This window comes from Papio anubis, chromosome 17 (assembly GCF_008728515.1).
Source record: "Papio anubis isolate 15944 chromosome 17, Panubis1.0, whole genome shotgun sequence".
NCBI classification, from domain to species: Eukaryota; Metazoa; Chordata; class Mammalia; order Primates; family Cercopithecidae; genus Papio; species Papio anubis.
The window spans coordinates 44,789,602-44,929,246 of record NC_044992.1 but is presented as its reverse complement, the minus strand read 5'-3'; the positions used below and the strand labels follow the sequence as shown (position 1 = coordinate 44,929,246).

At 50.5% G+C, this 139,645-nt stretch overlaps 4 protein-coding genes and 2 long non-coding RNA genes across 10 annotated transcripts; 4 read left to right on the top strand and 2 right to left on the bottom strand.

The window, feature by feature from the left end:
• Window positions 1-28,644: 28,644 nt before the first annotated feature.
• On the bottom strand, window positions 28,645-80,672 carry LOC103878740. Its single transcript, XR_004179453.1, has 4 exons — window positions 80,449-80,672; window positions 57,487-57,604; window positions 34,395-38,655; window positions 28,645-28,999 (listed from the first exon to the last, which is right to left on the bottom strand). It is a non-coding gene; the product is annotated as an uncharacterized LOC103878740 (long non-coding RNA).
• Window positions 34,467-67,415, top strand: SP2 (Sp2 transcription factor). Of its 2 annotated transcripts, XM_009190153.4 has the most exons (8): window positions 34,537-34,604; window positions 48,059-48,124; window positions 54,436-54,512; window positions 55,279-56,253; window positions 61,416-61,728; window positions 63,390-63,564; window positions 63,818-64,011; window positions 66,183-67,415. In XM_009190153.4, the coding sequence occupies exons 3-8, from the start codon at window positions 54,450-54,452 to the stop codon at window positions 66,281-66,283; spliced, it is 1,821 nt and encodes a 606-aa protein (XP_009188417.1). In that variant the 5' UTR covers window positions 34,537-34,604; window positions 48,059-48,124; window positions 54,436-54,449; the 3' UTR covers window positions 66,284-67,415. The 2 variants fall into 2 exon arrangements, with proteins under 2 accessions (XP_003912708.1, XP_009188417.1); XM_003912659.5 differs by lacking the exon at window positions 48,059-48,124 and having other exon boundaries at window positions 34,467-34,604.
• On the top strand, window positions 80,664-88,240 carry PNPO (pyridoxamine 5'-phosphate oxidase). Its single transcript, XM_003912661.5, has 7 exons — window positions 80,664-80,925; window positions 82,132-82,256; window positions 83,730-83,829; window positions 84,672-84,725; window positions 84,974-85,102; window positions 85,420-85,490; window positions 85,711-88,240. The coding sequence occupies exons 1-7, from the start codon at window positions 80,788-80,790 to the stop codon at window positions 85,877-85,879; spliced, it is 786 nt and encodes a 261-aa protein (XP_003912710.1). The 5' UTR covers window positions 80,664-80,787; the 3' UTR covers window positions 85,880-88,240.
• Window positions 88,241-91,232: 2,992 nt separating this feature from the next.
• Window positions 91,233-97,337, bottom strand: PRR15L (proline rich 15 like). Of its 2 annotated transcripts, none has more exons than XM_009190154.2 (2): window positions 96,895-97,337; window positions 91,233-92,531 (listed from the first exon to the last, which is right to left on the bottom strand). In XM_009190154.2, the coding sequence occupies exon 2, from the start codon at window positions 92,497-92,499 to the stop codon at window positions 92,188-92,190; it is 312 nt and encodes a 103-aa protein (XP_009188418.1). In that variant the 5' UTR covers window positions 92,500-92,531; window positions 96,895-97,337; the 3' UTR covers window positions 91,233-92,187. The 2 variants fall into 2 exon arrangements, with proteins under 2 accessions (XP_009188418.1, XP_003912713.1); XM_003912664.3 differs by having other exon boundaries at window positions 91,233-92,528.
• Window positions 96,502-107,962, top strand: LOC110741599. The gene is made up of 5 exons (XR_002518066.2): window positions 96,502-96,922; window positions 100,439-100,579; window positions 100,885-101,374; window positions 102,294-102,469; window positions 107,376-107,962. It is a non-coding gene; the product is annotated as an uncharacterized LOC110741599 (long non-coding RNA).
• Window positions 107,963-110,290: 2,328 nt separating this feature from the next.
• CDK5RAP3 (CDK5 regulatory subunit associated protein 3) lies at window positions 110,291-121,474 on the top strand. 3 transcript variants are annotated; one of them, XM_031657586.1, is made up of 15 exons: window positions 110,625-110,816; window positions 111,027-111,072; window positions 113,174-113,305; window positions 113,586-113,686; window positions 114,046-114,094; window positions 114,822-115,000; window positions 115,203-115,342; window positions 115,560-115,704; window positions 116,402-116,512; window positions 117,526-117,604; window positions 118,528-118,616; window positions 120,282-120,487; window positions 120,855-121,026; window positions 121,129-121,151; window positions 121,279-121,474. In XM_031657586.1, exons 1-15 carry the CDS (start codon window positions 110,811-110,813, stop codon window positions 121,424-121,426), a joined length of 1,626 nt encoding a protein of 541 aa, XP_031513446.1. In that variant the 5' UTR covers window positions 110,625-110,810; the 3' UTR covers window positions 121,427-121,474. The 3 variants fall into 3 exon arrangements, with proteins under 3 accessions (XP_021784641.1, XP_031513446.1, XP_021784640.1); XM_021928949.2 differs by lacking the exon at window positions 110,625-110,816 and adding an exon at window positions 110,291-110,386 and having other exon boundaries at window positions 121,129-121,474; XM_021928948.2 differs by having other exon boundaries at window positions 121,129-121,474.
• The last annotated feature ends 18,171 nt before the right edge of the window (window positions 121,475-139,645 follow it).

Here is a 139,645-nt window from a genome sequence, read left to right as displayed (position 1 = left end):
ACAGGAAGGGAGGATGGGGTGGAACATGGCAGGGAATGAGTTAAGCAAGTGGTTCTTTTTTACCCACCAGCTGAACATTTGCAGTGTCACCTCTGATTCATTCTGGGCATTTAGTCACTCATTCCACAAATATTTTTAAGTGCCTTCTCTGTTCCAGGCATGTGCTCGGTACAGCCTCTTGTACCGAGTTACAAGCTAACATTGTCCTCACTAGAATGTAAGCTTCATGGAGGCAGGGGGTTTCATTCATTGCAGTACTCCCAGTGCTTGGAATGGTGCCTAGGACTCTATAAGTGCTTTGTATGTTTGTTGAATAAGTTAATGGAAGGATGAATAGATAGAAGGAAGGAAGGAAGGAAGGAAGGAAGGAAGGAAGGAAGGAAGCAAGGAAGGAAAGAAGGAGGAGGAGGAAAGAAAGAGAGAGGGAGGGAGGGAAGGAAGGAAGGAAGGAAGAAAGGAAGGAAAGAAGGAAGGAAAGAAGGAAGGGAGGGGAGAAGGGGGCCCTTAAAGCAGGCATAAGTGGGTCCATGATTTTTCAGTATACTGGACTTCTTTTTTTTTTTTTTTGAGATGGAGTTTTCCTCTTGTTGCCCAGGCTGGAGTGCAATGGTGCGATCTCCGCTCACTGCAACCTCTGCCTCCTGGGTTCAAGCAATTCTCCTGCCTCAGCCTCCCAAGTAGCTGGGATTACAGGCGTGTGCCACCATGCCCTACTAATTGTGTGTGTATGTGTGTGTGTGTGTATATATATATATATATATATAGAGAGAGAGAGAGAGAGAGTAGAGGTGGGGTTTCACTATGTTGGTCAGGCTGGTCTCGAACTCCTGACCTCAGGTGATCCGCCCACCTTGGCCTCCCAAAGTGCTGGGATTACAGGTGTGAGCCAACACACCCGGCCTACACTGGACTTCTTAATGACAGCATTGATGATCCACAAGTGCTATCCTCTCCATTCCATTCTGTCCACCTCTGAATGAATCTTTGAGTCTTTTTTTCCTTTTTGTTTGTCTGTTTGTTTTTTGTTTTTTTGTTGTTGTTGTTGAGACAGAGTCTCCCTTTGTCGCCCAGACTGGAGTGCAGTGGTCGGATCTCAGCTCACTGCAAGCTCCCCCTCCCGGGTTCACGCCTTTCTCCTGCCTCAGCCTCCTGAGTAGCTGGGACTACAGACGCCCGCCACCTCGCCCGGCTAGGTTTTTGTATTTTTTAGTAGAGACGGGGTTTCACCGTGTTAGCCAGGATGGTCTCGATCTCCTGACCTCGTGATCCGCCCGTCTCGGCCTCCCAAAGTGCTGGGATTACAGGCTTGAGCCACCGCGCCTGGCCTGTCTGTTTGTTTTTTAAGAGACAAGATTTTACTCTATTTCCCAGGTTGGAGTGCAGTGGCACCATCATAGCTTACAGAAGCCTCTAACTCCTGGGCTCAAGCAATCCTCCTGACTCAGCCTTCCAAGTAGCTGGGACTACAGGTGTGCCACCACATCCAGCTATTTTTTTTATTTTATTTTTATTTTTTTTTTGTAGAGATGGGTGTCTCACTGTGTTATCCAGGCTGGTCTCAAACTCCTGGCTTCAAGTGATCCTCCCATCTTAGCCTCCCAAAGTGCTGGGATTACAGATGTGAGCCGTGGCACCCTGCCAAATCTTTGAGTCTTGACACCAGTAGGTGGTCATGGTCCAGTTCCTTGCCCAGATGCCCATAGGGACTTCAGCTTCCAGGCTGCAATCACAGAGAATGAAGAAAGAAGGCTGATCTAGAAATATGGGTAACTCTTACAGGAAAGCCCCCCAGCCTCTAACAGGCCCTCTCTGAGCATCGAAGGTGTCAGTGGTCTTCCAAGGTCCAGGACGTGATTGCTGTCCTGGGCCCTGTCTTGCTGCCCTTTGCCCCTGCCCTCCTCCTCCCTACCTGATGGTGCCAGGTAAGGCTTCAGGCATGGCAGAGGCTGAACTGAGAGCCACCCCACCTTGTGACTGTGGCTCCATCCCCCTATCCACACCCAGGAGGTGAGATCCTGGGGCAGTTGGCATCTGACAGCCTGGCATCGACTCATGCCAACAGCTTGGAAGCTGCAGTAATTAGAAGGGGAGAGGGAGAGAGGGGGAGAGAAGGAGAGCGAAAGCAAGCTCTAGAGAGAAACCTTCTTCTCCTGCCTGCCGCAGGGCAAACTACTTCAAACGAATTCGTTTCGCTCTTGTGAAACTGAAGACAATTTCCTTTTCTGTCATAAAACAAATTATTGCTCATCAGGAGTGCTGGGCTAGTCTCTCTCCTGAGGGTGTGCTCCTGCTCTTGTGCAGGAGAAGGGGAAATATTAGGGGAGGGGACCTAGGGTGCAAAAAGGATTCCCGGGAGCCACCCTAAGGAGGGGTAGGAAGAGAAGCTTTGGAGAGATTCATGCTCCTCTCAGGAGTGAAACGGCACTGTGTCTCCCTTGTCAACCTCCCCGACTGACCAGGGAAAGGATCCAAGAAGATACCACTTGGCTCCAACCACCAGGACTGAAGGAGCCTCTGAGAGGGTCCATCCCTCCTCCATCCTCCTGCCTCCAAGCTAGCCTGGGGAAGGCTCCACCTCCCCACCTCAGGCACCTGTTCCTGCTATGGAGGGGTGAGGACAGGAAAGGGAGGCCCAGAGAAGTTGAGAGACTTGCCAGAGATCACTCAGCAAATTAATTAATGGCAGATCCAGGATAAGAACCAGTGGGTTCTCTTCCAGGCCAGGATCAGAGGGTGCCTGGGGACTTTTGTTAGCACCTTTATGTCACTGGGTTGCTCCAGTGAGCAAACAGCATCCAAATGCTGCTGCTATCCCTAGGGGAAAAGTCTAGAAAGAGGAGCTGGTGCAGTGGGCTCCCTCCACCCCCAGTCATCAGGCCCCCATTCTGCCCCAACCATGCCCTTTCACCTCTCCTGGTCTTCGCTTTGAAAAACTTCCAGGGGACCTCCCTTCAGACCCACAAGAGGAATGATGGGTAATTTTTCTTCTCCCACCCCATCTACCCCATTAAATGTTCATAGCTCTTCCTTTCTCTTCTCTATGCTGATCACCGGGCCAGGGCTCAGGGGAGACATGCTTCGTCTTTATGCTTCAGCTCTTACCAATTTTTCATCACCTCCCCTGATAATTGCCCTCCTCCCCTCCCTCACTTCTCCAAGCTCTCGTCTCATGGCTTTTCTAGGAACTGGGGGAAATATAAAGGTTCCTTTCCCTGAGGAGCACCTGACTGGGGTGGGAGGGTATATAGACCCGACACTCACAAGCACCCAGAAGAGAAGAGAAACGGGAAGACTCTGGCTGGAAAGAACATGGGTATCAGGATGAGGAGACAGAGGGCAGGGAACAAAGGCAGAGGCAGGGCCAGGGAGGGGTGTCTGAGAGGGTTTCTTGGAGAAGGAGGGCAAGGAAGATGTGAGGAGGGGTATGGAGTAGAAAATCAAAACTACAGACTGCTTGGAGACAAGGAGGAAGATGGGCCCAGGTTGGGGGCCACGGTGATGCCTGGGAAGGGGCTGGGAGCCAGGAGATAGGGTTCAAATCCCTGCCAGAGATGACGCAGGCAAGTGGGAGGGCCAAATACAAACAACCATTCCAGTGATGTGGAAACCTAGTTTTCAGCCAGGGTGAATGGAGAAATGTTTGGGGATTGGCTGCCGGACTGGAGCAGCCAGACAGCCACTGTGAACAAAGGCTCTGGGATCGCATTTGAGGCCTGATGGGAGATGGAGAAATCACCTTGCCCACCCCTCTCCCCCCAGGCACACGTGTTTCTTTCCCACCCAACCCGCTGATCGGCACTCTGGAAAGAGGGGCCCACCACCTGCCAAGTTCCCTGCTTGGCAGCAACCCCAAACATTCTCCCTTGTGTCCAACCACAATTCCTCTGGTGGCCTTTGGAGGCTTGGCAAGGAGAGGGCAGCGGGGAGATGGAAAGCGACTGCCCCTCTGAAAGTGGCTGGGCGGGAGACAGGGAGGGGGAGGTGAGCAGAGGGCAGGGCCAGGAGAGGATCGTGTCCGGGCGAAGACTCCTGCTCATCGGACACGCCACGCTGGGAATCTGAGAATCTGTGGTGGGAATGGGCCGGGCTGGCAGGAACAAAGGATGAAAGCGAGGTTGTGCGGCCGGCTGGGACGTACACACCCATCGCTGACGTACTTCGGCGGCTGATGACCTCAGCCAGGCCGTCAGACCCCGTCTTATCGCGCTGCCCCAGTGAGGGTCCCCCTGCACCAGCCCCCAAACAGGGCCTGAGAGCATGAGATAAGTCGGTTAGATGCCAGAAGGACCTGCTGTCAGGAGGAGCTCAGGGAATGACATTTCCCAGAGACAGGCGGGGTCAGAAGAGGGGATATGGGAGGATGAAGAGAAGCGATGAGGCTTAGAGGGAAAGTGGAGGAACCATATCAGTGACCCTGATCTGAGGATCCAGGGTCCGGTTGTCAGTTCTTCGTGTCTATCTAAGAATTCTGACAGTGGGAGGGCAGGGCCCTGGCTAGGCCTGGAATACCTCTAGAGGACTTGGGTTAGACACCACAACTTATTTGCTTTTGGGTGGTAGGGACCTTAAGAGACTGAGAGAAGAACCCACAATGATCTCAGAAAGTGTGGAATCACGCCTCTCGTGCAAGGGTAGACCACCACTTGGCCACACAGCCAGTGGAGGCTCCCATCCTCTGACCCCCACCCCCATGGGACCAGTCAGCTTCCTGGGGCAAGTGTGTGCAGTGAGCACCTACTAGGATAATGAAATGCAAAGATGGACCAACATGGCGCCTCCTGGACACACGTGTTTACAAGGTGGTGGGAGACTCAGTCACATGAGCAGAGTGTTGCAAAGCAGCATTCGAAGTGTTGGAAGAGGAAAAACATCAAGTACCATGGGGACGACCCAAGTCTTGGAAGCCACTTGCCTACACAGCCAGTGGGAGGCACTGAGCCTTCCCACTTTCATACCTGGGCAGCCAACGCAGAGCTGCCTGCATCAGAGCCAAAGTGCTCCTGACCTTCACCAAGCTGCCTCCATCAGGGACAGAGCTTTCACACTCACGAGGCCCTCACCTACTCCCTAGTAGCCTCCTAATGCCAGCCAGACCCTCCCAACCCCGACCGTCATGCACACGCATAGACCCATCTTCAAGCCCTCTGCTCTCACACACCCTCCCTCCAAGGAGCCAGGGCCACTTGTCACTAGAGGAGCCATAATTGGCAGGTGCTGAGGCTGTCACAGAGCTTTGAAACAGGCAGAAGGGAGGGAGGGGAAGGGTTCCTGAGGTAGGGGGCTTGGGAGCGGGATGGGGGAAGAAGGAGGGGGCTGGCTCCAGTGCCCTCTTCTCCGCTCTGCAGGTGTAATTAGCCCTGGCAGATGAAAGGGCGTCTTTGAAAACAGGCGAGATCCTTGTCTGTCAGCAGGGCGCTCTGGGTGGCATCGGCAGCTTATCCTGAAACCACACACGGCACCAGAGCCGGGCTGTCTGGGTGCTGCCCAGGAGGCGGGGAGGCAGACCCCAGGGTGTGAGCCTTTGACTCCCCACTCCTCCATATCTCGGCCCTGGGCTTCCTGCTTCTATGAACAGGAGCTTCTCAGAACAGAGTCCTCCAGAGCCTGCCAGTGCCACTCCCAATAAACTGACGCCCCATCCTTGGGGCCTGAAGGGACAGGGTACTGCCTCCCCTCCCCTGCCAAGCTGGACAGGAGGCCAAGGACAATGGCCCTAGGCAGTCCTTTCATCCTGAGATCTCAAAGCGCCATCTAATTAACCCTGCCCAAGTTGGGGACTTCCTCTGGAGTCCCTTTGGAGGGGTGTGGTCTGGTACCAGCAGTTCCCAGATCTCAGCTTGGATAGGAGCACCAAGAGGGCAGGATCTCCCAGTCCTCATCCTGTTTGGGATCTGGGAGTGTGGAGGTACAGCACATTGAGGGTGCTAACACCAAACTGAAAAGGGGACTGACGGGGATCTCAGGGGATCTGAGTTTGACACCCAAAGGGGGATAATCCCTGATGCATCCTGTCCCTCCTATTGCAGGTGGGTTCAAACTCAAGCAAAGGACGAATCTCATGAGCATGCAGAGTGGAAGAGGCTGGCTCTACAGGTGTAAGCAGTGCATGATCCCACCTACATGAAGGTCAAAAACAGCCAGAAAAACTAATCTACACTCTTTGAAATCAGAATAGAAATGCCTTATTTTTGGGGGGGTTAATAACCTGAAGGTGGTATCAAGGGTGCTTTGGGGTACGGGTAACCTTCTGTTTCTTGAGCTGAGTGTTGGTTACCCAGGTATGTTCAATTTGTGAAAATTCATCCAGTTTTGTGCTTATGATTTATGTATGTTCTATATGCATAACACTTTTCTATATGCATTTCATAGTTCAATAAACATTTACATTAAACATTTTTACATATCAAGCCAATACTTTGTCTTATGATTCCTTTAAGGGGCTCTCACATTTGTCTCTTTCCTCAGCTGGAAGATCAAAGAGTTTGCTCCAGAATGAAGACCTGATGAGGCCAGATTCTCAGAGAATTTCTGGACTGTATGTGTGTTGGGGGAAGAAAGATGGGAGGCTGTGCAGAGCCAACACATTGATACACCTTATTCCCTACCTCCCCCCCACCCCACTGCAATCCTCAGACACACTAACCTATTTCACTTCGCTAAAAACCAATGAACGCTTTGATGCCAAGGGAACCAATGAGATCACTGGGATCCCTGCTCTTCTCTACCCCACCCCCACTATCTACTCCTGAAATCTGTTCCCAGTCAGGGTCCTACCCTCTCCACCTCTGGTGGTCAGCTCTGCCCCTTTCATCTCCCTCCTCTGCTTCAGGGTCTAAAAGAGATAGCTTTGGAGGGGTGGAGGGTGTTTGTGAAGAAGCTGCTGGTCCCCACCTCATCAAATGACATCCCTGCTTCTTTCTCTCCACCCAGGAAAAAGGCAGGAGGCATTGATTTCCCCTCCTGCCACTGAGGCAGAGGGCTTCGAGCTGGACTTCCTGATAACTGGGGTGGTAAGAAGTCCTTGGAGGGGGTGAACAAAAGCCAGGATTATTTAAAGGCTGACCTATCTGGAGACAGGGAGAGATGAGATCAGTTTATGGGGTCCTAAGCTTGCTGGGTTTTCACTGCAAAGAACTTCACCACCCAAGCATGAACACATGGAGGTACTTGCTCCTGACATAGAGTATCCAACTAGGAAGGGATCCTAAAAATCCATGTTTCCTAATTGGCACCCCAGAACTCCCAGCCATGCCAGACTGAAACTTTGTCGGTTTCATGTGACCAGAAGCATCCACCTCCTCCTGTGCTGAATTCATCGATGTCCCACTGGCAACTTGGTCTCCACTGGTTTGATGGGCTCTATAACCTAGAGTCTGGGGTTCACCTTCCCTAGTTTTCTGGAAAATTCGTACCTCCTGCCCAAATTCATCCTCCCTAATTAGCTCCCCTAAAATGTGCTAAGAAGAGGGACTGTTCTCTTCTGACCCTCCTTCTAGCAGGTAGAGTCCATAACCCTCGAGTATTCCAGGGATTTTTGTTTTGTTCACTAATTGCATTGTAAGCACCCAGAACAATGTCTGGCACACAGTAGGCATTCTATAAATGTTTACTGGATGAATGAACGGTGCTCACGCTTGGAAAGTTCCTCCAGAAGCCAATCCTATATCCCTATTACTATCATTTAAGTTTTCAGCTCTGGTCCTAGAAAAGAGGAGTCAGCTATCTGCCTGCATCAGTCATCATTTATTGAGCACCTACTGTGTGCAAACCATTGTGATATGTGACTGTCTCTTCATAACTTAAGAGTCTTAGCAATACCTCTTACTATCTGTCCCCACTTCTCCCTCCAAGTCCAGTCTTCATTCAACTTTAGTGGCCCATTTCTTAAGAGTTACTCAAGATTTAATAAGAATGAGAAGTTTGCTTTCTGTGATTATAATTGTTTGTTCTAGTTCTTTTGTCGCCATTTAAGAGAAGTGAAAACCTCTCCATTTCTCTTTTTGTCTCTGTACCTCCAGCTCTCTGCATAGCATTTGTCCCCGCCTATCTATCCCTCTCTGGTCTCTGTTTCTGTTTGCTTTCTTTCTTTCTTTCTTTCTTTCTTTCTTTCTTTTTTCCAGGCTAGAGTGCAGTGGCACGATCTCGGCTCACTGCAAGCTCCGCCTCCCGGGTTCACGCCATTCTGCTGCCTCAGCCTCCCGAGTAGCTGGGACCATAGGTGCCCACCACTACACCCGGCTAATTTTTTGTGTTTTTTAGTAGAGACGGGGTTTCACTGTGTTAGCCAGGATGGTCTTGATCTCCTGACCTCATGATCCACCCGCCTCGGCCTCCCAGAGTGCTGGGATTACAGGCGTGAGCCACCACGCCTGGCCTTCCTTTCTTTCTTTCTCTCTCTCTTTCTTTCTTTTCTTTCTTTCTTTTTCTTTCCTTCCTTCTTTCTTTCTTTCTTTCTTTCTTTCTTTCTTTCTTTCTTTCTTTCTTTCTTTCTTTCTCTCCTTCTCTTTTTCTCTCTTTCTTTCTTTCTTTCTTTTTTGAGACAGAGTTTTGCCCTGTCGCCCAGGCTGGAGTGCAGTGGCGCGATCTCGGCTCACTGGAACCTCTGCCTCCCAGATTCAAGTGATTCTCCTGCCTCAGCCTCCCCAGTAGCTGGGACTACAGGCGCCTGCCACCACGCCCGACTAATTTTTTGTATTTTTAGTAGAGACGGGGTTTCACCATGTTGCCCAGGCTGGTTTTGAACCCCTGAGCTCAGGCAATCCGCCTGCCTCAGCCTCCCGAAGTGCTGGGATTACAGGCGTCAGCCACTGCGCCCGGCCTCTGGTCTTCGTTTCTTTGCTGGAGGATTCGCTCTGTCTTGGGAGCCCCTCTCTAGGTCTGATTCCTTGGGTTGTGGGTTTGTCTCAGGCCGGATCTCTTTCACTGTCTCCCTGTCTTTCATTTCCTTTACAGCAAATAGGTAAACAAGTGGTTGAGAAATAGGAAAAAGGGAGGAAAAAAAGAAAAACTATCGTGGGGTGCTTTCTCCCAGGTATCAGGGTCGCAGGTAGCTCCAACCTCAACTGGGAACAAGTCCCAACAGGTGCAACCCCTGTCCAGATGTTGCACAATGCAGGCGCGTGCCCAGAGCCCAATCCCAGATCGGTTCCCGGGCAGAGGTCCGGGTTGGGGATGTATCCAAACCAGAAATATCCTTTCAGGTCTCTCTCCCTGAGACAAACCCCGGCCGGGTCTGCTCCTCCCGGAGTCAGCTTGCAGGCGTATTGGGGGAAGCCAGCGAGGTTGTTTGCCGGGAAAGGACAGTTTGGGACCGCGGAGGGGAGTTCCCTGCGTCTGGGTCGTGGGGGGAGCTACAGGCCGGGCGGGGGGTGAGTAAGGCCCAGCGGACGCAGGAGGCTCAGTGGCGGCGGCGGCGGCGGCGATGGGGAGGAGGATAATTAGCAGGGAGGCTCTCGCCACAGCACGTCCCCACAAATGAGAGGCCCCGGGCCCCAGACACCACACAACAAAGCAGGAGGCAATTATTTGGCTCCAGTGGGAGGGGACAGCCCTTTGCCGGCCCACTGCAGCTGAGCACCCAGCCTCCGTTGAGGACGAGGAGGGTGGGGTGCGGAGACCCTCTCTCCAGCCCCCCGGCGGCAGGGGCAGGGCCCCGAGGGACTCCCGCTGGGTTACCCTTAGAGGAGGTCCCAGCTGGGGAAGGCAGAGCCGTAGGAGGCCCCAGCCTGATTAGAGCCGGCCCTCAGCCAGCCCGGAGCCTCCCACAAGGCCTCCAGGAGACCTCCTGGGGACCCCACAGGGAAGCGAGAATGTCCTGGGACTGGGGCTGGAGAGGGCGGAAGGGTTTTTTTGGGTCCTGGAGAAGCCAGTGGCCAACATCTGAACCCCCCTTCTCCAGCTGTGGCCACACAACTGGCAACCGGGAGGCTCTTAGGCAGGTGGGGAAACCACAGAGGAGGGAGCAAGAGCCAGGGAGATTCCAGAGCTCCGGCCCAGGCCTGGAATTCACACAATTGCTATGCAAACCAAATGCAAATACATCTTCTTTTATCTCCCCTTCGAAAATCGTCAAATCAAGCATATTTGGTAGAAGGCCATGCCTGATCAGCTGGAGGACCCCCAGCCTCTGCTTGCCTCCTTCTCCCTTTCCACCCACCCATCCCTACAGGAAAACTGAGTCGTACCATACCTTGGATTCACCTGGGACCCACCTACAAAGGACTTTCCCCTCTTCAGATGAAAGAGCCCAAAGTACAGATGGGGAAAAAGAGGCCTTAAGAGATTAAGGTACTTTCCCCTGCTCTAACAGCCCACCTGGAGGATGACAGGCCTCCTGGAACCTTCTGACAACAGCCCTAGGTTAACAGCATGCCAGCGGGGGGAGGGGAAAGAGCACAGAACTGGGAGTCCTAAAATCTGATCTCTGGTCTTGGCTTTACCTCTAAGTTGCTGGGTGATCTCGTCACCATTCCCAGCTCTCACCACTCTCTGCCTCAGGCCAACAGAGGATGAACCTCAGCCATTGTCCTCCCCTTTTCTTTTTTCTTCTCTTTTCTTCTCTTCTCTCTCTCCTTCTCTCCCTCCCTCCCCCTTCCTTCCTTCCTTCTCTCTTTCCTCCTCCTCCTCTTCTTCTTCCTCCTCCTCCTCCTTCTTCTTCCTCCTCCTCCCCTCCTCCTCCTTCTTCTTCTCCCTGCTCCTCCCCTCTTCTCCCTTCTCCCCTCTTCTTCCCTCCTCCTTTCTTCTTTCTTTCTCTTTCTTCTTCTTTCTCTTCTTCTTCTCCTTCCTCCCTCCTCCTTCCCTCCTCCTCCTCCTCCTCCTCCTTCTCCTCCTCCTCCTCCTTCTCCTCCTCCTCCTCCTCCTTCTTTTTTGTTTTTTTGAGACAGTCTCACTCTGTCACCCAGGCTGGAGTGCAGTGGAGCAATCATAACTCACTGCAGCCCCAACCTCCCTGGCTCAAGTAATCCTTCCACCTCACCTTCCTGAGTAGCTAGGAGTACAGGTGTGCACCACCACACCCAGCTAATTTTTAAAAATTTTTTTCTGTGGAGGCTGGGTTTCATTTTATTGCCCAGGCTGGTCTCGAACTCCTGGGCTCAAGTGATCCTCCTGCCTTGGCCTCTCAAAGTGCTAGGATTACAGGTGTGAGCCACCACACTCAGCCCCATTTTCAAAATCTTCCTCAAAATTCACTTTAGGAGCCAGGCAGGGGGTACATGCCTGTAATTCCAGCTACTTGGGGGGCTGAGGTAGAAGGACTGCTTGAGCCCAGGAGTTTGAGTCTAGCCTGGACAACAGAGCAAGACCTCCTCTCTAAAAGAAGAAAAAACAGTTCCCTTCAGCAGACCTCACTGGGTTAGCCCTGCTGGCCTCTGGTTGCTGCTGATGTTGGGGTTCTCTCCACCTAGGATGGGCTCACTGGTCCTGTACATTTGCCCTTGCTGATATGGGCTGGGAGAGCTCCTAAGTAATTTGGAGAGTGTATGTGGGGTCCTCATTGTGCCCCCACCTGCACCCAGGATGGAGACAGAGACTATCTCTTATGTTAGACTGGGGGCTTTGCAAGAACACAGCCTGCATCTTTTCCAGTATATTGTAGCTCTCTGAGGCCAGAGAGCCCCTGTTAGGATGGGACTGTGTCTCTATCATTAATACTTTCCCCTAAAGTTGAGGACTCTGCCCCCTCCACCTGCCCAAACCTGGGGTCAGCAGGAGCCATTCCACAGGGGAGAGGGGCCCAGACAGCTGCCTCTCCCAGGTCTTCACTGACTGCTTTCTCAGCTCCCCTGTCACCCCCTTTACTGGGCCCCTGCCACCACCAGGGGGGCAGCTTTGTCATTTCCCCTCTCCCACCCGGCTTCTTCTCTTCTCTGAAACTCTGGCCTGGCATCTACCTCCTCCTTCTCCTCTTCTCCCAGCTTCCCACCACCCTCATCCCTCTCCAGGGCCTCAGGACAATTATTTGCCATCTGCCATGTGCGTACATTCCTGGGGCTGGCTCCCAGGCTCCCTGCTTCCCTGGGGGGTCTGAGAACCCTGTTCATCTGCCCTATACTATCAGAGCTGCCCTTGCCACCCTCGGAATGTCTGAGTCCTTTGTTCCCCAGTCCCCCCAAGGCCTCCTGGGGCTTGCAGTGCCTGGGCTATTAACATCCTAGGCTGCCCTCACTCCTCTGGAGCCAGAGAGGCTGTCAAAGCAAGCCTGGGGGGGCCCTCTAGCGTGGGCATCTCCCCATGTGTCCCTCCTCCAGGTCTCCATCTTCACCTCAGGGAGACTCCCTGCCCTGAGACCCCGCCACTTCATATCCATTTGCATATACTTGTTGGTCCAGCCCAAGCAAATTAATGCAAATACAATCCAAACCAGAAGCAGCAACTGGATGGCCCTGAGGCCAGGAGAGGACTCAACGTCTGGAAGAACCTCTTTTTCCAGAGATGGACATTCAGGGAAACCGAGGCTGGAGAGAAGTGCATTCCTTGCTCATGCATTCCTGGCGGGGATGCCTGATTCTCTGAAAACTTTCCAGGGCCACTGACCTGAGTTGTGTAACAGCGCTCTCCTTTTGCCCTTAGACCTCCTTTAACTGTGGCTCTTCTTTCACACACTTTCGATCTTTTTCCTTCCCTCTGATCTTCAGGGTCCTGACATTCCTTGCCCTCAGCACAGGAGCCCTGCACCCCACCATCATTCCCTGAGGGTGAGTGAAGCAGGTGGTTCCTGTGGACTCTGAGAAGAACTGAGGAGCCTCCCCTGTCCCAGTGAGCTCCCCACTAACCTGCCCTGTTACCAGAAAATCCCTACCATTAGAGTGTTTCTGTGAGTACCATGTTCTGTTTAAAGACATATGTCACTGTGGGTCTGGCTGACATATTCTGGAATTATCACCTTAGCAGAAAGCAGGGACTTGGGATCCTCTGGTAGATTTGGGATGGTTGAAGAAGAGAAGAAGACCTGGAGTGGAAAAAGGAATAGACACTGTCTAGAAATGCATTCAATCAACGGATGTTTATTGAACACTTACTATGTCCTGGGCCCTGAGCTGGGCAGGGGGGTTGGGGTGAACAAGAGTGACTGGCTTTGTGTAGGACAATAGGTGTTTCTCAAGCTTGAATTACACCAGCATCACAATGGATGATCATTAAAACCCAAGTGCCCAGCTGGGCGTGGTGGCTCACACCTGTAATCCCAGCACTTTGGGTGGCCAAGGCGGGCGGATCACCTGAGGTCAGGAGTTTGAGACCAGCCTGGTCAACATGGCAAAACCGCATCTCTACTAAAAATGCAAAAATTAGCCAGGCATGGTGGCACATGCCTGTAATCCTAACTACTCGGGAGGCTGAGGCAAGAGAATCGTCTGAACCTGGGAAGTGGAGGTTGCGGTGAGCCGAGATCGCACCATTGCACTCCAGCCTGGGCAACAAGAGTGAAATCTGTCTCAAAAAAGAAAAAAGGAAAAGAAAAGAAAACAAAAACCCATGTCCCCAAGCCTCTGTTGATCCAGTTAGTCTATGGGGCCCAGGAATCTGCACTGAAACAAGCATTTCCCCTTCCCTTTCCCAGTGATGTAGCTGTAGGTGGTCTTGTGACCACACTTTGAAAAGCCCTGGTGGCAGGTCCAGAGTTCTAAGAACAGCCTGGAGTTTCAGGGATTCATGGAGGTAGAAAGAGGGAGGGAGGGAGGGAGGGAGAGAGGGTGTTGTCAAGAAGAGTTAGCCAGGGTAGGAGGTGACAGGCAGGGTCTTCTCCTCATGGCCTGCCATGCCTTGAGAGGAACTGGGGATCCACCAGGCTCTCTCTGCCTGCAGATCCCCCATGGCCCTTCACCATCACTCAGGGGCCTCCCTGGACCCTTCCTTGGGATCAGAGGGTCTTCCACACTGAGGCCTCCAAGCACCTGTTGATTTCCAGCTTTCATTTCTCTCCGGGCCCCAGGGCACCTTCTCCTGAGTCTATAAAGGGTGGGCATTAATGAGAAAAGGTGGCAGAGACCCCAGACCACACTCCCCACTCTGTAGCCCTGACCCCTGGTCTCAGAGGGCTTCCTGGAGTCAGTGTCTAGGCTGAAGAGGGAGAGCCTGAGAGGATGAGATTTGAGGAAGCAGGAATAGAGGTTGAGAGGGAAGGCGAAAGGAGGGAGGCTGCCCCTCCTCCCCTCCAGCGCTCGGTGTTTGATGCCGGGGGTGCCGAGACATCTCCTCTCCCGGAAACTCAAGGCCAGACAGATAAACACAGATGGAGGGAGAGACTCGGCTGCTTTATTTATGGGCCCGGTGACAGGCCCTCTCCTGTCTCAGAGTCACTAATCTACCAGGCGGAAGAGACATCCCACTCCCTCGCCACCCTCTTCCCTCCCTCCTAAGACTGGGGCTCAGCCAGGCTCCAAGCCTCCCTTAGGTGGTCACGCAGTGCCAGCCCCTCTGGGCTAGAGGAGAGTGTCCAGAGGCTCAATAGACACCCTCTCTCCCTCCCCCAAAAAAACAGGGTGTCCTTCCTCTTGAGAAGATGGACACTTCAAAGGCCTTGACTTGGGAAGTCCCTGAAGAGACACCCTGGGCTGCCCCAACTTGAGTCTATCCAGAGCAGGGTTGATTGGTGGGGGACCCCATGATGTCCCTAAGGGGTCAGACCCAGAGCTGAAGGGTGCTGCCTCCTGACGTTTCCATCAAATTTACTTTCTCTAACAGCAATTAACACTCAAATAAAGGGGTCTTTGGGGACCCATCTTAATTGCTCCATTTTCTCCACCTCCACCTTCTCCTTACCCATCCCCACTTTCACAGACCTGCTCCTGCCACCCTCCAATGAAGGGTTAAATTTCACTGTGGCTGCTGGAGGGGCCACCAGGAATAGCCCCGCCTCCCATCAGCTGGGAAACATGGGGCTCTCTGACTTCCCTGATTGCTTCAGTTCCCTCTCCCTGCCCTGTGTCTGTCTGCCAGTGCCCCTTCATTCTGCCATCTTTACCCAGGTCTACCCCAAATCTCTGCATGAGGGCAGAATTGACTCAGCCTTACAGAGAGAATGGGTTCCTTGGTTCCCAGGGTCAGAGATCAAAGAGCACCAAAAGGGCAGGAAGCAAAGGGGGTCAGGGAGGGGGCAGATCCATACCTGTCGGTGGCTTTGAGGCCGGACACTCAGAGCCTTTAAAGCCCCAGAGATTCGGGGATTTGGCTCATGGGATCAGACTACCCGGCTCGCTGACTCACAGTGGCCAGACCCAGACTGGGACCTGCTCAACTCGCCCCTCTCTTTTTCATTTAAGCGACTTTGGGTCATCCATGGGCCAGGAAGCCAGGGAGGAACTTAACGAAAGCAACATGTTTCCCCCTCCCATGGCCCCACCCCATTATTGGCACCTTGTCTGAGCACACACACCCGAGCCTGGGGAAAAGGGGGTGATCTGCAATCCTGGCTCAGATTTGCGTGAAGTCCTAGGTGGTTTCTTCCCCCTGTGAACGGGCATAGTTTGGGGGTAAATGGCATTTACTGGCCTCTCCCCCAACCCCCTGCCAAATCAATTTCAGATTCTCCTCTAGAAAGCTTTTCCCCAATAACTCCACTCAGCCCCTTTCCTGTATCTTCTTCCCATTCTCCCAGCACTACCTCAATAATTCCATTCAGTTGCTGTCTGCCCTTGTTTCTGGTCTCTGCTGATGAATCAGGGATGTATTCTGTCTTCCCACTCAGGCTGAGACATCTCTGTGGTCAAGAACTACGCCTCCCCTATCTGACCACCACTGCCTGACGGGGTCTCCTCTAGATCTGCTCCCTGCACTGAGCACAGGAAGCTGACTGCTGGCAGGGGAGGAGGCAGCAGAGGGGAGGCACCTCCACCTGTCCACTCGGGAAAGATTTTCACAAGTAGGCAGATCACCCAAAGGAAGTCAGGGAGACATGGAAGCATAAGGGAAAGAATTCCCAGTGGAGGTGACTTTTTTATTTCAATGTGTTTTTTGTTGTTGTTGTTTGTTTGTTTTTTGTTTTTTTTGAGACAGGGTCTCGCTCTGTCACCCAGGCTGGAGTGCAGTGGTGTGATCCCAGCTCACTGTAGCCTCAACCTCCCAGGCTCAAACAATCCTCCCATCTCAGCCATCCAAGTAGCTGGTACTATAAGCGCACACCACCACACCCAGCTAATTAAAAAATAAATAAAAATGTAGAGATGGGGTCATCCTATGTTGCCCAGGCTGGTCTTGAACTCCTGAGTTCAAGTGATCCTCCCACCTCAGCCTCCTAAAGTGCCAGGATTATAGGCATGAGCCACTGCACCCAGCTTATTTTTTGTTTAATTGGCCAATTACCACTGTATATTTAGCAGTGAACATGATTTTATTTTATTTATTTATTTATTGAGTTGGGGTCTCACTCTGTCGCTCAGGCTGGAGTGCAGTGGCGTGACCATAGCTCAATGCATCCTCAAACTCCTGGGCTCAAGCAGTCCTCCAGCCTCAGTCTTCTGAGTAGCTGGGACTACAGGCACGTGCCACCACACCAGCTAATTTTTAATTTTTTTTTTTTTTTAGAGACAGGTTCTTGGTATGTTGCCCAGGCTGGGACATGACTTATTAAGTTGATGCTGAGAAAAAGAAGAATGAGTTATTCTCCCCCACACTCAGGATTTTCCAGAGAGCTTCAGAATCCCTCCTCCTGCCCCACCTCCCCATTCCCACTTGCTCTTTCCTTGGACACCCAAGACAGAAGGCTGTAGGGGTCCGCCTCATCTCTCATAAAGTCGTGTTGCACTTCCCCTCCTCCCACTTGCCCACCCTGCCCACCTGAGGGCCCTGGCTCCTTGCCAGGTGTCACCTGCTCAGCCTCACTCAGGGTCCTTACTCAGGACAGAACCAACTCGGGAGACAATGTCTCCTCTTCCTCACAGTAGCTGTCAACCTCTAGATCCCCTTCTGTGCCCTGCATCCATGCATGCATGAACATACTCTGAACCCAGGGGTGTATGTCTGCCCATGACAGGGAAGGTGCAGCCGGGCACATTGGCTCACGTCTGTAATCCCAGCACTTTGGGAGGCCCAGGCGGACGGATCACATGAGGTCAGGAGTTCGAGACCAGCCTGGCCAACATGATGAAACCCATCTCTAGTAAAAATACAAAAAATTAGCCAATGTAGTGGCGTGCGCCTGTAATCCCAGCTACTCAGGAGGCTGAGGCAAGAGAATTGCTTGAACCCACGAGGTGAAGGTTGCAGCGAGCTGAGATCATGCCACTGCACTCCAGCCTGGGTGACTGAGTGAAACTCCGCCTCAGAAAAATAAAAAAAATAAAAATAAAAAGACAGGGAAGGTGGATGTTTGCTCAGCCTGGGTGTGCTTTTCACCTCTCTCCATCTCCTCCCCTTCTTCAGGTGATTATGGAATCCCTGATCTTAGAGAGGTCACTGCATCCCTCTCCCGACCTCTGCCCCAACCCCCCAGCATGCTGATGAACATCTCTTTTAGGTTTGAGATGACCACCACCTTGGAAAAGGAACCACCACACCCCTCCCAGGTCTTCTGAAGCAACGAAATGTACTCTCCCTTGTTTGCTCTGCCCTGCCTTGGCAGTTGGGTCCTAACTTGAAATCCGTCTTCGTTGCCACCCTGTCTGCTGAAGATCTCTGAGGTTGCCCACGCTGACCACGGATCTTCTCGCCACCTCCTGGAGATAATGGACTTGACTTGTCCACCAGGGTCTCAGCCCAAGACCCGCAAAGGGCTGCTAGACTGGCTGGCTTCTGTGATTCTCATTTTGAAGGCTACCTTTCTAAGCTCAGGCTGCTGGATCTCCCCATCCTGATTTCTGATAAGCAGAAAGCTAGGAGGGGCTCTCCTGAAGGCAATGAAAGCTCTCATTTACTGAGCCCTTACCACGAGCCAGGCACATGCTTTTTAAAAATTTAATCTTCATGGCCGGGAGTGGTGGCTCACGCCTGTAATCCCAGCACTTTGGAAGGCTGAGGCAGGCAAATCATGAGGTCAGGAGATCGAGACCATCCTGGCTAACACGGTGAAACCCCCATCTCTACTAAAAATACAAAAAATTAGCCAGGCGTGGTGGCGGGCGCCTGTAGTCCCAGCTACTCGGGAGGCTGAGGCAGGAGAATGGTGTGAACCTAGGAGGTGGAGCTTGCGGTGAGCCGAGATCGCACCACTGCACTCCAGCCTGGGCAACAAAGCGTGACTCCATCTCAAAAAAAAAAAAATTAATCTTCATTACAACTCCTTTCTACACAAGAGGAAACAGAGGCACCGACAGACCACGGTAGCACCTCCCAATCAGAATGCAGCCTCCTCTGAGTCACCCACACAGTCAAGGTTCTATGGACAGCAGGAGTGGCCCTCTGTGGACAAAGCTCTGCCCTGGGCAACTGAGAGAAGGGGCAGGGGACAAGAGAGGGAAGCGAGAGAAGGCAGTTTCTCCAGGAGCTGTCAGTCTGAGGGAGGAGACAAGACCTCTGTCCTCTGGGAGTTGCTAGTCTGAGAGAGGAGTCAGATTGCACTTGAAAAATCAGTAGTTAGGCCGGGCGCGGTGGCTCAAGCCTGTAATCCCAGCACTTTGGGAGGCCGAGACGGGCGGATCACGAGGTCAGGAGATCGAGACCATCCTGGCTAACACGGTGAAACCCCGTCTCTACTAAAAATACAAGAAAATTAGCCGGGCGAGGTGGTGGGCGCCTGTAGTCCCAGCTACTTGGGAGGCTGAGGCAGGAGAATGGCGTGAACCCGGGGGGGCGGAGCTTGCAGTGAGCCGAGATCGCGCCACTGCACTCCAGCCTGGGGCACAGAGCAAGACTCCGTCTCAAAAAAAAAAAAAAAAAAAGAAAAAGAAAAAGAAAAATCAGTAGTTCCCTGATCCCTAATGCCACCATCCAGGTGGTACCAGAGGTCTTCACGACTGCATGAGCCTAGCTCCTCACCCACCGTGTCCTAGGAAAAAATACAACTAAGATTCCTCTTCCCTGAGTCGCCGGAGCAAAGGACAGGAGAAAACCCCTCTATGAGGTTGAAGGATTCTTGTTAGATGCAATAGATGCAAAGGCCTATTGACTTCCAGGGCTAAGAGCCTCACTTGGAGGAAAGTTCTTGTGGATGGTATTTGAACTTTCCCATCTAGAAGCAGGGGAATGGCTGGGATGAACTCTAAAGGCATCTTGGAATTCCATCCTATCCTATTTCCTCTCCTTCATCCTAGCCAAGCTCTGAGGATTATGACAGCGTGGGCAATAAAAAGTGCCTAATTGGTTGTTGTCCAGCCGAGGCTGCTCCCCATTTCCCTTGGCGGGGGTGGGAAACCGGCTGAGTCAGTTTCACTTTTGCTATTGCCCAGTTTCCCCATGGTTGCTGGGCACTAGCGGAAGCAGGGCACCCCGTGGGAATCAGGAGCTAGTCCCTGATGCTGCCTCTGAGGTGAGCATCCCCCAAAAGGCAGAGGACCCCTAGAAAGCACCAGAACATTAGGCTACATCTGCCCCTTCCCTGTGGAAAGAGGACAACTGGCAGGCTTCTCTCCAAATGCCCAGGGCCAACCCCACTGGCCTCTGAAGGAGTTGGGAGGCACAGAGGACACCCTTTCCCCGGGCCTTGGTGGCGAAGCCTCTTCTGCAGCAGAGGGCAGAGGTGGAGACATGGGCTCCAGAGCCAGATGCCTGGCTAGAATCCTGACTGTGTGAAGCCAATGGTGTGATCTTGAGCAAGTTACTTAAGCTCAGTTTTCTCCTCTGCAAAATGGGGCTGATCATAGGACCTATCTCATAGGGAAAATGGGCTTGAATGAGTCAATGTAAGTAAAGAGCTTGGAGCAATGCCTGGCATGCAGTAGGTGCTCAATAAATGGTAGCCACGAGCACTAGCTCAGCCTGGCAGTGGGCATGGGGAGATGGGATGCAAGTCAGAATCTGGACATGGCAGGGATAGGGGTGGGTGAGTGAGATGACTTCTGAACCGAGATCCTGGGCTTCCCAATGTCTGCTCATCTGGCAGTGAGATCCCAGTAAGCCAGGAGGGTCAGTGAGAGTTTGGCCTGGGTTCTCTCCTGAGCAGCTGCATCCCACTCAAGCCCTTCCACCATAGAGCCCTCCCTCCCACCGCCCACCTTGCCTCTCCCCACCCTCAGCATGAAGGCCGCTCTCTCCTTCCCATGTATTTCCAGGAAGGGTGGAGCCAGGCACAGACTCCTCACCTTCCTGGCAAACCTGCTGGCGTCCCCCCACCCAGGTCACAACCTCTTCCCTAGGAACCTGCGAACAAACTGTTCTCTCTGCTGGAGACACCCTGCTCCCTTTGCAGCTCTCTCCTCTTCCTCCTTCCCAAGCCAGTCTGGTGCTCCTCTTCTCTAGTGGGACGTTCCCAGGCACAGTATTGTCCCTGCCCTGAGTCCTACCCAGGTCCGGAAATCTGGCCCCCTTCTCAATGCCCAGGTCCTGGACGAGTGCCCAGTCTCCCCCATCGGACTAAGAAGTTAAGCACTATGTTTTACCCCGGAATCCACTGGACCGTGCAGTCCATCCATGACCTTCCAGGCCTCAGCCACTGTTACCCCTTTCCCTTTCCCTGGGTTTCCCATTTTGATCCAGGAAAGCAGCATAGTCACTGGGCTGCCTGCCACCTCCAATGCACCTGGGGGCTTGGCAGACAGACAGCCACCTGTCTCGAGAGGCTCAGGTGGATACTAACAGGCAGTGGAGGCCAAGAGACCCCCAGATGCCCCTCCAGCATTGAAGCTGGAAACAGACCATTCAGTTACAGAGTCCAATCCCACCCAAGCAGTGACTGATGCTGGAGGAGGTCCCAAGAAGACCCCCCCATTTAGTTGCTGCCCTTCTCGGAAACCTTCTGCCTCTGCCTTGCCACTTCACTTCGGTCTCTTGAGGGGAGAGACGCTTATGGGTGGGAGTTGGAGTGGTAAGAACTCTGCTTGGCTCCTGGGGGGCAGCAGAGATTTATGGGACTGGATTTTTACAGGCTAGGGAGAGGCCCCAGGCAGGAGCTATGGAGCCCAACAGAGGAGCAAAGGCATAAAACCTCGGGACATGAAAGTCCCAGCGGCAGGCGCCCCCAGGCCTGTGGGTGGTAAGAGATTTACAGCTCTTGCACAAGGCCTGCAGGGGCCTGGGGAGCTGCAAGGACACTTCAGAGCCAGAGTAACTCCCCGCCAAGGCCTTCACCTTTCTCCTCTAGGAAAAAAAAAAAAATTACCAATAGAACAGGTTGGAGCTGCCAAGAAGATGGTTATCGCCGCTGGGACCCCGCCCCACCTGGAGACGAGGTGGCTCCCAACTTCCTCCCCCTCCCTGAACTCTCCTCTCTGCCCCCAGGTCAGGGAGAGGTGCCTGGGGCAAGGCGAGAGGAGAGCGGAGGTGGGGCAACTTCCAGAAGGGGTCTCCCCCTGGAGAAAGTGGGGCTCGGGCTGTCACTGTTCCTCTACCCACACAAAGAATGCACAGCAGTGGCCAGAACCCCTGACAAGCCTGGGGGCCTGGAAGGGAGCAGTGAGTGGGTTCTGCCAGCTCCAATATTTAGGGGATGCTTTCACAATGAGCATGTGGGTAGGAGTCTTACCTGACAGGGGGCAAGGATGGGAAAATAAAGACACGGAAACATAGAATGTCCCTGTGCTTAGCGGCCATCTCTCATTTCAGCCAATGAGCCAAAAAGCTGAGACGGGAATTTCTCAAATGGAAGGTGCCCAGCCCCAGCCCCATGCCCTCTGTCCTTGCTCCACCAAACCCAGCTGCCAGTTTTCTCTTGGGCCAGACCCCGGCTCCTTCCCTACCCACTGAAACAAAGGGCAGTAGCCCTGTGCCTACTGGGGACAGCTCAGCTGGTTGAAGCGTGTTTTTGCCTCTTCTGTACCCTGTGCCCCATCACCCTGGTTCCCCACCTGCATGGAGAAGCCCAGACCCTCAGCTGGGTGGGGGTGGGGTGCATTGCTAACCACTTAAAAGGGCCAGGCAAGCATCCTGAGAACAGGTGAGGAGCCAGAGCCTTTGAACTGGGAGGGGCAGGTGCTGCTGCTGAAAGATGGAAATCCTGGGCCAGGGCTTGCAGCACCATGGGAGAGGGGTGGGCAGGAAGCCCCATAAAAAGCTGGACCTTCCCCTTCCCACCCCTCAGTCCAGTCCCTCAAGACCAGAGCTGGCGCTGAGACAGCCAACTGAGTAATGTCTCAGGAGCTCAGCAAGGGGGCACAGACTTGTGACTTACCAGGCCCCACCCTGAGTGCTCGGTCCCCACACCCCAGGGACAGGCCCAGGGAATAGTGGAGAGAGAGAACTGAGGCACTGCTGCCCAAGAGGCAAGAGGTTGAGTGGGGAGAGCCTCGGTGGGGCGGGGGTGCGGGGGAAGCAGCTATATCATCCTTTTCCCTGCTGATTGGCAGGCTGGGAATGGAAAGAAGACACAGGTCAGCGCCCCAGAAAGGAAGGGAAGGAAGTTAATGAGGAAAGATGGCTTTGCTCCCGGGCCCCCGCCCCCTCTGCCACCAGCTTCTGACTCCAGGCTCCAGGAGTGGGCCGGGCTGGTCAGGACCTGCCTCCAGCCTGCCTTCCTACCCAGCAGGTCGGGAAAATTACTCTCCCGGTACTGCTTTTTATTTTTTGAAGCCAGATCAAAGGTAGGACCCAGCTGGGAGCCATAGTAAAATCTCAGCAATGTGGAGCCTTGGAGTTTCAGAGGTGAAACCAGGAGCTGGGGGAGGGACCATCTCAGGCCCAGGCTGCAGGGGTCAGAGGCCAGAGGGGGAGTGGAGACCAAGATTCAGGAGTGGAGCTGGTGGGTGGGGCACCGCGAGAAGAACCAGCAACTTGAAAAATGCAGGCAAGTCTGTGGTAGCCTTAGTGTGCAAGGCGGCTCTCACAATGCAGGGACCCAGCCACGCGGAACCCCCCCACACCCCAGCATCCAAGTCATTCAGAAACTTCTCTCCAGGCCTGTATTCATATTGCCCCCATTGCCTCACTGCCCCCATTGGGTCACCTGCTCCACTGCATCACTTTATTTATTTTTGAGATGGAGTCTCGCTCTGTCACCCAGGCTGGAGTGCAATGGTGCGATCTTGGCTCATTGTAACGTCCGCCTCCTGGGTTCAAGCGATTCTCTTGCTTCAGCCTCCGGAGTAGCTGAGACTACAGGCATGTACCACGACGCCTAGCTAATTTTTTGTCTTATTATTATTATTATTATTAGAGATGGAGTCTCACTCTGTCGCCCAGGCTGGAGTGCAGTGGTGCGATCTCGGCTCACTGCAACCTCTGCCTCCCAGGTTCAAGCGATTCTCCTGCCTCAGCCTCCTGAGTAGCTGGGATTACAGGCACGTGTCACCATGCCCAGCTAATTTTTGTATATTTAGTAGAGACAGGGTTTCACCATGTTGGTCAGGCTGGTCTTGAACTCCTGACCTTGTGAGCCGCCCACCTTGGCCTCCCAAAATGCTGGGATTACAGGTGTGAACCACCATGCCCAGCCCAATTTTTTGTATTTTAAGTAGAGACAGGGTTTCATCGTGTTAGTCAGGATGGTCTTGATCTCCAGACCTCGTGATCCACCTGCCTCGGCCTCCCAAAGTGCTGGAATTATAGGCATGAGCCACCACACCCAGCCTTATTTTATTTTATTTTCCGACGGAGTTTCAATCTTGTCGCCCAGGCTGGAGTTCAGTGGCGCGGTGTTGGCTCACTGCAACCTCCACCTCCCAGGTTCAAGCGATTCTCCTGCCTCAGCCTCCCAAGTAGCTGGGATTACAGGCGCCTGCCACTATGCCCAGCTAATTTTTGTAATTTTAGTACAGATGGGGTTTCACCATGTTAGCCAGGCTGGTCTCGAATTCCTGACCTCAGGTGATCCGCCATTCTCAGCCTCCCAAAGTGCTGGGATTACAAGCGTGAACCACCACTCCTGGACTGTTTTTAAATTTTATTATTATAGTTTTTGAGACAGGGTCTCATTCTGTCACCCAGGCTAGAGTGGAGTGAAGCCTTCAGTGCTTGCTGTGACCTCGACCTCCTGAGCTCAAGTGATCCTCCCACCTCACCTCCCAAGTAGCTGGAATGACAGACTCGTGCCACCACATCCAGCATTTTTTTTTTTTCAGGAGTCTTGCTACTCTGTCACCCAGGCTAGAGTGCAGTGGTGCCATCTCAGCTCACTGCAACCTTTGCCTCCCGGGTTCAAGCGATTATCCTGGCTCAGCCTCCTGAGTAGCTGAGATTACAGGCGCATGACACTATGCCTGGCAAATTTTTGTATTTTTAGTAGAGACAGAGTTTCATCATGTTGATCAGGCTGGTCTCGAACTCCTGACCTCGTGATCCGCCCGCCTTGACCTCCCAAAGTGCTGGGATTGTAGTTGTGAGCCATCGCGCCCGACCCACCCAGACAATTTTTACTTTTTTTTTTTGTAGAAATGGGGGGGTCTGGCTACGTTGTCTAGGCTGCATAACCTTATATAACAAGGAAGTTCTTAGATTAGGTAACTTTACTCCCTCCTGCTTCAAACACAGCACATTCCCACTTTACATGCCCGAGTTCAGATTAGCAAAAAGCACCTTTGGCAGGGCATGGTGACTCACGCCTGTAATCCCACCACTTTGGGAGGCCGAGGTGGGTGGATCACCTGAACTCAGGAGTTCGAGACCAGCCTAGCCAACATGGTGAAACCCCATCTCTACTAAAAATACAAAGATTAGCTGGGCTTGGTGGCAGGCGCCTGTAATCCCAGCTACTCAGGAGGCTGAGACAGGAGAATCGCTCAAATCCAGGAGGCGGAGTTTGCAGTGAACTGAAATCGCGCCACTGCACTACAGCCTGGGTGACAGAGTGAGACTCCATCTCAAAAAAAAAAAAAAAAAGAAAAAAATGAAAAAAATGAAAAAAGCACCTTCTTGGGGCTGGGTGCCAGGGCTCACGCCTATAATCCCAGCACTTTGGGAGGCCGAGATGGGTGGATCACCTGAGATCGGGAGTTTGAGACCAGCCTGACCAATAAGGAGAAACCCTGTCTGTACTAAAAATACGAAAAATTAGCCTGGCGTGGTGGCTGGTGGCAGGCGCCTGTAATCCCAGCTACTCGGGAGGCTGAGGTAGGAGAACTGCTTGAACCTGGGAGGCACAGGTTGCAGTGAGCCGAGATGCTGCCACTGCACTCCAGCCTGGGTGACAGAGCAAGACTCCATCTCAAAAAAAAAAAAGAAAAGAAAACAATTTTCTTTATTTATAGTAGAGATTTAGTAGTATTTTTAGTAGTGACGGGGTTTTATCATGTTGGCCAGGCTGGTCTAAACTCCTGACCTCAGGTGACCTGCCCACCTTGGCCTCCCAAAGTGCTGGGATTACAGGTATGAGCCACCAGCCTTTTTGTTTTGAGACAGGATCTCGCTCTGTCTCCCAGGCTTGGGTGCAGTGGTTCAATCTCAGCTCACTGCAACTTCCTCCCACCAGGCTCAAGTGATCCTCCCACCTCAGCCTCCTGAGTAACTGGGAACACAGGCATGCACCACCATGCCCAGCTAATTTTTTTTTTTTGTAGTTTTGGTAGAGACAGTGTCTCACCATATTGCCCAGGCTGGTCTCAAACTCCTGAGCTCAAGCGATCCATCAGCCTCCCAAAGTGCTGGTGGGACTGTGGGCACGAGCCACTGTGCCCAGCATAAGTGCATCTGGATGTAGATGAAAGGAAGGAGAGAGGGCTGCTCCACAAATTCTGCTGTCACTAATGGAATGGACGACCTCCGCCAACTGCATCACATTCTCAGAGCCTAGGTTTCCCCGGCCATAAAATATGGGGTTAATTGTCCCTTCTAGGGAATCTAGGAGGGTTAATTGGGCAATGGCTCTGAAGTGTCTAAGAGGAGAAGATCTATAAATATAAGGGATCATTAGCGAGTATTTCACAGCCGTTTTGTGGGCCCCAGTGTTATTATTAATATGAGTATTGTTATTGTTATCGCCCCCATGGCCCACTTCCCGAGTCTCTCCCAGCTGGGTCAGTGCTTTCAGGTGACAAGTGCTGCTCCTGAGCCCAGCCTCCAGCCCCTGTTCCCAGCCCTGGTCCTTCTGAACCCACACCCTCCACACTCAGGGTCTCTGAGAACCCTCAGGAGGCTAGCAATGGGACTGAGATGTGGTTTTGACAGAAGTGAGGGCCTAGGAGGGAGAGGGGCAGAGGCAGAGAGGGCAGTGCCTGGTCAGGGACACTCTCAGACTCCCTTTGTCCCTGGGGACGCTTCCGGTCTGCAGTGGGCTGGGACTCAGAGAAGCAGACTGGGCGCCACATGGAGCTGTGGTCGATGGGATCAGGAAAGGTGGGGAGCAGGGGAGTGCAGGTGAGGGGCTGAGGCAGAGAGAAGATAATGCTACCAGGGGAGGTAAGAGGAGCTGGTTGGTAGGAAACAAATTCCTTGAAGAGGTAAATGTGTTTGTTTGTTTTTGTTTTCAGACAGGGAGACACGGTTTTGCTTTGTCACCCAGGGCAGAGTACAGTGTTGCAAACACAGCTCACTACAGCCTCGAATTCCTAGGCTCAAGGGATCTTCCCGCCTCAGCCTCCCAAGTAGCTGGGACTACAGTTGAGAGCCACCAAGCCTGGCTAATTTTTAAAATTTTTGTAGAGATGGGGGTCTCACTATGTTGCCCAGGCTAATCTCTAACTTCTGGGCTCAAGATGCAATCCTCCTGCCCGAGGCTCCCCCAAGTACTGGGGTTACAGGCATGAGCCACCATGCCTGCCCCAAATGGCTCTTGTTTTGTTGTTTTGTCTTTTTTTTTTTTGAAATGGAGTCCCACTCTGTCACCCAGCCTGGAGTGCAGTGGCAAGATCTCGGCTCACTGCAACCTCCGCCTCCCAGATTCAAGTGATTCTACTGCCTCAGTCTCCCAAGTAGCTGGGACTACAAGAACGTGCCACCACACCTGGCTAATTTTTGTATTTTTAGTAGAGATGGGGTTTCACCATGTTGGCCAGGCTGGTCTTGAATACCTGGCCTCAGGTGATCCACCCACCTCAGCCTCCCAAAATGCTGGGATTACAGGGGTAAGCCACTGCACCCGGCCCCAAATGACTCTTTTTAAGGAGTTTCTTTGTAGAGGCTGGAACCCACTCTCAGTCTCTGAATGAAACAGGCCCCATTCCTGGGGGAATAGCTGCTTGTCAAGCTGGATCTCCCTGCCCGCCCTGTGTTCCTGTAAGGTGAATACTGGGCAGCTGCTTTGGAAATGCCTTGGGTGCCCCCTGGTGGTGACACACAAAGGCAGAGGAGGCACCCATGCCTTCCGCCTTAAAGGGCTCCTTTTACCTGGGGCCCTGCCCTTTCTCCCTGAGGCTCCACAGATCCCACCCCAGGGAGACTGGGGGTAGAAAGAAGCAGCAAAGAAGGAAGAACCCTGTGGGGAAGGATGAGTGGAATGTCCTTGCTGGAAGATTCCATGGCAGTTGGTGGGGAGCCATCAGCCTGGACAGGGGAACCAGGGGCAGAGGAAGTTGATGTGTTAGGGCAGGAGTCAGGAGTGGCATCCCCAGCAGTGAGGACAGAGGTGTGTCTGTATGTGTGCATCCGGGGTGTGGTGTAACAGGGAGATACATCTTATAGCCTTTGTGAATGTTTCATGTTCACAGAAGACTGAGGAAACCTAGATCCCTGAAATCATTGATGGACCCTAGGAGGAAAAAAAAAAATAACCCAAATTCATCCAAGCTAGGTGTTTGTCCCATCAAATAGTTTTGTGGATCTGCATATGAGAGCGTCTGGGTTACAAAAGTCTGCAACTCTGGGCTGGGAGCAGTGGCTCATGCCTGTAATCCCAGAACTTTGGGAGGCCGAGGCACGTGGATCACCTGAGGTCAAGAGTTCGAGACAAGCCTGGCCAAAATGATGAAACTCCATCTCTACTAAAAATATAAAAATTAGCTGGGCGTGGTGACACCCACCTGTAATCCCAGCTACTCAGGAGGCTGAGGCAAGAGAATTGCTTTTTTTTTCCCTTTTTTTTTTTTTGAGACGGAGTCTTGCTCTGTCGCCCAGGCTGGGGTGCAGTGGCCGGATCTCAGCTCACTGCAAGCTCCGCCTCCTGGGTTTATGCCATTCTCCTGCCTCAACCTCCCGAGTAGCTGGGACTACAGGCGCCCACCACCTCACCCGGCTACTTTTTTGTATTTTTTAGTAGAGAGGGGTTTCACCGTGTTAGCCAGGATGGTCTCAATCTCCTGACCTCGCGATCCGCCCATCTCGGCCTCCCAAAGTGCTGGGATTACAGGCTTGAGCCACCACGCCCGGCCGAGAATTGCTTGAACCTGGGAGGTGGAGGTTGCAGTGAGCCGAGACCTCATCATTGTGCTCCAGCCTGGGCAACAGAGCAAGACAGTCTCAAAAAAAAAAAAAAAAAAAAAACAGTTTGCAATTTTGGTTTCCCCATAGGTAGAAAGGGAAGAGATGAGAACATAGAAAACCATAGGAGGGAAAAGGGAAAAGCAGAGGTTACTGGGAAATCCTTAAGGCAAAACAAGCCGTCTTTAGAAGGCTGGGTTGGCTGTAACTCTTCAAAGATAAACACCAACAGTAAACGTTGGGTTGTAGCTATGAGTGAGGCCCAACAGAGAATCAAGACGGTTGGCCTGATATTCTTCTAGTTTCTGGACCAACAGCACCAGCTATACCATGTGGTTTCATAGGAGGCTCCAGGAGGGATCTGAAGCTTTTTTTTTTTTTTTTTTTAATTATACTTTAAGTTCTAGAGTATACGTGCACAACATGCAGGTTTGTTACATAGGTATACATGTGCCATGCTGGTTTGCTGCACCCATCAACTTGTCATTTACATTAGATATTTCTCCTAATGCTATCCCTCCCCCAGCCCCCAACCCCCTGACAGGCCCAGATGTGTGGTGTTCCCTGCCCAGATCTGAGTATCTTGAGAGCAGAGGCTGTAGTTCCACATCCTTCCATCCAGCACCCTTCCTCAGCATCCTGGGGGAGAGATGTTCACTGTCTGGTACTGATGGATTAGATGAGGACGGCCCTGTGCAAAAAAGGACAAAGAGAATGTCAGGAAGCAGGAAAAGCACAGGAAAGTGAAGAAAGAAGGGGATTCAGGCTGAGCGCAGTGGCTCAAGCCTGTAATCCCAGCACTTTGGGAAGCCGAGGCGGGTGGATCACCTGAGGTCAGGAGTTCGAGACCAGCCTGACCAACATGGAGAAACTCTGTCTTTACTAAAAATACAAAATTGGCCAGGCATGGTGGCACATGCCTATAATCCTAGCTACTAGGGAGGCTAAGGCAGGAGAATCGCTTGAACCTGGGAGGTGGAGGTTGAGGTGAGCTGAGATCGTGCCATTGCACTCCAGCCTGGGCAACAAGAGTGAAACTCCATCTCAGGGAAATTAAAAAAAAAAAAAGAAGGGGATTCAGAGGTAGACATGGAAGGAGAAGTGGAAGTGGAAGAAGCTGGGCCTGAAAGAGAAGGGGTAAGTCCCTGAGAAGTGTTAAAAGGATATAGTCATTTAGTCAGTCAGCAAACATTTACTGTGCACCTACTATAATCAAGCAATGTGCTGGGAATGGAAGGTGCCATGGTAGACAAGACGAGCATGGGGTTTTTAGCGGTGGGGAATGTGTAGCTTTGCAAGTTAGAAATGTAGAGAAAGTGACAATGTGGAGTAGAAAGAAACTGAAAGCAGTTGGAGACAAAAGGGAAATATCACTGAGAGAACCTGCCTCCAGACACACCAGGGAGGAGATGTCGCCCCTGGTTGAGGTTGACACACACACTCAGAACCACCCACTGGCCCTGGCTCTGTGAAGATGGCAGCAGGTAGGGTAGGAAGAGGAGAAATTCAGAAAGGGGAGGGACAGGAGTGGGTGGGGGTGGAGGGCACAGACTTTTCCTTGTTTTTCACTTGGGCACCCCCAGTGGGAAGGTATCTTTGGGCTAAGGAGTCCTTTTCCACATTTGGCTGCCCATTGGAATCACCTGAGGAACTCCTTAATACTGATGCCCCCAGAGAGTCCAATTTCCTGGGATGGGACCCAGACTTCAGAACCTATTAAAAGCTCTTTTAGTGAGTCTCAAGTGTGGCCATGGCCAGGTGCAGTGGCTCATGCCTATAACCCTAGCACTTTGGGAGACTGAGGCAGGAGGGTCGCTTGAGTTCAGGAGTTTGAAACCAGTCTGGGCAACATAGGGAGACCCCAGCTCTACAAAAAATTTAAAAATTAGCTGGGCATGGTGGCGCACACCTGTAGTCCCAGCTACTCAAGAGGCGGGAGGATCACTTGGGCTCAGGAGGTTGAGGCTTCGGAGACTCTGTCTCAAAAATAATAAAAATAAAGGGAGGGCACAGTGGTTCATGCCTGTAATCCCAGCACTTTGGGAGGCCGAGGGGAGGCGGATCATGAGGTCAGGAGTTTGAGACCAGCCTGACCAACACAGTGAAACCCCATCTCTACTAAAAATACAAAAAATAGCCGGCCGTAGTGGCGCGTATCTGTAATCCCAGCTACTCAGGAAACTGAGGCAGGAGAATCGCTTAAACCTGCGAGGCAGAGATTGCAGTGAGCTGAGATAGCGCCACCGCACTCAAGCCTGCACGATGAGGCGAGACTCCGTCTCTAAATAAATAAATAAATAAATAAGGCCGGGCGCGGTGGCTCAAGCCTGTAATCCCAGCACTTTGGGAGGCAGAGACGGGCGGATCACGAGGTCAGAAGATCGAGACCATCCTGGCTAACACGGTGAAACCCCGTCTCTACTAAAAAATACAAAAAACTAGCCGGGCAAGATGGCGAGCGCCTGTAGTCCCAGCTACTCGGGAGGCTGAGGCAGGAGAATGGCGTAAACCCAGGAGGCGGAGCTTGCAGTGAGCTGAGATCCGGCCACTGCACTCCAGGCTGGGTGACCGAGTGAGACTCCGTCTCAAAAAAAAAAAAATAAATAAATAAATAAATAAATAAGTGTGGCCAGAGAGACCACAAGCATTTCCAAGCCGTTGTCTGACCTTCTCCCTCTCTGTTGAGGACAGGGGCCATCTTGAAAGAAAAAATCTCTGAGGAGTTGTGTGGTCGTTGGGGGAGCGGGGGTGTTTGTGAACGAGGCTCTAAGACTCCAATGGGCCTGACAAAAGTATGAACTAGGTCTTCTTCTTAGAAAGTGTCCCCTTCCCGCAGTGGCTCACGCCTGTAATCCCAGCACTTTGGGAGGCCGAGGCGGGTGGATCACGAGGCCAGGAGATCGAGACCATCCTGACTAACACGGTAAAACCCCGTCTCTATTAAAAACACAAAAAATTAGCCGGGCATGGTGGTGGGCACCTGTAGTCCCAGCTACTTGGGAAGTTGAGGCAGGAGAACGGCGTAAACCCAGGAGGCGGAGCTTGCAGTGAGCCGAGATCGCACCACTGTACTCCAACTTGGGCGACAGAGCGAGACTCCATCTCAAAAAAAAAAAAAAAAAAAAAAAAAGAAAAGCAGCACTTTAGGAGACTGAGGTGGGTGGATCACTTGAGGTCAGGAGTTTGAGACCAGCCTGGCCAACATGGTGAAACCTTGTCTCTACTAATAACACAAAAATTGGCCGGGCTTGGTGGCGCACGCCTGTAATCCCAGCTACTCAGGAGGCTGAGGCAGGAGAATCGCTTGAACCTGGGAGGCGGAGGTTGCAGTGAGCTGAGATCGTACCACAGCACTGCAGCCTGGGTGACACAGCAAGACTCCATCTCCAGAAAAAAAAAAAAAAGAAAGAAAGAAAGAAAGAAAGAAAAAACAAAAAAAACCCAAAGGGTCCTCCCCTTCTTTGGCTGTGTCTCTAGTAAGAAGAGTCAGACAGCCTAGAAACAAAACAAAAACAAAAACAAACAAAAGATAAGGTGACCCTTAAAAGGGCAAAACCAATCAAATAATTCAAAACGACTGCAGAATTCTTCCAAGTTTTCACGCCCTGTCCTCCGCCCCGTGTGTGCACACTTTTTTTTTTTTTCACCTCTGCGGTCTTCAAGATGGGGCCTCTAGGTTAGAAGCATAGTTACCCCCAGTTTTTCTCCCAGAAGAGGTTTGACAGTGGCCCAGCAGGATATTCAACCCCACCTACCTCCCCCCCAAATCCCTGCACCCTAATACAGGTGAGTCATGGAACCTGGGTGGAGTCCTTGGTTTGACAGTGAAGCAATCTAAACTTGAAAAATGGCCTGGGAACAGAATGTATGGACTACATAAACAAGTCATGCAGATGTCATTGTATGCAAATATTCATTCTTTAACTCAGCTTACATTTCCTGCTGATCCTCCTCTATGCTGGCCTCAATCCTTCTACCACAGCTCAGTCTAGCAAGAGAGCAAGAAGTGAGAATAAAAGTGTGGAAATAGTGTGTGAGAGAGAAGCCCTTTTGCATGTGCCAGGGCAGCGCAGGGGAGGAAGAAGCTATAGCTAGGCAGGAGTGAGGTATGCAGACTTACAGCAGAGTCTTGAAGCATGCATAGGAGTTTATCTATTTTTCTGAGAGACAGGGTCTCGCTCTGTCACCCAGGCTGGAGTGAAGTGGTGTGATCATAGCTCATTTTAAGTTCAAACTCCTAGGCTCAAGTGATCCACCCACCTCAGCTTCCCAGGTAGCTAGAACTACAAGTGTGCACCGCCCCATGCGGCTTTTTTGTAGACAGGGTTTCGCCACGTTGCCCAGGCTGGGTCTTGAAATCCTGGGTTCAAGTGATCCACCTGCCTCTGGCTTCCCAAAGCGCTAGGAATACAGGTGTCAGCCACCACATCTGGCCATGGATGCATAGGGGTTTACCAGAAGGGAAGGGTAAGATAGAAAGTCAACTAGTGGAAAAAAGCGTGTTTAGGAACCTGGAATCTTTCCTGGAGGGAAAAGGGTAGGTTTTGTAGGAAGGGAATGGGGGTACAGGGAGGAGATAAAGCATGAAAGATACACCAGTAAGAGTGTGTCCTCTGGTGGATGCTGAGGTTAAGAAGAAAAAAGAGTGGGAGGAATTTGCCTAGAAAGAAATTTGGGCTTTATCCAGGAGATACGGATCCCATGAAGGATCTTTACTAGAGGAGTGTTATCGTCTAAAGTCTTGTTTTTCAAAGGCTAACACTGAGAGGAGTAGACTGGAAGAGGCTATTAACATTTTTTCAGTAATTACTGTGTACCCGGAATTCTGCTCCGCATTTTGTATTATCAACCAACCTTTCCTAGCAGTGTTTTTCAAATTGCCAGTCATGATCAACAAGAACGAGAATAAGATAGGATAGGCATAGAAACTATCAGTGTATCACAAGTAGTAAGCATTGTTTTCGGAAACTTTGTGACACTCTCAAACAGAAGTGTACTGGTCAGTATGCAAAATTTATTTCTCTTGATGGGCTATGTTTTATTTTTTTATTTTTTATTTTTTTAAAGCCATTGCGCTAAGGTGTAGGTGTGATTAACCTCGTTTTACTGATGAGGACACGAGGCTCAGGGAGTTTCGGTACCCTGCCTAAGTTAGTAGGATGTGTAGGTTTCAAACCCAGACTGGTCTGAAGCCAGAATGGATTCCCTCACTAAGCTAGGCAGCCTTCCCAAGTTCTCGGAAGAGACTTGGGAGCAAAGATAAACCTATCCAGATAGTGCCTACCAAGTGCTTTACCTCATCTCAAGAAGATAAGGGTAAGTGGGGCAGAGGCCAAGCAGTACTTCTCAAACTCAAGCGTGCAACTCTGTCCATGCCAGGCCCTTGCTAAAATGCAGATTCTAGGCACGCCCCGTGAAGTACCGAGTCGGATTAGGAGAGGCGGCCCGGGGAACCTGCCTTTAGAAAGAGCTTCGGATGATTCAGATGCACACGTTTGGGACCGTGGGCTATGGGGGTCGCCGCAATAACCATGTGAAGATTAACGGGGGCTTAACCGATTGTGAAAATCCCTTCAGAAGTGTCGCGTAAACAACCCCAACTCTGACTATGGTGCCGGACCCCAGTGCCTCACTGTACAAAGTCGCCCCTCCCGAGGCGACAACGAGCGAGGGACTAAATAAAAGGTTGATGGCTTTCCACTCACCAAGCATGGGGTTGAGTGGCAGCCGGCTACTGCCGAAGAGCAGGTAAAAGGTCCTGCCACACCTGGGCGAGACTGGACTTAGGGTACAATATATATGCTATTTCTGGGGCATTTGTGGGCCTCACCCTAAGGACTTCTGATTGGCTTCAGGGCAGATCTATCACTCATCCTCTGGGTTAGAGGTGGGTGGAAGGTCAACCACGACCAATACAAAAGCACTCTTCGACTAAGCCCCTCCCCTCCCAGCTTCCTGTCGCTGTCCATCAACCACCCAGTAGGCGGGACTTTGCCTCCCTCCAATTGGCTGATAAACATGTCATTCATTATTCAATTGGTTTTCGGTTGGTGCGGTCTACCGTCCATCAGTGACATTGCACAGACCTATTGGTCAAATCAACGTCGCTCTAGACGCCTCTGGTTGATTGGTTAATAGTGCTGTCGGTCCCCAATGTTCCAAGCCCTTATTGGTGAAGGCTGCCGTCGCTCGGGCGGTGGCGGGCTCCGGGATTGGCGGGTGCTTGGCGGGCGGTGTCAGGCTCTCGGTGGCGGCGGAGGCGGCGGAGGCCAGGGAGGAAGATGTCGTAATGAGCGGTGGGTCCCGGCCGCTGCCGGCGGGGTCTTCCCGGCCCCCAAGGGTCGGGAAGACGGGCAGAGGCCGCGGGGAGAGGGAGCCGAGGCCGGGGGTTCCCCCCTGGGGCCGGGCCTGGCGCCGGGGCCCGGCTTCGGGAGGGGCGGGGGAGGGAGGATTCCCGCCCGGAGGAGGAGCGGGGCTGGCCAGCCGGGCGGAGGCACCCGGAAGGGGGCGTTCGACTCCCCGCCCCCTCGGAGCCCGCCGGACGGGAGGGCGGCGCTTCCGGGGGCCGGCGAGAGGAGCGGGCACCGGGGTGGCCTGGCACCTCTCAGCCGGGTGCCGACCCACCTCAGCGCCGCTCTCCTGCCTGGGCGGACTATGCCTGGGTCGGCTCCGAGGAGGCAGCCAACAGCCCTCGTGTTCGCCCCGTGTCTGAGAGGCCTTCCTGCACTCTTAACTGTAGATGCCCGCCAGCGATTCAGGGCTCCCCGAAGTACAGAGGGGCGAGGGAACGCTTGAGATCCGGACGCTGCCAACCAGATGGGCACTGCTCGGCATCGACGACAGCCCGGTTACTGATGTATCCCAGTCGGGCGATGGTGTCAGGACACGAGGGCACTCTCTGGGCAGATGATCTCTCACTGGGGAGTGGGCAAAAACCTTCCTTTAATGTTTTCACTTGGATCATTGATCCTCCAGCTAGATGCAAGCTCTTAGCAGAATTGTGAGAAGTTTGAGAACTTCTTGCCAGAGCTCCCCAGCCTGTTACCTGACGCCCCGTGGGGGAAGACTACTGCAGTCCCAAAGCTCAGGCGCAAACAATCTTAAGGAATTACAGAAGAAATAAAATAGATACTTGCTTTCTTCCTCCACCCACCTGCATCCCCATTGCTGACTTACGGTTTTCAGCCTCTTACCCATGCTTCTTAGGTTTCCTTCCCAGCGGCTTTCTAATTTTAGTTCAAAAGGAACTATGTCTTCTCTGGGCAACTGAGAAACCTATCCTCACTGCATTCCTTGGTTTTGATTGCAATATCCTGTCATGTTTGTTTCTTAATTAACTTCATCCAAGGGGACTCAGTCTGGCCTTTCTCAGTGCATTCTCCCACAGTTCTTTCTTCCTCTGAGGTTACTTCTTGTTCACTTATTGTTTCCTAGAGAAAGGTATGAGCCAGTAGATCTGCTTTAAACAATGAATTGGCCCAAGTTTGCCGTTTACAGATTTCATTACAGTTGGAAGGACACTGTTTCAAGGTGCACTGGCCTGCACTGTCTAAAACAGTTTCATGCTGTACCCCAGAAGGCATTCAGTTTCACATTGGAGGGCTGTACCGAGTTGGTATTCTGGATGATACAATTTTTAGGGCTCGAAAGTTTAGAGTGTTGGCCAGCTTACAGGCTGCAAAGGGAATAATGGAGTCCAGAGCACAGCAGTAATTTCAATTACTAACACAAAGAAACCCATTGTCTGCAATAATGAATATAACTGCAGTGTCTTGTTTTGTTTTAAATTCTTGTGTGCGATGAAGGGGGGGAATCTATCAGACAACCTATCAATTGGGCTGATGATGTCAGTGTTCCAGTGGCTTCTAACAGGCGTTAATACCTGTTGGAAATGGATTATCATTGGCTGGGACGATTGGTAAGGTTTCTAATTCTAGTTCTTCCTCTTGGTTGTACAGAGGCTTAACCTCTTTGGTTAAAAGCAACTGCAAGAAAAAAAGCTAGTCTGACATAATTATGAACCCCCCTGAACTAGGCTGCTGAAGCCACAAACTCTACCAAGGAGACCCAAGTAGAGTTTGTTAATAATCGGACCCTCATCTGACTGCCCAACAGGTAGAACTGGTTCCAGGAGAAAGAGTTTGGCATCACTCTGGACAGCAGATGGACTGGCCACTTTTTTCTCTCAGATTCTATTAAAGTTTGGGCCTGTGGAGGCCTGTCAGAGAGGAGAAAAGAAATTATAAGATTTGGGTAAATGTCTGGGGTAAAGAAGCTTTATGGCATTTCAGCAAGTAGAGTGGTTGGTTCATTTGGATATTTTGGCCTTGAACTTCTTATTTCTTCTGGTGGTTAATACCAGCTTTTTGGAGAAGTTGGACAGTCCTTTGCTATAGGTCTGTGTCAGTTCCCAAGCTTGCTGTCAGCAAGTATAGTATTGCCCAACCAGGGCCCTTCTGAAGACATTTTAAACTTGTTGCAACCAACTAGTAGACCTTAGTATTGGCTTTGTTTCAGCAATCTTCTAAATCTTGCCCACTCATTTCTGTGATATATACGTAACGTGTTCTTTTTCTAATACTTATTTTTTCACACACACCCCTTTTCTGTATACACAAAAATTGGAAACCCTGCTTGCAAACATAGAAAAATTTAGGATATTTTGGATCAGGTGGACAATGGCTATGGAATAAAAGATGCAGAGAAACACTGCTTTAAAGGGTACACAGAGAATTACAAAGTTTAGGGATGCAGTAGCATGAACATTTCTGAGTTTACCAGATTTAACCTCATGGCCCGATCTTAAACCTTGTGGGCTGCAAACCTGGAGTAAAATCTGTTCAGAGAAGCTCGTATACTTTCTTACAGGTTCATTGGGTGATATGTCTTTTTGCAACTGACTTGGATTTGTGAATTTCTTCCCACCACCTACAGGCTGAACTAAACCAGTATCCAGTACATTTCTGGGCTGAGAAATGGAGATCATTTTGGAATGCATTTGTTGCTTTTTTGCTTGTTTTTGCCTTTTTTGTTTTGGATATGCTTGCAACTCCTTGTATGACATTGTCTAGACCTGTTGTAGGAGGAAAAAAAGTTCTTTCTCTTTATTTCTTCCCTCATAGAGCCAACACTTAGATCTTTATCTTTCTGAAATGTAGTTGAGTGTCTTTTTAAAGATGCTCTTCCTCAATAATCGGCAGATCTTTTTTTGGCTAGCAGCATTCTCTTAGGAGACCTTGGGGTGGAGGAGATCTCACTTTTCTGTCAGCAATCTATTGGAGCAAGGTGGAAAGATGAGTGAAGAGGATAAAAATATGGGACATTTCTTTTTTAAAAATAATAGAGGCATAGTCTCTCTATGCCAGGCTGGTCTCAAACTCCTGGCCTCAAGTAATCCTCCCACCTCAGCCTCCCAAAGTGCTGGGATTACAGGCATGAGCCACTGTGCCTAGCCAACAAGGGATATTTCTAACTCGAGGGTATTGTCAGGCTATGTGGGAAAGGGCGTAGAGATTGCCCTTGAGGAGATGCTCCCAGGTGGCAGATTTGTCCTACTTGATAGATTCCAAAATGGAAAACGGATTTTTCTACTGCCTCTGGGGACACTGAAAAAAGAACCTCCACGTGAGTTCAGAAGCAGCACTGGCAGCTTAGGGGAAGTCATGGCTTCCACTGCGTGTCTAGGAAGCGGTCTTTCAGGATGCTCTGAGGCTGCCACTGGCACAGGGGAACACTGTGCTTCTCATCCAACTGGGCTGCAGGCTGATTTGCTCTTGGGAGATGAGCTCTGCTCAGGAGCAAGGGGTTGTGAAAGGGCTGATGTTTCTCAGGCTCCCCCAATGAGCAGCTCCAAGCAGTGCTGAGATGTCTAGGCTGTTTGTGTCACAGGACAAGCATGCTTGCAGACCCAATGGTTGGAATCCTTCATTGGCATTTCATTCCCGTTGCTGCTGTTTGTCTCCACATCAGAATTGCTTGCTATACCTAGCCAAAAGCCCTGCCACATTGCAGTGCAAAGGCTTAGCTTACTTGTTTTTGCTGCTGAGTGCTCTTAGATACCAGTTTGTCCCTGTGTGGTGATTTAGGCAGTTAGGTGGCCTTTCCTCTCAATCACAGAGTAGAAGTGGCTCAGGAGGAGCCAGCAGACACTAACTTACACATTTCCAAATGTCATCTTTCTAGAGCCTTCTCTTTAGGGTTGTCACCTCTCCTACAGGATTTGGTAGAATCACAAAGTGGCCTCCAAGAGAGTGTGAATAGGAAGTAAGAGTGAGCAGGCAGGGCCATGTAATTGGAAGTGGAATATTTCTGCTCCCAGTTGATAATTAGGAATCTTCTTAGATCAGCCTAGAAGAAAACAAACCAAGACATTTCCCAGCCTCCAAAAAAGTAAATGGTAAGCCAGCCCTGTCTTCTCAGGGGAAATGAAATCACCACTCATTTCAGAAGCTGATTCTGGCCTGGGGCTGGGCTTGGTAATCATGCCTGTAATCCCAGCACTTTGGGAGGCTGAGGCAGGCAGATCACTTAAGGTCAGGAGTTCGAGACCAGCCTGGCTAACATGGCAAAACCCCATCTCTACTAAAGATACAAAAATTAGCCACATGTAGTGGCACACACCTGTAGTCCCAGCTATTCCGGAGGCTGAGGCACGGGAATCACTTGAACCCAGGAGGCAGAGATTGCAGTGAGCCGAGAGTGCACCACTGTACCCCAGCCTGGGCGACAGAGCAAGACTCTCAAAACAAACAAACAAACAAGCAAACAAACAAAAAGCTGATCCTGGCCCAGGATAAGTGTGGGAAGTTACTCACAAATAAATGTGCCAAAGCACATAATGAGATTCTTTAGGGGAAAAAGTGTATCTTGCTTTTTTTTCCTCCTGTTCTCTAAGAATTCTGAGGCCCAGTATTCTTTGACAAAAAAACTTGATGCTGTTTCTTGGGCCTGCTTTGATCAGGTTCTCTTTATGCTGTCCCCACCCCCACACATTTCCAGAGTCCCTTCCAGTACAATGGGATATGACCCAGTCAGGATGCAAACTAGCAAATGACATAGTCACGTTTTGGAAAGAAGAATTAAGGGTGGAGACAGACAGGTGGTATCCAAATTCGAGTGCCTTCATTATCTTTTTTTTTTGAGACAGAGTCTCGCTCTGTTGCCAGGCTGAAGTGCAATGGCGCGATCTTGGCTCATTGCAACTTCCGCCTCCCGGGTTCAAGCGATTCTCCTGTCTCAGCCTCCCAAGTAGCTGGGACTATAGGCATGCGCCACCACGCCCAGCTAATTTTGTATTTTTAGAAGAGAGAGGGTTTCACTGGGTTGGCCAGGATGATCTCCAACTCTTGACCTCATGATCTGCCCGCCTCAGCCTCCCAAAGTGCTGGGATTACAGGCATGAACCACTCGCCCGGCTATGTTTGTTGTTGTTGTTTTTTTTTTTTTTTTTTTTTTTTTTTTTGAGATGGAGTTCCAGGCTGGAGTGCAGTGGTGCAATCCTGGCTCCGCCAATGCTTGTCAATTGAGAGAAGCATTAATAATGCATGTCAGTTGAGAGAAGCATTGAAATGCAGTAGTACCTGGTATGTGGTGATGGGAGTTGTGCGCTTTGAAGTTGTTTTTTTTTGTTTTTTTTGTTTTTTTTGTTTTTTTTTTTGAGACGGAGTCTCACTCTGTCGCCCGGGCTGGAGTACAGTGGCGCGATCTCAGCTCACTGCAAGCTCCGCCTCCCGGGTTCACGCCATTCTCCTGCCTCAGCCTCCCGAGTAGCTGGGACTACAGGCACCCGCCACCTCGCCCGGCTAGTTTTTTGTATTTTTTTTAGTAGAGACGGGGTTTCACTGTGTTAGCCAGGATGGTCTCGATCTCCTGGCCTCGTGATCCGCCCGTCTCGGCCTCCCAAAGTGCTGGGATTACAGGCTTGAGCCACCGCGCCCGGCGCGCTTTGAAGTTTTTGGCCAGGAGCAGGACTGGACTGCACTGGCCCACATGTGAGGTGACTGGTGGGGTTGAGGGTTCCATCAGCTAAAACCCATCAGGGTCTGGGTCAGCTGTGGGGTGGATCCTGACCTAGTGCCAGGGTATGCAAATCTGCAGCTTTTCTCCTTTGGTTCCTACACTCCCTTTAGGCTCTCGTGCTGTAAAGCCTCCAGGATTTACTCATTCACTTATTCAACAAACATAGATTGTTAAGCACCTACCATGTGCCAGGGACTGGGATACATCAGTGAGTAACGCAGAGAAGTCCCTGCCTTTAGGAAGCTTACATCTTAGTGGGAGACAATGAATAACTAATAGATATTTGTGAGACAGTGAGAAGTGCTAAGGAGGCAAAACGAGGATAAGGAAAAAAAGGGGGAGGTGGCAATTTACATAGGGTGATCAGGGAAAGTCTCAATGATAAAGTGACATCTGAATAAAACCCTGAAGGAGTGGGGAGGAGATTGAGCCTTGTTCTGTCTGGGGTGAGGGGAGGAGGGTGAGAACTCAGCAGAGAGAAGAGCAATGCAAAGGCCCTCAGCAGGGGTCATACTTGGTATGTTCAGGAACAGCAGGGAGCCAGCATGGCTAAAGCAGTGAGAGAGGGAGAGTGACAGGGCAGGTGAAAGAGGTCAGGTCCCCCAGGGGCCTTCTGTGTCACGATGGAGATTTTGGCTCTTACTTTGAGTGGGAGATGGGATGGTATTGGGGGCTTCTGAGCAGAGAAATAACACGGTTTCATTTAAGTGTGATGGGTCTTACTCTAGATGCGTTGAGAATAGACTGATGGGGTCAAGGTCAGAAGCGCAGCTAGGAGGTTAATCCATGGGAGACATGATAGAAACCTGGACCTAGGTGATGACAGAGGAGGTGGTAGAAGCAGTCAGCTTGGGCATATATTTTGAAGATACGAGTGTTTGCTGTCAAATGTAGGGTGTGGAAAAAAGATAAGGATAACTCCCAAGGTTTTAGGGCTGAGCAGCTGGAAAGATGGAGTTACTATTCATTCACTGCAGTGGGGAATTTTGAAGGAGTCACAGGATTAGGACAATATCGGGAGCACTGTTTGGGGCTAGTTAGATTTTTGTTTTGTTTTGTTTTTTGAGATGGAGTCTCGCTCCTGTCACGCAGTCTGGAGTACAGTGGCACAATCTTGGGTCACTGCAACCTCTACCTCCCAGGTTCAAGCGATTCTCCTTCGTCAGCCTCCCGAGGAGCTGGGATTACAGGCGTTCGCCACCACACCTGGCTCATTTTTTTATTTTTAGTAGAGATGAGGTTTCGCCATGTTGGCCAGGCTGGTCTCCAACTCCTGATCTCAGGTGATCCACCTGCCTCGGCCTCCCAAAGTGCTGGGATTACAGGCGTGAGCCACCGCGCCCAGCTGGGGCTAGTTAGATTTACGATGCCTATTAATACATCCAAGTGGAGATAGTAGGCAGTTGGATATACAAGTCGAGATAGAAATGTGAGAGTTAAAATTATATAGAATCTGTATCTTACTGGTTTCTAAACCCACGAGACTAGACAAAATCAGCTAGGAAACAGGTGTAGACAGAAGAAAGGTCCTGGCCGGGCACGGTGGCTCAAGCCTGTAATCCCAGCACTTTGGGAGGCAGAGACGGGCGGATCATGAGGTCAGGAGATCGAGACCATCCTGGCTAACACAGTGAAACCCCGTCTCTACTAAAAAATACAAAAAACTAGCTGGACGAGGTGGCGGGCGCCTGTAGTCCCAGCTGCTCGGGAGGCTGAGGCAGGAGAATGGCGTAAACCCGGGAGGCGGAGCTTGCAGTGAGCTGAGATCCGGCCACTGCACTCCAGCCTGGGCGACAGAGCGAGACTCCGTCTCAAACAAACAAACAAACAAAAAACCAAAAAAAGAAAGGTCCTGAGACAGAGTCCTGGGGCAACCCAATCATTTAGAATTTGAGAGGAGAGGAAGAACCAGCAAAGGAGATATGGGAGAAGTTAGCCAGAGACTAGCAAAGTACGTCCTAGAGGCAAAGTAAAGAAAGTGTTTCAAGGAAGAAGAGGCCAGGCGCAGTGGCTCATGCCTGTAATCCCACCTCCTCGGGAGGCTGAGGTGGCATGAACAGTTTTGGTGGCATGCCTGGGGAGGGTGCAGCTTGGTTGGAGCAGGTTTAAGAAAAGCTAGCAGGAGAGAAATACAGGTAACTCTTGCAAGGAGTTTTGCTTGAGGAGAAGGGAAGACATAATGGATCTTAGCTGATGAGGGAAATTTTAACTTCTTGGTGAAATCGTGGACATACCTAAGGGTCATTGCCTGAGGCTGGGGGTCTGAGATGGGGGGTGGGGGAAGATGAGAAGCTCAGTAAAGGGTTAATGTGGAGACAAGATCTCCATTCCTTACTCACCTTCTTCCTTCCTTCGGCCTGTGGCATTAGCAAGCCACTGCCCAGAGGTGTTCTCGTTTAATGAAAGCCATTGAAATTTGTTTTACTGTTATTGGGCTCTTTTATCATGGTTTTAATTCATTTGTTTATTTAACATTATTATTATTATTTAAAGACAGGGTCTCACTCTGTCACCCAGGCCAGAGCACAGTGGTGCAATCATAGCTTACTGCAGCCTCGACTTCCTGGACTCAAGCAATCCTCTCACCTTAGCCTTGTAAGGAGCTGGGACTACAGGCACACACCACCATACTCAGCTAGTTTGTAAACATTTTTTGTAGAGATGGCATCTTGCTGTGTGGCCCAGGCTAGTCTTGAACCCCTGATCTCAAGTGATCCTCCTGTCTCGGCCTCCCAAAGTGCTGGTATGACAGGCATGAGCCACCATGCCCACCGAGCCACATAATGGCTGTTGTGATTGCTGAGGTTTGCTTCTCATTGAAATACTCAGCACAATTTGGAGTCTTTCACTACCAAGGTTGCTGCTCTCTTCATCCAAATGAATTCTTTTACCCCATTTGTCAGCTTTCTTTGAGGTCCAACTTTGTTCTCTAAAACCAGCCAGGGCATGCTTTTCCCTCACCAGCTCTGAATTCTTCCAGGCTAGGCAACTGGAAAAGCCTGGGCTTAGAAACTGCTTTGTTGGCTTAAGGCCCAGCTGAGCTGACCAAAATAGCCAACAGAAAGACTGTTTGCACAGTGTGAAATTCCTCCAGGGGAAATACCATAGCAAAAGGCCAAGAAAGCCAGAGCCACGATGGCAGGAACCCACAGGCAAAAAAAGCCGTTACCCCCAAGGCCTGGGTTGTGGAGATGGAGCCAAGTTCTCTCCAGAAGGAAAAGCTTCCTAAAGCCTACTGTTGTGGTATTTCTGTAGGCGCCCTTTCTCATTTGCTGGGTCTCAAGGGTAGCATTCTCAGTGAAAGGACCGGTTGAACAGCCTGAAGCCTGGTGGCCAGGGCTCAGAGGTCTCTCTTCCTGTTACGTGCTCTCCCCGAGTCAGGCCTAGAAAGACCTGTGAGACAGGGACACACTCCCAGCTCTGTTGGTGGGACAGTGTGGAAGTGTGCCTGGAGTATGCACTGGCAGGCAGCAGGGTCACCTGCCCCAGACTTGAGGTGGGAGGAGGTCAGGAGAGGCTTTCCCTGAGTGAGAGTATAAATGAGCTCTGAAGGACAGGAGCTGACCAGGCAAATGGGAGAGAGTGTGCTTCAGGCTCCAAGTGAGACAGGGTGGCATGTTTTAATTCCAGAAATGAAAAGCTGAAGTGTGTGTTGGGAGAGGTGGAAGGGCAAGAGGTCAGGGGGGTGGACCAGGGAGGGACAGCTTGTTCTGGCCTTTATAAGTTTATCACAAGAGCATCAGGGAACAATTGAGGGGGTTAATTAGGAGAGTAGCTGGATGGGATTTGCACTTTAAAAAGAGCCTTCTGACCAAATTGTGGAGGCTGGCTAAGGGGGAGGCCAGAGGCCAGGAAGCAGTTTTGGAGGCCGTGGGCAATATCTCAGGTGGATCATGGTGATGAGGATGGGGAGCCTGGGTACACTACAGGGAGGTTTGTCTATGAAGTGGAGTCATGAGGACTTGATGATTGGTTGGCAGTGAGGGGGATACTCAGGTTTTGTCCTGATTGGAGATACCAGAAGAGAGGCTGCTTTAACCCAGGGTATTCATACAGCCCATAGGCACTGAAGGTGGCCGTGAGCCATGTGCCGGGCTTGGTGTCTACAGTTTAGTGGTGCAAACAGACATGGCCCACCCTGGGGAGCCCTCGCATACATCGGGCTCACGATTAGTTAATGGGTAGTGAGTGTTCCCAAAGGAGTTAACCTCGTCTCAGGGGTCCAGAAAGGCCACTCTGAGGAAATGGCATGCCTGTTACATAATGGCTCTTAAATTATGCTGGGAAAGTCAAACAGCCAGAGACCTGAAGGGTGAGGTCTTAGCTAGTGAAGAGAACAGAAAGAGTTGTAAGCAAGGAAAGACAGCTGCAGAGACGAAAGTTTTTCAAGGATCTGGAAGAAGGCCTGTGGTGGCTGAGGGTAAGAAAGCTTGAGAAAGAATGGGCAAAACTGACAGCTCAATGTTCCAAGTGTCTGTGGCCAGCCCTAGTGGAAGACGCACAGAGGGCTGGATGTACAGGTCTAACACGTGGAGCAGAGATCTGGACCAGACACAGGCCTATGAGTTGCCAGCCTGTGGAAGGTACGTAAAGCCATGCGAATAGGCATGGTCACCCAGGGAAAGGGTGCTGGGTGAGGAGAAAGGACAGATGTTGGGGAACATCAGTATTTAAGGGGTGGCAAAGGAAGAGGAGCCCACAAGGGGAAGAGGTGGCAGGAGAGGTGGGAGAATATCCATGGGAATTTCGAGGAGGAGGCACTCATCGGAGGGGCTGCTGGATTGAGCAGCAAGGAGGTCGCTGGCGACCTGGGCAGGTGCAGCATGAGCACAGTGCCAGGGTAGACGTCCTAATGCTGCCGGGAAATGAGTAAGTAGGGAAGGAGGGAGGGGACAGCAGGGTGCCAGCAGTTTTTCTACCAAGTTTGGCTAAGGGGGTAAGAAGTGAGGCTGTGCTGGAGGGAACAGGAGGTAGAGGCGGATGATCAGTAGTACATCAAGAGTCCAGAAACTCGGGATGCTTTTCTGCTGGTGTTGGAATTAAATTGGTTTCCAATATGGGAAAGAAATGTTGTGTGTGGTCCCTTCAGGCACCTGCAACCCCATCCCTACCCCATGCTGCCTTCAAACCTTGTTTGATGCCCCTGCAGTTTTCCTTGGAGCCTAAGAGAGGTACTATTGCTTGTATAGTAAATCATTGTAAAACTTCACCAGCCTAGGGACTCTTGGGAAAGTTTTAGCCAACCTAACTTAATGAAAAGTCTGAATGATATAACTTGGAAAGCAGTGCAGCTTTTTCTTTTCAAGAATATGCACTAATCCCACTTACCTATGTTGTTAGGTGTCGGTTTCAGTGACTGGATGTAAACTACTGTTAAAAGCAAGTGGCACTATTAAAATAGCGGAAGTGATATAAAACAATTATTCTTACTAAGAGTCCTTTTGCAATCTTCAAACACCATTTAGGCTCGCTTTAAATAGTATGAAAGAGGCCGGCGCCTTGGCTCATGTCTGTAATCCCAGCACTTTGGGAGGCCGAGGCGGGTGGATCACGAGGTCAGGAGATCGAGACCATCCTGGCTGACACGGTGAAACCCCGTCTCTACTAAAAATACAAAAAATAGCCGGGCGTGGTGGTGGATGCCTGTAATCCCAGCTACTCGGGAGGCTGAGGCAGGAGAATGGCGTGAACCCGGGAGACAGAGCTTGGAGTGAGCCGAGATCATGCCACTGAACTCCAGCCTGGGTGACAGAGCGAAACTCCGTCTCAAAAAAAAAACCAAGAACGATAACAAAAAAATAGTATGAAAGAAAAGTTAAGCACAATTTATGTCCAAATTGTATATTTTAAATGTAAGGTTCCAAATTCATGAGGTTCTAAAGTGCCTTTGATCATAGCCTTACAATTAGGTATCTATGCTACCTCTTCTTAACCACTTTTCATTTCCAAACATCAGTGGGAAATGCCTCTCTTTTCCTTTTCATGGTTAATTCCAGGAGGTTAATTCTGTAGTGGCAGGGAGATCGGTCTCTCTTTTGGTTGCCCAGGTCTGCAGCCTGTGGCCATAAAGCTCTGAGTGACACTAGGGAAGATACTTGCAAACGTTGGTTTGAGATCTATAGGAGCATTTCAGGAACCAGCTGGGAAGGAAAATGAAACAAGCTGAAATGGTGCAACGTGCAGCACCAGCAGTCTGCAGCTTCAGTAGATTCTGCTTTAACCTCCTAACTGAAGAATCACTCAGAACCCAGCCCAGTGTCCAAACAGTTTGAGTCCAGGGTAATAAGGACTACAGAGAAGGGAGAGAGGGAGATGATGAAGAAACACTAGGCCAGTTTTTATTTTGTCTCATTTCATTTACACTCTGCACGGATCCTATGGCCCTTCTGTTTTATAATAGAGGATGTCTAAGAGAGTCATTCACTAATTTTAGCTAAGCAAACCTGAGCCCTGGGGGAGCCTCCTGGGAGAGCCATTGCCTTCCTTTGCAGTTCTGCCAGCAACAAACTCATCTTGTATTTTTATCAGCAACATGGTCTGAGGAGTCTAAAAATCTTTTTTTAAAAAAACTTATTTTAAATCACTGTACTTTCTTCCAGTGAATAAAAATCTTTTTTTTTTTTTTTTGAGACGGAGTCTTGCTCTTGTCGCTCAGGTGGACTACGGTGGCACGAACTTGGCTCACTGCAACGTCCGCCTCCCGGGTTCAAGTGATTCCCCTGCCTCAGCTTCCTGAGTAGTTGGGGTTACAGGTGTGCACCACCATGCCCAGCTAATTTTTGTAGTTTTAGTAGAGACGGAGTTTCCCCATGTTGACCGGGCTGGTCTCGAATTCCTAAGCTCAGGTGATCCGCCTGCCTTGGCCTCCCAGAGTGCTGGGATTATAGGCATGAGCCATTGCACCTGGCTATGAATAAAAATCTTAAAGATCATTTGGTCCAACTTTCCACGCCATCTCAACATCCTGACTCCAGCAGGGACACATGTCCTGCCTCTGGTTAAGTGATTCCAGAGAAGGGAGAACATAGTACCTCGGAAGGCAACTGATTTTCATCTTTGCAAAGTTCTCTCTTGTGTTAACTAAAATCTACCTCAAAATGTCCACACAGGAGTCTTGGTTCTACCCTTTGAACCCATGTCCCCACTCTGGCACCCTGGCCACAACCATTGCTGCTGTCTTCTGAACAAGCTCCGGCTGAAAATCCCCCTTTTAAAATGTCCCTCAGAACAGAATCTGATGCTCCAGATGTGGCCCAAGTGTGCAGACTACAGGAGGATATTATTTTTTTGTTCTATAACTGAACTTTTAGAAATGCAATCCAAGATTGCAGTAGCCTTTTTGGCAGCCATATCTAGATTGTGCTGGCCCCCATTCAGCTTAAAGTCAAAAACCTCTGGGGCTTTTCCACGTGGCACTATTAGATTCTTTCTTCCCTCTATGCATGTGATTGGCTTTTTAACCTAAGTGGAAGACTTACTCAACTTTTTTATTTTTTTTAATATACAGAAAAGGTTTCACCATGTTGCCCAGGCTGGTCTCAAACATCTGAGCTCAAGAGATCTGCTCACGTTGGCCTCCCAGAGTGCTGGGATTACAGGCGTGAGCCACCACATCTGGCCAAGACTTCTTAAACTTTAAAGCCTATATAGCCTTTAAACCCTTGATGCTGTCATATAAATTATTAGAGCCTCACAGAAATCCTAGAAGGATGACATTACCTTTGTTTTACAGAGGGCACTGGAGGAGGCTAAGAGGGACCATCCCACTAATGAACCACACAGTCAGAATCTCATTTAGGTATGGAGCCTGATGTTCTTAAACATTGTACCTACCAGTTTTTTAAGATGTCCTTGAACCCTATTACCGATACCCATTGTGTTTACAATCCTTCTCACTTTTGTGACATCTGCAGGGTTTTTTTGTTTGTTTGTTTTTTGATACCGAGTCTTGCTCTGTTACCCAGGCGGGAGTGCAGTGGCATGATCTCGGCTCACTGCAACCTCCACCTCCAAGGTTCAAGCAATTCTCCTGCTTCAGCCTCCCAGGTAGCTGGGACTGCAGGCATGTGCCACCACACCTGGCTAATTTTTTTGTATTTTTAGTAGAGACAGGATTTCACCATGTTGGCCAGGCTGGTACGAACTCCTGACCTCAAATGATCCACCTACCTCAACCTCCCAAAGTGCTAGGATTACAGGCCCGCCAACATCCGCAAGTTTTACTTGTCATCTAGATCTTTGCCGAACTTGGGTGGTGAATACCATTCTAAAGCCTAAGTTTTCCAGCCTGTAGGGCACAAAACCAATTTAGTGGGTCGCAGCCAGCATTTAAAAAATTGAAATACAATAGAAAAATATCACGGTCTATCACATGTAATAAGAGAGTTTTGTTTCAGGAAACTTTCATTGCGTGAGCATGTGACAGGAATGTGTGGTGTATGTATGCATATGGTGGGTCTTGGTGCAAATTGTTTTTGTAACTGTGGTTTGTGGTCTGATAGTTTGAACACCACCACTCTAAAGGAAAAATGGCTTGGGGTTGGCTTAGATTATTTTCATTACAATATTACAACTTAATTTTGTATGAACATGAATCTGTGTGTCAGCTCACCGATCTAGCTCCTGTAAAGTTCACATATGTAACTACAAAAAAAGCCAGTAAAATTCAAATTATCAGCATCATTCTGAGAGGGTGATGTTTGACTGAACCCAAATCATTGCTTTTCCTTGTAAGCACGGCACAGACTTGACACTTAGGCTCCTTGAGTTCTGCACACGCATCCTGTAGCGTGTTAGTCAGGGTGACACAGTCTTCCCACTGCTTCTGAAGTTATGTCATCTTTCACTTTGCACAGATGTATTGTGAACTAAATGTGCAGAATGAAGTTGTCCTAATTAGCCCACACAGTGCACTTGTAAACACACACACAGGCCCTGAAATGTGCAGGACTTGGTTATGCAGCAGTTATCTGGTGATCTATGATATATGTTCATTTTTAAAAAGATGACTGGGCTGGGCGTGGCGGTTCATGCCTGTAATCCCAGGACTTTCAGAGGCTGAAGCAATGGGATTGCTTGAGTCCAGGAGTTCGAGAAAAGACTGGGCAACATGGTGAAACCCCGTCTCTAGAAAATATATAAAAATTAGCCGGGTGTGGTGGTGTGCACCAGTGATCCCAGCTACTTGAGGGGCTGAAGTGGGAGGATCACATGAGCCCAGGAGGCAGAGGTTCAGTGAGCTGAGATCATGCCACTGCTCTCCAGCCAGGGTGATAGAGTAAGACCTTGTTTCTACATAAATATAAACAAACAAATAAAAATCTTTGTTGTGGCTGGTCACGGTGACTCATGCCTGTAATCCCAGCACTTTGGGAGGCGGAGGTGGGTGGATCACTTGAGGTCAGGAATTTGAGAGCAGCCTGGTTAACAAGGGAAAACCCCGTCTCTACTAAAAATACTAAAAGATCAGCCGGGCGCGGTGGCTCACGCCTGTAATCCCAGTACTTTGGGAGGCCGAGGCGGGTGGATCATGAGGTCAGGAGATCAAGACCATCCTGGCTAACATGATAAAACCCCGTCTCTACTAAAAATACAAAAAATTAGCCGGGCATAGTGGCGGGCACCTGTAATCCCAGCTACTGGGGAGGCTGAGGCAGGAGAATGGCGTGAACCTGGGAGGTGGAGCTTGCAGTGAGCAGAGATGGCGCCACTGCACTCCAGCCTGGGCAACAGAGTGAGACTCCGTCTCAAAAAGAAAAAAAAAAAAAAAATCATTGCGGTGGCTCAAGTCTGTAATCCCAGCACTTTGGGAGGCCGAGACGGGCGGATCACGAGGTCAGGAGATCGAGACCACCCTGGCTAACACGGTGAAACCCCGTCTCTACTAAAAAATACAAAAAACTAGCCGGGCGAGGTGGCGGGCGCCTGTAGTCCCAGCTACTCGGGAGGCTGAGACAGGAGAATGGCGGGAACCCGGGAGGCGGAGCTTGCAGTGAGCTGAGATCCGGCCACAGCACTCCAGCCTGGGCAACAGAGCGAGACTCCCTCTCAAAAAAAAAAAAAAAAAAATCATCACAGTGAAAACATAAGGAAAGAATAAAAATGCCTCTGTGGAGATGCCTGTGAATCCTGGTCCTGAGACCCACCCCAGTTCGAGACACCTTGCAGCAGCAGACTTCTCAGCACTTAGGTGGAGGCATGCTCAGTTTAGCCCCAAACTAGACTATCATATTGCTCAAGTTTCCTCCCTGTTTGTTCACAAGAATATTATGAAAATGTCAGCCAGATGCCGATTGAAATAAAATACCTGGTGTATACCATGCTCTTGATGTATCCTTCCAAAACCCTATAAAAAGAAACAGATTTGTTCAGCATGACCTGTTCTTCTATATTATAATGCTGTTCCTTGTGGTCACTCCTTCCTTTCCTCAGTAGTTACAGTACTATTCAATCATTTGTTCTAGGATTTTGCCAAGGATCAGTGCCTGTAATATTACAGGATCTGCATATATAATTTTGCCCAGAGCTGCCCTCTGGCTCCACACACATTTGCAGTTGTGTCTGCAAAGTCTCCCCCTCTGGAGTACAGTTTGTGTGAACTTCAGGCCTGGTAACCATTTAAGGCACTGGTGTGCTTTCTTACCAGCTCATCACCTATCCAGGGCTTCAGTTTCCACTTCATCTTTTTTTTTTTTTTTTTAATGGAGATGGGGTCTTGCTCCATCACCCAGGCTGGAGTGCAGTGATGTGATCACGGCTCACTGTAGCCTCGACCTCCCGGGTTCAAGTGATCCTCCCACCTCAGCCTTCCAAGTAACTGGGACCACAGGCATGTGCCACCATGTGTGGCTAATTTTTAAATTTTTTATAGAGACAGGGTTTCCCTTTGTTGCCCAGGCTGGTCTCCAATTCCTGGCCTCAAGCAATCCTCCCACTTCGCCTTCCCGAAGTTTTGGAATTAAAGGCATGAGTCACTTCGTCCAGTGCCTTCACCTTTTCTTTACCTTTCCCCATTTAAGAATTGTTCTTCCAGAGAAGCTTTCCCAGTATCTATCCTCTGTTTGTTTGTTTGTTTGTTTTAGAGACAGTCTCACTCTTGCCCAGGCTGGAGTGCAGTGGTGCGATCTCAGCTCACTGCAACCTCCATCTCCTGGGTTCAAATGATTCTGCCTCATCCTACCGTTTAGCTGGGATTACAGGTACCTGCCACCACGCCCGGCTAATTTTTCGTATGTTTAGTAGAGATGGGGTTTCACCATGCTGCCCTGGCTGGTCTCTAACTCCTGAGCTCAGTCTGCCTGCCTCAGCCTCCCAAAGTGCTAGGATTACAGGCGTGAACCACCACACCCAGCCCAATACCTGTCCTCTTTTTGCCAAATTCCTTACAAGGACTCAACCCCTGAGCCTTTTTGTTTGTTTTATTAAGAGATGGGGTCTTGCTGTGTTGCCCAGGCAGGAGTGTTTTGTCTATTCACAGGTGTGATAATAGGGCACTGCAGCCTCAAATTCCTGGCCTTGAGTGATCCTTCCGTCTCAGCCTTCCAAGCAGAATGCACCCTGAGCCTTTTTGTCTCTTTGAGTCTTCAAAGTAATACCCCTCTTATTTCTGTACTTAGTGAAATCTGCTTTCCAAAGGTCCAGGATCGAAATCTGATTCTGCCTGGTATTCTTTTCTTTAGTGATTTATGAACTTTAAGATGGCATAGATTCTTTCTCCTAAAATTCTCATGACTTTCATTTTCCTGATCTTGTTTTTCTTTCTTTTTAAAAAATTTTTATTAGGGACAGGGTCTAACTGTGTTGCTTAGGCTGGTCTTGAACTCCTGGGCTCAAGCGATCCTCCCCCCTTGGCTTCCCAAAGTGCTGGGATTACATGCATGAGCTACTGTACCTGGCCTCTTTTAGATGACTTAAGTGCACAGTAGAGAGTCCCTTCATTACTTCCTCAACTATATTTTTCTTTTTCTTTTTTTTTTTTTTTTTTTTGAGACGGAGTCTCGCTCTGTTGCCCAGGCTGGAGTGCAGTGGCCGGATCTCAGCTCACTGCAAGCTCCGCCTACCGGGTTCACGCCATTCTCCTGCCTCAGCCTCCGGAGTAGCTGGGACTACAGGCGCTTGCCACCTCGCCCGGCTAGTTTTTTGTATTTTTTTAGTAGAGACGGGGTTTCACCGTGTTAGCCAGGATGGTCTCGATCTCCTGACCTCGTGATTCGCCCGTCTCGGCCTCCCAAAGTGCTGGGATTACAGGCTTGAGCCACCGCGCCGGGCCATATTTTTCTTTATTTAAGAAAAAAAGTACAGTAGAATGGCCGGGCGCGGTGGCTCAAGCCTGTAATCCCAGCACTTTGGGAGGCCGAGACGGGCGGATCACGAGGTCAGGAGATCGAGACCATCCTGGCTAACCCGGTGAAACCCCATCTCTACTAAAAAATACAAAAAACTAGCCGGGCGAGGTGGCGGGCGCCTGTAGTCCCAGCTACTCGGAGGCTGAGGCAGGAGAATGGCGTAAACCCGGGAGGCGGAGCTTGCAGTGAGCCGAGAGCCGGCCACTGCACTCCAGCCTGGGCGGCAGAGCGAGACTCGTCTCAAAAAAAAAAAAAAAAAAAGTACAGTAGAATATATTTATCATGGGAAAATGAAAAAGTACAGAAAAACAAGGTGCAAAATAAATTTAAGTCAAACAAAACTCAACCACTAGGAGATAATGGCTTAAGACTTTTTCCTATTTGGTTATATTCATGTATAGAAATATATACACATTGAAACAAAAATAGAATTTATTCTGTTTTCATTCTCCTTGTTATATCCAGTTAGTCATTAGCTCTACCGAGTCTTGGTTGATGCTTGTGGGGCCATGCCTATTGTACTATGTAAAAAGTGTAAATTCACGTAAATGACCCATGAGGCCGGGCGCAGTGGTTCACACCTGTAATCCCAGCACTTTGGGAGGCCGAGGCAGGTGGATCGCCTGAGGTCAGGAGTTTGAGAACAGCCTGACCAACATGGTGAAACCCTGTCTCTTTTAAAAATACAAAAATTGGCCAGGCATGGTGGTGTATGCCTGTAATCCCAACTACTCAGGAGACTGAGACAGGATAATCGCTTGAACCTGGGAGGTAGAGGTTACAGTGAGCCAAGATTGCACCATTGCACTCCAGCCTGGGCAACAAGAGTGAAACTCCTTCTCAAAAAAAAAAAAAAAAGAATTGACCCATGTGCTGTATATGCCGCCTGGGGACAACAGCCTTTGTGGTGAAGGCTGAGCATAAAACACTCAAGATTTGGGAATGGAGCAGGTGTGTCCTCCTTGTCCAAAAAACTGACTGAGCGATACTTCTCTCTCAGTTTTGGCATCTGTCTACAGCAGGAGTGAACAGGAGGCTTGAGTTTGAGCTAGAGGATTAGCTGGGGAGCTCCCCTTGCCCACCATAGAGGAGTTCCAGTTTAGCTATGGAGAGCCAGCAGTGCCCATCAGAGAGGGCATAGCTGAGTTACAGAAGAGAGTCCTGGTATAGTCTTGGTTATTTTTGTGTTATCTCAGACTCTGTGGTGGCTGGAGGGGGCAGTCCAACGACAGCAGGACCAGCTGTCCTCACAGCCTCAGATGGCTGAGTCTGAGGAGAGGAGAAAGTAATCTACTGAAATAGATGTAAGGCTGTCAACCCAGGGTGGGGAAGTCTGGGGAAAAGTCTTTAACTTCCCTTGGAGAAGCAGCAACAAATAGAGGCAAAAAGAAAATATGGCTAGGCGTGGTGGCTCATGCCTGTAATCCCAGCACTTTGGGAAGCCGAGGCAGGTGAATCACCTGAAGTCAGGAGTTCGAGACCAGCCTGGACAACATCGTGAAACCCCATCTCTACTGAAAATACAAAAATTAGCTGGGCATGGTGGTGGCGCCTGTAATCCCAGCTACTCAGAAGGCTGAAGCAGGAGAATTGCTTGAATCTAGAAGCGGGAGGTTGCCATGAGCCGAGATCACACCACTGCACTCCAGCCTGGACAACAAGAGCAAAAACTCCGTCTCAAAGAAAAGAAAGAAAATCTGAGGCAAGTGGGCTTGCATTCTTTTTGGGCATCTTATACATTACTCCATCTCTTTTCTTCCAACAGATCCACAGACCAGCATGGCTGCCACTGCTGCTGTCAGTCCCAGTGACTACCTGCAGCCTGCTGCCTCCACCACACAGGCGAGTAGGCACTGGGCTCCGAGGGCTTGGGGCTGTAGCATCCTGGACAGACTCACCGAAAACACTTTCTCTTCAGTGTCTAACTATAAATACCCTAGGTTACGAGACTGGGGAAGGTTCAGTTAGCCACATTTTCTTTACTGAGAAACCATGGCCATTTACCTAAGGTGCCACAGTTGGGCTGCCGGAAAAACAAGGATTAAACTCTGTGTTCCTTCCACCAGACCTCACTAAAAAAGGAAAAGGAAAACAGAGGCTCTCTCATTGTCTCGAAAGTGTAGCCCAATCTATAAAGTTACATGTTCTGAGTACTAAAAAGCCCTTTACTGAAGTATTTATTCCTCCTGTTGCCCCTCCATTTCTTTTTTCCTCCCTCCTTTCCTCAGTTGAGCAATCAGGGACCCCTCAGTCCCTGGGGTGGGCTAACAAAACTCCATCTAAGAGCCAAACATGCTTCACTGTCCTTAGAAACAAGGTCAGTGGGGAGTAGGAAGTCAGCTCACATTGTTAGTTTACCCTGTCTGTGGGGTGCGGCCAGGGATTCCTTCCTGAGAAAGACACTGTCCACCTTTTCTCCCTCACTTAATGGAGAAACCAGTAGAGAAGGGGAGACAGCAGCCAAGCAGGGGAGGGTGCTGGCAACATGCCTGCCACGGAGGTGGGGAAGAGTGGCGTGGAATACCGCCAAGAAGAGAGGATCATGGACAGAGGCGGCTGGGCAGCGGGCCTTCCTGTCTCATTCCTTTTCTCTGCTGTTTTTTTGCAGGACTCCCAGCCATCTCCCTTAGCCCTGCTTGCTGCAACATGTAGCAAAATTGGCCCTCCAGCAGTTGAAGCTGCTGTGACACCTCCTGCTCCCCCACAGCCCACACCGCGGAAACTTGTCCCTATCAAACCTGCCCCTCTCCCTCTCAGCCCCGGCAAGAATAGCTTTGGAATCTTGTCCTCCAAAGGAAATATACTTCAGATTCAGGGGTCACAACTGAGCGCCTCCTATCCTGGAGGGCAGCTGGTGTTTGCTATCCAGAATCCCACCATGATCAACAAAGGGACCCGATCAAATGCTAATATCCAGTACCAGGCAGTCCCTCAGATTCAGGCAAGCAGTTCCCAAACCATCCAAGTACAGCCCAATCTCACCAATCAGATCCAGATCATCCCTGGCACCAACCAAGCCATCATCACCCCCTCACCGTCCAGTCACAAGCCTGTCCCCATCAAGCCAGCCCCCATCCAGAAGTCAAGTACGACCACCACCCCCGTGCAGAGCGGGGCCAATGTGGTGAAGTTGACAGGTGGGGGCGGCAATGTGACGCTCACTCTGCCTGTCAACAACCTCGTGAACGCCAGTGACACTGGGGCCCCCACTCAGCTCCTCACTGAAAGCCCCCCAACCCCACTGTCTAAGACTAACAAGAAAGCAAGGAAGAAGAGCCTTCCTGCCTCCCAGCCCCCTGTGGCTGTGGCTGAGCAGGTGGAGACGGTGCTGATCGAGACCACCGCGGACAACATCATCCAAGCAGGAAATAACCTGCTCATTGTTCAGAGCCCTGGGGGGGGCCAGCCAGCTGTGGTCCAGCAGGTCCAGGTGGTGCCCCCCAAGGCTGAGCAGCAGCAGGTGGTGCAGATCCCCCAGCAGGCTCTGCGGGTGGTGCAGGCGGCATCTGCCACCCTCCCCACTGTCCCCCAGAAGCCCTCCCAGAACTTTCAGATCCAGGCAGCTGAGCCGACACCTACTCAGGTACCACACTCCCTATACTGTCCTCCTCCTCCTCTGGTTACCTCTTTTTGGCTTGCTCTGAAGATGATGCTGATCATCTCCCAGCTTAATCTGACCTTTGAGAGTCAGTATCTTTTGGGGTGGGCAGTAAGTGGCCGTTTCTACCTGACCAATGGGCTCTCTTTAGTTCATAGGGCCAAGTACTGCTTATCTTTAGAAACTAGATGAAACATAGGGATATTTTGGCCCTTTTTCTTTATGGGTTTTTTTTCAGGGGATGGAAAGGGGACAGATACATACTTTTTAATAACACTTATTTTTGATTATAGAATTACATACTCAAAACATTAACAAGAATGAAAACATTCCAGTCCATAGAATTTTATGTAAAGTAAGAAAATTAATGAGAAAAATGCTGATCATTATTAATGACAAGATAAAAACAGGAAGAGCAGCCTAGCTTTATAGCAGGAATATTTCAGCTAGATTCATCTGGAATGTTTGTTTGTTTTAGGGTGTTTTTTTTTGAGATAGGGTCTTACTCGGTTGTCCTGGCTGGAGTGCAGTGATGTGATCATTACAGTCTCAATCTCTTGGGCTCAAGCAATCCTCCCACCTCAGCCTGAGTAGCCAGGACTGCAGGTGTATGCCACCATGCCAGGCTGAGCCACTGCTTCCTGCCAAACTGGGATGCTGAATCCAACAAGAATGTTCTTATTTTTGGCATTTATTAATGTGCCCTAATACTCTGGAATCTCTTTGGCTCTATGAGGCAAGTTTTATTCTTTGTGCATGCCTACTAAGTTCCAGTAATTGTGTCCATGTTGCAGATGGAGAACCCAGAACTCAGATCATTTATGAAGTTTCCAGGATCAAATAGGGCACAAATGACAGGAACCAGGAGTCAGCTGAGATTTGTAACTTCAGACCCCACACTCTTCCATCTTCCACCTTGACTCTCGTGTCTTACGTGTAGCAGGTGCTACCATTAAAATTGGGGAGTTTTATTTTTTAATATAAAAAAAAGTTCCTGCCATTGAGGAATTTATGACCTCGTTGTCTATAGAGGGAGAACCGAATGACTGAGAGTGGGAAGTTATATCATTTCCCAGGTGGAGAAGACAGCCCTTGAATTTGAACTGTGGACACAGAAGTCACACAGGAATTCACCCTTCTGGCATATTTTATGTTGCCAGGTGATTTTTTTATAAGTCGTTTATCACAGTATCTGTGAATTCCCATGATCAGACCTACCTGACAGGTGAAGAATTGTGGCACCTGCTCAGGAGCACATCCTCGGCATTGCCTCCCTCCCTTCCATGAGGTTCCATATCTTGAGGTTGATGGGACAGGACTTAATCCCAGGTCTTCCCTAAGGAAATAATGATGCATATGCAGAAAGATTTAGCTACAGCATTATTTTTTCATGACTACACAGCTTTATATCATCCCAACATGCGGATTATTATACAACTGACACCTTGTTAACTGTATATATCTAAGCTGTTTCCAATCTTACAGCTAAATAAATCCCTAAAAGTGGGTCAAGGACACATACATTTTTTAAAAATTTGTATTCTATATTAGAGGTTTGCAGTCTGTGACCAACTTTCAAGCCAAATCTAGCCCAGCCACCTGTTTCTGTAAAAAAAGTTTAACTGGAGTGCAGACACGTCCATTTGTGTTGCCCTTGCACAACAGTAGTAGCAGAGTTAAGTAGCAGAGACAATATGCCCCACAAAGCCTCAAATATTTACTCTCCGGCCCTTTATAAAAAAAGCTTGCTGAACCTTCAGATGCAAATACACACACGCATGCATGCATGCATACGCACACATACACACAAAATCAGACAAAAAATATCAGTGATTTGAAAAAGGGGCACATATCAGAAAACTGGGAATGAGATTTGCATATTTACTAAGAAATGGGCCAAGTGAGGTAGTTTATGCCTGTAATCCCAGCACTTTGGGAGGCTGAGGCTAGAGATTGCTTGAACCCAGGAATTCAAGACCAGCCTGGGAAAGATAGCAAGACCCCATCTCTACAAAAAATTAAAAAATTAGTGAGGCGTGGTGGTGCACATCTGTAATCCCAGCTATTCGGGAGGCTGAGGTGGGAGGATCACTTGAACCCATGGGTTTGAGGCTGCAGTGAACTATGATCATTCCACTGCATTTTAGCCTGGGTGACAGAGACCCTGTCTCTATTAAAAAAAAAAAAAAAATTTAAGAGATGAGATGTTTATTAGTGTTTCAGTGAGAAGAAGCACAGTCATAAATAATCCAGGAATTAAAAATAACCCCAATCAAAATCACAGCAGGATTTTTTTTTACAAAGAACTTTTTTCCTTTTGACTCATTTGAGTGTAAATTGCCACCATGATCCTCCATGCCACCATGATTGTCACTTCTGAGTGCTTTAATTCCTACACACAAGGACATTCTACATTACCACAATACAATTGTCAAACCCAGAAAATTAGCAATGAAACACACTACTAATTCCAAGACCCCACTCTGTTTTCACCACTTGCCCCACTAATTCCTTTGTGGCAAAAGGATCTGATCCAGTATTACACATTACGTTTAGTTGTCTCCTTAGCCTCTTTTGATCTGAAACACTTCCTCATTCTTTTTATTTTATTTTATTTTATTTTTTTGAGTCTTGCTCTGTCATCCAGGCTGGAGTGCAGTGGCGCCATCTCAGCTCACTGAAACTTCTGCCTCCTGGGTTCAAGCAATTCTCCTGCTTCAGCCTCTCGAGTAGCTGAGACTACAGGCGAGTGCCACCACGCCCAGATGATTTTTTGTATTTTTAGTAGAGACACGGTTTCACCATGTTAGCCAGGATGGTGACCTCGTGATCCGCCCACCTCAGCCTCACAAAGTGCTGGGATTACAGGCGTGAGCCACCACACCCGGCCTTCAGGTCGGCTCTTGTATCCCTTTAACAGGCTCTCATTCTTTTTTTTTTTTTTTTAATAAAATCAGCTTTATTGAGACATTCACATACTATGAAACTCACCCTTTTAAAGTATACAATTCAGTGATTTTTAGTATATTCACAGAGTTGTGCAGCCATTACCTCTATATAATTTTAGAACATTTTCATCACCCCAAAAATAAACTCCCTTTAGCCATCACTCCCCATTTATTTCCTCCTCCTGCAGCAGCCCCTGGCAACTACTAGTCTATTTGTAATGTTTTCAAGGTTCATCCATGTTGTAGCATGTGTCTGGTGACTGGCTTCTTTCACTTAGCATAATGTTTCAAGGTTCATCCTGTTGTAGCATGTCTCTGAACTTCATTCCTTACATTTTCCCAACCTCAGCCTTAGGGTCAACCATTTCTTCTCAGATTCCTGGTTTCTCTCATTGAAGGATGTGATAGCCTCTTTTAATTCTGTCATCCTCTTCCTCCTCATTTATTTATTTACGTCATTATGGACTCACAGATTGCTGCTTTTTTTGTGTTTTGAGATGGAGTCTCACTCTGTCACCCAGGCTGGAGTGCAGTGGCACAATCTCAACTCACTGCAACCTCCATCTCCCGGGTTCAAGCACTTCTCTTGCCTCAGCCTCCCCAGTAGCTGGAATTACAGGCGTGCGCCATCACTCCCACCTAATTTTTTTTTTTTTGCATTTTCAGTAGAGACAAGGTTTCACCAAGTTGACCAGGCTGGTATCAAACCACTGACCTCAAGTGATCTGCCTGCCTCTGCCTCCCACAGTGCTGGGATTATAGGCATGAGCTACCGCACCTGGCCAGATTCCTGTTTTATTCACTGGGTTATAATCCGTAAAGATTATTTCGATGTTTTCATTGACCTAGATTTGGCCAGTGGGTTCCCCTTTAAGCTGGCTTGTATCTTTTCAAGTCCCCACCATTCTGTAAGCATTCCTTTACTTTCTAGTACAAGTGTTCCAAGCTTTTCTTGTACCTTCCCTGCCCCAACCCTGGAATCAGCTATTTCTCCAAGGAGCCTGGGTTCCTTTAAGTGGAGCATGTGAGTTACAAGCTAAGGCCTGGGTGCTAGGTAAGCTCATTGCTACTGGGCATGGCTGGTCCTAGCCCTTCTCAACGGACACAGCTAGGAAGTATATATAAACAGACGTACCGAAGCAATGCCTACATGGATAGATGTAGATAAACTTATATAAGGACACACACAAATATATACACATACACATATAAACACATTTGAATCTGTATTTCTTTGTCTGTATATATTGAAACCCATGAGTTTCCACCAATGTCTCTAATTCCCATCTAGCACCACAGCCTTCCGTCTAGCCTTCTCCCTTTCCATAACTCCCTTCTGTGACAGTGAGAGCCCTCACTCCTTTTATCCTTAACATACTTCCTTTCTGGATAAGTCCTAGGTATGCAGCCAGTCTCCCACAGTCATTAGCTTTCCCATAGGGACACCCTCCTTAGCCTGCCACCGCCATTCCCTACCCACCACGGACACCCTCCTCCCCGCTACAAATGCCCTCCTTGTCCCACTCAGCCTCTAACATGCATATTTTTAAGGTTTTTGATACATATTCCCAAATTTCCTTCCAGCAAGGTTAGCCCACATCATACTTCCACGCCTAATATACGAGTAAGTGCCTGTTTTCTGCTCTTTCACCAACAATGAGCATATTTTATTTTTCTCCAATCTGAATTGGAGAAAAGTTGTTTTTCATTAATATGTAGCTCTTTTTTCTTCTTCTTCTTCTGATTACAAAGACCAGAAACTTTTTTTTTTTGAGACAGCATCTTGCTCTGTCACCCAAGCTAAGTGCAGTAGAGGGATCATAGCTCACTATAACCTGGAATTCGTGGGCTGTAATATGTGGCTCTTAAAAACTAAAGTGAACCTGTGTCATTTGGTTGATGGTCATTCACAGTGCACTGCCTTCTAAATCTCCAATTCTGATTCTTGGCAATTATCTTTTTCCATGCTAAGTAAATTCAACGTTTGATTTCAAATCAATAGTCAACATTCGCCAGCATAGTATAAGATGCCAGCAGCCCTTTGTTGAGCATTAGCTGTGTATAAATGTAGGTTTGGGTGAATTGAAGAGACTTTTAGCTGTCAGGCGCCCCCAGTTCTCACTTGGGCAGGGACATTTGAAAGCCCCAGGAACCCAGTCTTTTCCGGTCACTGACTTTTTTTCCTCTGGCCCCTCCCAGGTCTACATCCGCACGCCTTCCGGTGAGGTGCAGACAGTCCTTGTCCAGGACAGCCCCCCAGCAACAGCTGCAGCCACCTCTAACACCACCTGTAGCAGCCCTGCATCCCGTGCTCCCCATCTGAGTGGGACCAGCAAAAAGCACTCAGCTGCAATTCTCCGAAAAGAGCGTCCCCTGCCAAAGATTGCCCCCGCCGGGAGCATCATCAGCCTGAATGCAGCCCAGTTGGCGGCAGCTGCCCAGGCAATGCAGACCATCAACATCAATGGTGTCCAGGTCCAGGGCGTGCCTGTCACTATCACCAACACAGGCGGTGAGGATGGCCCCTGTGGCCAGGGTGTTGGCAGTGGTACCTGCTCCTAGCAGGTGGAAACTATGGGCTGGCCCCGGGATTTCCAGTAACAATAGTGAGGATGCTGTCCATCATAGCTTAAGGGTACGTCCACCTGCAGCTTCTCACCTAGTCCTTACGATAGCACTCAGAGATAGTTTAAGGCACATGTCCCCATCTGACAGCTGAAAATAGAGAAGACAGATGTACTCGGAAAACTTTCCAACTAACATCCAAACGCAAAAACGGCTTCTTGGAGGAGAAAGCTTTGAGTTAAGGTTGGAAGAAAAGGGAGGCCCTGGCAGTCGGAACAGTTTGTGCTGCACTTCAGTTCAGTGGTGAGATTTATGCTGTGAAACCAGCCTTGCAAATAACCAGAGGAAAAATTGGAGCAACCTAGCAAAAATGGCTCCTTATGTAGGGGGAGCTCTCTGAATTTCTCTTCATCCTTAATGATTTTTTTTTTTTTTTTTTTTTTTTGAGACGGAGTCTCGCTCCGTTGCCCAGGCTGGAGTGCAGTGGCGCGATCTGTGCCTCAGCCTCCCGAGTAGCTGGGATTATAGGCGCCCACCACCATGCCCCACTAATTTTTGTATTCTTAGTAGAGACGGGGTTTCACCATCTTGGCCAGGCTGGTCTTGAACTCCTGACCTTGTGATCCATCCACTTCAGCCACCCAAAGTGCTGGGATTACAGGCGCGAGCCACCATACCCAGCCCATCCTTAATGAATTTTTAGCACTTTAACACATTTGCTTTTCCCTCTTGAGGTAACCCCCAAGAGGATAAGGCATCCTAGAGCATCTGATTTTTCCCAAAGCCCATAGAACTGTGTCCTCTTTTGTGTGTGTGTGTGTGTGGTTTTTTTTTAAAGACATGGCCTCAAGGCCTCGCTCTATCATCCTTGCTGAAGTGCAGTGGCAAGATCATGGCTCAGTGCAGCCTCAGCCTCCTGGGCTCAAGCAGTCCTCCTACTTCTGCTTCCTGAGTAGCTGGGAATACAGGCATGTAGCACCATGCCCAGCCAATTTTTTAGTTTTTTGTACAGGTGGGGGTCTCCCTATGTTGCCCAGGCTGGTCTTGAACTCCTGGGCCCAAGCAATTGTCCTGCCTGCCAGAGTGCTGAGATTACAGGTATGAGCCACTGTACCTAGCCTGTGACCTCTGTCTTTTTAACAGAAATTCCTGGAGACTTTCCTAAAAGCAGAGTTGGTATCTCACAAGGGCCTAAGGTTGGAGGAGATTCAGGAAGAAATGTCTTAAGACAAGTCCCTTCCCAGCTGAAATCATGTGGGCAATATTTTGAAGCAAATTCTGCCTACATAGTACAGTGGTTCAGGGCACCGACTTTGAAATGGGCTTCCTGGGTTCAGATCTGTGTTCTACCACTTACTAGCTGTGTGATCTTGCTGTTATTGAGCCTCAGTTTCTTCATCTGTAAAGTGCTGATAGTACCTATTCTATAGGGTCATAAAGATTAAATGAGTGAATATATACAAGGTCCCTAAAACGGTATCCACCGTATAGCAGGCTCTCAAAAATAGCTGCTATGATTGTCATCTTTGTCATGCGCAGAAGGGCAGAAGGGTTGACTCGAGGTTTCAGGCTTCCTCGCCCTGAACTCTGCCCTCTTTGTCCCCACAGGGCAGCAGCAGCTGACAGTGCAGAATGTTTCTGGGAACAACCTGACCATCAGTGGGCTGAGTCCCACCCAGATCCAGCTGCAAATGGAACAAGCCCTGGCCGGAGAGACGCAGCCTGGGGAGAAGCGGCGCCGCATGGCCTGCACATGTCCCAACTGCAAGGATGGGGAGAAGAGGTAATTCAAGGAGAGGGGCCAAGCCACAAGGCTGGCCTGTGTTCCCCAAGCTCCTCCTGAACAGTTGTCCAGAGCTGCAACTGGCACAGATCAGGCAGGGAGGAGCTGGCAGCTCTGTGCCACTTTGCCCCTTGCCTCCTTGTGCTCTCTGACCTGACCCTACATCCTCACTGCATCCTGTTCCTGCCCCATCCTCTACCTTTTTTCTCTCCTCTTCCTATTCCGTCCACTCTACCCTCACCCCAATTCTCAGGTCTGGAGAGCAGGGCAAGAAGAAGCACGTGTGCCACATCCCCGACTGTGGCAAGACGTTCCGTAAGACGTCCTTGCTGCGTGCCCACGTGCGCCTGCACACTGGCGAGCGGCCCTTTGTCTGCAACTGGTTCTTCTGTGGGAAGAGGTTCACACGGAGTGACGAGCTCCAGCGACACGCTCGCACCCACACAGGTCAGCCCCCTGCCTTCGGGACCCTCCAACCACACAGGTCAACTTCCTGCCTGTCCTTCCACCCCCACTCTACCGGCTTTAGCAACATTGACACTCCTGGAACTGCCACACTGAGCAAGAGCTACAGACTGTCCAGGGACGACATAGGAAATTATTTTCAAGCCATTCCGTTATCACTGTTGTTTCTCCAAGTAATGGGAAAGGAATAGTTGTCGTTGCATGACACAACCTGATGACTTTTGCCATGTCAGCATAGTTATTTAACAAACACTGACATGGTGTGCCAGGCACAGTACTAAGCACTTCACTGATTACCTCAGTTGATCCTGGTAAGGACTTTATGGGAGGATACTTTGTTTATGTTTATGCCTTTTTTTTTTTTTGAGATGGAGTTTCATTCTTTTGCCCAGGCTGGAGTGAAGTGATATGATCTTGGCTCACTGCAGCCTCCGCCCCCCAGGTTCAAGCAATTCTCCTGCCTCAGCTTCTCAAGTAGCTGGGACTACAGGCACCCACCACCATGCCCAGCTAATTTTTGTATTTTCAGTAGAGACGGGGTTTCACGATGTTGTCCAGGCTGGTCTCGAACCCCTGACCTCAGGTGATCCACCCACCTTGGCTTCCCAAAGTGCTAGGAATACACACATGAGCCATTGCGCCAGCCTGTTGATGCCTATTTTACTGAGGCATGGAGAAGTGGCCCAGTCACACAGCTAGTGACTGGTGCAGCCAGGTTCAAACCCAGGCCCTGCCACAGCTTTTTTTCTTTCTTTTTTTTTTTTTTTTTGAGACAGGGTCTCACTCTGTCACCCAGGCTGGAGTGCAGTGGCACAATCTTGGCTCACTGCAGTCTTGAACTCCTGGGCTCAAGCAATTCTCCCACCTCAACCTCCTGAGTAGCTAGGACTACAGGCGTGCACCACCACACCTGGCTAATTTTAAAATTTTTGTAGAGACAGGGTCTTACTGTGTTGCCCAGGCTGGTCTCAAACTCCTGGGCTCAGCTGATCCTCTTCTACCTCCCAAAGTGAGATATCACAGTTATAGTTTTAGGTACTAGCAAATCAATGCAAAACTATTAAAAATATTGATCCAGGCTGGGCACAGTGGCTCACACCTGTAATCCCAGCACTTTAGGAGGCTGAGGCAGGTGATCACTTGAGCCCAGGAGTTTGATCAGCCAGGGCAATATAGCGAGAGCCCATCTCTTAAAAAAAAAAAGTTCATACATCTGCCACCTGAAATTGTCCTGGGTATCCACAGTGGTCCACACACACACTTTGGCAAACACTGCTATAGTGAATGCCTGCAGTGAGCAGACACCTGTCCTGCAGCTAGAGGGCTGAGGGAAGCTTGACCCAGAGCTCCAGCTCCCGGCCAGTGTGGTGAGACAGGTCCTACTCCCCAAAAGGCAGAGGAGCCAGCACTCCACAGGAAAGCAGTTGGGGTCAACATGGTTCCAACTAAGTGAGTGCTCAGGGCTGGCAGGGTCAGGGTGGAGCGGGATTTTCCTGCGATGGGGAGGATGCTGATCCAGGTTCAAAGTCAGAGAGACAAAAGAAGAAAGCAGGCGGACAACCCTGCACGGAAGACTCTTAGGTGCAGGGGCTCCAGGGACAAGGAATGGGAACAAAATAGACTGCAGAGGTCAAATGGGGGCAGAGATAAATGAGAATTGATAGTAAGATTTAGATGAGAGGGGGCCAAGCGTGGTGGCTCATGCCTATAATCCCAGCACTTTGGGAGGCCAAGGTGGGCGGATCACTTGAGGTCAGGAGTTCAGGACCAGCCTGGCCAACATGGTGAAACCCTATCTCTACAAAAATACAAAAATTAGCTGGGCGCAGTGGCGGGTATCTGTAGTCCCAACTACTTGAGAGGCTGAGGCAGGAGAATTGCTTGACCTGGGAGGTGGAGGTTGCAGTGAACGGAGATTGTACCACTGCACGCCAGCCTGGCCAACAGAGTGAGACTCCATCTCAAAAAAAAAAAAAAAAAAAGATTTAGATGAGTAGGCACCAGGGAGCAAATGTGAGAGCAGGAGGTGGGCAGAATGTGGTGACAAGGCTACGTCAGCTTGTTTGGGTGCCCCTCACACACACCCCACCTTTTTGGGCAGAGACAGGGTCTGTGCCCAGGGTATGTGGGTGATGGGCATCTCCTCTTCCCAGGGGACAAACGCTTCGAGTGCGCCCAGTGTCAGAAGCGCTTCATGAGGAGTGACCACCTCACCAAGCATTACAAGACCCACCTGGTCACGAAGAACTTGTAAGGCCAACTGCGGCGGGAGGCCCTGAAGATGCAATCCCCCGCCTGTGTCCTCCCTGGGCCCCTGGTGGAAAGGAGCCCTGTGGCTGCCTTGGGCCTGCCCTCAGCCCCACTCCTGTTCTGCAACTGTCCCCACAGGAAGGGGCTCTGCTCCCTGTCCTCCTTCTGAAGCCCCTTGGCTCCGCCTTGGCCCTTCCCCTCACCATGAGCTCCCGGCCTGCCCAGACTGTGGACACTGGCCGTGCCCAATGAGACGTTCTAAACCAGGACGCGTGGGAACCCTTATTTCCAAAGGAAAAACATGCATTTCACTCCGTCGAGGAGCAAAGTGAGCCCCCACCCCCCACCCCAATCCCCGCTCCCAACACTGCCGGAGTCGCATCGTGCCATGCCCACTCTCCTGCACCTCCCTGGCCCTGCTGGCCACTGTGGACGCCCTGGGGCTTGGCACCCACCTCTGGAGAGACTCGGGGCCACCTCCACTCCATGTGCCCAGCCCCGCCACAACCTCTCCTCCAGCACATTCCAGCTCTGTTTAAAAAGTAAAGACACCCACCGACTCCTCCTGATCCCCCTCTTTTTCTATGGAGAACGTTGCCTTATACTCTCTACTTCAGATGATGAACACTGTGTACTGTGTGTGCGTTAAAGAAGTTTTATTTAATTTCTCCCTTCTTCCTTTCCTTGTTATTCACCTCCCCAATGCCTGCTTTCAGTTGAGGGTTGGGGGCAATGATGAGCATATGAATTTTTTTCTCACTCTAGCAATTCCCTTTTCTAAATGACACAGCATTTAAACTCAAATCTGGATTCAGATAACAGCACCTGCCCATCCTGCACCTCTTCCCTCCCTTCACCTCACCCCTGCCCGGCCCAAGCTCTACTTGTGTACAGTGTATATTGTATAATAGACAATTGTGTCTACTACATGTTTAAAAACATATTGCTTGTTATTTTTGAGGCTTTTAAATTAAACAAAAATCCAACTTTATTTTTAGTTGTAACTGCTTGAGGTATGTTTTATGAATTAAGTGACAGATTTGTTATCCTTTATTAACGTACTTTGTTGGTCAGCGCTGGGCTGACAAAAATTTTTTCTTGCTAATAAATTTAGTTGCCTGAGGCAAAATCTTCAACTTGGCAGTTCGGCTTCCTTTGTCTTTTCCCTTGGAGAGCTCGGAGAGGAGACTCCAGAGGAGGGAGCTGTGGTCTCTCAGAGCGATCCACACTGGGATCAAGGTAGGACCTTACCCTCCTGACCCTCAGCAAACCCAGGCCACATGCCCAAAAGGGGCCGCAGCCACATGTACCTCACGACACTGGCACGAGCCCCCAGAGCACCTCCAAGGGCCAGGGCCCAGTGCAGGTTTTCCTGCCTTTTTCTTCTGTAAGCCAGTTTTGCCTGTACACAAATCAGATACAAAGAGCCAAGTCACAGCAGTGACCTCAGCCAGCAAGTTAACTCCTCCACCCACCTCCCCAGCCCCTGAAGGAAGGCATTGGCCTCAGAGCCCATTAGCAAGAGGCTTAGAGAGGAGAGCCAATGGGGCCTTGGCTCAGTCCCCTCCAAAAGGCTACAGTCTGGCAAAAATGCATTTCCCCAAGGGCCAAGGTCCCTTCCCAAAGTGAAGGGCCAGGCAGGTTCCTGGGAGGGCCTGACAGCTAGAGGGGCCTGGAGCCCAGCTCTACCCGAGAGAGGACTCTGGCCACAGATTCTGGTTCCTTCTATATCCCCTGCCCAGTAACCCAGAGAGGACGACAAGTTGATTGTGCCTTTTGGTTTTAGCAGATGCTGCAAATCTGAAATTTTGGTGGGGATCTGTTTTGCTTTGTTTTGCACAGCTAATAGGAACTCAGGGGTTGCGATGTTGTGCAGATAAAGATTGGAGCTAGCTCAGTACATGTGTTGAAGCCCCACAGGGCCCCGAAGAGCATCCGGCCTGAAGAGACAGGCAAGTCCGCCTCAAGCATGTAGAGGACAGCATGTGCTTTCACTCACCCTCGAAGGACACAGCTGGGATTGCTGTTCTGTTCAGGAGTGGTGAGGCTCGTTTTGAGCTATCCATTCCCCTGCTCTGTTCCCTTTGTCACCAGCCACCTGTGTCTGCCAGCAAACAGCTTTTCCTCAGAGCCAGTCAACCCTCAAACGGCTGAAAAAGTAAAAAGCGCACGGATCTCAGATAGATCCAGGTTCTCTGCCCTTCACCTCTTCTTTGTTAACAAGCAGGGGGCCTTTCCTATCCCTACTGAAGCCATTTGGGCAATACTAGACCACCAGCGGAATCTACCTTGACACAGAAGCGTCTTCCTCAGCCCCTCAGCCCTGCATCTCATCACTGCACTGGCATGAGGTGTATTTATTCCTCATGGGTGGACTGGATGACTAGAAAACTGCCTTGCTGTGTTCTGAATAAGGGGATTGGTGGAGAGAAGGGGAATATTAACAAAGTGATCTCTTTCTGCCACATGTTTCCCTTGGCTTTGCTCTCAGGCACAAAGAATGATCCTTTCCTGGGAGCTGATTCCAAGCCATGTGCTTTATGCTTCCAGTACAGAAACTGACCTGACTTCCCAGCATCATTTGGAAATGAAGATGCCAGCCCCCAGCTGGGCAGGACGAGCATGTCCCTTGTAGGATTTGCCTTCTCCAGTGAGATGGGGGTTCAAAAGTTATGTCTGATCATCTCTGCCTCCTTTGGGATGGCTGAGTTAAAAGCGAGAGAATGTATTCTGCCTAGCTGAGTGATGGCACGAGGAAAGCACAGAAAGACTTGTGGGCAAATTAACCCTCCTCAGGCTTTAACCTATCCATTATTTGAGAGTTGCAGGGGAACTGTTGAAGGTGTGATGTGGTCTAAGCTCACTCTGGGCAAGAGGCTCCCACAGACACCTGATCCTGATGGGCCCCTGATGAAAATCTGGGTGCAGCTCAAGGGTGGGGGTCCCTCATGTGTGGTTCCTTCTCTGTCCTCTACCATCCCCAGCGTCATGTCCACCAAAGCCTATCCCTCATGCCCCTCCTGTCTGTCCAGCTGAGACTTGACATTGCGCTCATTATCCCAGAGACCAGGATTCCATGCCTGGAAGAAAGGGGGACTGGGCAGGACTTCCCTCCCAAAGGCAAATTCAGATATTATATATACTTCATTTCTTTTTCCTTTAACCAAACCAGCAAATGGGTCATCCTTGCCCTTCCTTCAAACCACCCAGTCCATTTTCACAATCATCTTTCTGGCCGGGCACGGTGGCTCATGCCTGTAATCCCAGCACTTTGGGAGGCCGAGGCAGGTGGATCACTTGAGGTCAGGAGTTCAAAACCAGCCTGGCCAACATAGCAAAACCCTGTCTCTACTAAAAAATATAATAATTAGCCAGGCATGGTGGCGCATGCCTGTAGTCCCAGCTACTCGGGAGGCTGAGGCAGGCAGAAGAATTGCTTGAACTCAGGAGGGAGAGGTTGCAGTGAGCCGAGATTGTGCCACTGCACTTCAGCCTGGGTGACAGAGCAAGACTCTGTCTCAAAAAAAAAAAAAGAAAGAAAATAATAATCTTTCCAGTACCCTTTTGAGGCCCCATGCTTGTCTGATGACAGTGCTGAAGTTACAGCCCGCCACACATGACATATTTTGAGGAAGACGGGATGGAGCAAGAGAAGGGTTCAGACCTAGCCCCAAGCCCAGGGTGGGTGTGTAGGAGCCCTAAGCGAATGGATGCAAGCTGTCCTGGTCTGAGTGCAGAGAATGAGGTGTTCGGGTTCTCCATTTGAGAACCACTGCCCAAACCTGAGACCCCTTTAAGGTTGCCCCTTAAAGTTCCCACACCCAGAAATTGGGCCAAAGAAGTTAAGCTGTTGGTTATTTCAATTCTGAATAAAAATGAAGGCATCTTCTCTGCCTCCTAAGACCTGGTCTGATCTTGGCTCCTTCATCACTAGAACCTTCCTGAGCAGTGGTCTGGGACCCCTCGCCTTCCTCCCTCCACCTGTGTTTCAGAGCCCTCCTAGTCAGCATGGGCTTCACCTTAATCCCCACGGCTATTCTGTCTTCTTCCTGGGCTTCACCTCAAGCCCCACTGCTATTCTCTCTTCTTCCTGGGCTTCACCTCAAGCCCTACTGCTATTCAACCCCCCTCTTCCTCTTCAGCTTCAAAATAGACTCCTGCATGTACCTTAATTAAACACAGGCCCACTGCAACCCCAGTACCTCAGGGACCAGGAGGGAAACTGTTTTCAACCATAAGGAAAACAAAGCAAGTACTGTGGTCAATGTCAGTGACCCTCTGCTTAGGGAGAATGTTGGAGTGTGTGACTGCAAAACTGGGACATCCACCCCCCACTACAGGGGGTGCCCCTACTCTGCTTCGGCCAGTTGGTGCTGTGTGAGAATGCCAACTCTTGTGATTTTTGTAAGAGAAGCCAGAGATGTGGAGTTTGGGGTGGAATCTGATCTTCCAATGTTGGCTCGATTGTTTAAAAATACAGCAGGACCAGTTTCAGCCCTCAAGCTACCAGTTTTTGACTTCTGCATCATCCATCCCCTCTTCCCTGGCCAGTGACATCCTCTCTACCCCGACAACCTCCTACCTCTCAGTCTTCCCTTCCCCAAATTACAGGATCACAATGGCCAAAACGTTTTTTGTTTGTTTGTTTTGAGACAGGGTCTTGCTCTGTTACCCAGGCTGGAGTGTGATGGCGCGATCTCAGCTCACTGCAACCTCTGCCTCCTGGGTTCATGTAATTTTCCTGTTCCCAGCCTCCCAAGTAGCTGGGATTACAGGTGTCCACCACCATGCCCAGCTTTTTTTTTTTTTTTTAAATAGAGACAAGGTTTCACCATGTTCACCAGGCTGGTTTCAAACTCCTGACCTCAAGTGATCTGCCCACCTCGGCCTCCAAAGTGCTAGGATTATAGGCGTGAGCCACCATCCCCAGCCTCATTTTTTGTATTTTTAGTAGAGACGAGGTTTCACTATGTTGGCCAGGCTGCTCTTGAACTCCTGACCTCAGGTGACGCGCCTGCCTCGGCCTCCCGAAGTGCTGGGATTACAGGCGTGAGCCACTGCGCCCAGCTCCCCAAACAGTTTAACCTACTGCCCAAGAGATTATCAAAGTGGAAGGAGGCAACTGTCCAAAGCAAGTGGGACAGCCCCTAGGGGTTAGACCACTGGCCTCAGTGTCCAAAGGCTCAAGTGCCTGTTGCTTCTGCTGCTTTCTTTGCCTATAAGGGGTGAACAGGGTTCTCAGTTCCTCTCCTGCACCAGGCCCCCAACACACTGACCTTTCTTCCTAGAGGAACTTAGACCAGCACTGACCCCTCCAGTGGGCAGGCAAACAGCTTTTCATGGTGGCAGTGTCAGCAAGAATGTGTTAGTGAAAGAACAGGCCGCAGACCCCCAGGAGAAGTAGTGGAGCATCCATTGTGTCATCAGCCTGGGCTTTTCAGGTGATGCCTGTGACAGCTCTGCAGACTGCAGTTGTGTGATGTACACCCCTGAGTTTGGGGTCAGCTCTACCTTAGGTCCACTGCTGTCCTGCAGTACAGTAAGAGGGCCCGGTCCCCAGTCATTAATCTTGACATTGTCTCAGTCTCTTCCTAATTTCCAGTCCTAGAAGAGCTCGGCCATGATGTCGACTGGACACAGACCCCTCTGCAGAGTCAGAGGGGGCTAGATCCACCCCCTACAGCAATGCCCACACCAGGGTCCCATGAGGCGTGTGTCTTCTACACTGTCCTCCCACAGGCAGGTGGTCTTACTCAGCACAGCAGGGCCACCCACCCCATGCCAGGGAGCTTTTAGGGAGACAGGCCCAAAGTTTAATAGAACTGTAATAACTGGGAGTCCTCGGGGGGACACCCTGGGCTCCCCAGCTCATGGTAAGAAAGTGGGCTGTGGTCACGCACACAGATACAACTTCTTAGCAGCATCGTCCTTTACCCCAGGCAAAAGGGAATATGGCAGAAGTTTCCTAGTGCACACTGCCCTAAGGAAAACTCACCCTGCCCAAGACCAACCCTATCTCTTGTCCTGTCTCCAAAAACAAGCTGCCACATCATTTCCAAAGTGAGCAGACCCATTTCCCCATACCACACCCGTTCTTCAGTTGGGGAGACCTGGACGAAGCAGCCGAAAGACTGAGAACTGTTACGGGTGGGAGACTAAGGGGACAGGACTGCTAAATGCAAGGTGGGGTCTTGGAACAGAAAAAGGACATGAGTGGGAGAAAAAGGGGTGAAACTCAAAACAGCCCAAGTTTGCTTTTTTATTTTTTATTTTTTTGGTAGAGTTGGAGTCTCCCTATGTTGCCCAGGCTGGTCTCAAACTCTTGGGCTCAAGGATCTGCTCACCTAGGCCTCCCAAAGTGTTGGGATGACAGGCATGAGCCACCATGCCCGGCCTCTGTAGTTTAATTAATAGTGGTGTGCCAATGTTAATTTCTTTTCTTTTTTTTTTTTTTTTTTTGAAACGGAGTCTCACTGTGTCTCCCAGGCTGGAGTGCAGTGGCGTGATCTCGGCTCACTGCAAGCTCCGCCTCCTGGGTTCACGCCATTCTCCCGCCTCAGCCTCCCAAGTAGCTGGGACTACAGGCGCCCGCCACCGTGCCCGGCTAATTTTTTGTATTTTTAGTAGAGACGGGGTTTCACCATGTTAGCCAGGATAGTCTCGATCTCCTGACCTTGTGATCCACCCGCCTCGGCCTCCCAAAGTGCTGGGATTACAGGCTTGAGCCACCGCGCCTGGCCCAATGTTAATTTCTTGATGTAGACAATTGTGCTATGGTAGTAAGATCTTAATATTTGGGGAAGGTAGGTGAAGGGTGTATGGGAAATCTCTGAACTACATTGGTAACTTTTTCGTAAGTCTAAAATTACTTTAACAAATAGAATGGAATGGAAGACCTGGAATAGAGATGTAAAAAATGAAGCAAATGGAACAAGATCACCCAAGCAGTATCAGAATCAGAGTGGACAGCATATACTATGGTGACTAGAACCCTGAAATTCTGGAGATTATGAGAGGTGTGGGCACCTGCTAGGCAGAGTTTGCCAGCTATGGCCCCACCTCCATTCTGCCCCTTGCCACTTGCACCATCTTAGGTCCCCAGACCCCTCAGGGGCTCATGGCTGATAGAACACAGATGCCGAGGAACCTAACTCAGGATGAGATGCTGCCTTGGGACAGAGAACACTTGTAATTCAACCAAGGTCTTTGGGCTGGGGTGAGTCACTGAAGGAACTGCGGTAATCTCAGGACAGGTGGCAATTGGGTTTCCTAGGTGAAGGGGTCCTCACGGAGTAGAAGAGGCAGGAAGTGAGCTTGGGAGGATGGAATAATGAACAGGGCTGTGGGTAAAAAAAGGAAGCAAACCATGGTGGACTATGGTAGTGACTCAGGGCCTGGAGAACAGGGTCAAATACCTGTTCATAGGGACCTTGGGCAAAAGAAAATGAGAACTGACCACAGGGCAAGCCAAATGCAGGGACCAAGCAGGATTTCTCAAAGGAAACTAGGAAGCCGCTAGGCCATGTCCTTTGGAGCTGCCTGAAAACCCACCACCAGGCCTCCTCACACTTACTGCCTGTGGCCCACACCATAATTACCAAGGCAGGTAGTCTGGGGACTGAAACTGATTTAATTCACTTGGCCTTTGAAGCTCAACATCCCTCCAGTCAACAAACACACTCGTGGACGGGGACAGCGGCTCATGCCTATAATCTCAGCACTTTGGGAGGCTGAGGCAGGAGGACTGCTTGAGCCCAGGGGTTTGAGACCAGGGGCAACATAGTGAGACCCCTCTACAAAAATAAAAAAATTAGCCAGGCATGGTGGTGTGTGCCTACAGTCGCAGGTACTTAGGAGGCTGAGGTGGGAGGATCTCTTGAGCCCAGGAGGTCAAGGCTGCAGTGAGCTATGAGTGTGCCACTGCATTCCAGCCTGGGAAACAGAGTAAGACCCTGTCTCAAAAAAAAAAAAAAAAAAAAAGAAAGAAAGAAAAACAAAAAACAAAAACACACACTCAGCCCTGCTCCCACCAGGTGCAAAAAAGTTCCATGCCCCACTCACCATACCTAACACCCATCATACTGAAAAGCTTAACAAAAGTGGTTTATGCATAAACATTACAGATTAGCATTTTTTTGAGCACATCTTGTGGGCTAGGATTGTGAGAAGGAGCCAGAGAAAGTTAAGAGATGTGTTCCCTCTCGTCAAGGAGCTCCCATTTTAACAGGGAATACCAGCCACACACAATGGATTTGGGAAGCCATCTATAAGCACATGCAAGGATCGTGTAGGGGGTTAGCCACAAGCACCACGGGCAGGACACTGGTAAGGTTCAGCCTCCTCTGATCTTGCCCCAAGCCTCTGAGTACTCACCACCTTTGGGCCTCTGATAAATCTACTCAGGGCTCAGGCATCTGCTGGCAGAGCACCAAGCACACACCCTTCTGTAAGTCCTGGTGTTGCTACCCTTGGGGCCCCAAGCTGAGTTCACCCCAAGGCTGGGCCCAAGAATTCCTGAGCTTCAGGCCCTCCAGCACACCCCTTGCTCTGCTATCAGCCTTCTTCCTCTCACCTCTTAGAAAGCTGGACACTGGCCAGGCAGGTGGCACACACCTGTAATCTCAGCAGTTTGGGAGGCTGAGGCAGGCGGATCACCTGAGGTCAGGAGTTTGAGACCAGCCTGGCCAACACGGTGAAACCCCATCTCTACTAAAAATACAAAAATTATCCAAGTGTGGTGGTGCGTGCCTGTAATCCCAGCTACTCGGGAGGCTGGGACAGAAGAACTGCTTGAACCTAGGAGGTGGAAGTTGCAGTGGGCTGAGATCGTGCCACTGCACTCCAGCCTAGGTGACAAGAAAAAAACTCCATCTCAAAAAATAAAAAAATTAAAAATTGTAAAAAGAAAGCTGGATGCTATATTTCACCAGCATCATTACCACTCCTCCTTGACTCTCCCTTTCCCTACCACCCTCCCTAACTCTCCCAGGCCCTCTTTCCTTCTCAGACATTCTCATCCTCCCTCACGGCTCTAAGTGCCACCTCGAGGCTCATGCTACCTAAACCAGTATCATCAGCCCTGATCTCCCCACTAAGCTCCAGACTCCATTATCCAACCTGGCCAAATGTGGGTGTCCCATCAACCCTCACACTCAAAATGTTGCTAAGGAATTCACCTTTCCCCCAAACCTCCTCCTCCAACATGCCCCACTTCAATGAACAGCACCACCCGTGTCACCTAAAGCCAGCCCTGGTGAGTGGATCCCTCCTTTTCATAAGCCCTATCCCATACTCATGCATCAGGATCCTGCCCCCACCTTCCACTTGGACAACACCGCAGCTTCTCCCAACCTATCCCTGCCACCAGCCTGACCCTCCCTTGCTCATCACCCACTTGGTCACCAGAGCCAGGTTCCAAAACACAAATCCAATCACTAAAGTAAAACTGAAATACATAAGTTAGTTAGATAATTAGAAAAAAAGGTGGTTTAAGAAAGTAAACATTGGCCAGGTGCGGTGGCTCAAGCCTGTAATCCCAGGACTTTGGGAGGCCGAGACAGGTGGATCACGAGGTCAGGAGATCGAGACCATCCTGGCTAACACGGTGAAACCCCGTCTTTACTAAAAAAAATACAAAAAACTAGCCAGGCGAGGTGGCGGGCGCCTGTAGTCCCAGCTACTCGTGAGGCTGAGGCAGGAGAATGGCGTAAACCCGGGAGGCGGAGCTTGCAGTGAGCTGAGATCCGGCCACTGCACTCCAGCCTGGGCGACAGAGGGAGACTCCGTCTCAGAAAAAAAAAAGTAAGTAAACATGGCTGGGCATGGTGGCTCACGCCTATAATCCCAGCACTTTGGGAGGCCAAGGAGGGTGGATCACTTGAGGCCAGGAGTTCGAAACCAGCCTGGCCAACATGATGAAACCCTGTCTCTACTAAAAATGCAAAAAATTAGCCAGGCGTGGTGGCGGCCGCCTGTAATCCCAGCTACTCAGGAGGCTGAGAAAGGAGAATTGCTTGAACCCGGGAGGCGGAGGTTGCAGTGAGCCCAGGTTGCACCACTGCACTCCAGCCTGGGCAACAGAGTGATACTCCATCTCAAAAAAAAGGAAAAGCATTAGAAGAAAACAGGCAAGGCACAGTCCCCAAACCCACATGCAGATTTTTTTTTCTTTTGAGACTGAGTCTTGCTCTGTTGACCATGCTGGAGTGCAGTGGCACGATCTCAGCTCACTGCAACCTCTGCCTCCCGGGTTCAAGCCATCCTTGTGCCTCAGCCTCCTGAGTAGCTGAGATTAGAGGTGCCCGCCACCACGCCTGGCTAATTTTTGTATTTTTAGTGCAGACACGGTTTCACCATGTTGGCCAGCCTGGTCTCAAACTCCTGACCTCAAGTGATCCACCTACCTCGGCCTCCCAAAGTGCTGGGGTTACAGGCGTGAGCCACCACACCCGGCCATGCAGACTTTTTTGTTTCATCCTGAGAAACCAGTGTGCCTCTCTGTACAATAAGAATGTTGCTATGTATTTTCTATTCATTTAAGACTTTCTCAAGAGAAGACTGGAACAGTAAAATAATTCCTTTCTCCCACTCAGAAAGTCCCTGCTGGTGGTTGCATCAGTAGCAAAAACAGCTAGTAGGCTTGTTTCCCTTCTGGTTGTGCACTGCGGGGCTGCTTTGTGATCCAGAAACCAAATCCAACTAAGTAGAAAAGCGTAACACAAGTCTACTTATTATCTTTAAGACAAAGGGAAAAATACAAAAAAGCAATCAACTGCCACTTCTTTGCTAATGGCCAGGGGAAGGAGATGCTGTCAGAATCTAGCACTTTTTTCTCCCCATCTGGTCTTTAAAAAGCAGGAACTAGACACTGGTTCATAGGCTAAAAAATATCACAGGATAAAATATCAGAATCATTGTGTCTAAAAGCCTGGCCCTCAGCACCTGCATGATGACTCTTCAGCAAGGAGCACGTAGCCCTGCCTGCTTGTTCAGCTTGTTAATCATCACCTTTGCTCCAGCAGTATTACCTGTCTCCAGGTTCCCCCGAGTGTACCATGCCTTTACTCACAATGTTCCCTCTTGCTGGGACGCCTGTTCCATTGTCCCATCTAGCAAAAACTTACTTATTAAGACATCAAATGTCCACTCCCTTTACAAAGCCTTTCCTGACTGTTTGATCCTCTTCTTTTTGCTCCTCTTTACTGTACAGAAACACCTGTTAAAATATCTCGGGAGGCTGAGGCAGGAGAATCACTTGAACCCAGGAGGCAGAGGTTGCAGTAAGCCAAGATCGTGGCACTGCACTCCAGCCTGGGCGACAGGATGAGACTCTGTCTCAAAAAAAAAAAAAAAAAAAAAAATACGCAACAACTCTTAAAGCTCACAAATCTGCCTCCCCCTATAGACTACAAGCCCAGGTTGTCATCTTCATCTTAATAGTCTCAGACTTGGTTCAGTGCACAGTCCAAAGGAAGTCTTTAGCAAATGTCTACTGAATTAATACATAAATATACATCTACCTCCACTACAATGAGCTGTTGGCTTTTAAGTACATGGATGAGCTTAGTCTTGGTGTCCTAGAATCCAGGTCCAGGGTAGCGGCAGCCCAGGAGTACTAAAAGAGTGTGAAGAAAAACCCCATGGCCGGGCACGGTGGCTCACGTCTGTAATCCCAGCACTTTGGGAGGACAAGGTAGGTGGATCACTTGAGGTCAGGAGTTCCACACCAGCCTGGCCAACATGGCGAAACCCCATCTGTACTACTAAAATTACAAAAAATTAGCCAGGTGTGGTGGCACACGCCTGTAATCCCAGCTACTTGGGAGATTGAGGCAGGAGAATGGCTTGAACCCGGGAGGCAAAGGTTGCAATGAGCTGAGATCACACCACTGCACTCCAGGCTGAGTGACAGAGGGAGACTCTGTCTCAAAAAACAAACAAACAAACAACAACAACAAAAAAAAAAACCCATGAACAAAACCCATCCTGAGTTGAAGTGCACTCATTACTCTGCTTACACAGGTTTAACTGCAGGGGCTTAAGAGGGCGGGAGTACAGCAATGTTCTTGTATAGAAAGACAACTTCGGCCAGGCGCGGTGGCTCAAGCCTGTAATCCCAGCACTTTGGGAGGCCAAGACGGGCGAATCACAAGGTCAGGAGATCGAGACCATCCTGGCTAACCCGGTGAAACCCCGTCTCTACTAAAAAATACAAAAAACTAGCCGGGCGAGGTGGCGGGCGCCTGTAGTAGTCCCGGCTACTAGGGAGGCTGAGGCAGGAGAATGGCGTGAACCCGGGAGGCGGAGCTTGCAGTGAGCTGAGATCCGGCCACTGCACTCCAGTCTGGGCGACAGAGCGAGACTCCGTCCCCAAAAAAAAAAGAAAGACAACTTCGTCTGGCCGTGGTGGCTCACGCTTGTAATCCCAGTACTTTGGGAGGCTGAGGCGGGTGGATCACGAGGTCAGGAGATTGAGACCATCCTGGCTAACATGGTGAAACCGCGTCTCTACTAAAAATACAAAAAATTAGCTGGGCGTGGTGGCAGGCGCCTGTAGTCCTAGCTACTCGGGAGGCTGAGGCAGGAGAATGGCCTGAACCTGGGAGACAGAGCTTGCAGTGAGCAAAGATCACACCACTGCACTCCAGCGTGGGCAACACAGCAAGACTGTGTCTCAAAAAAAAAAGAAAGAAAGAAAGATAACTTCAACAGGAAAGTAAATCTAGTCAGCTTCCTCTCAATTATGCTGATGGAGCAAAATGACGGCAGCACAAAAAAATTCAACCAGTGGAGAATCCATAGACCAATATCATTAAGTTTTGAGACATGTATTATTATGTTGCAGCAAAATTGTCTTCCAGATTCTATCTGGCTCAAGCTATGTACACATAAAGGATGACAGGTATCTAATGTAGGGCTTCATGAAGCTCAGCTGTAATGCAGACACCTGGCCAGGCCAGGAAGTTCCCCTTACCTGGCACAGTCCTGGGTGCCTGCCTAGATGGCTCTTGCAGTTCCCCTTCCTGATGCTGGTGGAAAGCAGGGCTACAGAGAGGTCTCGACCCAAGGCTGCCCCAGCCAGGTCAGAATTGGACTGGGCACGAGTGGGTTTCTCATTTTTCAGCCTTGCATCCACAGCCTGGAAGGGCTATTCACAGCCACCTGCTCCGTGTACTCTCACTTGGCAATTACTTGCATTGACCTAGGGGCTAGACTCCTACTACCTAGCAAGGGCAAAATGTGGAAAAAGGGCAGCTTGACAAAGATGGGGGAGGCCCTGGAGAGATGGGACATTGGCAGCCTTGCCATCTACCAGGTCACTGGCTCCTATGAACTCCAGTGCACCGTTGCAGGGGAAACCATGAGCAAAGGGAGCAAAATACTCTGACCCTTGCTTAAATAAATGAGGTTGGAGGGAGGGGGTTTAAAACTAGAAGAGGTGGCGGGCACGATGGCTCACGCCTATAATCCCAGCACTTTCGGAGGCCGAGGCGGGTGGATCACCTGAGATCAGGAGTTTAAGACTAGCCTGGCCAACATGGTGAAACCCCGTCTCTACTAAAAATACAAAAATTAGCCAGGCGTGGTGGCAGGCGCCTGTAATCCCAGCTACCCGGGAGGCTGAGGCAGAGAATTGCTTGAACCCGGGAGGTGGAAGTTGCAGTGAGCCGAGATCGCGCCACTGCACTCCAAACTGAGTGACAGAGCTAGTCTCCGTCTCAAACAAAACAAAACAAAACAAAAACAAAACTAGAAGAGGAAAACCACTCTGGTCTGGGATACCTTGGTACCAAATTTCCTTTGGGACCTTCCCAAAGCCATCTTCCTTCTCACCTCACCGTCTCTTCCTAACCCCACTGCACCTCCCCACTCGGGGCATGGTCCACAAGTCATTTCAACCTCTCCCACTCTCATGCCCTAATTCCTCCCCACAACCAGATTACCCTTTTCTCTATGTGTCCCCATCACGTTGCCTCGGAGTCTGGCCCCTAATTCCATTTTCCATTTTTCTTTTCCCATTCCACTAGTCTCCCTTCCCAAGGGGTACTTCCTGCCCTAAGCTCGCCTACAGGCACCTACTATGGGCCAGCCACTTAATACTGACTACTCCTCTCAAGCCCCCGGGACACATCCTCCACCCCGCCTGAGCTGCAGGAGATCCTCCTATACCTTTAACCAACCTCCACGTGCGTGTTAACGGCGGTGACAGCATTTCCTTGTCTCTCTGCTCCCGCCCCCAAAGGCGCTACGCATTGGTCGCTGGGTTTCTCTGTTTTCGCTCTAATTGGCCTTGCTACCGAAAAGCTCCAACCAATGACCTCTCCATGTCTGTCTCCCTCCTCCGATCCTGGAAACTCATTGGCTCCGAGGATTTAGGACCTGTTAGCTTGGTTGGACGACTAGCAAATCCTTCCTTCCCCGGGGTAGAAGTCCAGGGTGAGAAATTGGTTCCGAACTCAAAGGAACCCAGCGCCGGGCCACAGCCGGGTCACGTGGCCGGCGGCCCCCATGACGTGCTGGCTGCGGGGCGTCACAGCGACGTTCGGGCGACCTGCCGAGTGGCCAGGCTACCTCCGTCACCTGCGTGGTCGCAGTGCTGCCATGGACCTGGGACCCATGCGCAAGAGTTACCGCGGGGACCGAGAGGTGCCGCCGCCAGGGCCAGGCCTCCTGCAGGGGCGGGGGAAAAGGGGTCCCCGGAGTCATCTACAGCGAGGCGGGGAGTAGGAGGAGCCCCTCCGGGCTTCTGGGGCCACCCGGTGGGGCAAGGAGGTTTGGGGATCACCCCCAGTGGGAAAAGGGGGCTTCAAAGACATCCCACCGGGGGAGGAGTTCCGGGAAAACGCAAATGAAATGGGTTCAAAAGGCAGCCTTTCGTAATGGGTGAGAGCTCGAACTTTGGAGCCTGCCTGGGCTGGAATCCTTAGTGTCTCTGGGCCTCAGTTTCCTCATCTGGGAAGTGATAGTACCTGCCTTACGGGGATGTTATGGTCTTAAATGTTTGTCAAGTGCTTAGAACCCTGCTTACTCGACAGGTAGCAAGGTCAGATAACTGGCTCAGACCCACAGCTAGTGATGGATGAATCAGGGTTTCATGTGATGGATGTCAGGACAGTGCTGGGCCTCCCTCAAGGGCGGGGGAAGAGTGGTCCTCAGGGAGTCATCTACTAGGGGGAGGGGAGTAGGAGGAACCAGCCTCTCAGGGCTTCTGGGGCCACCCCCTGGGGCAAGGAGGTGAGGAGAAAGCTCTTAGCTTACTGCCTTCAGTACTTTCTGCTGACCACTGGGAAGTTCTTTTCCTTTTCCCTTCTCAGGAGGGGAACCAAGAGAACCTTTTAGGAGTTGGGGTCCAGGGCCCTGGTTGCCAAATCTGGTTGCATGTGGTCATTTCTAGAAATGCTTGTTTAAAATGCAGTTTTTCCAGCCTGGGCAACATAGTGAGACCCTGTCTCTACAAAAAAATAAAATTAGTCGAGCATATAAGTAAATAAAAATGCAGTTTTTGATTAAGCCTCAGACCTGCTGAATGAGAAATTATGGGGGTGGAGCCCAGAAAGTTGTTTTTATGCTCCCCAGGTGATTCTGATGCACAGACAGTTTTGATTACCCATGACATGAAAACCCTGATTTATCCATCACTAGCTGTGGGACAGCAAGTTGTCTGACCTTTTTATGCCTGTTTCCTCACCTGTAAAATGGGGCACAGATTCTTCTTACTGCATACTATTTTTTATTTTAAGGTCACTGTCATGAGGACTAAATGAGTTGATATTTGAAAAATGATTAGAACAGTGCCAGGTACCTAGTAAGCACTATATATGTTTATTAAATGGAATAAATCTCCCTTCCTAGGCATTTGAGGAGACTCATCTGACCTCCCTTGACCCACTGAAACAGTTTGCTGCCTGGTTTGAGGAGGCTGTTCAGTGTCCTGACATAGGGGAAGCAAATGCCATGTGTCTGGCTACCTGTACCAGGTGGGCATGGCCGTGGGCCCCTCTTTGGGTGGATACATATGAACTAGGAAGCTTATGAAGCTCTCAACTCTGGATGCCAACTTTATGGTTCCAGCTCTGTTATTAATGTGCTGTGTGGCTTTAGATGAGATGCTTGTCCTCTCTGGGCCTGTGTCCTTACCTATAAACCAAAGACCAGAACACAAAATTATATTTCAGTGATAAAAATGCAATGCCTTAGACTGGGCGCGGTGGCTCACGCCTGTAATCCCAGCACTTTCGGAGGCCCAGGCGGGTGGATCATGAGGTCAGGAGATCGAGACCATCCTGGCTAACACGGTGAAACCCCGTCTCTACTGAAAATACAAAAAATTAGCCAGGTGGGTAGTCCCAGCTACTCGGGAGGCTGAGGCAGAAGAATGGCGTGAACCCAGGAGGTGGAGATTGCAGTGAGCCAAGATCGTGCCACTGCACTGCAGCCTGGGGGACAGAGCGTGAGACTCCATCTCAAAAAAAAAAAAAAAAAAAAAAAAAAAAATGCAGTAGCTTGTTCATCTCTGCCCTTGATATATCCACAAGCAACCCCTTGCCTCCCCTCATCTCCCCATCTAGCCAAGCCTCGTCTGTCATTCAGGAGCTACTTCTGGTGAAGCTCTGTCTCTCTCTCGAAATCTAGCACAGTACTTGACTATATCATTCCTTTGACAATCATATGCCCTTTGAGACATCACTTGTATTAGCCTATTATTCAATTCTCCTTGCTAAAGTGTAAGGCCTTGAAGCCAGCGCTCTTGTACTGTGCGAGTGGATATTTCCCAGAGCTCTGAGCAGAGGAGCTGATCTCGTAGCACCACTGTGATCCCAAAGCATTGGATGATTGCATTATTGTTAGTCCCTGCCCTTAGGGTCTTATGAGTTTGCTAGGGATGTCTTAACAAAATACTGTAGACTGGATAGCTTAAACCACGGGAGTTTATTTCCTTATAGTTCTGGTGGCTAGAAGTCCAAGATCAAGGTGCCATCAGGGGTGGTTTCTGGTAAGGCCTCTGCTTGGGGTTTGCAGACAGCTGCTTTTTGCCATGTCCTCATACTGCCTTTCCTGTGTGTGTTGTGGGGGGCAAGGGAGGTGGTTCTAAAGTGCCTCTTCTCTTACAGTGACACCAGTCCTATTGGATTAGGGCCCCACCCCTATGACCTTATTATTTAACCTTAATTACCTCCATAAGGTCCCTGTCTCCAAATACAGTCACATTGAGGTTTAAGGCTTTAACACAGGGGTTTTGGGTGACACTATTCAGTCCATAACAGGGCCCTAGGCTGTGGTGTCATACCTCTAGGACAAACCCCCCGGAGCACATGGGAGGGGGCCCCAGCCTAACAGCCCAGTAAAGGAGGTACAGCTGGAGGGGGTGCTGAGACATCTTTTGGGGAGAGGGACTGTAGCCAGAACATTGAAGCAGGCTCTGACCACAGTGCTCTGCTGTTTGCTCCTAGAGATGGAAAACCCTCTGCTCGCATGTTGCTACTGAAGGGCTTTGGGAAAGATGGCTTCCGCTTCTTCACTAACTTCGAGAGTCGAAAAGGAAAAGAGCTGGTGTGTGAAAAGAGCTGGTAATCTTTCCCAGGGCCTGCGGGATTTGGCCCTTTCCTCCTCAGTCACCTTCTCATGCTACCCCACCCCTCAGTCTACTTGCTCTTTCTCTGCAGGTGCCCTCCTGCCATGAGGCCTTGGCACTTGCTGTGCTCTTTGCCATAAATGAATGAATGCACTTTCTAACCAACCTCACCCCATCAGCCATCACCTGTTCCTTCAGATCTCAGCCCACATGTTACCTCCTCAGGAACGCCTTCCTTGACTCTGACTCAGACTCAGCCCCTCATGTTGTTTGCTGCCATTATAACTTGCAACTTTCCTTTTTATCATTTTCTTCAGTTTGTAACTAAGCTTTTATTTGGGTGATTATGTAACTGATATTTGTCTCCTCTGCTGAACAGTAAGCTCTGCAGGAGTGGAGGATGCTGTGTTTTATCTCTGCTGTATCCCCCACATGTCTCCTGTTGTCAGACCCAGAGTAAGCACTTCGTGTGCATTCAATGAATGAATCCAAAGTGAGTAAACCTCCCTGAGTCCATGCCAGCCAAACATGCATTTCTCAAGACTCGCAAATCTGTGGGTGAGAGAAATCACCCAGTCTCACTTTGGAGTCTGACTGGCTTAAACTTAGCTCCATCACTTACTGCAGGAACTTGGGCATGTGACTTAGCCTGTCTCCGTATCTGTGACAATAGGCCTACTTTTGAGGGTTTAAATGAGCTCATACAGTGGATGCATCTGCTGTGGGCCTGCACACTACAGCTCTCCTGCCTTTTCCCTGCATGCCGGAGGCCTCCTCTCCCTATCCTGATGGCTGGCTGTGGATTCTCTTTTACTTCTAGGACTCGAATCCCTTTGCTTCCCTTGTCTTCTACTGGGAACCACTTAACCGTCAGGTGAGTGAATTTTCCCAGGACAGCCTGGGATGGGCTGGGTTGGCAGGGCCTGAGTTTATGGCTAAGTCTAGTGAAGGTCCCCAGACTGGGCAAACATCCCAGCTGGGCACTCTGCCTCTATAATAGCCCTCAGTTAGCTGGAGCCAAGAGTGGTGGGACAGCCGATAGAACAGAGAGGAATAGGGCCTGTGCTGGTAGGGAGGGCAGGTGGCATTGAACGCCATTCACCCAGAGCCATCCTTGAGCAGGTGCGTGTGGAAGGCCCTGTGAAGAAGCTGCCAGAGGAGGAGGCTGAGTGCTACTTCCACTCCCGCCCCAAGAGCAGCCAGATTGGGGCTGTGGTCAGCCACCAGAGTTCTGTGATCCCTGATCGGGAGGTGAGTGGGGCTCCACTGTAGTCCTCCAGGTGGCGGAGGCTTTGGCTTATCCCCAGAAGCTGTCCCCAGGAGATGCCAGGTTCCTCTCTCCAGCCCAGTGAAAACAGTGAAAAGGGCAGTGAGAAGGGAAATAGGGGTAGGGAGAGGGAAAATAGGCCTCCTCTGTCCATCTGGCCATCCCGTTGACTGTGTGCTCCTGGAAGGCAGAGGCCAGTCTGCTCTGCTCACCAGTGTCCCCAGCACATATCCCCAGGAAGTCCTTGTTAATGAATCATTGACTGGGCCTGGCCCTTCTTCTAACTCCTTCCCCTGGACAGTATCTGAGAAAGAAAAATGAGGAACTGGAACAGCTCTACGAGGATCAAGAGGTGCCCAAGCCAAAATCCTGGTGAGTGACATCTGGTAGTCATCTAGAAAGGGACACCAGGCCCCTGTGTTTACTTGAAGCCACCTGCCTGGGGAATCACAGATCTCCTCCTCCCTGGCCACCCTCATCAGATGCATCCCAGCAACTTCCTTCAAGAGGCCCTGGGATGAGGGGTGAGGGTGGGAGAGTGACCTGGCTAGGAAAATCCACAGAGCACTGAAACCTCTGCTTCTCCTTATAGGGGTGGCTATGTCCTGTACCCTCAGGTGATGGAGTTCTGGCAAGGTCAAACCAACCGCCTGCATGACCGGATAGTCTTTCGTCGGGGCCTGCCCACAGGAGATTCCCCTTTGGGGCCCATGACCCACCGCGGGGAGGAAGACTGGCTCTATGAGAGACTTGCACCTTAACTCTGGGACCTGCCGGGCCAGAGTGCAGCTAGGGCTGGGTGTCAAGAGAGGGTGTGGGATTGGGACTCAGGCCCTTCTTTGTAAGCTCAACCCATTTCCCTCCCTACCCTTTATATTCAGGACTCTTCAGAGCTCATGCTCTAAGTTCTTTATACTCAGTTGGTTTTCAGTTAGCTGGTCAAGTGTAGTGTAATGGTGGTGTAGAGAATCACAAATGGAAAATCATTCCATAATTATTTTTTTGACCCTGCCTATGATTGATTAGGATAGCTCCCTCTAGGGGTAGCAACCGGTGTGACTCCGTTTCTGGTGACAGGGAGGGCCCCAGCAGCCCTGTCTGTTACCATGTGAGTCATACTGGCCAAAGCTTAGTGCCAGCATATTCACCTGAGCCAACGTGGCCAATCAGATTGTTTTGTCAGTAATTTGAAATTTGAACTGGAGGGATCCAGAACCTTGGGAGTCATTGAAGCCAAGTCATTCATGGCAGCCAGGAAACAACAGGAACCAACAGCCTCTGCCTGCTGCTATTGCAACTCCCAGGATCCCTCCCTCCCAGGTCTGGGCCGTGCAGTTCCTCCCCCTGCCTTGAAACACCCCACTATCTGTAAAGTCTCTCTCTCTCTCTCTCTCTCTCTCTCTTTTTTTAACTTAATCTAGCTAGAATATATTTCTGTTGGTTACAACTTAACTCATTTATGGATAGGATTTTTTTTTTTTTTTTTAGACGGAGCCTCACTCTGTCGCCCAGGCTGGAGTGCAGTGGCGTGATCTTGGCTCACTGCAACCTCTGCCTCCCGGGTTCAAGCGATTCTCCTGCCTCAGCCTCCTGAGTGGCTGGGACTACAGGCACCCACCACACCCAGCTAATTTTTGTATTTTTAGTAGAGACAGGGTTTCACCATGTTGGCCAGGATGGTCTCCATCTCTTGACCTTATGATTCACCCACCTCAGCCTCCCAAAGTCCTGGGATTACAAACATGAGCCACCGTGCCCAGCCAGGATAGTATATTTTTATAGCACTTCCCCTGCTGATTGCTGCCTTCTCTGTGGCTCCAAGGAACCTGTAGAGTTACAGGGAAGTTACAGGGAAGCAGGTTTCATCTCAATAGTGGGAGAGATTTCAAACAGTCAGACCTGCCTAAGAAGGAGTGGGCTGTCACTAGGAAATTTTATTCCCAGTCAGTCAGGGATTTTGTAGAAGAGCTTCATGTGCTGGTACCAATCAGACAGGAAGATTTTAATCAGCTTTACTATCTATGTTTGTTTATGGAAATTGTGTGTATATATACATACATTTTCCAAAAAGAAAAATTAAATGATTATAGATATTATGTTTTTCAGACTATTCACATACCTGCTTTCCTTACTCCCCATCTCTGCTGATTATTCCTAGATCATTGGCTTTTCACCCACACTGGAATTACCTGGGGAGCTTTAAAAACCCTGATGCCTGGGTCCCACCCTCAGAGATGATTGAACCAGCCTGGCCAGCATGGCAAAACTCTGTCTCTGCCAAGATATGAGTGCAGCCTGGGCACTGGGAAATTTAAAAGCTCCCCAGAGAATTCTGTGCAGCCAAGGTTGAGACCTCCTGGTCTAGAGCTTTGCTATACACAGTGTGGTCCACAAGCCAGGAGCATCTGCATCACTTGGCAGCCCCTTAGAGATTTCAGACTCCAGACCCACTGAATCTGACCCTGCATTTTCACTAGATCCCAGGTGACCAGCTGCACTAGACTCAACCTCTAAACCATGACCTCCCACCCTCACAGTCTGTGGTCCTTTAGTGACCCTCAGCTGAGTCACTGTGTTTGTTCTCGTTGAGCACAAGCCCGCTTACCAGGGACAGACTGGATGAGCAAGCAACCTGCTGGCTATGGAGAGGAGCCAAGCCGGGTAAATATTTGCCGTGACTAAGCCAGGATCAGAGAACTGACTGTTTCTTGCACTGGCTGGCATTGAGCTTGCCACTCTGTGAACTGTGCTTCCTTCCCCTGCATGGACCTGTTATCAGTCACTGTTATCCGCAGGGCTCCTCCAACGGCAGCCCTCTCCTTGTTTATCCCCCTTAAGCCTGCGTGCAGGAAGGCACATTAACCCTGTGGCCCCCTGCAGGCAGGAGGGTGTCGGCTGCCCTTACCTACCTTGCCCTTTTTCTTGTACCGTAGGCTGTGCCATTTATGAGTACGTGTATGTGTGTCTGTGTGTGTGTCTAGAAGTGCTGCACCCACCTTGTATTATTGGAGGTTGTGTATCCCCCCCAGCTTTGAGCCTGGTCTCAGATGTTCCTTTTCTGTTCTCTGTCCAGCCGTTACTGCCCCCAGTCTGTAATAAAAGCCTGTCAGCCGTGCATTTTATTGATGTTCAACCCGGCCTGGTCTCACTCAACCCCCAAGGCGGGGACTTGGGAAATTTAAGCGACTTTCCTGCCCCCTCACTTCTCCCCACCATGTAGGCAGTACGTCCAGCAGGGGGAGCCCTCCTCCCAGTGTCGGCCCCTTCCGGGCGGTGAAAGCCACTTCTAGCCGGCCTCCCCTGCCTCCCTCTTCATCCGCTTGGGTCGCGTCCCAGTGAAACTGTGGTCGATAACCCATAGCCTCTCCCGGTTCCCGCACATATTTGCGCTCTCGGTTCCTCCTCCTCGCCTGTTCTCATGAAAACTTGCAGCTGCCTCACTCTGCTTCCCTGGGCAGCCAGATCTCCCTTTGGCTTCTAGTACCTACCCCGTATCTATCTGGTACACCAGCTTAGAAACATAGGTAGACTTTACCTAGAAGATGGAGCCGGGGTCAGCATGCAAGGGCAGAGGGGCTGTGGATACCCTAACCCAGAGGGGTAATGGTGATACTGGAGGAGCTGGCAGTACAGTGCCAGTATTATCTAGAGCCTTAGGTTGGTGGCCCAGGGCCCATCTTTATCTCCCACCTCAGGGAAACCGAGAATGGGCGGATGTGGGAGATGCCTGTAGTCTAGGGTGTTAAGGGACACTCAGCTTCAAAACTGGTTGGCTTTATCCAACTGCTTCCAGAGTTTGTCCAGTTCCCTCGAATGATGCTCACCTCCCAGGATCCTAAGACCCAGAGGTTGCTCCCTTCCCTCCCAAATTCCCCTTCCGCAGAAGAGGTCTGTGCTTTTCTTTGTTCTGAGCTTCAGTTTCCTGTTCCCGTAGCAGATGAGAATCATGAGTGGAAGGTGGCTGTGTGGGACAGTGGTCACATGTACAAGCCAGCTCTGGCTTCAGTGCCAGCTGTACCACTGCCAGTGCCTGGCCCCCGGGGCGAGTGATTTAACCTCTAAGCCTCAACCAACTTGTCTGAAAAATGGGGATAATGACAGCATCTGTCTCAGGCGATGATAGGATTAAATGAACAAGCTTAGGGAGAACTTGTCCTAGGGGCCGCCTGCCGTAAGCACCCTCTAAATGTTAGCTATTAACCGCAGGGCTTCGGTGTGGGGAAAGTCTGAGCTCCTCTGTGGAGGTCTCATGGATTGAGTAGTTGGTGAGACCTTAGGAAGTTCTGTGTAGTGGGAAGGGGTAGTGGAAAGAGGCCTTGGGAAAGGCAGCACCCCTGAGCCTGCCTTCCATCCCTCCAGCTCCTGGTCTCCCTTACTCATCATTTGAGGTCCCCCTGGCCTGGGTGAGGCACCTAACAAAGGCTCCCTTGTATAGGTCTGTTTGTTTCAGTAATAAATTCCCTGAGCAACAGCTCCTGGGGTGGGGTGGCCCAGCAGCCTGCCAGGAGCTGACCTGGAAGCTACAGGACCACATTGTTTAGTGGCCACCTTGGTCTCTCCCTGTGTTTCTACCACGAGCTCCAGAGATTTGGCCAACGTTTTTTTAATTCCCAGCTCTTATGGCTTCAGAAAGAGCTGGACCTAACCTCATAAGATGACAGCTTTCTCTTCTTTCTTATTTATTTATTTATTTTTATTTATTTATTTTTTGAGATAGAGTCTCACTCTGTCGTCCAGGCAGGAGTGCAGTGACGCAATCTCGGCTCACTGCAAGCTCCACCTCCCAGGTTCACGCCATTCTCCTGCCTCAGCCTTCCCGAGTAGCTGGGACTACAGGCGCCCGCCACCACGCCTGGCTAATTTTTTTGTATTTTTGTAGAGACGGGGTTTCACTGTGTTAGCCAGGATAGTCTCCATCTTCTGAGCTCGTGATCCACCCACCTCGGCCTCCCAAAGTACTGGGATTACAGGCATGAGCCACCGTGCCTGGCATATTTATTTATTTTTGAGATGGAGTTTCGCTCTTGTTGCCCAGGCTGGAGTGCAAATGGTGCGATCTCGGCTCACCGCAACCTCAGCCTCCCAGGTTCAAGCGATTCTCCTGCCTCAGCCTCCCAAGTAGCTGGGATTACAGGCATGCACCACTACGCTCGGCTAATTTTGTATTTTTAGTAGAGTATTTTTAGTAGAGATGGGGTTTCTCCATGTTGGCCAGGCTGGTCTTGAACTCCCAACCTCAGGTGATCCACCCACCTCAGCCTCCCAAAGTGCTGGGATTACAGGCATGAGCCACCGCACCCGGCCTCTCTTTCTTATTTATTAAAAGACATTTTTTTTTTTCTGGAGATAAGATCTAGTTCTGTCACCCAGGTTGTAGCGCAGTGCTACAATCATAGCTCACTGTAGTCTTGAACTCCTGGACTCAAGCAATCCTCCCACCTCAGCCTTCCAGGTAGATAGGACTACAGGCATGTGCCAGCACAGTCAGCTCCTTTTTGTTTGTTGGTTGGTTTCTTTTTTTAGACATGGGGTCTCACTATGTTGCCTAGGCTAGTCCAAACTCCTGGGCTTAAGCAATCCTCCCACCTCAGCCTCCCAAAGTGCTAGGATTACAGGCCTGAGCCACCATACCCACCTTCTCCTTTTTCTTAAACCAAAGCTGTAGGGTATGGTGGAGTTCCTTATAAAGTAAGGGGGAAGGAAGCCAGTATTAAACTGAGTGCTTACTATGGGGCCTCTCATAGGCCACTTAATACTGACAGTCCCTATGTGATCGGTATTATTTCAGCCCCCTTTTACAGAAGAGGGAACCCAGGCTCAGAGTACAAGCAGATGTTCCCAAGGTCACCCAGCTACTAAGGGGTAGAGCCAGAGTTTGAATCTTAATCCCAAACCAAACCACTGACTCTTTGGGGTCAATCACCAAAGGTCTGCCCTACTCTCTTAGAGCACCTGATGGCCTCTCTGTTAACCGGAGAGAACTGACCACTGACGTGTAACTAGCTCCTTCTGCTCCCCCATCCCCATACTAAGGCTAGTTTGATGGTAAAAATTAGTGACCCAGTTCCTATATTGTCACACCTGGCAACCCTTCCTGAAGCTTGAAAGGAACAGTTTGAGCACAAAGGTCCACTTTACTTACATGAGGGAAGATAAAGGCATGAGAAACAGTCATCTCAATAAATGCAAGACATGAGCATAAAAGAGGTTCTCTGCTTTTCCAGCATTGTTATTACAAAGAGAGAAACCTACAATTAGTTTGTTAAACAAAATTCAAGGCTCCAGGACTCATCTCTGGAGCTGATACGTCTTAAATACTATTACAGTAGGGGAGGGAGAGGAGACAATTCCCCATCCACTCCCCCAATTTGGCCCATGTAGCTTCCCTTCGAGGGTGTGTGACTTGCCACCTGCACAAGTCATGGCCAAAACAGGAGCCAAAAGGCCAAACTACCATCAATCTAGTCTTCTACAGCACCCTAACAGAGTGCCAGTGTCCTCTGCCCCCTCCACACTTGAGGGCAAAGTTCCAGGAAGTTTACTGCCGGTGTTAGGAGGTGAGCTCAAGTTCAGTGTCTCTGCCTCTGGCTCCACAGAAACCAGCCCCTATCACGTGGCTTCTGGAAAATGTGCCCTCCTCAGGATTGGTCCAGGGAGTAGTCACAGGTAGAGAACGTAAAGGGAGGAGCAGTTCAAACTTGACCTTGACCCTGTGTCCAGTGATGAGGTGAAGTCTGTCTGGCTCACTCCATTCTCTGCCATGCCCACCGCTCTGCTGGCCCTGCCACTGCTTCAAGGAGGGCTGTTCCTCTTGGGTGAGAGTTTTCACCCTTGAACTAGAGTGCCTTTATATGTGGTCGGGGGGAGGGTGGGAGGACCCTGGGATCTCCCAGGCCTTACAAAAGTGGAGGCACATAAATACAAACCTAAAAACCAGCCATTTCCTGCCAGCAGGTATCAACTACCCCCACGGCTTCAGCTATGGCCAAAGAGGCCAGCGTGGCAAAGTCCTGTCTCAGATCTGGCTGATGGCAGGGAGCCAGGAGGTGTTAGCACCCTCCTCAGCCCTTCACTTTGATGACCGTCCTTCCTCGTGATCATCAAAAAGGTTAGGGTTCTCTGCCAGCGTGGCTCTCACTTTCTTCTTCTCCTTGAAGCGTCCCGAGTTGGAGACCTTGACGTGCTTGCCCTTTGTACTCTTGTCCACGATCTTCTCCAGGCGGGTGTTAAAGTCGCTGTTGGGGCCTCCAGCGTCAGGCCTTGGGGGTTCTGCGCCTCCCTCTGTTTGGGCATAGGTGTCAGGGATCTCATACAGCACCTTGGGAGTGGATTTCTTTTTCCGGAGGAAAGTCAGCTTCCACCAACCAATTTCAGTCGTCATGGCGCTCCCTAAGCCGAGGGTGGGGCTTTCTGCTGGAGCAGGGTCGGGGAGACAAAGGGGTCAGTGGGAAAAGGGGGTGGGTGCCTTTGGACCAGCGTGCTGTAGACTCCTAATCATGGGCTGTTTTAAGAATTAAAGAAAGGGCTGGGCGCGGTTCCTCATACCTATAATCCCAGCACTTTGGGAGGCCAAGGCAGGTGGATCACCTGAGGCCAGGAGTTCAAGACCAGTCTGGCCAATGTGGTGAAATCCCATCTCTACTAAAAATTAGCTGGGCGTGGTGGCACACACTTGTAATCCCAGCTACTCGGGAGGCTGAGGCAGGAGAACCACTTGAACCCGGGAGGCAGAGGTTGCCGTGAGCTGAGATCGCACCACTGCACTCCAGCCTGGGTGACAGAGCGAGACTTGTCTTAAAGAAAAAAAAAAAAGAAGAAGAAGAAGAATTAAAGAAAGAATTTAAGGTAGGGCTGAATAAACCCAAGACTGAGATCAGTAGGGGTGACACAATGCTTTTGGAGAGTGTGAGACAAGAAGAGGGTCAAAGTCAAGGTCAAGACAGGGAAGTCACCCACCAGACAGAGAGGCAGTGGGATAGGCACACACCATTGCCCTGCAGGGTTGTCGGGAGCTTTGAGATAATTCCTGCCAGGCCCCTCAGGGCCACAGGCAGGTGGACAGCTTGCCCGAGTCACACAGCATCCAGGCCTTTGATGCTTTTCCCGAACTTCCCACTACACCACCAGACCCTGCAGCCAGGCGTGGGCAGACCATTGACTGGTAGCATAGGGAGAGAAACGCCCTGTGCATTTTGCTTGGAATTCATTACAAAATTAAATATAATTAGTGACATTTCAAGCAATTTGAACTTCCCAATGGTGTCCAGCAGGGCTAAAGTAGCTGCTGGGCTGTTCCTAAGGCAGGAGTCAGAGCCTCAGGCTGGGAGTGGGAAGTCCTGGGGGCTGTCCTAGCCTCATGACCTCTGGTAAGCTACCACCTCTCTGGGCCTCCATCTCCTCACCCATCCCATCCAGCCCTAGTATTTAGCTCTACTGTTAGTCCCTGCCCACAGAGGTACCCATGCATTGCAAAGTAAAACTTAGGATAATGGGAATAATTACTAAGGGATGGTTCCCTTTCCCCACCAAGCTTCCACAAGGACAGGAGTTGGAAGGGGAGCTAAAAAGGCAGAAAGCAATTAGAAGGATCCCAGAAGTACAGGGAGACATGGTCATCACGGGTTGTACCTTTCAGGGCGGGGCTTGGGGCTGAAATCCAGGCTTCTCCACTCACAGGCCATGTGCCCTGCCATGGAGCTGCCTTCCCTGGGGGCCTCACCTTTGACTAATTTCCACAAAGGTGCTGTCTGAGCTAGCAGAACTTCTGGGAGAAAAGGTTGCCTGGACATCATTGATAGCTGGGGTATGTAAGATAGAAGCAGATGACAGTCTGCTAGATGAAGGAAGATCAATGACAGAACAGGTAGAGGAACGGTGATGACTGGCGAGGTCAGTGGTCTGGTTCTCGGGACGCCTAGCTGCCGGCTGTGAAAGCTCCCAGGAAGGAAGGCGCAGCTGGTATACACCAGAAAGCTAGAGGGTATCACCTCCTTTTAAAAACTGGAGGGGTGTTCACTGCATTTTTATAGTGACTTTTTTTTTTTTTTTTTTTTTTTTTTTGAGACAGAGTCTTGCTCTGTTGCCCAGGCTGGAGTAAAATAGCATGATCGCGGCTCACCGCAACCTCCGCCTCCCAGGTTCAAGCGACTCTCCTGCTTCAGCCTCCCAAGTAGTTGGGATTACAGGCATGTACCACCACGCCTGGCTAATTTTGTGTTTTTAGTAGAGACGGGGTTTCTCCATGTTGGTCAGGCTGGTCTCAAACTCCTGACCTCAGGTGATCCACCTGCCTCAGTCTCCCAAAGTGCTGGGATTACAGGCGTAAGCCACCGTGCCAAGCCCAATAGTGCCTTTCTTTGTGTAGGAGTAGAGGATTTCTCTTCTCTAGTTTTCTCATTTCTGGAATTTCCGTAATTAGTATAGATTATTTAAGGGTTGGGGGGCATATCAAATTTAGGAAAGAGGAGAGCATGATGTGGGCCTAGGCTTTACAATGAGCTGAATGCCTGCATCCATACCCCTCGTGCTCTGGTGTCCTGATCCTCCATGTCCCCACCCCCTCCCTCACAGCACACAGCCGGTGGGTTCCTTCCAACACCTCTCTGTCTGGGAAGCAGCTCCCACATTGCCAGCTCTGTCCCTTTAGCTGGGCTCAAGTAGCAAGAGAAGCTGAGGGTAGATCTTGTGCAGCTCATGCTCAGAAAGTGAAGGAGCAGTGAGAGGGGCTTGATAAATACTTCCAGGGCACCCTGGAGAGGTGAGCGCACCTAGGGACAGCCTGAGAGGTTTGCTTTGGCAGCTTGCCCCACCTGGGCTTAGCACAGCCTTGTACAGAACTTAGTGTTCCAGAATGGGTTTCTGGAAGGAGGTGGGGGAGAGCAGAGAAGGAGGAACAGGGCAGTTGCTTGGACTGTGGATGCCCCAGTCACTGCCTTGTCTGGAATGAGGCCCACAGCCCCACCACTGCCCATTTGGGGCTACCAAGGAACTTGGGGAATGGAAGAACAGAAGATCCAGCTCCTGAGACTGTCATAACCACCAGATTTTCTAGCTCCGGAGAGAAAAGGGCTTCTGCCTGTGCCCGTTAAAATTCACCTGTTTTAACAGGAATTTCAAGTTGGCAAACCTGGGGCTTAACTCTCCTTGGCGTAAAGGGAGCCACAGATCACGAGGAACTTGTCAGCAAACTGTAGAGATGGGAACAGCCCTTGTGCCCTGCCCTGGGGCCTCCATCAAAGCATCAGCTCTGATGCCCTTGCATTCTGGCCTTGTATTCTGGTCTCTCTAGAATACTCTGCCAGAGGCCAGGTGCAGTGGCTCAAACTATAATCCTAGCACTTTGGGAGGCTGAGGCAGGAGGATTGCTTAAGGCCAGGAGTTTAAGACTAGCCTGACCAACTTGGGGAAACCTCATGTCTACTAAAAATACAAAAACACAAAAAATTAGGCGGATGTCGTGTCGTGTGCCTGTAGTCCCAACTACTCGGTAGGCTGAGGCACGAGATTCCCTTGAACTCAGGAGGCAGAGGTTGCAGTGAGCTGAGATTATGCCACTGCATTCCAGCCTGGGTGACAGAGTGAGACTCTGTCTCAAAAAACAAACAACAAAAAAAGAGAATACTGTTTTTGCCAGGCCTTCCTGTCTGTTTTGCCCAGGAGGACATGTGGGCACCAGTAAGCAGGTGTTTGCCCCATTAGGCAAGCCGGACTTATGGAAATCTGAGTTTGCAAAACAGAAAAATTAGCAGACTATTCTTTGTTTTACAAAATAACCCAGCTGTAGGATCCTGTAAATAGTCATCATAAAAAATAGTGTAAAATCTGATTTGCTTTAAAAACAAGCAAACAAAAAAGGTGATGTGATATCCAAACTTCCCAGATTCTCAAAGTTGCAAAGAACAAGATACCTACAACCGCGTGCCCGTGCCTCATCACAGAGGGCTGAAAGGGGTTGGGGGAGTAGGGGCAGGTAGCTTGGGACTTAAAACAGACCCAGCATTTGGTGACACATGGTGGGCCCTGCAGTTTGCTCGTGCAGGTTCCTGAGCTGGCCAAGCTAAGGGCTGGGCCCTTGCCCTGGGGCCTTGCAATCCAGGGATGATGGAAATCAGCCCCTGAGGATGCCAGCTTCACCTCTGCTGTTTGCACAGCTTTGGGGCCATGAAGGGCCTCATGGGACAGCCTGCCACCCCCGGTCTTTGGTGGCCAGTGCTATAGCATGCACATGGGTGTCCCAGGACAGGCCCCTCCATCCCAGCTGGGTTCAGTGAGCTGCTCTGGAGGGCTCTGCCCAGACTGAGCCAGGCCCCTCCTGAGCTGGGTCAAGTTAACCATTGACTGGGGCAGAGGTGGAGGGGCAGGGGGACAGGTAGGGGAAGCAAGTCAGCTAATACGTTGTAAGACAAAAACCCAGAACTCCCTCCCCCATCCCTCTGCAGGGCCCCAGTGGCACTTAGGGGGCCTGCAGGATGAGACGGGGGTACCCCGGATAGGAATGGGGAGATGTTCCTACCAGACAGCTGGAAAAATGCTCCAGACTGGGGGGTCAGAGGGGTGGGCTCCAGTTCGGCAAGAGTTAACAGAAAACTACTCAGCAGTCGCTCTCTTGGAGGCCTGGATTGACTCCAAGAGGCAGTGGGATGAGTCCTGAGTGGAGACCAGGTTAGAGGCCTGGGTTCCTCTTTCCCGCTGGGCTTGTCAGCCATGGAGGCAGAACTGGGTGCCCTGACTGGAGTCTGTGCCTTGGTTTCCCCACCCACCACCCCTCTGCCTGTACCTGTAATCCTGACTGCTCCAGGCTGGAGGTGAGACCTTTCCTAGAGAAGCAGTTGAGTGCAGGAGCTGCCTGGGAGGGTGAGACTCGGGGAGGAAGGGTTGCCTCCGGGGTGCTGTATCAGGCAAGGCTCAGCCAGGAGAGGTGGGTAGGAGCAGCTGCACGTCAGGTGCAAGAGAAACAGGTGCAGGAGCTGGTACCTGCTCTGCTGCAGCTCCTGGAGTCAAGGTGAACCTGAAACCCAGCCCCTCCCGGCTAAGTAAACAGAAGCAGAGGCTGGCTCAGGCTGATGAATATTCATTATGCCAGAAATCCAATCCCAGCGCCCCTGCATCCACCCAGAAGCCAGGGTCCTCCAGGGACCGCCACGCAGGAGGAGGGAATCCCAAGGGATATCTGGGGTCAGGGAGCACAGGAGGCTGTCTCTCTGTTTCCCCACTCTTGGGCGTCTGGTTGCACTCCCCAGCTATAGCCAAGGTCACCCTACCCATTCATCTTCTGAGGAGGCTCAGACCCCTCTGCAGTATGGACCACCACCTGGATGTTGCCCAGGGCACAACCAGGAAAGAGTTAAGGGCTGCTGCTTCCATTGGCAGGCTGGGTAGGACGGGGTGCACCCCAGCTTCCTTTGAACTCCCTGAGTCGAAACCAGTCCCTGGTTAAACTGGTTGGCAGACCGGTTCCCAGGCTGTCCCTCCCCTGCCTGAAGCCACAAAGTGGGGACTGGGTTGGGGGCTGTGGCTTCCTCCTGACCTGAAGAGCCCCTCCTCAAAATCTTCCTAGGGAGAAAAAAACGGGCACCAGCCTCTCCTCGGGCCAGGCTCTCCAGACCCACCACAACCTCAAACACCGTCATTCCTCTCCCACTTTGCTTGGAGGTGGGCTTCAAGGCCCTTGAGATCTTATGCAGAATTCCATGTTTGTGGGCAGAGGGGCATTGCTTCTTCTGCATAGATTATACTTTTATCAGACTCTCAAAGAGACCTGTGACAGTCTCCCCATTAGCAAAGTGCCACTGGCTTCAACTCCTCCCAGATGTCCAGCAGCCTATTGAAAGGCCTTCCTGGGTATTATGAAGTTGGCAAAAGCTGGAGCAAGTTCTCAAGGAAAGGAGAGATGGGTCCCTAGTGAGGCTGGAAGAGAAGGAAAGGCAAGAAGGCAGGGGATGGGCACATGGTTGGGGACAAGGGTAGAGTGTGTGCACACAGGGGCCATTGTCCTCACTGATCTGCAGTCTCACTCCCCCTGCAAACCCACCATTGGCCAAGCCTGTGTGCAGCCCCAGCTGAGGGGCTGCTCTTGGCAGATGGCTCCGTGCTTGGGGAGCGTTGTTTTGCAGCCACCCGGAGGTGGCCTGTCCTGTTTGCGCCGGCATTCTCTCCCCTCGGATGGGCATCTCTGGAGAGTGGAAAATGTCTGCTGCATACTCAGTGTCTCTGCCACTTCCTGGGCCCAGTGCTACCAGCTTAGGTGCCCAATTCACCCACCAGCTACCTTCCTCCATGTACCAGAGGTGTGCGTGTCAGGCAGAGTGAGGCACGGGTAGAGAAAAAGCATAAAATCCCCCTTTCCCTGGCTCTCCCTCTAAGTTACATTTGAAATCTCAGCTTACCAACTCTTAAAGCTGTCCCCCATCTCCAATCCTGCTTCTACTCGCTCCAGCTTCTGATGGCCTCTTGGGTTTGTATTCTCCTCCATCTGAAATAGCCCCCTTTCCCTTAAAGAGTCCTTGGGTAGACAGTCCTCCAAAGCCTCCCCACAGCCCATAGCAGAACCCGCTTGGCCTGGCTCTCCTAGGATGGGGCCTCTGCAGCCTCCTTTCATGCCCACCCACCCCTGCCAACCCTCCCCGAACACTAGGCCCTTCTCTGCCTGCCTTTGTAGGCATGAGGCTGCCTTAGAAGGGTGAGATTAGGAGTGCTGGGTGTGCTCTTGGGTGACAATGTCTTCCCATCGCCTGTGCGACCCAAGATAAACTCCTATTCATCCCTCAAAACCTGAATTAATGATCACACCTCCCACCCCACCAGGAGTTTTCTTGTTTCCCCTTCTGTGTTCCTGTAGAACCTGCTCATATACTTCTATTTAACACGATATATATACCATGATTGATTTCCACTTATAGACTTTTAGCTCTTAGATTCCAGAATTATGTATCACTGATCCAGACCTGACATATAGTAGGTACTTATGCAAGCTTGAAAACACAAATGAGAAACAGAAACATTGTTTTTACCCAAAGAAACTGGTAATGTAGCCCCTTGTTTTGTCCCACGCTCCCTGGGGCAGGTAAACGTGCAGGAAAACCCATTTATTTGCCTTCTTGTGGTTTCAGCTACAGCTGACTTGCTGTCATGTCATCATCTCCCTGGCAGTTGATTGGAATTGAAGGATATAATTTTGCAAGGTCCCCTGCCTCTAGTGCAAAGTACACACAGCTGTCTCAGAAAGGTGCCCACAGCTTCCTAGATCTGTCACTTTCTATAAAAGCCTGGTCCACTCAGAGTGGATATCTGGTTCAGAAGACAAAAACTCCTTCCAGCTCAGGTGTTGGGAAGAGACCAGAAGGTTAGTGGGATGGGCTTTGGTCTGGGGGACAGTAACTCAGAGTCAGGTCCCCGCTCCCCCTCCATAGAGGAAAGGACTTGCCCTGGAGGCACTCATTCCCCGTGCCTCTCTGATGTCTGAGCCCAGGGGAGCAGATTCTTGTTCTCTTAACCCCACACTGAAGAAGGAGCCCCCATAAGTGCCATGGCAGGCCCACCTGTGGCTCTCCCTTCCCAAGCACCACCAGGACCAGGTGCAGGTATGAGGCCCTAGCGCATTACCAGGGAGGGGCCAGCCTGGGGCACAACCTCTGGCCTTAAGGGCATTTATTTCTGGGAGGAGCAGGACTGGGAGGAGAGTTTGAGATAAGACTGTGAGCTACAAATATAACTCCTCACGTACAGGCCACTTTATTGCTTTATAAAAATTTTCACCTTTGGCCAGGCACAGTGGCTCATGCCTGTAATCCCAGCACTTTGGGAGACTGAGGCAGGTGGATCACCTGAGGTTGGAAGTTCGAGACCAACCTGACCAACATGGAGAAACCCCATCTCTACTAAAAATACAAAATTAGCCAGGCATGGTGGCGCATGCATGTAATCCCAGCTACTCGGGAGGCTGAGGCAGGAGAATCGCTTCAACCTGGAAGGTGAGGCTGAGATTGCGCCATTGCACTCCAGCCTAGGTAACAAGAGTGAAACTCTGTCTAAAAAAAAAATAAAAAAAAAATTCACTTTTAAGCACACCTTCCTAAAACTAGGTTTAAGTGTAACATGCCATATACATGCAGTGTGCACGTTTTCAGAAATGTGTTCTCGTTGAGTAAAGCAAGTTAAATTCACCTAAGGGAGCCCCAACGACCTTGGTGCCCTTTTGGGGTGCACAGCCATGGGGCCCCATTGAATTACAAATCCAATCAGCCTGGCATATCCATCCCATTTTACTGACCTCTGCCCAGCAAGTAGATCTAGGCTTCAGAGATATTTCTTCCCCAAAACAGGGAGAAGAGAGGTGCTGCCATTATCCTCAGTGTTCCCCCTTCTCTGGAAGGCCAGGAGATTGGAGATCCTGGGGATGTCCAGCCTGGTCGAGGTGACAAGTGGGGCAAAACCAAAGATCAGTCTCTGGCGGGCTATACCAGGTGCCGTGGGGAGGCGGGGCAGGCAGAAGCTGCATTCTGATCTGAGGTGGGTGGTGGGGCTGCCATTGGAGGGGGCTCTCTCTTGTTTTCATGCGAGGCGTTCCCTTCAAGGAGATCTCAGCAGGGAGTCGGGGTGTGAGCAGCCAATATTAGGGGGACTGTGTTCCAGGCACTCTTCCAAATGTTCCATGGGTGTGAAATTTTGATCCCCACAGCCGCCCCTTAAGGTGGATTCTCTAACCCAGTACACCCATTTGCACCCCCTCAGCAATTTTCCTGTTGATGTTTGCATTTGTTTCCTGTAGCTACCATGAATTACCATGAACTCCATGGCTTGAAACAACAGAAATGGATTCTTCTGACCTATCCAGTAAGGCAGAAGTCAGAAATGAGTTTAACTGGTCAAGACCAAGGAGTTGCCAGTGCTGTGATCCCTCTGGAGGCTCCAGGGAGAACCTGTCCTTGATTGCTCCAAGCTCCTGGTGACTGCAGGCACTCCTGGGCTTGTGGCCACATCACTCCAATCTCTGCCTCCTTTGTTTTCACTTCTGTGGGTTTGGCTAAACTCCCTCCACCTCTCTCTTATAAGGATACTTGGGATGGCATTTAGGGTCCACCCCGATGATCCAGGATTCTCTCATCTCAAGATGTTTAACATAATCACGTGTGTAAAGAGTCTTTTTCCAAATAAGGTCACACTCATAGCTTCTCGAGATTTGACATGGTTATCTTTGCAGGGATCATCTTTCAGCCTTCCACATTCTTCATTCAGATCACCTCTCTGTATTGTCAGACGTAAGTGTGCTTCCCACATCCTTTTTCAGGGAAGGACTTGCTGCCGGGTCACAGAAGTGTGGTCAGCAGTTGGCCATCAGCTCCTTCAAAGTCTGTCTCAGCGATAGAAAGTCAACTTGCCCGAGGGCTACCATTCTGGGGCAGTGCACTTCTAGAAATATAAAGCCCAGCCATTTCAGCCCCATGAAGGACATGCTCGGGGCAATATTCACTCAGAGGCCCCCACCACATTGACTGAAGCTTTGCTGGGCCTGCAGTGCAGTTGAATTTCTGCCTCTGCCTAGTCCTGCTTCCATCTGGTTCCTCTCACAGGAAATGATTCCTAATAAACATCTTGCCCCCCCAAACACCACCTACTTCTGTAGAATGCAACCCATGACACAGACATTTCCATTTTTGCCAGTATGATGGAAGTGAAGTGGTCTTCCTCATGTTATTTATTTGTTCATTTATTTAGAGATGGAGTCTCGCTCTGTTTCCCAGGCAGGAGTGCAGTGGTGCCATCTTGGCTCACTGCAACCTTCACCTCCCAGGTCCAAGCGATTCTCCCACCTCAGCCTCCTAAGTACCTGGACTTACAGGTGTGCACCACTACACCCAGCTAATTTTTGCATTTTTAGTAGAGATGGGGTTTCACCATGTTGGACAAGTTGGTCTGGAACTCCTGACCTAAAGTGATCCACCCACCTCGGCCTCCCAAAGTGCTGGGATTACAGGTGTGCACCATTGCACCTGGCCCGTGTCCTTTATATTAGCATTTCCCTCGTGTACTGGATTTAATAGTGTCCCCGAAAATTCACATTCACTCAGAACCCCAGAATATGACCTGCATTGGAAATAAGGTTTCCAGATATGGTTTTCAGATGTAGTCATCCTGGGTTAGTGTAGGTCCTAAGGCTGAGGAGCAGTGTTCTTACAGGAAGAATGTCATGTGACAATGGAGACCATGTGACAATGGAGGTACCTGCAAGCCAAGGACACCAGGGCCTGCCAGCAGCCACAGAAGCCAGGAAAGAGGCACAGCATCTCCTCTGCAAGGAACCAACCATGCTGACACCTGGATTTCAGACTTCAAGCCTCCAGAACTGTGACAGAGTAAATTTCTTTCTTTCTTTTTTTTTGCAGGGGTGGGGGGAACGGAGTCTTGCTCTGTCGCCCAGGCTGGAGTGCACTGGTGTGATCTCGGCTCACTGCACCCTCCACCTCCCGGGGTTCACGCCATTCTCCTGCCTCAGCCTCCTGAGTAGCTGGGACTACAGGCGCCCGCCACCACGCCCAGCTAATTTTTTGTATTTTTAGTAGAGACAGGGTTTCACTGTGTTAGCCAGAATGGTCTCTATCTCCTGACCTCAGGTGATCCACCCGCCTCAGCCTCCCAAAGTGCTGGGATTACAGGCGTAAGCCACTGTGCCAGCCCTGTGAGAGAGTAAACTTCTATGTTTTAAGCCACCCAATTTGTGATGATTTGTTACAACAGCTCTGGGAAACTAGACACCTTGTTCCTAGTAAGGTTGGACATCTTTTCATATATTTATTGATCATGTTCTCTGAAATGATCTTTCCTTCCTTCTTCCCTTCCTTCCTTCCTCTCTCTGTCTTTCTCTTTTTTTTTTTTTTTCTGAGACAGGGTCTCACTATGTTGTCCAGGTTGGTTTCGAACTCCTGGACTCAAGTGATCCTCCTGCTTCCACCTCCCAAAATGCTGGGATTACAGGACGTGAGCTACCATGCCCAGCCAAAATGATCATTTTTTTCAATGTAGAAAAACTTCTCCATCTCATCACATGAGAGTTGTCTTTCTAGTATCCACTGACTTAAAAAAAAATCAATGTATTTATGGATCCCTGGCCCCTTTGCATAATTCTATTTATTTATTTATTTATTTATTTATTTATTTATTTATTTATATTTTTTTGAGACGGAGTCTCGCTGTGCTCCCAGGCTGGAGTGCAGTGGCGTGATCTCAGCTCACTGCAAGCTCCACCTCCCGGGTTCACGCCATTCTCCCGCCTCAGCCTCCCAAGTAGCTGAGACTACAGGCGCCCGCCACCACGCCCGGCTAGTTTTTTGTATTTTTAGTAGAGACGGGGTTTCACCATGTTAGCCAGGATAGTCTCGATCTCCTGACCTCGTGATCCACCCGCCTCGGCCTCCCAAAGTGCTGGGATTACAGGCTTGAGCCACCGCGCCCGGCCTATTTATTATTTTTATACACAGGGTCTCCCTCTGTCACCCAGACTGGAATACAGTTGCACAGTCATAGCTCACTGATGCCTCAAACTCCTTGGCTCAAGCGATCTTTCCACCTTTGCATAATTCTACAGCTTTCCAGGGACCTGCTTGCCCATTGGTTGGGAATCCTAACCTACGGGATTACATTTCAACCCTTTATGATGGACCTGAAGGTTCTTCAAGATCTCTCTTTGCCCATCTCTTCAACCTAATTTCTCTCCACTCATCCCATAAACATCCATGTTCCCATAATAAACTTCTTCCTTCTGGAACAGCCATTCTCTCACCTCTGGACTTTGTCCTTGCTTTTCCTTTTCCCCAGAATGACACCTGTCACTTCCCTTCCTCTTTTCTCTCCTCTCCCTTCTATTACAATTCATGCCATCCTGCAAGACTCAGCTCAAGTGTTACTTCTCCTAAGAGCCTGCTCTGGTGGTGTTCTGTCCTTCTCCCTTGCCTTTTCCCATGCTGAGTCGGGTACTCCTTCTCCTTCTTTCTGTTCCCTTAGCACTCTGAGCATCTCTGAGTGGACCTCTTATTTGCTTTATTATTATTATTTTTTTGAGACTGGGTTTTGCTCTTGTTGCCCAGGCTGGAGTGCAATGGCATGATCTCGGCTCACCACAACCTCCACCTCCCAGGTTCAAGCGAATCTCCTGCCTCAGCCTCCCTAGTAGCTGGGATTACAGGCATGTGCCACCACGCCCGGCTAATTTTGTATTTTTAGTAGAGACAGGGTTTCTCCATGTTGGTCAGGCTGGTCTCAAACTCCTGACCTCAGGTGATCCGCCTGCCTTGGCCTCTCAAAGTGCTGGGATTACAGGCATAAGCCACCATGCCTGGCTCTGGTCTCGAACTCTTGACCTCAGGTGATCTGCCTGCCTTGGCCTCCCAAAGTGCTGGGATTACAGGTGCCTCTTATTTGCTTTGTATAGATTTTCTGAGCACCTTCTATGCATGAGCACAGTACTCTCACACTCTGTGATGACACACTCTGGAGATGCTGCCATGGGATTTGGAAAGTGGCGGGCCCCTCACTCAACATACTGCTACTTTCTTTGAGGCCTAGGACTGTGTCTTCGTGATAAGGTGCTCAGGGTGCATAACCTTGAACTCCATGAGAAAAGAGGCAAATGGATGGGTGGTTTGGTAGTGTCCTTGGTTTTCCTTCTCTTAGCAGATTAGATTCCCACTCCCTTCCATGATAAGCGTGATGAAATAATGAAGTACAGTGGCATCCTTAGGAGATGACACACAGGACCCATTTCATGAAGCCACCCAGGGAGTTCTTTTTCCCAGAAGACTAACAAAGGTGGAGGGATGAGGTGGCCAGGAGGGCATGGGTGGCCAGGGTTAAGGGTGCAATGAGTGGCCCCAGAGCATGACCCAGGTGACTGGCCCCACATAGATTTTCACTGGTCTGTACCAAACTTGTGAAGCTGACCACCCCTAATTTCTTCTCCCTGATTTCCTCCCTTCACTCCCAAGAGGCTCAGGGGATGTTGACTCCAAGTCCTGAGCTGTAGAGGAAAGGATGAGAGAAGGATCTGGGGACCTCGAACCTCTTGTCCCAAGACCAAGCAATCATTGTCCCCACTTATCACAACTACCACAACTACAACTATCATCAAATGCCTTCCTGCACACAGCCTTCCTTTATTATAAGCATCCATTAAGCTCCTGACACTCAATGTCAAGTGTCACGCCAGATGCTGGGGTTATAGAGATGAATAAGTCTGCTTTGGCTTCCCTGCCCACAGGTACTCGCAGATTAGGTGGGGAGACAGACTGAAAAAAGCAACACGCAGGGCATCGTGGCTCACGCCTGTAATCCCAGCACTTTGGGAGGCCAAGGTGGGTAGATCACAAGGTCAGGAGTTCAAGACCACCCTAGCCAACATGGTGAAACCCCATCTCTACTAAAAATACAAAAATTAGCCGGGCATGGTGGCGTGTGCCTGTAATCCCAGCTACTTGGGAGGCTGAGGTAGGAGAATCGCTTGAACCCGACAGGCGGAGGTTGCAGTGAGCTGAGATCGCGTCACTGCACTCCAGCCTGGGTGACAGAGCGAGACTCCGTCTCAAAAAAAAAAAAAGAAAGAAAGAAAAAAGCAACCGAGGTTACACTCCACACAGCAAGAGGCCCAAGGCTGCTATGTTTCCAGAGCTTCCAGCCTGGCAGGCAGATACACCACACACACACAGGCACACACACCACACCCTATAGTCACTGTGGCTGTGAGCGGACACACAGACCATAAAGTAATAAAAATATAGCAGATAAAATAAATGAGTTATTTGAATGTCGAAGGTAAGCCTTCTTTTTATGGATATTGCGGGAGGATAAGTAATGGGCTCCCTTTCCCAGAATGGGGAGTGGTAAGAATGAACTTTGGAAAGGGGCAGGGCCTGCAGGGGTGGGAGTTCTAAGTGTCTGGCACAACAGCTGGGGAGAAAATAGGAATCAGGTCCAAGGGAGGAACAGATCTGAAGCTGTTGTGGCTGAGCCAAAGGGGCAGGCAGGGGTACAGGAGAAGCAAAGGCACATCACTCAGAGAAGAAGAATGCAGGCTGGGGAGCCCAAAAGGCCTGGGTTTGAATCCCAGCCCACCAACTACCCACTGTACAATTTTCCTTTATTTTTATTTATTTATTTATTTATTGAGTCTCTCTGTTGTCCAGGCTGGAGTGCAGTGGCACAATCTTGGCTCATCGCAACCCCCACCTCCCAGGTTAAAGGGATTCTCCTGCCACGGCCTCCTAAATAACTGGAATTACAGGCATGCGCCACCACACCCATCTAATTTTGTATTTTTAGTAGAGATGGGGTTTCACCATGTTGGCCAGACTGGTCTCAAACTCCTGACCTCAGGTGATCCACCCGCCTCGACCTCCCAAAGTGTTGAGATTATAGGCGTGAGCCACCGCGCCCGGCCCACTGTATGATCTGTATGATTTTCTTTTCTTTTTCTTTTCTTTTCTTTTCTTGTTTTATTTTTTTTATTTTTTTGAGATGGAGTCTTGCTCTGTCACCCAGACTGGAGTGCAGTGGTGCGATCTCGGCTCACTGCAACCTCCGCCTCCTGGGTTCAAGCAATTCTCCTGCCTCAGCCTCCTGAGTAGCTGGGACTACAGGCAATGTGCCACCACACCCAGCTAATTTTTTGTGTTTTTAGTAGAGACGGAGTTTCACCGTGTTAGCCAGGATGGTCTTGATCTCCTGACCTTGTGATCTGCCCGCCTCGGCCGCCCAAAGTGTTGGGATTACAGGCGTGAGCCACCGTACCTGACCTACTGTATGATTTTCAACATGTTATGTAATTAATCTTTGGCTTCCTTGCCTTTAAAATCTGGTTAATGATGGTACCCACATTATAAGGTTGTTAGAAGAATCAAATTAGATAGGGCTTGTAAAACATTTAGATCTACACTGGCACGTGGACATGTTTATCACGTAATAAGCAAGCTAACAACAACAATAATGAATGGCAAGGCAGGCTGCCTACACAGTGCCTCAGGGCTCTGTGCTTCCTTGTCCAAAGCTGGCACAGCCCTGGTATATCCTCCCTCACCTCTCTACATGTGCTGCCCCTCTCCTAGGGTCCCATCTGCTAAATCAGCAGAGAACTGAGAGATTCCTGATCAGAAACCTACCATACCTCTCTCTGCCTCCTTCTAGCTGCTGGGAGCCCCAACGACTAAAGTCTCCTGAAGTAGACAGAGTTGATGCCCTGGATGCCAGACCAATTATGTGCTTATCTGCCCACAGGCCCTGAAGTTCCCTGTGGCCTTGGAAAAGTGCAGACACCTGCCAATGCTCGTACACTCTTTGAGAACACAGAAGCATGTGCCTTTGGCAGGCTCTCCCCCAGAGCCTCTGCAGTCAGCAGAGGTAGGTTCTGTCCCAGAGCCTCTGGCTTTAGGACAGCCTCTCTGGAGTCAGTAGCTGGGCAGAACTGTTCTCAAACATCCTTCTGCTCCACGTGAGTCACCTTGGGGAGCTGCGGGTGGGGTTTAAGGGCTGGTGGTCCTTGCTTCCATCAACTCACCTGGGCTGGGTCTTCCAGACCCGCCCTGTCCTGTTCTGCCCAGGAAGAGAGAGAGATACACCTTGAGGGCAGGGCAGTGCCTTGCTTCTTGGGATGTCCCAGAGAGCCCCGAGCACATAGTTGGGGCCCAGTTAAGTGTATGTTTAATCATGGAGGAGCCTGGGCAATTCCTACAGCCTGAGTCAGGCTGACTCAGATAGGAGCCAAATTCCCATGAAAGATCCCTGAAAAGGCCCTTAGTTCAGCCCTATGAGCCATTTTCAGAGCAGTTTTTCAATTTGTTCTATAATAATAATGATCATATATGATATATATATATATATATATTTATTTTTTTTTTTTTTTTTTTGAAATGGAGTCTTACTTTGTTGCCCAGGCTGGAGTGCAGTGGCACAATCTCGGCTCACTGCAACCTCCACTTCCCAGGTTCAAGTGATTCTTCTGCTTCAGCCTCCTGTGTAGCCAAGTAGCTGGGACTACAGGCACTCACCACACCAGGATGGTTTTTGGTTTTTTTTCGTTTGTTTTTATTTTTTTGTTTTGTTTTGTTTTTGATACAGGGTCTCACTCTGTCACCCAGGCTGGAGTGCGGTGGCACAATCTCGGCTCACTACAACCTCCGCCTCCTGGGTTCAAGCAGTTCTCCTGCCTCAGCCTCCTGAGTAGTTGGGATTACAGGCATACGCCACCACACCCAGCTAATTTTTGTATTTTTAGTAAAGACGGGGTTTCACCATGTTGATCAGGCTGGTCTCGAACCCCTGACCTCGTGATCCACCCACCTCAGCCTCCTAAAGTGCTGGGTTACAGGCATGAGCTACCGTGCCTGGCGTGGTTTTTGTTTGTTTGTTTGTTTTAGAGATGGGATTTCACCATGTTGATCAAGCTGGTCTCAAATTCCTGACCTTGGGTGATCTGCCTGTCTTGGCCTCCCAAAAGTGCTGGGATTACAGGCGTAAGCCTCCACGCCTGGCCCATATATGGTATTTCATATAGGGAGAGTTTACAAAGCATGAGAAATATATCTACCGTATGTTGTAAACTGTCATGAGTTACTAGTGTGTTTATTTATGCCTCTAAACAGAAACACCCTGAAATAGGATAGCTGTTATCTCCATGTGGGGAAACTGTGGCTATCAGATAGGGTATAGAAATGCTCCAAGACCTCACTGAGCAGAATCTAGGTCTTCCCGCTGCTGTATCACACTATGCATTTCAATCAAAAATTTACTAAGCCTCAAGTGTTGTGCTGTGGTGAGCAGGAGCTGGGGAAGGAATATTTAGAAATGGCACACTCAGGGCCGGGCGCGGTGGCTCATGCCCGTAATCCCAGCACTTTGGGACGCCGAGGTGGGTGGATCACGAGGTCGAGACCATCTTGGCTAACACGGTGAAACCCCGTTTCTACTAAAAATACAAAAACAAAATTAGCCGGGCGTGGTGGTGGGCACCTATAGTCCCAGCTACTCGGGAGGCTGAGGCAGGAGAATGGCGTGAACCCAGGAGGCAGAGCTTGCAGTGAGCCGAGATAGTGTCACTGCACTCCAGCCCCTGCGACAGAGCAAGACTCCGTCTCAAAAAAAAAAAAGAAATGGCATACCCAGCTTTGTGAGATCCTGGGGAATCTGGCCTCAGCCCACCCTCCCTCCTTACCCTACCCACTTCTTGGCCAATCTCAAACTCTCCCTTAGCTTCAGCCACCATTCGGACCACAGATTAGCCAGCTTGTGACTCTCCAAGCTGTATCTCCAGCCCCGACAACTCCTTTGAACTCCAAAATTATAGACCCAAGTGCCTTCTGCACACTTTCCATCTGGGGGTATCTCAGCATTGCCAGACCAGGTTCAAAGCTAGACCCCCTCCTTCCCAACACCTGCTCAGCATCCTGCATTCCTGTCTCAGGTGGTGGCTTCCACCTAATCACCTAAGTGTCATCCTTGGTGTCTCTCTCCTCCACCTAAACAGCCAATCATATTGCCAAGTCCTATCAATTTTCCTCCTAAATATTCCTCAGATCCAGCCCTTTCCCTTCCTCCCTATACCTTGTGTCCCAGCTCAGGCTATAATCCCTCGATAACAACCTCCTTCCAGCCTCCCTGCCCCCAGTCTTATCTCCCATGCATTCATCATCCCAGCAGCCTATCTGTACAGGTTCCTCCCTGCCTCAAACCCCTTCTGTGATTCCTCTGTCTGAAGAGATGAAGTCCAAGTTCCTTAATGAGGCTCCCTTTGATATGACCTTTCCACCTTTACAGCCTCTCCTCTAGCCACTCGGGCCTGCCCGCAGAGTCGACTTCATCTTGAAATTTTTCATTTTGTAACAAGGGGCCATGCATTTCCATTTTGCACTGGACCTCACAAATTACGTTGCCCGTCCAGCCTGCCTGTTGTTGCTTGCACCCCTCTTGCAGTTTGTGGCCACCTAAGCTGTGTCTCTGTAGTCTCCTCCATCTAAAACTCCTCTTCCCACATCACCCAGCTATCTTCAGCAAACTCCTCTTCCCACATCACCCAGCTATCTTCAGCTGTTCGTTTAGACTCCATGTAGGTGTTCTCTTTGGGACGTCTCACTGATCCTCCTCCTTTCCCTTCCCTGCCCTAATCGCCCAACACGTTGCAGGTGCTCAACCATGTCTATTCGAGAAACTTAATGAGAAGGCAAAGCATGACAAGTGCCACAAGAGACCTGTACACTGCTCTGGATGGTAAAGTGACGCAAGAAGGGAAGAAGGCATTTGCAACGGCTTCCCAGATCGGCGCTAGGACCCCGCCAGCAGACACCTCAATCCGCACGAAGAGGACCCAGTGCCCGCCTGGGGAAGCTGCTGCCAAGCTGAGCTCTCGGGCGCCGCCTGCCTCAATCGCACGGCCGCTGCAGCGCACCCCCGCCAGTCCCCGGCCGTGAGCCCGCCTCGCGTCTCCGACTGGCTGTCTCCATTCTCCCGCCCCTCCCGAGCTCAGCCTTTTGGAGCCTCGTGGTGGGCGGGGCTGGAGGCCTGAGTGGAGCGTATACCCTGATTGGCTGTACGGAAGGCGGCGACGTGGCCGAAGGAAGCCCGTTTGTGTCTAAACTGAAGCTCGGCCATAACGCCACTGGATTGGTGGTAGAGGGGGGCGGGCCAGAGTCTCCGGCCTGGAGCGGAAGTGGAGGAAAGATGGAGGTGTGGGGACAGGAGCTGGGTGTGCTGGGGACTGGCCGCGGACCCCTAACCTATGTCCCCGGTCTCCCTCCGGGCGCGGCTCAACCCAGCCCATCGCTCTGGCCTTGTTCTGGCCCTGCAGGGTGGTGGTTGGGACCGTGAAATGAGCGCGCGAGTGGCTCGTCCTCCCAGCCGCGCTCACGCCCCCCTCCCCACCGTGTTTCCCTCCAGGACCATCAGCACGTGCCCATCGACATCCAGACCAGCAAGCTGCTCGGTAGGAGGGGGCGCCACCGCTTAGCTGGCTGTCGGGGGGAGGCCTGTTCGTTGCCCCCTGTGTCCAACAGCTGGGAGCTCTGACGCCTGAAAGCTGGGGTCTAGGTGCTGACCACTGGCTTCGTTCTACGCCCCACGTGTGGCCAGACCTGCTTCCCTGAGAGCAGCCGGAAGGAACCATATGTAGAGTCTGTTTGACCTGTGTTTTCTCCTTTAATAACATATGTTATCTATCATTCAGGGATAGGATAAATGACTCGCTTTAAAAACAGTCAACCACGGCCGGGCGCGGTGGCTCAAGCCTGTAATCCCAGCACTTTGGGAGGCCGAGACGGGCGGATCACGAGGTCAGGAGATCGAGACCATCCTGGCTAACACGGTGAAACCCCGTCTCTACTAAAAAATACAAAAAACTAGCCGGGCGAGGTGGCGGGCGCCTGTAGTCCCAGCTACTCGGGAGGCTGAGGCAGGACAATGGCGTAAACCTGGGAGGTGGATGGAGCTTGCAGTGAGCTGAGATCCGGCCACTGCACTCCAGTCCGAGCGACACAGCGAGACTCCGTCTCAAAAAACAAAAAACAAAAAACGAAAAAACAGTCAACCACTAAGTGGCACATTTGGAACTTAAGTCTGTCTGACCCACTGTCCATGCCCTTTGCATTAGGCCAGAAAAAAAAAAAAAAAAAACCGCTCATTTAAAAATCTTCACCTCCCACTTGATTTTAGGAGGAAGAGAGATTAAGACCCAGTTGGAAATGAAGACCTTTTAGTGTCCAGGCCATCTCCAGGTTGTCTGTATGGGGCCTGCATGCTTCCTCCCCAGTTCATAATCAGGGAAGGCCTCTTCGTCTGATCACACAGCTCCTGGCATTTTAAAATGCTTATTGGACTCATGGATTTGATGCCAGTCTTGTCCTTAAGATGGTGTCTGACTACCCCAGTCCATTGCTTCTAGTTCTGTGACATCAACATAATTTTTCTTTCTGAAAACTTTACAGGAATATAGCAGAGGGAGTATAACTGATACTAGTGTGGGACCCCAGTGTTTGACTGGTTGGCAGAGTACAGGTTCTGAATTCACCACTCTGTGGGGCCATTTAGTCTGTCCTGCTTGGTGGCCATGAGGGGCATCTTTAGCCTCCCTTCAGATTTGTACTGGCCCTTCAGCCCATGTGCAGTCTTGCTGTGTGAGCTTGTTCTTGGTCATGAAAAGGACCAATAAAATGACTACCATTCATTGAGGGTTTGTTTTGTACCAGGTGCCGTTTTAGGCACTTAACATGATAAAAATGATCACTATGATTTTTTGAGTCCTTGCCATGTCTTAGGCACACTGTTCAGTGTTTTACCTGCATTCCCCTTTCTAGTCAGTGTCTTATTATTCCCCATTTTACATGTGGGAAAACTGAGGCACAGAATAGTAGACTTGCTCAAGAAACTTGATAACAATAACTAGAACCCAGGACCATGTGACCACAAAGCTCAGCTCTTAGCTCTCACTGAGGAAATATGCATGGCTCTGAAGCCACAAATCTGGGCCCAGACTTTGAGAGGTCAGTCCCATTGGTATTCACATGTACAGGGTGGTACTTCACTGTTCACAATAGAGTCATGTTATCTAGTCCTTAGGGCGCTGTAGGTATTAGAGGCTTTGCAGCTGTTCATTCATCCGGTACTTGGCATAACCATCTTGCATTTTCCATTGTCATGGTTAATCCCGGCCCTGAGGACATGGAAGTTGAGCAGCATCCTCTGTCAGGAAGAAAGATATAATTACCCATAGAAGCAAAAATATTATGGGGAATTGAGAATGGTCAAAAGTGGCACTTTCATGTCAGGACCAATTGAAACTTTGTGTTATCCCTGTGTTGAGGCAATTGCTCTATAAAAATCACACTGCTAATGAAGTCAGATTGTCAGAGCCTGTATAGCCCCAGGCATCTCTTTGGGCTTGTCTTTATTCCCATCTTTCCAGAACCCCATACTTTATTAATCAATGTAAAGACAACTTTTAGACTATTTTCAGTGTATTTCACTCCCATTAGTGAAGGAATTTTGGTGATGTGAATGGGAATACTCCAGTTTGGGTGCTTCTCACGTAGATTGGCTGGTGGACAGAAGGCACTGCAGCCTGAAATGGCAGAGTCTGGTGCTGACGATCCGAGAGAAGATCAATGCTGCCATCCAGGACATGCCAGAGAGCGAAGAGATCGCCCAGCTGCTGTCTGGGTCCTGTGAGTGCTTAGGGGCTGTCACTGGAGTCCCTTCTTTGCTGAGGTAGTATGTATCAGCTGAGCTACTCCCTTGTTATGTAGACACCAGGGCTAGCCTTTAGAGAGGGAGCGATTTTTATTTGAGGTATAGATGCTGGCTTCTTCCACTATGATATGATGAAAGGAAAAGCTACACACTAAAGTTACTGGCAGTATATTATACATGAATCAGCCACCTGCAGTGCCCAGAGTAGGTGAGGAAGATATTTTAGTTCTCAAAATCCTGTCTCTTGCTCTCTAGACATTCACTACTTTCACTGCCTAAGAATCGTGGACCTTCTCAAAGGCACAGAGGCCTCCACGAAAAATATTTTTGGCCGATACTCTTCACAGCGGATGAAGGCAAGTGTGGGCCAAGGGCTGGTAGTATGTGCCTGGGGACATTCAGTCCAAGGAGTCATAGCCTGTGTTGTCTCTCTGAGGCTCCAGTGGAGATGCCTACATAGAATATTTCCTGAACTTTTGCTCTGTCTCTATATTCCAAAGTGGATCCTATCCCTGAGTTTAATTTTCAAACCCACTGCTTTCGGGATCGCCTGCACTGTTAAAGTGGGTGGTCCAGCCAGCAGAGTTGAAAGGACAAGGAGTTTGTGTTTGATGTAACATGAAGGCTGGGAAAACTTCCCCTGTTTAGGGATTGAGCTGGGATGTGGCTGTTGAGTGCTTTTCTGGCTTAACATCGTCTTTCTGTTCTTACTCAGGATTGGCAGGAGATTATAGCTCTGTATGAGAAGGACAACACCTACTTAGGTAAAGTGGCCTAGCCTTGGAGCCCCGGTATGCATGGGGAAGCCCACTCAGAGTTCTGAGATACCAGGCTTATAGGAGGCACAGTCTGTGAGTGGGAAGAGACTGGAGTGTAGATGTTGCCTATTTGTAGGTGGTAAAATCAATTGTTTTTGATGGAATTGATTTTCCCACCTACAAATTGATTTTCCACTGGGTGGAGTGCTGGGGGAAGGAAGAGGTTCAGGCTGGTAGTGGGCATTCGCCGTGCCTCAGCGAGCAGGCATGTGTGGGTCCTCCACCACTCACCTCTTGGTAAGTGGGAGTGTGCTGCCCCACCCCCACCCCCGCACCCCCATTCTACACAAGACAGAAGAGGCACAGGTTTTCCTGGGAGCAATATCAAGTGCCTGAGAGAGAGCAACTAAAGGACTGTGTTTGGGTTGGGTTTAGTATAAATAGTAATGATGGCTAATATTTACTGAGCATCTACTAAATGCAAGGAATTGTGCTTGGTGTGTCGTCTGGATTCTCTCTTGCATCTTCGTGATAAATGTTATTGTCGCTGTTTTACAGATGAGCGTTGGATTAGAGGGGTTAAATAACTTGTCTTAGGCTCCACAGCTGGGAACAGGTGGGGCTGGGAAGCTGACCTCATGCTCTTCACTACCACAAAGGGGGTGTGTGCATGCTGGGGCCTGCCTGCCTCATAGGGGGGTGTCCTGGGCTGAATTTCTTGGGCCCTTCTCAGTGGAACTCTCTAGCCTCCTGGTTCGGAATGTCAACTATGAGATCCCCTCACTGAAGAAGCAGATTGCCAAGTGCCAGCAGCTGCAGCAAGAATACAGCCGCAAGGAGGAGGAGTGCCAGGCAGGGGCTGCTGAGATGCGGGAGCAGTTCTACCACTCCTGCAAGCAGTATGGCATCACGGTGAGCAGCGGCAGCCTCTTCGCAGCCAGAGGACACCTGGTCCCCTGCTTGTCTTCCTCTGACCCCTTCTGACTCCTCAGCCCGGTTGTGTCCCCTTTGGGCCAGTGTCTTACTTTTCTTCAGTCTTTGGATGTTTTCTTCAATCTGTTGGACTCCACCTCTCACCACTTCTGTCTCACTCCCCATCTTCTCCCCTCTGTAGGGCGAAAATGTCCGAGGAGAACTGCTGGCCCTGGTGAAGGACCTGCCGAGTCAGCTGGCTGAGATTGGGGCAGCGGCTCAGCAGTCCCTGGGGGAAGCCATCGACGTGTACCAGGCCTCTGTGGGGTTTGTGTGTGACAGGTAAAGAGGCCTCAGCCTCTCCTGGTGGGCGTGCTTTGCCTGTGTTCCCCAGCTCATGTCCCTTCTCCAATTGTCTTTTTCTCATATAACATTTGAACTCTTTTTACACACCTGAACCTGTGGGGGCCTTGCCCATTTGACCATGTGGCTCAGGCCAAAGGCCAGTGTTGGCCTCATGCATGGTCTGCAGGAGAGTCAGTTGTGTGCTCTGTTGAAGCCCCACAGAGGAGGTGTTGCCAATGCTGCGGTTCGTGCATAAGCGGGGAAACTCAACGGTGTATGAGTGGAGGACGGGGACAGAGCCCTCTGTGGTGGAGCGACCCCACCTCGAGGAACTTCCTGAGCAGATAGCAGAGGACGCGGTAAGATGGGCCTTGTGATGAGCTGTGGGAGTGTAGTGGGAGCTGCTTGTCCCCTCCCCACCCCCAACAGCCTAACCCAAGACCCAGAGGGAAGAAAGGGGATTTGTGTGAGAATGACTGTAGGTAGAAGGGCCCAGGAGGCCCTACTCCTTTATTTTTCTGAGTATAGGTGAGTGAATGCCACAGAGGTTTTGCAAGGTGATTCACTTTGAACCGGCAGCCTCCATCATGTGAGCTCTCTGAAGATGGGCTTTCTTTGGGGGAGCTTAGTGGCCACTGCATTTGAACAGTGTGCTCTCTACAGAAGCAGCTGAGGCCTTTGGGAAGGCAGCCCCACCCTCCTTTTTTAATTAGTTTATTTTGGAGACTGGGCCTTGCTCTGTTGCCCAGGCTGGAGTGCGGTGGCATGATCTCAGCTGACTGCAACCTCTGCGTCTCAGCCTCAAGCGATCCTCCCAAGTCAGCCTCCCAAGAAGCTGGGATTACAGTCATGCGCCACCACTCCTAGCTAATTTTTTATTAACATCTTTGTAGGGATAGGGTTTTGCCATATTGCCCAGGCTGGTCTGAAACTCCTGGGCTCAAACGATCCCCTCTCCTCGGCCTGCCAAAGTGCTGGGGTTACAGACATGAGCCACCACGCCTGGCCCTTTTTAAATCCATCTTCCATGAGCTAACACTCTCTTTCCGTTTCCAGATTGACTGGGGCGACTTTGGGGTAGAGGCAGTGTCTGAGGGGACTGACTCTGGCATCTCTGCCGAGGCTGCTGGAATCGACTGGGGCGTCTTCCTGGAATCAGATTCAAAGGTGAGGAGGCCTTCTCAGTCTGTCTCTCTCTGATCGCTACTCTAACCATCAGAAAAGTGTCATTTGTGTCTGTAAAGGCATCACTTGAAGTTCATAGCTCTAAGACCAGGTATAGTCCAAGGGAGGCAGAGTTTCACACCTTACATGTCAGGGTTTTGTTTTGTTTTTTGAGGCAGTCTCATTCTGCCCCTCAGGCTGGAGTGCAGTGGCGCAATCTCGGCTCACTGCAACTTCCGCCTCCCAAGTTCAAGTGATTCTCCTGCCTTAGCCTCCCAAGTAGCTGGGATTCTAGGCGCCCACCATCACACCCTGCTAATTTTTGTATTTTGTTAGTTTGTTTTTTGAGACAGTGTCTCACTCTGTCACCTAGGCTGGAGTGCAGTGGTGCGATCTCGGCTCACTATAAGCTCTGCCTCCCAGGTTCACGCCATTCTCCTGCCTCAGCCTCCTGAGTAGCTGGGACTACAGGCGGCCGCTACCATACCCTGCTAATTTTTTTGTATTTTTAGTAGTGACGGGGTTTCACCATGTTGGCCACGATGGTCTCAATCTCCTGACCTCGTGATCCACCCGCCTCAGCCTCCCAAAGTGCTGGGATTATAGGTGTGAGCCACTGCGCCCGGCTAATTTTTGTATTTTTGATAGAGTCGGGGTTTTGCCATGTTGGCCATGCTGGTAACTCCTGACCTCAGGTGATCCACCTGCCTTGGCCTCCCGAGGTGCTGGGATTACAGGCGTGAGCCACCGCACCCAGCCCATGTCAGAGTTAAATTTTGGTGTCCTTTTTCCTGCCTGGTGTCTGGTGCAGGATGTAGGGGCATAGGCAGGTGGGAACACTACAGAGCAGGGATGATGGGCCCTACTGCCATCTTTGCCACCTAACTCAGGGCTGCAAGTCCTTAATAGAGTTGGAACGTGCAGCCATTGACCTCATCAAGGGCTTTGGTTTATTCTGGCTCCTTGGCTCAAGAAAATTCTCCCACCATTGCTGTGGTTCTTTGCTCTCCTTCCAGGACCCTGGAGGTGATGGGATAGACTGGGGTGACGATGCTGTTGCTTTGCAGATCACAGTGCTGGAAGCAGGAACCCAGGGTAAGTGCACTATCCCCTGCAGCCCTGGCAAAAGTGGGGTGCTCAAGGGCCCCCAGGTGTCTAGAAACAGAAAAAAAATGCAGCACTAAGATGAGGCTTCTCGCACGTTTAACTGTTTCTGAAAACCTTGATGAGGATGTGAGTTGAGGGGGACCAAGAGAGGTTCTTTCTTTTTTTTTTGAGACAGAGTTTCACTCTTGTTGCCCAGGCTGGAGTGCAATGGCGTATCAGCTCACTGCAACCTCCACCTCCTGGGTTCAAGTGATTCTCCTGCCTCAGCCTCCCAAGTAGCTGGGATTACAGGCATACACCACCATACCCAACTAATTTTATATTTTTTTAGTAGAGACAGGGTTTCTCCATGTTGGTCAGGCTGGTCTCAAACTCCTGACCTCAGGTGATCCGCCTGCCTTGGCCTCCCAAATGCTGGGATTACAGGTGTGAGCCACTGTGCCTGGCCCAAGAGAGGTTCTTAAAAGTTGAGAGCTTAGAAACTCTCAACTTTTTAGAGACCAAATGTGGGCCAGCTGTTATGGTAGGAGGGTGCTAGGGGGGTCAGGGGGCACTGGAGTGTGACGTGACCCCCGCCCCAGCAGCCGAGAAAATGTAGTGGTGTCTGAGCCACTAGAGGGCGGTGCAGGATGAAACTTTACTTCCTACCGTCCACCAGAACAGAGAGCCGGCCTTTCTACCCCTCTGAACCCAGCTCTAGTCCTTCTCTCAGGCTGGGAGTTGAAAAGTGGTACCTGATTAGAGCTGAGACACCTGGGACAAGGTACCCTTCTCCCTTGGATTGGAACAGGAAGTGGCTTTAGTGCAGTGAGTCTGTCCGTATTGATCCTCCAGGGCTTCTCAAACTTGAGGGTCTTTTCCTTCTCCAGTCCTCTGATCCTTTATCACTTCTCTGTCTCTCTTCCTGGCAGCTCCAGAAGGTGTTGCCAGGGGCCCAGATGCTCTGACACTTCTTGAGTACACTGAGACCCGGAATCAGTTCCTTGATGAGCTCATGGAGGTACTGTCATCTCTGGGAGCTGCAGGGGGAGGCGTGGCACCAGCACAGGTGGCCTCACTCCGGACGCCTGACCTGACCCTCCTGTTTGTGTGAAGGGTGTGAGTGCTTTCTGTGTCCTGCAGCAGGAACCTCACATATTAGATGCCTCCCGTTCATCAAGTTACTTATCAGGTACCTCCTAGGCACCTGGCACTGTCTTAGGCACCAGAACTTAGGTGGTGAATAAGACAGTTAAAGTCCTTGACCTCATGGAGCTTATATTCTAATGGGGAATGCAGACTGGAAGAAGATAAATAAAATTTGCAGGATGCTAGATGGTACTGAGTGCCACAGAGAAAAAGAAAGCAGGGAAGGATGACGAGATGTTGGGAAGGGCTATAGTTTTGTATCTGGTGGTCAGGGAAGGCCTCAGAGAAGGTGACCTGTAATCGAGACTGCAGGCGGTGCAGAGAGAACCATGCAGATGTCTGGCAGAAGGGCTTCCCAGGCAGAGAGAGCAACTGCAGAGGTCTCGAGGTGGGAGCAGGCCTTGCACAGTTGAGCAGCAACATGGAGGCTGGTGTGGCTGAGGAGGGAGAGCTGGTGGGTAGTAGAAGAGCTCAGAAAAACAGCATCTGAACATTGGTTTGCCTCTTAGTGAACTGGGAAGCTGTTGGAGGTTTCGGGCAGGTTAGGAACGTGATCTCATTTGCATTTAAGCACGATCCCTGTGGCTGAGGTGTTGAGCAGCCCAGCGTAAGGAGCCAGCGTTCTTGGACCTTTGTTGTTAGGGCTGGGAGGATGGGGTCCTGTCTTTGTTAATCTCTGTATCTGCTCCCTTCCCAGTAGCCTGCTGGTTCAGAGAGCCTCCTGAAAGTTCTATCCTCACCCAGTTCCCTCCTCTTTCTGCCCAGAGGCTCCTCCCGGCTTCGAGGGGAGAGGACAAAAGATATCTGTCAAGTTTTAATGGCAGAATAGGATTGATAAGATAATGTGACTGGCTCTTGTATTCTTTTCAGCCTTGCCTTAATCCAGTGCTTCTCAAACATGTATTTCTGTTCCCTGAATCTCATTCCTCCCATGGAGACAAAATAAATATCTTCCCTGGGCAGAGAGAACCCTTTGAGTCTCTGTATTCTCAGTTATCTGATCCCAGGCTGGGAGAAAGGACCGAGGTCCGGGGTTAGGCTGAGAAAGGAGTGGGGGACTGAAGGGTGACAGTAGTCTCTCCGAGCGCTTACAGTGTTCAGAGGAAATAACCCCACCTTACCCAGAGTCTAGCCCTCATGTCTCATTTTTGCATTTCAAGTAGTCTAAGGGCTTAGATTCTGAGTTCTTTTCTCAGTTTGAACCAATTTATCTTTTTTCTTTCTTCCTTTTTTTTAAAAAAGAGTTTCTCTGTCACCCAGTTGAGTGCAGTAGAGCAATCATAGCTCACTATAACCTCGAACTCCTGGGCTCAAGTGATCCTCCTGCCTCAGCCTCCTGAGTAGCTGGGATTACAGGCATGCACTACCATGTTTGGCTAATTTTTAAAATTTTTGTAGAGACAGGGTCTCACTATTTCCCAGGCTGGTCTTGAAATCCTGGCCTCACGTGATCCTCCCGCCTCGGCCTTCCACAGTGCTGGAATTGCAAGTGTGAGCCATCATGTACAGCCTGAACCAATTTTTCTTCTGTCCTCAGCTTGAGATCTTCTTAGCCCAGAGAGCAGTGGAGTTGAGTGAGGAGGCAGACGTCCTGTCTGTGAGCCAGTTCCAGCTGGCTCCGGCCATCCTGCAGGGCCAGACCAAAGAGAAGATGGTTACCATGGTGTCAGTGCTGGATAATCTGATAGGCAAGCTCACCAATCTTCAGCTGCAACACCTGTTTATGATCCTGGCCTCACCAAGGTCTGGCTTCCCCTTGATGCAAGGCTCTGCCATCTTGAGCAACTCTGCCTCCTTGTATTCCTCCTCTTGTTCCACGACCCCTTAGACCCCGTCCCTGCCTCCTGGCCGTTGCCATCCACTGGGGATAGGGGTTCTCTTTGGGGCAAGAGGGGGTGGTTTGATATATACAGGAAGAATCTGCTTGCTTCCTGAGTAGGACAGGGGAACTGGGAGTGGGTTTTCCTTAAAAGGAAGGAAAGGGTTTAAGGATATGAGGGTAAGTGGCCAATTGGGGGTTTGGTTTCCGAGCCTTTCACCTCCCCAGCAGCTGAATGGGAATGCTCAGGGTTCACAGCTACCCCAGCACTCACCTGAGTGCCCCGCACAGGTATGTGGACCGAGTGACTGAATTCCTCCAGCAAAAGCTGAAGCAGTCCCAGCTGCTGGCTTTGAAGAAAGAGCTGATGGTGCAGAAGCAGCAGGAGGCACTTGGGGAGCAGGCGGCTCTGGAGCCCAAGCTGGACCTGCTGCTGGAGAAGAGCAAGGAGCTGCAGAAGCTGGTGAGATGGGAAAGGGAGGCCTGCCGGTGGGAGGACTCCCAATCTGTGCAGAGCGAGGCCCTGAACACCCCTGCTTCCGCCCACTTGGTATCACTATTTCAGATTGAAGCTGACATCTCCAAGAGGTACAGCGGGCGCCCTGTGAACCTGATGGGAACCTCTCTGTGACACCCTCCGTGTTCTTGCCTGCCCATCTTCTCAGCCTTTGGGCTGAAGATGATAGCCAGGGCTGATGTTTTGAGGCCCTTCAAGGCAAAAGATCAGGCCGACTGGAAGATGGAAAGCCACAGGAAGGAAGCGGTACCTGATGGTGATCTTGGCATTCTTCATGTTCTCTACAAGAAGCTGTGGTGATTGGCCCTGTGGCCTGTCAGGCAAAAACCACAGCTGCTCCTTCTAGTTAGTATAGCAGACTTAATAAAAGAGGAAAAAAACTCTTGCTTCAGTACTGACAGTTCCTTATGCTGCTTCTCTGAGCCTGCAGTTGAGGCTCCACACCCGTTTTTGTGGGGTTCTTGATCCTGTGGGCTCCCCGGGCCATCAGCTGTCACTGTGGATCCCCAAGTTGAGGACTTTTCCTCTTTGCTTCTGGTGATAAGGAGGACCCCAGAACTACAAATGGTTCAGCAGGGGGCTCTGGGATGGCTGTGTGTGGGCCCCTTTCCATGACCAGGCCCAGGCTCCCCGACTCAGGCCAGAAGCCCAGGGGGAGCAGTCAAGCAGAGGCCTTGTTGGAGCCGGCAAAGCTGTATTTTCCTTTTAATCCCAGCTTACTTCCAGGCAGAGGGAAAATGCGGTTTGGGGAGGAAGGGTCCGACAAACAAGGTGGAGACAGGAGCTGTCACCTTCCCTGGCTGCCTGTCCACTTCCTGCCCATAACTGCCCGCTCTGTGATCGGATAGAGCCCACCCCAGAGTAGCAGCCGTCTCCCAAGCCACCTACCCATCCCCATTTCCCAGGAAGGGTAGGGGTTGGGGGTGGCCGGCAATTCGATTTTAATTTCATAGCAGAGCAGTTGATTCATGGCTCTTTGTCGCTGGCGTTGACTCCCGTAATGACTTTCCATCAAAATGAAAAGTGGAGTGACACCACTCATTATTCCTGCTGCTTGTTATCTCAGTTCTGGGGAGGGCCGCCCCCTCCCTGCTGCCTTTCAGCCGCCCTGGACAGTGAGTGATGGCCCCTATTAATCACCGACCCCGCGGACTCCGGCGGACACACGCTATCCAAAGGAGAGAGAGATAAGGCAGCATGAACTGCTCGAAGCCGTTCCTATCAATTAATGTCAACCCACCACTTCCCCCCAATCTTTGCCTGGTCACCTCCTTTTGGGGGATCGGGGCTGAAATGAGAAGTCCAGGAATTGAAAAAGGAAAAATACTGGTGTTGAACGTGGAGGTAAGACTCCGCAGACTAGCAGGGTCTAGAAGAGGTGAGTGGACTACACTCTGGCCTCAGAGCTCAGGAGGGAGGCTCTTGGCCTAGGGAACTGCCTGCTGCTCTTGGTCCCTCTCCCTCCGGGAGAATGCCTGCTAGCTCCTGCCCCACCTGTTCCACTGCTGGCTCTGTTGGCCGTCTGGCCGGCCTCTTGCAGTAGCAGTCAGTTCACTGAGGCATGCTACCCTTGCCCACTCTAATGTCCCTTGCCCGGTCACCAGCTGTTACGCAGACTCCCTTGCTTACAGTAGTGGAGCTTTAGGGAGAAGCCCTGTGGAGCAGGTGACCGTGGCAGACCGGGTTCAGGCCTCCAAAGCTTCTGCCCCTGCCCTTGCAGATGAGCACCTGACCTGCTTTCCCAGCCCCGCCTAAGGTTGGCGAGGGGAAGTAGTACTCACCGAGGTTTGGCTATTTTCCCAGGAAGGGAAGTGGGTTTAGAGTTTTCTCAGCCGATTTTGGCCCCCTTGGTAAGTAGTGTGGTTAGACGACTGTTCTGGATCAGAGATACTAGGTGACTGCTTAAAAGGTGACATCAAGGCCCACCCTGATCCTTAGGCTGAGGCAAGTGGTTTCATAAAAGCCTTTAACCCGATAACATTGTGTTTGTTCTCCAGAACCTTCAGCCTCCCTTTCCTTTGCCCCCGCCTGCTTCCTGGGCCCAGCCCTCCTGGCCATGCTGAAGACACCGAAGGGGCCCACCTGGCTGGTTCTCCCTGGGCAAGAGCAGCTCTGTGTCTTTCAGGTCTGCCTCCGACTTCCCTGAGCTTCACTGGTTGTATTTGGGTTCCTGCTTGTGAATCTCAGAACGCCCTCAGAAGTCGTTGTAGGGACAGAATGAGTTAAGATATGCAGAGCTCTTAGAATGCTGCCTGGTGCGGAGGAGGCTCTTGCTGGACACGTGTGAGCTCTTATTTTTGGTTTGGGAAACCATGATGAGGACTCTCCATCCTAGAGGTGAGGGGCTTTAGGGGAGCTTAAGACCAAGTTTCAAGCAGTCAGGTTTCCAGCGTTGTTAAAAACAATTCAGGGAAAGAGGGAAGCGGTGCACCAAGATTACACCCTCAGAATCCTTAGTTTGGTGTGAATTATACGGCCAAGAGCACACTATACTTTTGTGTTGACTTTTATCCCACCTCTTTCCAGAGAGGATTTAAGGCAACGCCTCTCACTACTTGGCTAAGACACCTCACCCAGCTTCAGATAAGGAAGCATCGAGTCACCTTTCTAAAATTCTCTGCTTGCTAAATCCAGCCACAGCTCAGCCCCACTCACTGCCTCTCTGCCCAAACACTGCCTCTCTTCCTGTATCAGCCCTACCGTGTCCTCTCCGGTGTGCTTCTCTTTATAGACCACAAAAGTGGGATCCCTTTGCATTGCAGCCTGCAGTGGCTGACTGTGAACATGGGATAAGTGGAGTGCTGAGGCTCGTTCATCTGGGTCCCAGCGGTCCACCCCCTGTGCCCCTCTAAGGGCCTGCCAGGATCGTGGGGAGTCTGGCACATCTAGAACTCCTTTCCTATTGCCAGTTCAGAGCAGGGAACAAGCTGCATTATTCAGAGCGAACATCTCCCCACCCATTTAAAGAATTAACCTGCTCTGGAGACCTGGCCTGGAGTTGAGGACAAAAGAAAGGCACATCCCCAGCCTTTGGGAGCAGGAGCCAACTTTGCTGGAGCTCCTCACATGTACCTCCCAACCACCATTAATTTCCCAGATGTTGTATACAGTTTCTCCCCAGAAACCCAGGTCCCAAGGCTCTTCTCTGCCTTTTCATACACTCCTACCTGTCCTGTTAATGATTTTTATTTCATCTTTTCTTAGAACTTACTATTTTTGAGACAGTTTCACTCGTCACCTAGGCTGGAGTACCCTGGAGCGATCTCGGCTCACTGCAACCCTTGCCTCCCAGGTTCAAGCAATTCTCCTGCCTCAGCCTCCCAAGTAGCTGGGATTACAGGTGCAGTAGAGACTGGGTTTCACAATGTTGGCCAGGCTGGTCTCGAACTCCTGACCTCAGGTGATCCACCCACCTCGGCCTCCCAAAGTGCTGGTATTACAGGCATGAACCACCATGCCTGGCCTAAACTTATTTTATTTATGTATTTATTTTTGAGATAGAGTCTCACTCTGTCACCCAGGCTGGAGTGGAGTGGTGTGATCTCAGCTCACTGCACCCTCTGCTGCCCAGGTTTAAGCTATCGCCTCAGCCTCCCGAGTAGCTGAGATTACAGGCACCTGCCACCATGCCTGGCTAATGTTTGTATTTTAGTAGAGATGGGGTTTCACCATATTGGTCAAGCTGGTCTTGAAGTCCTGACCTCATGATCTGCCCACCTCAGCCTTCTAAAGTGCTGGAATTATAGGCGTGAGCCACTGCGCCCGGCTGTCTAAGCTTATTTTTTAATAAAGACAGGGTCTCACTATGTTGTCCAGGCTAATCTCAAACTCCTGGCCTCAAATGATCCTCCTGCCTCAGCTTCCCAAAGTGCTGGGATTACAGGTGTAAGCCACCTCATCGGGCCTATTTAATCTAATTGCCACTTGTTTGATCTCTTTCCCAACTCCTGTACATGCACATACAAAATCTAGTAAAAGTGATAGGAAGACAAACACGCAATACAGTGTGGTGGTGATTAGCATGTTCTTGAGATCTGGACTGCCAGGGTCAAATCCTGTCTCTGTACTTACTCCCTGTGTGATCTTAGACAAGTTGCTGGACCTCTCTGCCTCATTTCCTTCACCTGTAAAATGACGAAGACCTTGGGTAGGAAGCTGTGGTAAGCATGCACACCACTTAGAACAATGCCTGGAGGCTGGGCATGGTGGCTCATGCCTGTAATCCCAGCACTTTGGCAGGCCAGGGCAGGCAGATCACCTGAGATCAGGAGTTCGAGACCAGCCTGGCCAACACGGTGAAACCCCGTCTCCACTAAAAACACCAAAAATAGCTGGCGTAGTGGCAGGCACCTGTAATCCCAGCTATTCAGGAGGCTGAAACAGGAGAATCGCTTGAACCTGGGAGGCGGAGGTTGCAGTGAGCCGAGATCGTGCCATTGCACTCCAGCCTGGGCAACAAGAGCAAAACTCCGTGTCAAACAAAAACAAAAACAAAAACAAAAACAAAACAGTGCCTGTCACAGTAAGACTCAGATTAGCTGTTGTGAGAGGGCGGTGGTGTGGAAATACCCTCGGCTGAGGTTTGAAAGTTGTGTTCCAGACCCGGCGCGGTGGCTCACGCCTGTAATCCCAGCACTATGGGAGGCTAAGGCAGGTGGATCACGAGGTCAGTAGCTCGAGACCGGCCTGGCCAATACAGTGAAACCCTGTCTCTACTAAAAATACAAAAATTACCTGGGTGTGGTGACGCGCATCTGTAGTCCCAGCTGCTCGTCAGGAGAATCACCTGAATCCAGAGGCAGAGGTTGCAGTGAGCCGAGATCTCACCACTGCACTCCAGCCTCGGTGACAGAGCAAGACTCCATCTCAACAACAACAACAAAAAGAAAGTCGTGTTCTGGTGCCGCATATTCCAACATGTCCCGGATCAAAGCCATTGTCCACACCCACATTGCATCTCTCTCTATTTCCTGACGGTTTCATCAGTGGTGTCCTGGGCTCTGCTGGCTGCTCTTTCTAATCCACCCTTTCTGTGTTGCTCTGGGCCTTTTCGCCCTAGTCATTTCCCTGCTTCGAAACCCCCAGGCTCTATAGTGCCCCAAATTCCTAGAGTAGCAGCCACCGAGCCCTGCGTAATTGGACCCCCACCAGCCTTTTCAGCCTGGGCTACCCACCCAAGACACCAAATCCACATGTGTCCTCAAGGCCCCACCCTTTACTCGGCTCCCTACAAAGCATCTTGACCCCTGACTCAGATGAGGCCCAGACGCATCTCTGTGGACATCTCCAGCTGTCCCTGCAGAATTAGTCACTCCGTCTCTCAGCAGCACCCTGCAGCCCCATGCAGGTGTCCTTAGGAGGGGGGAACACTTAGTGATTGTGTTATATGCCTTCCTGAAGTGCCTGCCCACTAAGCTGCTTGAGGGCAGGAATGGTGTCTTGACCACATTTGTGTCTCTCTTGGAGTATCAAACTTTAGCGTCTCTGAACTTTGTCTTAATGCTCTCTAAAATGACTTTGACCTCTGACATATTATGATCATGTGGCTTACAAGTTAACACAAAGGAAGAGTCCCACAAAGCACAAGAAGTTTGGGAAGAAAATTGGGGTTAAGTCAGCTTTTTAAATGGACTGATGGCCAGGTGGGGTGGCTCATGCCTGTAATCCCAGCACTTTGGGAGGCCGAGGCGGGAGGATCACTTGAGTCCAGGAGTTCGAGACCAGCCTGTGCAGAGTGCCTGTCTACCCCGAGGATCATTTCTGGGCCTCATCTCTCCTTTTTCCCTGCTTGGTTGAGGACATTTCTGGAGAGGAAAGTAGAGGGCTGTTGTCCCATCTGTTTGGAGATATCATTGCTTCATAGACCCAGGTTTGCTATCAAAGCTGGGGCCTCCTCCCCTGTCTGAATGCCACCATCTGCTGGGCTTTGAGCAAGCCGTAGCAATCAAGCCCGAGGAGCTGCGTCCAGCGTAGCTGTCCCGCCTGGCAGAGCCTGAGCCCAGCAGGAGGGGATCAAGGCTGCTGCAGGAGTATAGAGCCCGGGGGCACCAGCTGACCTGGATCTGCCTGTGTCCTCCAGATGCCCTTCCTCCCTGGTGACCGCCAGGGCCTCTCTGAGTAAATTGGCCCTGAGTAAACTCTTACTTAGCCAGCCTGCCACCCTCCTCTCATTCCCCAGGCTTCAAAGAAAACCAGTTTGAATATTTAAACTTCTCCTGTGTATCTAATAAAAAGTTCTGCACTATTTAACGCCCCAGCTATCCATTACTGTCGGGAGCTGCCCTCTCCCTCCCAGCGTTCCCCTCCCTCCCTCTCTCCCAAACCACGCGCATGGCAAAGCCATTTGTCAAACCGCTCCCGCCGCTGGCTGCGCTTGGCTGTGTCTGAAAGGACAAGCTGCCCCACAGGGGAAGGTGGGAGTGAATAAAGGGGCTATGCAAATTGCTGCTTAATCTGCAGAGAAACACCCAGGCTTTGGGGAGACGCTCATTACTTCTTTTAACTGTGATTAACGGGCAAATTAAACCCAAGCCCTTAACTCTCTCCTGGCAGAGGACTTGAACGCAGAGCCCTGGGCCAGTGAGGTTGGAGGGAGGTAGTTGTGTCTGCAGCTGGGGACGAGGACCGAGGAGCATCCGCACTGCCCCTCAACCCTGGTAGAAAGGAGGGGAACCCCAAATCCCTGAGGACAGACCCAGCACAACTAACCTTAAAGCGCAAGGAAGGAAGGAAGAACTTACTTCTGTCTTTCAGAAGACAGTTCTGCCTGTCATTCAAGAAAAAGTAAAGTCAGGTTGGGCACGGTGGCTCACTTCTGTAATCCCAGCACTTTGGGAAGCTGAGGCAGGTGGACTGCTTAGCCCAGGAGTTCGAGACCAACCTGGGCGACATAGCAAAACCCCGTCTCTACAAAAAATACAAAAAATTAGCCGGACTTGGTGGCCCGCGTCTGTAGTCCCAGCTACTATGGACGCTGAGGTGGGAGGATCACCTGAGTCCAGGAGGCAGAGGCTGCAGTGAGCCAAGATCACACCACTGCTCTCCAACATGGGCAACAGAGACCCTGAGTCAAAAAAAAAAAAAAAGTAACACGGAAGCCAGGCACAGTGGCTCACACCTGTAATCCCAGCACTTTGGGAGGCCAAGGTGGGTGGATCACTTAAGGTCAGGAGTTTGAGACCAGCCTGGCCAACATGGTGAAACCCCATCTCTACTAAAAATACAAAAAAAAAAAAAAGTCCAAGTGATCCCCTGAATTTGCTGCCATCCTTCCCCCCGCCCATACATACACATACACACACACAAAAAAAACCCTGGGAGAATTTCTTAGACCTCACGTGCCAGAACATGCCAAGGGTGTGGCTAAAGCCACTTTAGCCACAAACTGAGTTGCTGGTCAGACCAGCCCCAAGTCTGGTGCTGGAAAAGTGTGTTTAAGGAGCCTCCAGATGTTCAACTCCAAAAATGACCTTGAGACCTATTAACCAGGGAGGCGAGGAAGCAGGAGGTTGGGGAGCTGAGTGTGCTTCTGGAAGGGGAGGCACTGGGAATGGCCCTGCGCTGGCCATACGGGTTACAGGCACACACCCTGGAGTACACAACATACAAGGGATCAAAGAGCCAAGGCAGCTCTCTTCATTCCTTATCCGTCTTGGGTTTTGGTTTTGGTTTTGAGGTAAGACATGCGTAGCATAAAAGGTATCATTTTAATCTTTTTTGAGTGTATAGTTCAATGACATTCACAGTGCCGTACCACCATCATCACTATCCATTCTGCTTTTGCAGAATATCGAGCCGTCCTATGAGACCTGTAATCACCTCTAACAAACAGCAACAATGGAGGCAGGGCCCCGTCGCTAGAAGAGTTCTGTTTGAAATCCAGAAAACTGGAGAATGCCCACAGGAGCCCCGGGAGGAGGAAATAGAGGCCTGCCGTTCAGGAGGCAGGTTGGGGAGGAAATCCTGCAGAGCTTCCCCGTTAAACACGGATTTCCCCTAAGCTTGAGCGATTAGGAGGTGAAAGATGACATACAATGGTGACAGACTGTCTGTCAACCTGATGGGGCCGAGGAGAGACACGGCCCTGTATTTTATTCTGTCGTGGAGTCGATCAGTAGGTCTGTCATAGAAACCAGCCCTGACAGCTCGCTCAACAACTCTGCTCTCTTTTCTTAACTCCCGAAGCCCAGCTCCACCATCTATTAAAACATCCTAGGCTGTCAGGGATATTAAAAGGCTCTGTCACTCCTTCTTAAAACAGTCATAAATACAATCTGGACACCAGCATTTGGGCAGAAGCCCCAGTGTTGAGTGGGAAGAGGCAACAGCAGGTATGCCTGCCTTCTTGACAGCCTGGGCTTTGGCATGGTTCAAATAGGGACCATGGACTTATCTCCCTTTTCTCTCTATAGATGCAAGAATCAGGGCCTTCTCTAATGTTGTGGATGCCTGGTATTTTGAAACGACTGTTCTTGACCACAGGATGTAGTCTTTGGTAAATGCAACCACAACTCTCAGCTTGTCTGACTCCTCATGCACCTAAACCACGCCTGTTCCGAATGCCCACCTAAGGAGTCTGGTTCCCAGGCAGGCCACCCCAGCTGGTAGGAGGGGGAGGAGGAATAAAAAGGTAACCAGAGTCTGAATTTTCTTCCACAGTGGAGTTTGCCTCTTTCCCACTTCCTTTCTTCTTGCTGCATGCAGCCTTGTAACTGACCCACCTTGCTATTCAAAGGTCTTTGGGGTGCCAGAAACTGACCTGACTTTGCAGGTGGGCTCCCTAGAGTGTAGGCTGGAACTTATGACCTTGCCAATTGGAGGAGCCCAGTCATCATCTCTGAATCTTTTTTTTTTTTTCTGTTGAGACAGAGTCTTGCTCTGTCGCTGCAACCTCCACCTCCTGGGTTCAAGCAATTCTCCTGCCTTAGCCTCCCGAGTAGCTAGGACTACATGCGTGTGCCCCCATGCCTGGCCAATTTTTGGGTTTTTAGTAAAGACGGGGTTTCTCCATGTTGGCCAAGTTGGTCTTGAACTCCTAACCTCAGGTGATCCACCCGCCTTGGCCTCCCAAAGTGCTGGGATTACAGGCGTGAGCCACCGAGCCTGGCCTCATCAACTTCTGTGTTGACATCAGGGCAGTGCAGCACCAGGAAGCCTGGCATCTTAAGGTGTCCTGTCTTTTGCCCACCCAGTGTCCAGTGTCCAGAATCACTTTTCACCCCAGGACTTTCACTCTTTCACTTAGCTTTGGATATTTTTAAACTACAGACTGTGTGTTTTTCCCAACTGAGTTATGTTCTCAGCAGCTTTCTTCAAATATTGTATGCCAAGAAGGGTCAGGCTTTTATGTTTTCTTTCTATGACATTAAATCCCTACTTTATTCCACTGTGCAGCCTCAGAGGGCAGAACTAGAGCCCACCTGTGGAGGTAACAGGGAGATGGATTTCCACCTGATATAAGGAAGCCCTTTCTGACAACCAAAAGTGCCCTGCAAGGGCACAGGTGGGAAAGTCACATCACTGAAGACCTTAGGCTGACATTGGATCAATATCTGGTGGGGACACTTCTGAGAGTGGAAGGTTGGGTCAGATGACTCTGAGTCAATGATTTGGGCACTTGGTATGTCCAGAGGCTGGACGAGGCCTAGCAGCTGTTCACCAACTGCCTTCCATGTGGCCATCTTGCAATTTAATCCCAGACGGTCGGACCCCTCACCCTCAAAGGTCACAGGGCCAGCTGCAGGGTAGTGGGCAAACCCTTCTTTGCCCTGGTAGCCCCCAGGCAGTGTCTGTGATCCAGCAGGCAGGATGTGGAAAGGAAAAAATGAGAGATGAAGCTGAGAGATCCCACCAGCGTCTCTGGTTGAAAAAGGCAGGCGGGAGCTCTGCTGGCTTCCCCTCTCCCCCTTTCACTTCACCCCCTCCCTGCTCCTTTCCTGTTTCCACCTGCTTTCACTCTCCCTCCCTCTTTTGCTCCCTTCATCTCTCCCAGAGACTTCCCCCCATCTCCATGGCGATAAAAGGGGAGGCTGTGCCCTGTATTTTTAGTTGCACCATAATAGCCCCTTTCTCTGGAGACACAGGGGCTGCCTGTGGAACGAATCTCCCCCTGCCCGTTGGCTCACAAAGGGCCAGGGAAGCCTGGGCCGCCCTCTGTGACCCCGGTCTGTTTCCGGGTGGGGTGCGCTTCCAGCCCTCGGGGGCCTGCAGCTGGGCCTCTCTCACGGGATCCTGCACACAGGCAGGGTCACCCCGGCTGACCTCCCCCGAGGACAGAGGTCAAGCCCCCTCTGGGGTCTCTGATGTGATTGGAAGGGAGCCCAGGCAGGGGGCAGGGGGAGGGGCGAGGAGGAGGGGACCCTCTCTTTTAATGTAAAATTAAATGACTCCCTGTGCCTCCCTGTCTGTGCCTATCTCAGGCTGGGTCCCCTGGCCTAGGACCTCACCCTTGGGGATCCAGGCATCTTAGAAATGAGTTAAACACCCTGCACTGGGGCTTGGTCAAACCTGAGTCCAGAGTATTAGAATAATAAAATCCTGGCCCGGCGTGGTGGCTCACGACTGTAATCTAGCACTTCGGAAGGCTGAGGCGGGCAGATCATGAGGTCAGGAGTTCAAGACCAGCCTGGCCAGCATGGTGAAACCTTGTCTCTACTAAAAATACAAAAATTAGCCGGGTGTGGTGGCGCACACCTGTAATCCCAGCTACTTGGAAGGCTAAGGCAGGAGAATTACTTGAACCTGGGAGGCGGAGGTTGCAGTAAGCAGAGATCATACCACTGCACTCCAGCCTGGGCAACAGATCAAGATTCCATCTCGAAAAAAGATAAATAAATAAAAACAAAATCCTGGCATGGGAAATGGGAGAAACTGCATAGGGCATCTGGGCCTGCAGAGTCAGCCCTGGATTTGAATCTGGTATTTGCTTTGCTACAATGTGGCTTGAGACACTTCTGGGCCTTGATACGCTCATCTGCAGAGTCAACATCACAAGGTTGGCCGGGCGCGGTGGCTCAAGCCTGTAATCCCAGCACTTTGGGAGGCCGAGACGGGTGGATCACGAGGTCAGGAGATCGAGACCATCCTGGCTAACACGGTGAAACCCCGTCTCTACTAAAAAATACAAAAAACTAGCCGGGTGAGGTGGCGGGCACCTGTAGTCCCAGCTACTCAGGAGGCTGAGGCAGGAGAATGGCATGAACCCGGGAGGCGGAGCTTGCAGTGAGCTGAGATCTGGCCACTGTACTCCAGGCTGGGCGACAGAGCGAGACTCTGTCTCCAAAAAAAAAAAAAAAAAAAAAAAAAATCACAAGGTTAAGGCTGGAGTGAGATAATGCACATAACACGTTTCTTTGCACCGTGCGTGGCTCCTAGTAGGTACTCAGGGTCCCATAGCTGTGACACTATTAGGCAGGAAGTTCTCAGGCTTCAAAAATTCACCCGCTTCATTGAGGCTAGGGCATCCCCATCTCAGACCATTAAAGATAGAGAAGCCACCGTCCCCAGAGAAGAACAGTCAAGGCAGGATAGTGGACGGGAACCCAGGCTGGGAAGTCAGAGTGGCTGGAACTGAACTGAGTATGTAGGGTTATTATGAAAATCAAACATGTTAACACACGAAACGTGCTCAAAAGGGAACTTGGCCCTTCACTGCCACTATATAAATGTTATTATTATATTATTATTGATTTATTATTATTGGGTCTCTGTGGATTTTCTGGAACGTTTCATATTACAAATATGTAAAGCCCCTGTCCCTACAGGTTCCCCCTCTTTTCCATGTCACACAGCATGTTCTGATTCCTGGCAAGAAATAATATACGATCACTCTGACTTGCTTGTCTGATGAAAAAAAATTCACATTTTGTCCATGTAAATAGCAACTCTAAACACAGCTAACCCAGAAGGGAGTAATTGGCCCCATATAAAACAAGGCCAAGTGAAAGATAGGAGTTTCGAAAGGTCAGAGGAGGTCTGGCGGGAGCTGCTGACAGCTCTTCTAACCTGCCCAACTTATTACCAGAATCATTTCAAGAGATAATTTAATGGTCTCCCTCTGTGTGGCCCTGTTCACTCCTGAAGGGAAATAAATAAATAAACAAACAAACCTAACTACCCCAACCAACACATGCTTTATGAGAACATCGCTTGCTTGTTTTTAATGGCACAGTTATTAATATAACTGTCCCGGCACCTCCCCTACATCTGATCACTGCTGAATTATGGGCCTTGAATCCTGATCGCAGTTCCCATGACTGCAGACGTTTCCACACTGTCCTGACGGGAGGAGAGAAGCAGCCCTCCACATGCAGGGAGGACTCAGAGGCTGGAGCGGGGGTCTGCTGCCCTATCTGGGAGCATGCAGAATTTGGCGGACAAAGTGGAAACATGGAGCAGGAGGGGAAGGAAGGCGTCTGTAAGGTGTGATGAGGAAAGCTCGGGACTGAGGTCAGGAGACCTCAATTCAAAACAATCACTAGCTCTGGGATCTAGCTCAACCTCTCACCTGCCTCAAATAAATAGGAATCTTATTTTATATTTTCTTTGTTGAGACAGGGTCTTGTTCTGTTGCCCAGGCTGGAGTGTAGTGGTGTGATCTCAGCTCACTGCAACCTCTGCCTCCTGGGCTCAAGGAATCCTCCCACCTCAGTCTCCTGAGTAGCTGGGACTACAGGTGTGGGCCACCACACCCAGCTAATTTTTTGTAATTTTAGTAGAGACAGGGTTTTGCCATGTTGCCTAGGTTGATCTCAAACTCCTGTACTCAAGCAATCTGCCCACCTCGGCCTCCCGTAGTGCTGGGATTACAGGTGTGAGCCACCCTGCCTGGCTAAAACAGAAATTTAAAGAAATCCCTCTTCCCTTTGCCATTTTGAAGCACTTACAATGTGCCAGGCATCGTTAGCAAGATCTGATTTAATGCAGTCCCATAAGCACCGTGTATGGAGACTAACTTAATCCCCATGTAGTAGATAAGGAAACTCAGGCTCCGAGAAATTAAGAAACTTGCCCAGCTGGTAAGCAGGGACGCTTGTTGACAGCCCGAATGTGCCTGACTGCAGGGCCCAAGCCTGTAACTACTAGGCTACACTGCCTTCCGGGAAAGTAACAGCTGTCCCTCCCACCTGGCAGGATGGAGAGTCAGATGAGCCTATCCAAGTGAAGGGGCTCCATCACCTCCACAGCAGTATCATATGAGGTGGCTACAAGGCTTTCCCAACAGCAGGCAAGGGAGGCTGGAGTCTGACACACTAAGATTAGAGGATGGACAACAAGAGCAAGCCGCAAAAGGCAGCAGCAACATCCCAAAGGGGACTGAATGAGTGACGAGCAGGCCACACCATTCCAACACACTCCAGAAGAAAGCTTTATTTCCTTTGAAATAAACTGTGGATAGACAAGGAAAGGGGAGAATGTTCTCATATTCTGTAACTTCCTACCTCCATCAGGGGTGTAGTTAATTCTCATCTTGCTGGGTCATCCTCAGGGACTTGGAGATGAGCAGGGCTCTGGTCTAGTTGAGTGGCAGGGACATGGCTGTTTCGTGCTACCCAGGACCCTGACACCATACGGAGAAGCCTCACTGAGTTCAGCCACAGTAGGGAGTTGGTAGAGCTAGGCATAAAGGCATAGAGGTGGCCAGGGGACAGACCCTCACCTTGGCCACGCTTGCTGGCCACCAGAGGCAGCCTCAGGCCCAGGGCAACCAGGCGGCTGCTTGGTATTCTGCTCAGGCAGGCACCACTGCGTCCTGCCTCCTGGCTTCTCTGCCAGAGGGGCCTCCTCCCCCAGCCCAGCCTGGGCCGTGCATTATCCTTGCAAGATTGAGGACCTAATGGAGGCAATCAGCACCCCCAGAGCGGGGGCACTCCATCCAGGCTTGAGAAGGAGGGCAGAGTAGTGCTAGTTGGCTTCTTTGCCCACCCTGAGATCAGGGTGTACTTGAGGGGGTCCCTGGAGCTGGGGGCATTCACTGCACCCCATCTTCGGGGGCTCTGGACAACCTCTGTCCAGGAAGCCACATTGCAAAAATTTATCTCCTTGTCGCCATAGGATACCTTTGACATTCAGGGTCCCTTTGGGGAGACCTCAGCCTCTTGAAGCTTTCCGCTTGCTCTGAGGAGGGGACACTCCCACCCCTACCCTACCCCCTCTCCTGACTGCCAGCTGGCCGGCGTGGGAGCCGGGCTTCCACTGCCCATTGTTTCTCAGCTATCCTCCCACGGTGGGGGTGGTGAGCCTCACCCCCCCAGGTCAGGAGCACAGGGCAGCCCCTCCCCCTTCCCTCACTGGGCTTCAAAGACCCAGAGGGACTAACCCTTGTCACCATGGGGGGGCCTCCCCTCTGGGAGCCATGATGGGGGCAGCTGCCCCCAAAGCAGCATTCAGTGGCTCCCTGGGAGTGAGCAGAGCAGGCCAGGAGGTGATCACAGGCATTTATGAGGTCAAACGAGGGAGGTCCCAGGCAGACGGGCTTGGGAAAAGCTTGGGGATGGGAGAGAGGCAGCAAAGGTGATTGCAGTAATTAAAGCAATGAGCCCGCTACTTCCACGAGCAGCTAATCCTAGCACAGCGCAGGACCAGGTGCTGTGTGTCCCATGTGCCGTGTCGTTTCTCCTCACAGAAGCTGCGGAATACCAAAGCTACCTTGCACACGTGGAGAACATCAGGCTCAGAGAGGTTAAGTAATTTAACCGTGTCACACAGAAAGGCCCTGAAAAAGACTTGGACTCATATTATTAGACTCTGGAACCTTACTCCTAACCACAGTGCCAGGTGCTGAACCAGGCAACTGGGAGGGAAAACAGAACGGGTCCTGGGCACCCATCTTCAAAACACTCACCTGACTTCATACACGTCTGCACAATGTGTGCTTCTTGCCAAAGAGCATCCAGGCATCCAAGAAGCAATGTTTTCACTGAGCCCACAAATATAGAAATTTCCCCCTCTTCTTTCCAGCTCTTCTTCCGCTTCTAAGTGTCTCCACTCCTCTTCTTCCCAGGCTAACATTCTCTCCTCCCACCATCTGCTCCCAAGATGGCTGATACTGTCCACCTTGCTCCCCTGGGGATGGAGGGGTCTGGGCCTCATCTCTCCCCCAGGTGCTGTAATTTGAGGGGCTGCCTGACTGGAGTGGACCTAGGGCCTCCCAGACTGCCCTCCCGCCACTGTGAGTTGGCTGGCCTCTGCCCTCTGCCCTCTTCTGCCATTAACCCTGTCACCTGCCGGACATCAGCCTCCGGGCCCAGTCTGTCATCCATGGCCAAAGATGGATGGGGGGCGGCTGGGGAGCATAAGCAGCGACCCCTTAATGAGATCTGGCGGGGGAGGGCTGGGCTCTATCAGGCAACAGCAGGGCCAGGTTGGCAATAACAGGCCCTTGTGGAGCGTGACCCATTTTCCTTCTGGAGGAGAAGACAGTCGGGTGAGAAGCTGCAGGACAGGCTTGCGGGGCGGGTCACAGGGTTCTTTTACTACCCACCCCTCCCCTCCTTCCCCTCTTCTGGCAAACCAGACTGGGGGGTAGATGGGCAGAGGCTATGGAAAACAGATGACCCCCACTTCTCATTCCTCCTCCTTAGCACAGTGACCCCAGCTCCTAGGGAAGAAACATGGACACAAAGAATGACTAGGACACAGGAGACCAGATGCCAGGCTGGGGCAGCCCCAGTCAGTCCTGGGAGACATCAGAGAAACTGGAGGGAGGGGGCCTTTGTGGGGTGTCTATGGAGTGAGGAGCATCTTCAGAGGTGCAAGAAAAGGGCCTTTGTTGAAGCTGGTGAAAGAGTGGGATGCAAGGGTTAGGGAAGAAACATTATTGCGTTACTGGGTGGTCTCCCTACCATTTCCCCCCATGGTGATTCATGGCATTTTAAAAGAAAGAGATGCTGGGCCGGGTGCGGTGGCTCATGCCTGTAATCCCAACACTCTGGGAGGCTGAGGCAGGGGGGTTGCCTGAGGTCAGGAGTTCAAGACCAGCCCGGCAAACATAGTGAAACCCTGTCTCTGCTAAAAGTACAAAAAATTAGCCAGGTGTGGTGGCAGGCTGCTGTAACCCCAGCTACTCGGGAGGCTGAGGCGGGAGAATGGCTTGAACCCAGAAGGGGGAGGTTGCAGTGAGCTGAGATAGTGCCATTGCACTCCAGCCTGGGCAACAAGAGCGAAACTGTCTCAATAAATAAATAAATAAGATGCTGGAAAGCATCAGTTCTAGACTTTCATTGTACAGATGGGGAGGTTGATGTCCAGAACGAGACTCCGTCTCAAAAAAAAAAAAGAGAGGGGAAGAGATCCACCCAAATGAGTAGAAGAGCCAGAGCAAGAAACCAGGGCTGTAGGAGACCCCGGCCTCCACTCAGCACTGCACTGTGCTCCCTTCTTGCTTCTTATCTGGGAAGAAAATATAATAGCTGCTGAAATAAGTATTCCTGGACTTGTCTAAAAGGGGTTATTCTTTCTCACTTCTTCCCCCACCCCCTCAACCCACATACAGTGCATTGCCCAAGGACTTTTCGTAGGTTTGGGAGAGAGACTTGGGGGAAGAGGGGTGAGGAGGCTTCTTGTTTCATCCAAGTCAGAATGGGAAATAATTTACTCCCTGAGGTCACGAACAAGGTTGGTTCAAAATAGGACTCTTCAAGTTTGAGGGGTTTGTTTGGGTTTGGTTTGGTTTTGCCCAGCAAAGTTTGGCTGCGAGACCCTTTGGCCACTTATTTTGACATTGGCCACTGTCGATCACCCCCTGCGCTCCTGCCTTGATGCTGCTGTGGTGATGTCTGTCTCCTCTCCTCCCTGCCTATGACAGTCCAGCTGAGTTGGATTGTGGAGTGTGGCATCTGGTGGTTCGGGGATCAGGGACTTTGGAATCTGGTCCTAGTAAGCTGTGTGGCTCTCAGCAACAATCTTTCTAGGCCTCAGCTGTCTCATCTTTAAAAGGTAGTAATAGAAAAGTCTTCATACCTTTTTCTTTTTGAGACAGTCTCACTCCATTTCCCAGGCTGGAGGAGGGCAGTAGCGCAATCTCAGCTTACTGCAACCTCTGCCTCCCAGGTTCAAGCAATTCTCCTGTCTCAGCCTCCCAAGTAGCTGATTACAGGTGCCCACCACCATGCCTGGCTAATTTTTTAAATGTATTTTTAGTAGAGATGGGGTTTCACCATGTTGGCCAGCCTGGTCTCGAACTCCTGACCTCAGGTGATCCACCTGCCTCAGCCTCCTAAAATGCTGAGATTACAGGCGTGAGCCACCACGCCCTGCCCACACTTCTTTTTAAAAAGAAGGACCAGGCTGGGCAACGGTGGCTCATGCCAGTGACCCCACCACTTTGGGAGGCTGAGGTTGGAGGATCGCTTGAGCTTAGGAGTTCAACACTAGCCTGGGCAACATGGTGAAATGCTGTCTCTACTAAAAATACAAAAATTAGCTGGGCGTGGTGTTGTGCTCCTGTAGTCCCAATTACTCAGGAGCCTGAGGCGGAAGGATGGCTTGAGTTCGGAAGGCAGAGGTTGCAGTGAACTGAGATCATGCCACTGCCCTCCTCCAGCCTGGGTGACAGAGCAAGACTTTGCCATTAAAAAAGTAAAAAAGACCAGAACCAGTGCCATGCTGAAGCTGGTTTGCACTGGCTCCTAAAAGCCAATTATGTGCATTTCCCGACTTTGCACTGGGATTTCCAGTTGGTGGCTTGAAATGGGCTTTGGTGGAAATATTTACACAACAGAAATAAGCAAATACTACAAAGCAGGGCTTCAGCACTCCAAGTGAGAGCCAGCTAGTAAACTTTTAGCAGCAAAACACTGGCCAGAACTCCAACATGTTATATAAAAACCCATAAACAAGCTGATCACAGTGGCTCACGCCTGTAATCCCAGCACTTTGGGAAACTGAGGTGGGCAGATCCCCTGAGGTCAGCAGCTCGAGACCAGCCTGGCCAACATGGTGAAAACCCATCTCTACTAAAAAATACAAAAATTAGCTGGGCGTGGTGGTGCATGCCTGTAATCCCAGCTACTCAGGAGGCTGAGGCAGGAGAATCACTTGAACCTGGGAGATGGAGGTGGCAGTGAGCGGAGATCTTGCCATTGCACTCCAGCCTGGGCAACAGTGTGAGACTCCGTCTCAAAAACAAAACAAAACCAAAAAAACCCCACATAAACAGAACTTCTTTGGTTGGTTGAAACAAGGGTTCCCCACTCCCCTCACACACACCAAGCTTTGCCAAAACCCAGGACTTGAAGTCTGAGATTTATCCCAGCTCTCAATCCCGTGAGTCTAAGCAACAGGCCACAAAAGGTGAAGCAGGAGGAAGAATGACGAACAATGATGAGGCTTAGGTTTTATGACTGTATTTAGCTAATTGAGCCTTGGCTGTGTGGGCAAGTCAGCTTTGATGATCCAGGAAGCAGCTCTGGAGTTGCTTAACTCTGCAGGTCCCAAGGCCTTCTGGTGGCCTCAGCAGGCAGTGGCACCCTCCAGAGCAGTCTCTCATTAGGGGATCTCTCAGTGGGTGGCAGGAGGATGGCTTTAGGGGAGGGAATGTCACCCATCTCCCCACAACTGTGCCCTT

Coding starts and splice junctions, on each gene's coding strand:
- PNPO (XM_003912661.5), top strand. CDS start 80,788: ATGACGTGCTGGCTGCGGGGCGTCACAGCGACGTTCGGGCGACCTGCC. Junction 82,257..83,729: donor TGTCTGGCTACCTGTACCAG/GTGGGCATGGCC, acceptor GTTTGCTCCTAG/AGATGGAAAACCCTCTGCTC. Junction 85,491..85,710: donor GTGCCCAAGCCAAAATCCTG/GTGAGTGACATC, acceptor TTCTCCTTATAG/GGGTGGCTATGTCCTGTACC.
- CDK5RAP3 (XM_031657586.1), top strand. Junction 113,306..113,585: donor CCAGCTGCTGTCTGGGTCCT/GTGAGTGCTTAG, acceptor CTTGCTCTCTAG/ACATTCACTACTTTCACTGC. Junction 121,027..121,128: donor GCAAGGAGCTGCAGAAGCTG/GTGAGATGGGAA, acceptor TCACTATTTCAG/ATTGAAGCTGACATCTCCAA.
- SP2 (XM_003912659.5), top strand. Junction 56,254..61,415: donor CTGAGCCGACACCTACTCAG/GTACCACACTCC, acceptor GGCCCCTCCCAG/GTCTACATCCGCACGCCTTC. Junction 63,565..63,817: donor TGCAAGGATGGGGAGAAGAG/GTAATTCAAGGA, acceptor CCCAATTCTCAG/GTCTGGAGAGCAGGGCAAGA.
- PRR15L (XM_009190154.2), bottom strand. CDS start 92,499: ATGACGACTGAAATTGGTTGGTGGAAGCTGACTTTCCTCCGGAAAAAG.